The 136,539-nt window shown below is 44.5% G+C and overlaps 1 protein-coding gene across 1 annotated transcript; it reads left to right on the top strand.

Annotated features, from left to right (window-relative positions):
• Positions 1-45,555: 45,555 nt before the first annotated feature.
• Positions 45,556-127,089, top strand: DHX16 (DEAH-box helicase 16). The gene is made up of 20 exons (XM_082264357.1): positions 45,556-45,837; positions 49,650-49,861; positions 57,099-57,258; positions 57,432-57,488; positions 59,141-59,392; positions 61,247-61,465; positions 65,137-65,331; positions 68,362-68,472; positions 69,028-69,143; positions 69,536-69,746; positions 75,606-75,704; positions 83,078-83,230; positions 83,327-83,467; positions 101,404-101,566; positions 101,895-102,013; positions 108,272-108,339; positions 111,621-111,783; positions 113,692-113,853; positions 123,243-123,416; positions 126,798-127,089. Exons 1-20 carry the CDS (start codon positions 45,640-45,642, stop codon positions 126,924-126,926), a joined length of 3,102 nt encoding a protein of 1,033 aa, XP_082120483.1. The 5' UTR covers positions 45,556-45,639; the 3' UTR covers positions 126,927-127,089.
• Positions 127,090-136,539: the final 9,450 nt, after the last annotated feature.

Raw genomic sequence — 136,539 nt, 5'->3', positions numbered from 1 at the left:
TGAGACAAGAGGAGCTGTAAAAATCGGATTAACTGAAGTCTCAGAAATATTAACCAGTGAAGGACTGCCCTAAAGCAAATTTACTGCTATAGGGCAGCCCTCCTGTGCAGAATCACATGTGTGTGTGTGTGTGTGTGTGTGTGTGTGTGTGTGTGTGTGTGTGTATATATAATTCTGCACTTACGCCTAGGGGACATGCCACTTCTGCTGTGATAACTCACAGCAGAAGCCGAACTGCGGGTGCCAGGCACTGGATATGCGCCAGCACCCACCGATCGTTGGGCAGAGAGAGTAAAGCTCTGCCAATGCAAACCAGGCAGATCTCTGTTCTGACAGGGGGGGAAGGGATGGGTTTTGTGTCCCTGCAAAGCAGGTAATAAAAGCCATCACTATCCTGAGTAAAAGCAGCACGCATATTACAGTAAAACACTGGTTAGGCACACAGTTAACCATTTGATCACCCTAGATGTTTAACCCCTTCCCAGCCAGTGTCTTTAGTACAGTGACAGTGCATATTTTTAGCACTGATTGCTGTATTAGTGTCGCTAGTTCTCACAAAGTGTCCATGTCTGACTGTCCACCACAATATCACAGCCCCGCTATAAATCGTTGATCGCCGCCATTAATAGTATAAAAAAATAAATCAAAATTCCAGTGTGTGTATATATATATATATATATATATATATATATATGTGTATGTGTATATATATATATATATATATATATATGTGTATATATATATATATATATATATATGTATATATATATATATATATATACACATACACCATAATTTGTAGATGTTCTAACTTTTGTGCAAACCAATAAATATATGCTTATTGAGATTTTTTTTTTACCAAAAGTATGTAGTAGAATACATATTGACCTTAACCTGTGAAGAAATTCGATTTTTTTTCAATTTTTTTCATGGATATGTTTTATAGCAGAAAGTTAAAAAATTTTATTTTTTTTTCAAAATTGTCGGTCTTTTTTGTTTATAGCGCAAAAAATAACACAGAGGTGATCAAATATCACCAAAAAAAGCTTTATTTGTGGGGAAAAAATGATATACATTTTGAGTACATGACTGCGTAGTTGTCAGTTAAAATAACGCAGTGCCGTATTGCAAAAACTGGCCTGGTCATGATGGAGGTAAATCTTCCGGAGGTCAAGTGGTTAAACAGTTTTAAAAGCCTAATTGAACCTTTGGTTTAAATCAGCAAAATACATTCCAGGTACATCTAAATAAAAGGAGTACAAAATGTTAATTTTTTTGCTTTAGCCACAGTCTGAAAAGAAACGCCTTTCCCTGCCAGCCTACTGTAGAGAAGGGCCATTGCTCTCTCTGTTGAAGCAGTGGTCTCTCTACAGAGTCAGAGTGGGGGCTTAACAATCAGCAGGGAGCATGAAATTTGGAAATTGCTCAGGATTAAGGTTCATTAGGACAGACAAATTATTTTGCACATTAAGGCATGGAATCAGTCTTTTTTGTAACACACCACAATGCATTTGTGATGTGATGCACTGCTCATTATTGTAATAATGTATTAGGGTGCCATTCTAAATTAATAGCACTGCCAATTAAAAGTTAAGCAGCAAAGAACATTCCTCCATCTTGTTTGTGTTGGTAGCGGAATCTCCAATTATCTTGATCCACCGTGTCACCATGCACCTGTTTAGAGACCATTTGCATGCTAGCCTATACTCTATCCATGTCACTATTAGAGATAAACCCATGCATCCTCCAAACTCATCTTTATCTGAACATAAAATGTGCACTTTTTTTTTTTTTTTTACTCCAATCAGCTGTGGGCTGGATGATTCCTCGCCCTGCAGCACCCAGGGCGGGGAATCATCGGGGTTAAATACAGGGCGGGGTTAAATATGGGCATGTGTGCATATAAGGGCACTTATATCACTAGCATCCCACCCCATTGTTTACATGTGCTGCAGGACGGGGATTCACCTGGTTCGCAGCCCATTGGGGTTTAAAAAAAAAAATGTATTTTTATTTTTGCATAATGGTGAGTTGGAAGGATGCCCAAGCTTTTCTGTAGTCCCTATGTGCATCTGTGTATCTTTACATAGTCACAGAACATCCATCTGTCACAGTGTTTTAAACTGGAGTTTGTGCATTTGCTTGGAGCTCTTAGTATAGGTTATGGAATCTGATGCTCAGGTGGGAAAATCAAAGAATATAGTCCTCATATGATTTCCAGCATGTTACATGATTGAGATGTGGAGTTTTTTTTTTTCATGAATGTGGCATGGCAGAATTCGAAATTGCATCTGAGTTTAATGAAAAGAATCGTGGGTAGATTGTTTTCACTGCCCTCAGCGCCTCATTATTAATTAAGGGACAGGGGATTTTTCAAACTTTATACTGAGATAGAATTCTCTTTCTTACTAAATGCAACTCTTTGTCGCTTTCCTATGTTTTCTTGTACAGGGTTTACCTGTAAAGAAGCAAGTAAATACCTTTTCCTGCTGCCCATGCTTGTGAACAGTGAACCCATCTCCTGAAGTCTGTAAGGAAACCAACACTTACAGGAGTATCAGTCTCTGGTGTTCCCTGCGATGTTCAGTCGTTCTTCTCTCATAACTCCACATCACTAAAGGACACAGAAGTGACATAGAGGTCAGCGAAAGGAACCATTGAGCCAAGGTTTGGTTAAGGCCTCGTTCACATGGGCATGCCCGTATGTGGGCCGTGTACTCGCATGGAATGCATGCAGCTGCTGCGTCCTAGTTGATATGAATGGGACTACCTGCACGGTGCTGCACAGAACACCTGTGCATCCCTGTGTAGCTAAACACGGCCCTCATAAAGGCATACACTGTAGGATGCCCAAGTAAATGAGGCCTTATGCTTCACTTGCAACTTATTTAAAGTATAACTAAAGGCAAAACCTTTTTTTTTTTCATTTTGGATTGAGTAGTGAGGGATTTGAACACTTGTCAGTCTTTATTGCTGTCTGTGACCTCATTAAGGCGATTCACCCTCTCTTTTTGTGCCGTTTACTCTTATCATTGAAAGTAAAAGAAAATCCTACATTTTGGTTTGTCCCCAGAAAAGCTTCCAAGGGGAACAATAGTTCTTGTGACCTGGGGGACTCCCATGGAAATCCCTTAATTTGCAAGGATTTCCTCTCACTGCTGTTTTGACTATGGGACATGAAGTGAAGGGAAATCTCTGCAATGGGACACAGATGGCAAAAAAAAAAAAAAAAAATGTGACAACGTTATAGCCTTCCCCTGTTCTATCCAAAATGAAAAAAAAAGCCGCAATGACGTCACTTCCACTCACGTTCGCGTGCACAGGCTCTGGAGGTCCGGCACGGTAAACCGGACATTCAAACTCCATTCACACCAGCGCGACTTGTCAGGCGACTTGTCAGCCTGACAAGTCGCGCTCCCTCGCGGTCCATTGACTGCTACAGGACCCGTTCTAAAAGGGGCGACACAAGTCGCTCCGACTTAGAAAAAGGGTCCTGTACTACTTCGGGACGACCTCGGAGCGACTTGCATAGACTTCCATTATGTGAAGTCAATGCAAGTCGCTCCAAAGTCGTGGTGCATGGGAATGCACAAGTCGCCCCCGAAGTAGTACGGAGTCGTGCCGCCCCAGTGTGAACCGAGTCTCAGAGTGCATGCGCCGATGACGTCATCGGCTGCATGCACTCTGAATATCTCCTAAACTGTGCAAGTATAGGAGATATTCACATTACCTATAGGTAAGCCTTATTATAGGCTTACCTGTAGGTACAATTACAAAAAGGACTTTAGCAAATAGAAAGGTAAGCAACAACTTTAATTATGTTTTAAATGAATGCTATGCGCCTAGGAACATGTAACTAATATAAAGTATTTGGCTGACAAGGTGGAAACACTCTTTAATTGTACTCTACTGTATGTATAGCCCTTTTGTGTTTTAGAATCCCTGCCAACTGTCTAAGAGGGAAATTTCTCTCTTTGAAGAGATTTTCTATAATTTCCTGTTTCAGGAAGAGGAGAAAAAGAATGCTGGGACACAGACAGATTTTAACCCCTTTTCTAATCTTTCAAAATGTAGAAAAAAAAACTGTGTGTGTGTGTATATATATATATATATATATATATATATATATATATATATATATATATATATTTTAATAGGTTTTCCAACAATTGAGAGTTTTTTTCCTGTGTGCATTTATTTTTTTTCTGAAAGCGCATATTCTTTATAGAGCACATTTACAAACTTTTATTACTAGGCCCAATATTAGCAAAAACCATGTCTTTTTAAAGTACTATGAAAGAACATATTATTCTTTGGTAGCCCAGTGAAACCACTGTTTATATATAAAAGTCTTAATTTTTAGTCCATCAGTGTTGTTTAGTGAAACCAGAAAAGGTTTGTAAATGTAATTTAAAAGGGCTGACATAGCTTGATCCTTAATATCTTATGCCTCTGCTAGAACATTTGTGCAGGCAGGACTTCTTCTGTTCCAGAATCCTTTATGGTTTCACAACTGTACCCCTTGTAACTTCTGCAGGCCATTCTGGTCCTTTGTATGCTGATCCTGAGTGTGCATAGATTTCCAAGTGAACCTTGGTATAAGTGAAGTCCTCAGAAGCACCTCCAGGAATAATGTATTTATGCCCCTGACGTAGAAGATATGACCTAAGGACATATCTTACTGATGTCATTCTGTACTCAGTGACAATTAGCCTTTCTTGCCATAGGCCAAGTTGAGAATTGCATATCGGATGGCTTCGCCTCTAGGGCTTCCATGAAAAATGTTTTCTGCATTGCCTAGTGCCCCCCACAGCTGCCTCTTTGCTAGGATGGACACTGGGGAACCTGCTAGGCTTGCACAACCTGATAAACCTCTACCAATTCTAACTATCCATTTTAGCAAGCACAAAAAGTAGTCATAACAGAGCTTGGGTTATGTTTAGGGGCAGAACTTCTTACCTTGTCTAAGGGGAGGCCATTGCGTGTGTTGCCTGAGGTGGCACAGAATGTAGAAATGCCCTCCGGTGCATTGGGGTTGCTGGGGTAGATGAGGATGTTTTTTTACTCAGATGCAAAGAGCAGCTGCCACCTGATTTTTGTATTGTTAATAAAGCAGTATTCAAACCATTTGTGTAGTTTATTTGTACTAAATAAAGAAACTAAAGTGTATAACCACCATGGGAGCATGTTACTAACTCTGCATCCACACCATGTTGCTTACATTCAGGTGATTTTACTAGTATATACAGTATGGTGACAACATCTTCTGGAGCATCCATCTAAATGTATTCTACAGTGTCAGCTTGGAGCACTGAAAACAGAATTGCTGGTTCTGTTTTTTAGCAGGCTGATAGCAGGTTCAGCACTGTTTCTATGCATTTACTACTTCCAAATGTCAACTGCAGAGAAGTTTAGAGAACAACTTCGTGATTGTTTTTTTTAATCTCCTTGGTTGAAAAAAAAATGTCTCTGAGCTGTACTCACCCCCTCTATGTTCCAGTACTGCCCTCTGCATCTTCACTACACCCACTCTTCATTCCTCTTTCAGGTTGAATAATGCCCAGTAAGTATCATCTACCCCTCCTTTGTGAGTCCAGGCCATAAGCCCCCATTCACACTGGGGCGACGCTACTTCGCACCGCGACCTCCGAGGTCGCGGTGCGAGCAGCGCGCCGCTACCTTGGAGCGGCCGCCACGGACTTCGTAACATTGAAGTCTATGGCGGTCGCCTCCTGGTCGCCCCAAAGAAGCTCCGGACCCTTTTTCTGAGTCGGAGCGACTTGTGTCGCTCCTATCAGAACGGGTCCGCAGCTTCCCTATGGGAGGCGACCTGCGGTGACCTGTGAGGCGACCAGGTCGCCTCACAGGTCGCCCCAGTGTGAACGGGGGCTTAAGGACTGCTCCCTGTGGGCACAACACCAAAGCACAACACCCGTGTCATGGGATGGCAGGAAGGATGCTAAAAACATAATATTTACTTAACCTAAAACTATTTAAAACAATAAAAATAACAAACTTTACAAGTCAGGCACAACAGACAAAGGCTTTTGGCAAAAATAAGGCCGCGGCCGTTTATTACTGGTTTAATGACAAAAGAGCATAAAAACAAACAATTAAATAACAAAGACAGCCCAGTCACCACAACTCGGGCCGTAATACCAAACAATACATTTATATCTTCTGTGTTTTAAACAATTAATTTACCCACGTATTAAAACCAACAATACATTGTCCCCCTCAAACTCAGAGGTGACCTTACCACGTAATTATCATAGGCCGCGACAAACAAGGGGAGGGAGGGAGGGGAAAAACAGGATACGAAGGTCACAGGAAAGATTGAAATCCCCTGATGTGCGGGCCGAATATATAGCCCCCTGGAGCTGGTCAGCGCGGGCTTAGGGGGGCGGGAAGGCGGACCAGCAACGTTCCTATTTGTCAAACAACCTGAGGTAAGCAAAACATCTGCCCAGAAACCTGGCTAAAACTCCCTAGATACACAAAAAGCGGGAATAAAGAGCGGGAAGAGGGGCTGCCTGGGCTAAAGGGGTCAAAAGTTCATTACTTCAAGTCCAAATACATTAAATGGTTATACCATCTCCTAGCTTAATTAAAATAAGGGACTAGGGCCTACTACCCCCCCCCCCTTCCACCATCCCATAGGAAAAGTGGGGGGCTAGAAGCCCCATCCTTTTCCCACATTCTCCAACGAGAGTGGTCTGCCACCTTTGCTGGAAGAAAAGTACACCACCAAATCATTCACAAATTATATGATTTCCCCATACCTCTTGTGTCTATGAGACACAAGCTGCCAAGAATGACTAGAAGGTTTTGGCTTTACATACACTTTTTAAGAAGGCTTTTTCTTGAACTGTTTGAATTGGCCTTGCTCCTGATGAGCTAGCTGAATATCTCTTGTTGGCCTGCTCCGACCCGACATTCTCAGGTGAAAAACCATAGAAACTAGGTGAAAAATTGTTGGCCGAACAATGGCTGTATCCAATCTGATGAATGAAAATAACTAAGGATGTATGACCAGACTATTATTACCAAGCTTCAGACTGACTTCAAACTATTGTTAACCCTTTTCAGAAAAGCTTACAAAGTAGCTTGGAATCATGAGAAAGAGACAAGCACTGATGGCTGAAAATAATAAAAAACACAAATATGCAAAAAAGCTATTTTTTTTCTTAATTTTTTTACGCCTTATCCAATCTTATATTTGTATGGAATATCCTAAATGTATATATTTTGTTTTGCTTAGTTTGCCACTTTAGGGTTAAAATGTTAAGGCAATCACATGGAACAACTTACCAAACCTGCTACAACCAGTTTAAAACTTAATCAAGCGCAATAACGCTGCAATTTGATCGCAGGTCCCTGTACTGAATAATTATATTTATTCCTGAAAGGGTGTGTTTTCAATACAGATTGCATCAAGGGCAGTCAAGTGATCCGGTCTGTTCTGCCCATATCTTCGATCATAGAGAGTCAGCCGCTGCTATTAAAATCCCGGAACACAGGAAATGCAAAAGCCACAATTAAGATCTATTTCAGAGCATTCTTACATGAGCCTGCATAGATTAACCACAGTCACATGGCCTTAGCACTGAGATCCTTTCTTGCTGGACCTTATGTGACCATTTAGTAAACTAGTGATGCATACATATTCTGAACTGAAGATAATACAATTTTAAAGAGACCCTGTCACCAACTTAACAACATTGCAGGCAAAAACATTGATAAAACAAGGATTTTAAATTATTTTTTTGCAGTATTTTTCCAGTTTCTTATTTTATTTACTTGCAATGTGACTTTGAACTTGCTAGAAAATTTGACTAGCCCTTTTTTTTCTTTGCGCAGCCTCCTCTATCCTTGCATTTACAGCCCACTTCTCTTCTGGTAGTGTCACATTACTGTTTCTGCTGGCCCAGCTCCTTTCTTCTTTACCTAACTACATAACCTGGTGGAGCAGTGAAGAGCACTTGATTGACAGCTCTAATGCCCCGTACACACGCGTCGATAGTTGGCCGTGAATTTTCAGCCAACGTCCGATCGGCCGATTTTCGGCTTGTTAGTATGATGCTTCCGACAACCGACTACGACTTTTCAGCCGAAAAAAATCTGGCGTGCAGGCTATAAAGTTTTTGTTGGCCGTCACCACAATGGCCGATTTTCCGTCAGTCAGTACAGATTTCGGCAGACAAAAATCTGATGAGCAAGACTGGGCATGCTCAGAGAAGAAAAAACACACGGAAAGTAAACCATCACATGACATCACTTCTGAAGTAGATTTTTGTTGGCCGAGAAAATTTGTGTGCAGTCTAGAGCACATTTCAAGCAACACAACAACACTGGACAAAAGTCGGCTGATCGGTCGGCCGATAATCGTTGCGTGTGTACGAGGCATAAGTCTGTAGGGGCTCCTGACAGCACATCCAAGATGGAGGCGCCCAGTAGGAGTCTCAGGGCTTTTGGAAGTATGTTAAATGTACATATGGTCTAAACCCTGATTCACACCGGTGTGGCTTTAAAACAGCGCTACTTCAATGGGATTTCAAAGCCGCACATCAGTGTGATTTCCACTGCTGATTTCATTGTGGCTTGTGACTTCATTTAACAAAAGACTATGCAAGTCGCAATGAAATCGGTAAAAAGTAGTGCAGGAACCTTTTCCATAATCGCTGTGTCATGACTTGTGGTTCCTATGTCGTCAATGGAGTGCGACTTGTCATGTGAATTGTAACTGTCAAATCTCATGACAAGTCGCACCTGTGTGAACGAGGAGTTATAGTAAGATTGTTGAAATAAATGGTCTGGTGACGGGGTACGAGAGAGGTTCCAAGTTCCAGATTGTGGCCTGCAAAAACATTTCTTGAGTTGGCTTTGAAAATATTATTTTTAAAGCTTAACTCACAAAGGTGTACCTATCCATACTCCTGTGCAAAGTTGTTCTGTGCAGTCTCATTTATGTCTTTAGGGTGCAGCGGCCCAGTCGCTGGTAATAATTTGACAGTTGTGCGGGTGCGTGTCACTGAACACAGACCGTGTTGGGAAATGCACTGCAATTGCATGGCTGTCAGATTGGGACCAACAGCTGTATCTGTGCAGCTACTGCATCTCAATAGACATGAATGCGACTGCCTGCATGCGGATACACGGAACTCCTGTGGGGGCAAAGACGGTCCTTCGCACAAGTGTACGGATAGGTGCGCCCATGTGACTGAGGCCTTACTGTGTTATTTACTCAATGTAATAAAGTGTCTGTGCAGCCAAAACATTTATGTCTAGAATGGAATTGAATAGAATTTAACAAGTAAATCATATCTAAACCCCAGAACACTTATTTATTATATTTCAGTCCTTATGGGTGGTGGTTGCATTCTTTTTAATATTTCAGAATCAGGTCAAGAACATTTTCAGCAAAGTCAGAAAATACTTGTTAGACACTGCATTTCTGGCAAGATCGAGTCACTTCCTGTCAGATAACAGAAAGCACAAAAACCTTATCTGTATTATGTAATCACTAGTACCATTAGTCTGCCATGTAATAGAGATGAACAAAGCTTCTAGCCTGTGCAGGGGCGGATCCAGAGTCTAGTCTCAGGAGGGGCACTGCCAGAAAATAAGGTGTTGGTTACAGAACTGTATTTAAAGTGTAACGCAACTTTTGTTGAGAAAAAAAACATTCCCCTCTGGGTGATCTCTGTATATTGCAAGGATTATAACAAACTTTGTTGCAGATTCCTACCTTCTGTTATTCTGAAGAAATCATTGTTTGTGCCTCTGTGCTGAGTGGGTCTAATGGGAGTGTTTTCATAATTATCAATCAGCTGTGCAGCTTCAGAGCACTAATGAGGAAAGCCTCTAGGCCTGCATCTCTTTAGGCGTGTTCCTATTGGGAGTATCTTACCCAAAAATGAAATTTTTGTTGCAGGGGATGCCAGAAATCTGACTTGTATCTTAGTGTAGACTTCTGGGAAAATCAGTGAGCCAATCACACAAGCAGGAAATTATGTTTCTGGGGTGTGGTCAGTACATATTCTGTGTACAGAATAGAGTGGCCATATTGCATTTTCAGAAAATTACAGATTGAAATGGAAAGGTAATTTTTAATAACATTCAATTACAATATGATTTGTGCCGCAATTGTATACGCTATATTGTTTTTCTTTATTTGCTATTTATTTTTCCCCAGTCCTAACCTTGTTTAACCAGTTCTGGACTGGAAGGTTTTATCCCCCTTAACCACTATAGCCCCGGAGGATTTGGCTGCTCAATGACCAGGCCCTATTTTGCAATTCGGCACTGCGTGACTTTAACGGACAATTGCGAGGTTGTGCGAACTGTACCCAAACAAAATTGACGTCCTTTTTTTCCCCCGAAACAGAGCTTTCTTTTGCTGGTATTTGATCACCTGTGCAAATTTTTTTTTTTGCGCTATAAAAGAGCGACAATTTTGAAAAAATAATAATATTAATAATAATATTTTTCACATTTTTTATGTGAAATTCTCAAAAAAAATGATGTAAAAATCAAAATTTTTTAACATTTTAGGCCAATTTGTTTTCTGCTACATATTTTTGGTAAAAAAATTGCAATAAGCGTATTTTGATTGATTTGCGCAAAAGTTATTGCGTTTACTAACTACTGGAAAGATTTATGTCATTTTTATTGTTTTTTTTTTTTTTAACTAGTAATGGCGGCGATCTGAATTTTTTTTTGCGGGACTGCAACATTGCGACAGACAGATAAGACCCCTAACTGACATTTTTGACACTTTTGGGGGTACCAGTGACATTACTACAGTAATCAGTGCTATAAATATGCACTGTTACTGTCAAAATGACACTGGCAGGGAAGGGGTTAACTTTATTGGTGATCAAGGGGTTAAGTGTGACCCTAGGGGCGTGATTCTAACTGTCAGGGGGCGTGGCTTATTAGATCATCACAGAGACATGCGATCCTACATAGCAGGATCGCATAGCCTCTTTGATGATCTAAGGGAGAATGACAGATGGCTGTGTTTACATCAGTCGTCTGTCTTTCTCCCTCTGCTGCGGGAGATCGTGAGTGACCGGTGGCCATCAGAGCCGCCGGTCACACACGCTAGCTCCCCAGGTAACGAGCAGAGGCGGGAGAGCGCCGCCAGCGCGCGCTTACCCCCCACAGGCGCCTGAGCGAGCGACATAGGGATACGTCCCTTTGCCCAGCAGCGGAAGAGTGCCGCAGTATATGTACGGTGGGCAGGGGGTCAAGTGGTTAATGACCAGGCCATTTTTTGCAATTTGGCACTGCGTTACTTTAACAGACAATTGTGCAATTGTGCAGTTGTGCGACGCTGTACCCTTATAAATTTGATGTCCTTTTTCCCACAAATAGAACTTTCTTTTGGTGGTGTTTGATCACCTCTGTGATTTTTATTTTTTTATTTTGTTTATAAACAAAATAAAAAAGGCGACAATTCTGAAAAAAAAAAAAATATATATATTTTTCACTTTCTGCTATATAACATTCCCCTAAAAAAATGTAAAATCTAATTTTTCATAATTTTAGGCCAATATGTATTCTGCTACATATTTTTGGTAAAATAAAATCCCAATAAGCATACAGTATATTGAATGGTTTGTGCAAAAGTTATCATGTCTACAAACTAGGGCAAAGATTTAGGTCATTTTTATTTTTATTTTATATACTAGTAATGACGGTGATCAGTGATTTTTAGCGGGACTGCGACATTGCAGCAGACAGATCAGACACCTGACCTTTTTGACACTTTTGGGGGGACCAGTGACATTACTACAGTAATCAGTGCTAAAAATATGCACTGTTACTGTAATAATGACACTGGCAGGGAAGGGGGTTAACCCAGGGGCGATCAAAGGGTTAAGTGTGAACCTAGGGGGTGCTTTCTAACTGTGGGGGGGGGGGGGGGCTTGTAATATCAACCCAGAGACCTGTGTTCCTAAATAGGAGGAACACTGGAGCTCTGCAGTGATTTCTGAGACAGCAACGGTCAGCTGCGTTTACAGCTGCAGACTGTCATTCTCTCTTCACAGGGCCCCCTTGAACTTTGCGACCTTTTGCCACATTTCAGGCTTCAAACATAAAGATATAAAACTGTAATTTTTTGTGAAGAATCAACAACAAGTGGGACACAATCATGAAGTGGAATGAAATTTTTTGGCTATTTCAAACTTTTTTAACAAATAAAAAACGGAAAAATTGGGCGTGCAAAATTATTCAGCCCCCTTAAGTTAATACTTTGTAGCGCCACCTTTTGCTGCGATTACAGCTGTAAGTCACTTGGGGTATGTCTCTATCAGTTTTGCACATCAAGAGACTGAAATTTTTGCCCATTCCTCCTTGCATAACAGCTCAAGCTCAGTGTGGTTGGATGGAGAGCGTTTGTGAACAGCAGTTTTCAGTTCTTTTCACAGATTCTCGATTGGAAACCAGGTCCCGAAGGCGATATTTGAGAGAGACATGCTGTTTGACTTACTACGAAACGCGAGTTGCCAATTTTCGTTAGTGCATCAATAAATACATTCATTACAGTACTTCACTATGGGAGTTGTTCCCCTTTTTTTACACATACACCCATACCTGTGCCTGCATTGAGCGGAGTCGATGTGGATATCGCCACAAGCCGGGTACTGTCTGCAAGGGTTCCATTGATGTGTGAAATGAGCTGGATTTGATCTCTGTAGTGGGGATCCATATATTGCGGTAAGGGGCCATCTTTTCTCTTGGTGGTGGTCTCTATGCACTGATCTGTCGGAGTGTGGAGTACTTGGCAACACTTTTGGTAGCACGTTTTTCTGGACAGACTTGTTTTCCACCCAAGGATTATATCTATCTGTACATGGACTGTGGAGTTCATTTTATATTAATATAAGCGCTACACCATTCACCTCTACTGAAAGTAAAGGGGCTGAATAATTTTGCGCGCCCAATTTTTCTGTTTTTTATTTGTTAAAAAAGTTTGAAATACCCAATAAATGTCATTCCACTTCATGATTGTGTCCCACTTGTTGATTCTTCACAAAAAATTACAGTTTTATATCTTTATGTTTGAAGCCTGAAATGTGGCAAAAGGTCGCAAAGTTCAAGGGGGCCGAATACTTTCGCAAGGCACTGTAAATGAGGCTGAAAGATTATTTTCACTGTCATTCTATATCATCATTATCATCATGATAATCACACAATACCTACAGGTACTATGGCTCAATGCATCTGTACTGTGTGATTATCATGATGATGATAATGATGATGAAACACATTTAGCTGCTGTATAATTCCTCCTGGTGGCTGGGCAGCAGCAAGGACATGGCATAGGTGAAAGGTGTTACTGGACCTTTTTGGAGACAAATGAATTCATTGCAGATTTGATGTTTTCTGCTTTCCTCACTGTATCAGCCTGTTGTGAGGACCTGTCCCTCCCAGTGTGTTCACACACACACAGATGCACGCTGCTGTGTCACCGACTAATTCCCCCTCAGCCTGAGCCCCGCCCTCTCCTCTCTGCACCCATTGGCTGAAGGAGTCAGGCAGTGATGAGGCTGCTGACTCATATCCAGGGCCGTCTTTAATATTGATTGGGCCCTGGGCAAAAATTTTCTTGCCCCCCCCCCACCTCCGTTCTTGGGACATACATAAAAATAGCAGGTAGACTCAAAATCAGGTAACGGCAGCAGATCATGCAGTGATTACATTTGGTTGCCATAGGTTTCAGTCTATCCTTACTGCTCACAGACTGGTTGCTAGAGGTTACAATACATCATTTCTGCTTGCCAATTGGTTGCTAAAGGTTACTGCACATTATTGCTGCTCACTGATTGGTTGCTAGAGATTACAGCGGATCACTACTGTCCACTGATTATTGATTGCTACAGCTAATTGCACAATATTACCACTGACTGAGCAGTGGAGCAATCCCAAATAATTGCGCAAGTAAAGCGGCACATTAATACACATACTACAGGAGAGGGTCAGAGATTGTAAACGTACTACAGGAGAGCCTCAGAGACTGCAGACATACTACAGAAGATTGTCAGAGACTGCAGACATACTACAGGAGACAGTCAGGGACTGCCATGCAGGCTATGCCCACTCTATGTGGCTGAGTTGCAATTTGTAGGTGGGGCTTTGTGTGGCTTGAGTGTGGACACAGGGGGCCCCATGAGTTGTCAGTCCACCCCTGGCGTCTACGCAGTCCCATAAGCAACAATCTGCGATGTACTGTGTGTTCTGACATCTTTCTATTGGGAACAAGCATTACCTTTTTTAGCAATTTGGGATACAGTAGCTCTTATATTAGATCTAAATACACGGGCCAGCCTTTACTCCCCTTATGCATCAGTAGGCCCTGGCCACCCATGACTCTGTTCGGGGTTTGCTGGTTGTCTCTAATTAACCACTTTTATAAATAAAGGATGACAATTATATTAATACATTTTGCTGTGACATGAGACTTGTGAAAAATATCAAGGAATCCAGCTGCTTTTAAAATGTTTCTTCCCACCCGCAGTCGGAGGTTAATCATCAGTGACTCACACATGTAGAATGCACCGCGAGGTGTTTAAAGATGTGTCAATTTATTTTGTCAAAACATGCTTTCTTGAAAAAGGTTCCCAGGTGATATTGGATTACCGATCACTTGTCTGTCTTGTTTGGCAGAGAAGTCCATGGTGTCATTTTTTTTTTTTCTGGGATAAAAGCATGGCTTTGTCATCACAAGTAATAGTCACACATGACACCACTCTTGTACAAGCAGCAGTCACGTTATTCTGCATTCTTAGCAGCAAAGTGGCTTGTTCACACCAGGTGCGTTGATCCACAATGACTTAAAGCAGTAGTAAAGTCCCCTTTGTGATTTTTACCTACAGGTAAGCCTATAATAAGGCTTACCTGTAGGTAAAATAAATAACTCCTAAATGTGCACTGTTTTGGAGATATTCACACTGGATGCTGCCAGTGACATCACCGGTGCCTGCGCTCTGAAGGACCAGCATACTGTGCCGGACCTTCAGAGTTCAGTGCCGGAGCCGCGGGAGTGACATCATCGCTGCTCCAGCCACTCATACAGCCAGAGACCGCAAACCCAGAAGGGTGACAGCGCGTCGCTGGAGGGCTTCGTTCTAAGGTGAGTGATAGAAATCTCCTAGAGCAGGGGTGTTGAATTCACTTTCATTGCAGGCTGCATCAGCATTATGGTTGCCCCCAAAGGGCTGGATGTATCCGTAAGACTATATAAATATATTTACTCTTTATCATATTAAAAAATTGCCTCTGCATTCAATTATTACTGGCTTTAGTAATAACTTAAGACTTAGGCTCGGTTCACTCTGCCGCGACTTGGGATCCGACTTGGGAGATCCCAAGTCACGTGATGTGAAATCCCATGTTAGTCAATGAGAGCTGTCCTAATTAGCACTACTGAAGTCGCTCCAACTTTAGAAAAGGTTCCTGTGCTACTTCAAGGTGAGATTCAATCCGATTTGTACCTATAGACTTTAATGGAAGCTACCCCAAATCAGGATCCTCATCCTAATTTATGTAATTTAGATCTGACATTACAGGAAGATTACACAGGCATTCCCTGAAGTTGCTTCAAAGTTGTGCTGAAGTCTTGCCAAAGTCGCCTACGAAAGTCGCACTGTAGGTCGTGGCAGTGTCAACTGAGCCTAAAGCTGTGAAGAGCAGGTGCAGACCCGCACGGAGCCAACTCACACTCTTGTAGCAGATGATACAAGTCTGAACAGGAGGGTCACACACTGCTGCTATCATCCACAGGGAACTTTGTTGCAGAACCATGGTCTGTCTGAGCAGCCTCCAATGATGTTTCTTGTGGTGATACCAGCGGTGTGTGCCCCTCCTTTTTAACTGACATAGAATTGTATTCTTCTCATAATAATTCTAAGCAGATGTCCAGAGCACTCCACAACAGAAGTCAAAAGTCCTCCTCCTACATCGCAGTGCACCCCCCTTATGCTGCTGCCAGGAAGAAGAATGGGGCGGAGCTGAGCAGCAAAAAGTACAGGGTCTGGAGAAGGACCAGAAGAGGGCTTGAGTCAGCTGCCAGAGTCTGCTTAATGATGAGACCAGGGGATGCGGAGACAAATGGGTGTTGGGATTTCACAGAGAGGCGCAGGATCTGTAAGAAGAGTTCTGTCATTCTCTCTGCTTCCGGCTGCTGAGGCAGGAGGGTGGTGGGTTCAAAAATGAGTCTCTCTTCGTCTGTACAGAGAAGCACAGGATCTGTTGAAGGATTTCTGTCCACCTCTCTTCTGTTGACTGATGAGACACGGTGGGGGCAGACACAAGGGGGTGACCCAACTGCAGGAGAGGTGTGAGGGCCACATGAAATGGCCTGGAGGGCCAGATTTGGCCTATGGGCCTTGTGTTTGACTAATGTTCTATAGTTATCACCGTTAGATTTAAGGGGAACTCCTATATAAATTGCATAGATTGTTTTCTTTATATTTTCTGTGGCATCAGGGCCTTGAGGGAGCTGACTGACTAAATGTCTTCTCTTCCCCCTCTTGCTTCTGGGGTCATAAACCTGTACAGAGCCTGTTGTTATAGCTATTTGACCCACTGCTACTGTTGTTTAACTGTATATCCTTGTCATTTCATTCACTGCTATATTACACAATTTGGGGCATACCCATAGCTTTTATGGTCTTGTTGACTTAATCATCCAAAAAAGTGTTAACCCACTAATCCTATTAATTATTGGTGTATTTTGCATTTGTAACTTCTGTTTGAAATATTTAGGAAGCCAGAGTATCAGGTGTTGGGGGGCTTGCGAGGTCACGGCTACCTCTGTGAGCAAGCGTCTTCTAGCCGTCCCTGCGGGGGTGGCGCTACACTATTAAAAATTCTCTTTGCAAATATCTCAACATTTATGCAAATGTAATGAATAATTCCCGTAATTGTCATATGTGTGATATTAAGAAAAAAATTGCTAAAGAACATTCAACCATCAAAGTTAATAGCCTTCTCAACCAGCCGGGAAAATAATATAAGGGAGACTTTACCAATAAGTCTATTGATCCACAAAAGCACTGTTTTGCGTTTAAAACCTAACCCTTTCCAAAAACGCAATGGCTGAAAAAAGCATAGATGTGAACGTGTCCCATAGGAAACCATATTAAATGGACTGTAGTGCGTTTTTGCAAAAAGCACCAAAAATGCAGAGGTTTGAACCAGGCCTTAGGGAGCCGACACCTGCCAGCATCATAACATCCAGTGGCTCATCCATGCCTGCCACTTTCAGCTGTCAGTCAGGGACTCCCCAACTCACCGGTGAATGTAAACAAACAGTAGGGATAGTGAAAAAAAAATAGCATGAAGTCCCCCCCCCCCCAAACTCATACCAGTGTCCATTGATGCATGCCATGTCAATCACAGCACTGACCCACCAAATGAAAAAAAAATAAAATAAAAACCCTTGACTCCAAACAAATGTCATCCACTATTCCTCGTCACTGCAATATAAGCAAAGAAGTGGGGTCTCTGGGTGATGCCATTTACCATATTGGAACATGACCATCTTCTAAATGTTCAATGACCCCACAGGAACCCCTAATGTCTCACCTTCCTCTCACTGAAGCTAATGAAAGGCAGATCACACACTTTTAGCCTCTTCCCTGGCCAGGAAAAGTGACAGTTGAAAAACAGAAGTGACGTACTGCACACTGCCTCTGTGTTAGCCAGGGGAGATCAGGGATCACCCTCCCTCTGTACCTAGTGACATCCGCCATGGGGGTCCTGGGCCCGCAGTGGAGCCTGTGAAACATGACAAGGAGGGTCACGTGCGGGGAGGCTGCTCTACCAGGGGTTCATGGAAACAATCAGGTGGTTGTACTGCTGTCAGTTCACTTCCACCTGACAGTCAGTTCATCAGATTTACAGGCACAGTGTATGCGTAAAACCCCCTGCTGCTGATGTATGACATACATTGGTGGCAGCAAAAGGATTAAAGGACAGTGCCTCCCTCCCCCCAGCTCCCCTAATATAGTTTGTACAAACCCCCAACCCAGCTTCTCATGATTTACACCCTATAGATTTTTGTCTTCGGATATACATGGTGTCTTCATTGGCTGTACACCCATTATAAAGCGTAAGGGGTTAAGGTGCAGGATGGAAGTTTTGCCAAATTTTTACACCTTGCCCTATTAATTCTGGCCACGCCTGGGCAATAAGTCCTCATGCTTTAATGAGCAGTATAGCAAGACAACCCACATTCAAGTCTAAAGAGAGTTTCACTGGACAGGCTGTAAACACCGGAGAAAGCCATGGAAGCGTTATGAAAGTGAAGCTTAGTACACACGATCAGAAAATCGTACGAAAAATACTGCTTTCAAAGCGATTGTATAATAACCTGATTGCTAGTACAGAGCTTTTCGAGAGCAGATCACGGCAGATTATCCGAAATTATTCGAAGGGACAAACGCGAAAATGTTTCTCGTACAATACCAGATTGTGAGATTTATGTTTAATTAGTACCATATTCCTCCAAAAATACAATACAGATACAATACATCACATCACTTCCGCAGTTGTATTTTGTCTTCTGAGAATTTTCGTAAGTTGAGTACCCTCTTAATTTTCGATATGGAGGCTAAAAAAAAAAAAAAATAAATAAAAAAAAAAAAAAAAAAAAAAACAGACAATATTCTCATTGTGTATTTGTGTATTCCAGGCTTAATTGAACGCCAAGTTGGAGTAAGGAGGCTGAGGGTTGCTATAGTTTAGGTAAATGTATAGCTGTAAAAACAAAAAAGTTGCGCTAAATCAATCGTTACAATTCAAAAATATAATTCAAAAAATATATATATATTGAAAAAAGTGTCCATAATTCTTAAATCTTAAACACCAGTCACGTGAAGAGGTCAATAACGCCTGTGGTGTAACCCCACCAGGGCCTCTATTATCGAGGAGACACGGATAGTGATCCTGAAGATGATATTCACCTCCACATTCATATAGATGTAATTTCCCATAAAAAAACAATATTATTCGCCATAGTGTAAAACCCCATTAAGCGTGCCCCTAGGACAACGTCCTCTGTGACGAAATGCGTCGGACCGCGACGTGCTGACATCACCGCGTACAGTGTCCTGGAAGGACTGGTGGATTTGAAGTGCCGGCCGGCATCTAACGCTTCTATATATGCACTGTTTTATGGATCTGCTGTAAGTGCAATTTTACATTCTACACAATAAATTAATAAGGTTTTACGCTATGGCGAATATTATTGTTTTTTATGGGAAATTACATCTATATGAATGTGGAAGTGGACGTGTAGATATCATCTTTAGGATCACTATCTGTGTTTCCTCAATAATAGAGGCCCTGCTGGGGTTACACCACAGGTGTTTTTGAGGTGGTCTCCTTGTTATGGTAAGAGGCCATCTTATCTCGGTGGAGGATTTTCACTTTGGGTGATGCCGATTGAACACTTGTGAGAGGAATACATTTGCAGATACTCTTCACTTCACTGGTGTCTCGGATTTAAGAACTATGTACGTTTTTTTCACTATACAGTAAAACCTTGGATTGCGAGCATAATTCGTTCTGGAAACATGCTTGTTATCCAAAGCACTCTTATATCAATGCAAATTTCCCCATAAGAAATAATGGAATCTCAGATGATTCGTTCCACAAGTCCTTCAGTTAATAAGCTATATACAAAGATTATAGCAATGTGATAGGTTGTGTAACCATAAAATGTCCATCCACAATTTGCAGCCTTCCCAAGGGGAATAGAAGCAAAATCTAGCAGAGCTACAGAATATAAGAGAGATGAGAGGCGCCTCTAAGTGTAGCAATATGATTACATTTAATGAAGGTTCAACATTTAGCAACTCACATGGTTGAGGATTAAAATAGGCACACCTAAGTATGCAGGAATCCGGGGTAAAGCTGTCCACATAGACCATCTTCTGGACCACAGGCTCTCACCACTGTCAGTCTGCAATCGTGACCGGGAAGAATAGCCTGCAGTAGAGTGATCTGAAAGTGAGGCTTTGAATCACTCGTGGAGTGCAGCGGGGAAGGGATGATGAAGATGTCTGTGCAGAGGATGGTCTATGTGGACAGCTTTACCCCAGATGCCTGCATACTTAGATGTGCCTGTTTTAATCATCAACCATGTGAGTTGCTAAATATTGAACCTTCATTAAATGTAACCATATTGCTACACTTTAGAGGCTCCTCTCTTCTTTTTTATACATGACGCTACTTGTATATCAAGACATCGCTTGTATATCAAGTCAAAATGTATTTAAAAAATTAGCTTGTCTTGCAAAGCGCTCTCAAACCAAGTTACTCTCAAACCAAGGTTTTACTGTAAATATTTTGTTTAATGATATTTTTGAATTGTAACGATTGATTTAGTGCAACTTTTTTGTTTTTACTGTATACTTGTGTTGTCACGCATATTGTTGCTGCTTGTTTTTGCAAGCGCGGTTATTTTCCCTATTTAAAAAAAAGATATAGCTGTATTTTAAAAAACAGCTTGGTGCCAACAAACTGTTTTTTTTTTTTGGGAACACTAACTGCTAAGCCATGTGACTATGTAACTGTTAGAGATAGGCTCGGGCGTGTTCAGGATCCCACCTGCCCGATCCCGCCAGGAAGCCGACACTGCATACGGCTAATCACAGGCATTGAGACATTTTCCAGTGTGCAGCTGCACAGATTGGGAAATGTCTCACTGCCTGTGATTAGCCGTGTGGAATGTCGGCTTCCTGGTGGGATCCCGAACACGCCAGAGCCTATTCCTAATGACTGTACAGGCGAGGTATTCCTATCTTTGTGCTCTTGGAAGACAGATGTTGCACAGCCTATATTTTATGACAAGAAGCTGTAAAACTTGCACATTCAAGGTTACAAAGGATTACATGTAACTCTGGTTATGTAAAGTGAATATGTTTTCTGGATATTATTAGCAGCTCGCTAATTGATTTCACATAAGAACTATTTCACTTGAACTCTATTACACCTAAACTCCACCTCATTTTGTACCAAACCTTAACTACACCTATGCAAGCTATGCTTTATTTTATAGTTCCAACAATTTGCACAGCTACAAACAAGTATTGAACTGGGAGGTTCCCCATGAAAAGGAAATCAGGAAAAATTATCTATCAGATTCAGTAATTTTCCTAGAACAGAACTGAACAACCTGTTCCAAGTATCCTGAGGGCTACTCTGAAAGAAAAAGGTGGAGCCTACTAGACTTTTCACCTATTACTTTGGTTTGGGCAAGTAATCATTCCCTAAAGTACTCACAAGGTAATACACAGGGGGAGATTTACTAAAACTGGTGCACACAGAATCTGATGCAGCTGTGCATACAGAGGCGTAACTAGAACCTTCAGAGCCCGGTGCAAGAAACCATGAAAGGCACCCCTGACCACTGGGGCACCCCAGCCCCATGCTTCACCCCTGTACACCTGGATAGAAGGGGCTGCATATAGAGGAACTGATCCCCTCCATTTTCTTCCTGCAGCGGAGAGGGGATTGGTTCCTCTATATGCCATCCCGCCCCTCCTATCCAGGTGTAAAGGTGTGAGGCATGGGCCCCCTGGAGCATGGGGTTGGAATGAGTCACAGCAGTGGTGGTAGTGATGGGGGGATGGAATGGGATGAGTGGCAGCAGTGGTGGGGGGATGAAACCAGAGGCACCGGTGATGGGATGAGTGGCAGCGGTGGGGGTAAATGGGATCAGTGGCATCAGTGGTGGTGGGGTAGATGGGATGGGATGAGAGGCAGTAGTGGTAGTGTGGTGGGGAGATGGGATGAGTGGCAGTGGTAGGGGGATAGGATGGGATCAGTGGCAGTGGTGGTGATGGGATTGGATGAGTGGTTGTGGTAGTGGTGGGGGGAAATGGGTTGGGATGAGTGGCAGCAGTGGTGGTAATAATGGGATGAGATCAGTGGCAGCGGTGGTGGTGGAATGGGATCAGTGGCAGCTGTGGTGGGATGGAATGAGTGGCAGTGGTGGTGGTAAAGGTGGTTGGATCAGTGGCAGCGGTGGTGGTAAAGGGAGTGGGATGAGTGGCAGCGGTAGTGGTGAAGGGGGTGGGATGAGTGGGAGCGGTGGTGTTGAGGAGGGGTGGGATCAGTGGCAGTGGTGGTGATGGTGTGGGGGGTGGGATTAGTGGCAGAAGTGATGGTGAGGAGGGTGGGATCAGTGGCAGAGGTGAAGGAGGGTGGGATCAGTGGTGGTATTGAGGGGGGTGGGATCAGTGGCACTGGTGGTGGTGAGAGGGGGTGGGATTAGTGGCAGCGGTGGTGGTGAGGGGATGCGATCAGTGGCAGTGGTCGTGATGGGGGTGGGATTAGTGGCAGTGGTGGTGGTGAGGGGGTTGGGGATTGGTGGCAGTGGTGGTGGTGGGAGGGGGTGGGTTTGGTGGCAGTGGTGAGGGGGGTGAGGATCAGAGGTGGTGGTGAGGGAGGTGGGATCAGTGGTAGTGGTGAGGGGGTGGGGATCGGTGGCAGTGGTGGTGAGGTAGGTGGGATCGGTGGCAGTGGTGGTGGTGGGAGGGGGTGGGTTTGGTGGCAGTGGTGAGGGGGGTGAGGATCAGAGGTGGTGGTGAGGGGGGTGGGATCAGTGGTAGTGGTGGGAGGGGGTGGGATTGGTGGCAGTGGTGAGGGGGGTAGGGATCAGTGGCAGCGGTGGTGTCATCCTCCCACCCACCCCCACCACCACAAATCTCATTCCTATTCCTACCTGTTGTAGAGGTGATGGGGGGAATAGGGATGAGATCTGTGGTGGCGGGGGGGGGGGGTGGGGGGTGGTTGGGATCAGTTTCCCTAGCTATTGCTTACTTTGTCTGTCAGAGAAAGCTCCTCCCCCTTAACTCTATTGGTGTCAGCTGACATTTTTTTTTCCAGTGTCCACCTCCGCCTTCCTGCACGGCTTCTGTCTCTCTCTGGAGAGGATAGGTGGGGCTCCAGTGCTCAGCCTCCCCTCAGTGGCAAGTGTCCGCACCCCCTGCACGGCGGAACGGTTGCTGGCAATAGGCTGTGACTTGCCATGCAATTTGAAGACAAGTCGCTCCAATGTAAACAGGGGGTTAGGCCAGATGGATCCGCCAGACGGATGGCGAACATATCCCCATCCATTTATTTTTAGCAGGTTGGATGCTGGCGGGTGACAGCAGACACATGTCTACTGACACCCGCCGCTCCATGGAGAACAATGAGTGGTCTAATTTGGGCCACCTGAAAAACATAGGGGGGATGCTTTGGGGAAGGGGGGCTCTGCCCACCCCAGAGCACCTTGTCTCCATGTTAATGGAGACAAGGGTCTCTACCCCTCAACCCTGGGCTGTTGTTGTGGGGGTCTGCAGGCATGGGGCTTATCGGAATCTGGAAGTCTCTTTTAGGAAAGTGGGCCCCCAGGTCCCAGCCCCACCTATGTGAATGAGAATGGGGTATATTGTACCCCTACCCATTCACCCAAAAAAAGACAGTGTAGTGTAATAAATACATGAGACGGTCTTTGACAAGTCCTTTATTAAAAGTGAATAATATCCCCAGATGTAGACCCAACATCAATCACAATGTCTTCCTCCTTCCGTGCTGCCTCTATGGGGCATGACTATGTGGTGATGCAACCCGGAGATCTCGCCCCTTGTGACGTCACAAGGGGGTGGGGTCTCTGAGTTACGTCACTGTATGGCTATTCTCCATAGCTATATAAGAACTGTTAGACACAGGAGCTGCCAGAATGGCTGGAGCATTCGGCAGGGGAGGCTTCCAGATTCCGATAAGCTCCCTGCCTGCAGTCCTGCAGTCTTTCACAACCACAGCCCAGGGTTGTGGGAAAAAAACCCTTGTCCCTATCAACATGGGGACAAGGTGCTTTTGGGTGTGGGGGGGGGGGGTGCTCGCTCGCTTGCCTGCTGGGCTGTATGTTTGGATAAGGGTCTCTTATGAGACAGTGGGCATCATATAAGCAATTGTCAGAGACTGCAGACATGATATAAGAGATGGTCAGAGACTATGAGAATGATACAAGGGTTGGTCAGAGATTGCAGACGTGATACAAGAGTTGGTCAGAGATTGCAGGTATGATACAAAACATGGCCAGAGATTGCAGGCATTAAAAAAAGAAATGGTCAGAGACTGCAGGCATGACACAAGAGATGGTTAGAGGCTGCAGACATGATACAAGAGATTATAAGAGACTGCGGGCATGACACAGAAGATGGAAAGAGACTTTGTTCACATGACTGGGCTATTAATATTCTCTTTTGGAAAGACAGGATAAAACGGAGGGGTGGTGGTGTCTGTCTCTATGTGAGAAGTGATCGCAAAGTGAGTGTGAAAGAGGACCTAGTTGATGGAGAGTTTGATGAGTCTGAAGCACTATGGGTGGAAATGTACATGGGTGTGCGTAATACAAAGATTATCATTGGATTTTGTTATAGACCTCCCAGTATTAATGAGGAGGTGGAGACTCAGCTCCTGGCACAGATAGAAAGGGCTGTAAGGGCTGGGACAGTGTTAATAATGGGGGATTCTAACTACCCAGATATTGACTAGACTAATGGCACTGCTGGAACAGTTAAAGGGCAAAAATGTATAAACCTATTACAAGACAATTTTATGGTACAGTTTATTGAGACCCCCACTAGAAATGATACTCTGTTGGACCTGGTAATCTCAAACCATGCAGAGCTTATTAATAATGTTCATATAAAAGAACATCTGGGTAGCAGTGACCATAATATCATATCATTTATTAAATACTTTCTTCAGGTCTGTGTATACAAAGGAGCATGGGGGAGCTCATCGTGACCATAATGAGGATGGTATTTACACAGCCCCAAATGATCCACAATGGTTCAAAAGTGATATGGTCCAGAAATATTTAGACAGAATAAGGGTGGATAAAGTGCCTGGACCAGATGGCATCTACCCACGCATCCTAAAAGAATTGAGCACTGTAATTTCAAAGCCTTTGTTTCTAATCTTTAGGGACTCGTTAAGGACTGGAATGGTACCACTGGATTAGTAGGGCCAATGTGGTGCCTATATTTAAAAAGGGATCAAAGTCTTTGCCAATTAACTATAGACCTGTTAGTTTAACTTCTATAGTTGGGAAGACACTGGAGAGTTTATTAAAAGACCACATAGATGAGTTCTTGCTGGAAAAAAATGTTTTAAGCAACAGACAGCATGGATTCATGAAAGACAGAAGTTGTCAAACAAACCTGATTTCTTTTTATGAGGAGGAAAGTAAAACCTTGGACAGAGGGGTGGCTGTGGGCGTAGTATACTTGGATTTTTATAAAAACAGAAAAAACACTGCGCTTTAGGAGAAGCAGCTAACACCTGAAACAATAGTACAAGTTCCAAATAAAATAATAAAAACAGAATGGTGTAGCGCTAAATTATGAATGACAAACACTTATACTGAATCAAAGTATGATGTTAACATATACAGTCCTAGGACCAACCCCCAGAGGACGTGAGTTATCACGAAACATGTAGTGGTTTATCCTGACGGCGCGAGTGTTCGTATTGGTCCCTGGTGTTTGGATGAATCATCAGCGTTAGCTCTCCACCATACTGCCGGGGGACCTATGATCCGAGGAGGAATGTTCTGCAGGAACGCTGCGGCTGCATGTCATTGTTTGTTCCGCTGACATACGAAGTTTTTACATGTGAGTGCTTCCTTTTTTATTTATTAAAGTTATACATTGGTAATGCACTGTGGGAGTGTTTCCCCTTTTTATTTCCATGGTTATACACTGGATATCCCTGTGACCTATGATTGGTTGTCCCCGGAGAAAGTGACCTATGCTCCTGCCTGGCCATTCCACTACAATGGAGGATCTCTCTTTCATATGAGCATTCAGCCACCTATAACCTAAGCTATTTGGTAAGGAGCCATTTCTCACTATATTGTCTGGTGGATTCATTTCTTCTCCTGGGCACACCTGATCTTCACCTTTCTTCATTTGTTTGGAGCTTTTCCTTTCCTGGGAATCTGTTTCAGCCAATACCTTCCTTTGTGGACTTCAGTGTTCAGAGAGAAAATTGGCTAAAAAATTTAATTCAGAGAGTAGTGGTTAATGATTCTTACACTGAATGGTTGAAAAAGTTATTAGTGGTGTACCCCAAGTTTCAATGTTGGGACCCTTACTTTTTAATATCTTTATAAATGATATAGGGTCTGGGATTAAAAGTACCATTTCAGTCTTTGCAGATGACACCAAGCTTTGCAGTGGAATAACTTCCTTACGGGATGTCTTCAATTTACAAGCTGACCTCAATGCACTGTTTCATTGGTCAACTATGTAGCAAATGAGGTTTAATGTTGATAAATGTAAAGTTATGCACTTGGGGGCTAAGATTATGCATGCATCATACATACTAGGGGGAGTAGAACTGGGGGAATCCATAGCGGAGAAGGATCTGGGTGTTCTGGTAGATCCTAAGCTTAATAATAGCATGCAATGCCAAGCTGCGGTTTCCAAAGAAAGTAAAGTCCTTTCTTGTATTAACAGAGGCATGGACTCCAGAGAGAGAGATATCATTTTGCCCCTGTACAAATCATTAGTAATACCTCATCTGGAATATACAGTTTAGTTTTGGGCACCAGTTCTTAAAAAGGATATTGGGGAACTGGAGAAAGTGCAGAGAAGGGCAACCAAACTGATAAGAGGCATGGAGGAGCTCAGCTATGAGAAATGGTTAGAGGAACTGAATTTATTCTCTCTTGAGAAAAGGAGATTATAAATACATAAGGGGTCCATATAGTGAACTTGGTGTTGAGTTGTTCACTTTTAGAGCCGGTTCACACTGGGGCGACTTGGTCGCCTGACAAGTCGCCATGGGTCGCCTGCCATAGATTAGCACAGAACCCGTTCTAATAGGAGCGACACAAGTCGCTCCGACTTAGAAAAAGGGTCCTGTACTACTTTGGGGCGACCTGGAGCGACCTGCATTGACTTCAATGATATGAAGTCCGTGCATGTCGCTCCGAGGTCGCGGTGCGCGCTGTGCACCGTGACTTCACAGGTCTCGCCGGCAAGTCGAGTCGCCTGTATGTGAACCGGCTCTAAGATCAACACAGAGGACAAGGGGGCACTCTTTACGTCTAGAGGAAAACAGATTTTGTCTCCAAATACAGAGAGGTTTCTTCACCGTAAGAGTTGTGGAAATGTGGAATAGACTCCCTCCAGAGGTGGTTCTGGGTAGCTCAGTAGATTGTTTTAAAAAAGGCCTGGATTCTTTCCTGGGTGTACATAATATAAATGGGTACTGTGAGGGATTAGCTCGGTGGCGGGTGTGGATGACCCCTTGGGGGGTGCGTTTTCCCAGAGAGGTAGCCGACAAGTGCTTGCAAACAAACAGTGTGGTTTATTAAATGGTGTTTTCTTCACCAGGCTGTATGCAGCAAAACATCCAAAATAAAATAAAAGACAAAATAAATCCTTGCCTCTGTGGGCGTCTACCTTCTCACGCTGGAACCTACCTAAGAAGTCTTTCCAACCTACTGTTGGGCCGACACTGCTGATCCTACAGCAGACACTCAAATGTCCATTTGTTTGCTTTTCACACAGCACAAACATTGTCCATTGAACATGTCCCTTTGTTTTCTTTCACACAGCACATGTTCATTTATAACAGGATCCTTTACTCTTCAGATTCTTCATATTGAACACAGTTCATTTAACAGGTCCCTTTACTCTTCACACTCTTCACATGGAACACTTTGTCTTCTCACCTTTGAGACGTCTTCACTCGTGGTTACCCTCCTTAGCTTCACATCGCTTTAGGGGGTCTTCTCCCATGCTCACCAGCTTGTCGGGAGGTACACATCCGACTGTCCCCCTCTCCCAGCCCACACGGCGACAGGCGGCAGCAGTCCTTCTCCCATGCCCACACGGCGTCGGGAGGTACACGTATGTCTGTCCTCCTCTTCCCAGCTCACACAGCGACAGGAGGCAGCAGTCCTTCTCCCATGCCCACACGGCGTCGGGAGGTACACGTATGTCTGTCCTCCTCTTCCCAGCTCACACAGCGACAGGAGGCAGCACTCAATAGATTTTCTCTGGACAAATTATAGAGGCCTTGATCTCCTCATTCTGAACAGCTGAATGGTTTTCAACTTCCTGCTGGCTCTTTTTGCAGCCAACACCCTATAGTATCAGTGAACTTTTCAAAGCAGGTGGGAATGTGTCTCCTCTCAGTGACTACATTCCCAGATTTACCTGACTTCCTGTCACATACCCCCCCCTCTTGTTTCAACCCTAGGGTTGGGACACATATTTCCAGGCACGCATGTGTCAGGCACTGCTGACTCACTGATAAGCCTCCTATTATCCTCAAGCTTCCGGATGAAACTGTTTCTGTCATCTTCACTGACAGATTTCTCATAAATGCCACACAGTTTGTCTCTCATCTCATATACACATTCTTCAACTGCATTTTTGGCATAATTTTGCTCCTTCTCGTTTCTGTCATCTTCATTGACAGCTTTCTCATAAATGTCAGACAGCTTGTCCCTCATAACCGTCTGTCCAATCCACCATGGAGGACCGTGATCCATAGGCAACTCAATTGGGCTAGTCTTAAGGTCTTCAACATTCTTAAGACGCCTCTCTCTGCAATCCATAAATGTTTTCCACAAAACTTTGAGAACCTTTGCTTCACTAAGCTTTGTTCCAAGTAGGGACTCTTGACATCCCTCTGTGACTTGAGTTGCCTCTCCATACAGCTGTACACAATCATTGACTTTTTGTTGTAAAAGGGAATGATCTTCCTTCTTGAGCTTTGCTTGCTCTAAGATGCTGTGCAGAGGATTTTCCAATTGAGACAACAGGCTGTCACACATTTCTTCAAAGTGACCCCTGTTCCTTTTCCCAGAGATATCAATATCATTCAAACATTTCATATTCATAGGCAGATCTGAAGCATTTGCACTCATCAACTTCTTAAACTTTTCGCCCTCCTGAGCGAGTCGCAGTAAAGGCCTACTATTTGATTTGATATTCAGTTTATATTTCTTGCCAAACTCTTCACAGAAGTAGCCAACCAGAACATCATCAACTTTCCTTCCACCAACATAGGGGTTAAAGGCAACAACACAGTTGAACCCAGCGATCTGGGTGGTATCCATTATAGACCTCCTCTCTGCATCAGTGAAGAAGCATGGAACTGCAACACATTCTTTTACAGGTTTCTTCAATGCACTTTCTGCTGAACTATTTGACCGCTCAAGGTCACCTAGTTCCTTTTCTCTATCTGAATTCCACATGGAATGTATCTCAAGATCACGATCAAACTTCTGCCACCCGTCTTTCACCAGTTCCATTTTGGAAACACTCCCTGAAAGGCACTTATTCATTTGCTTCACGTTTTCACCAACAGCCTTAGTTTTCTCCACTAGGTGGCGTTTGCTTTTTTCTCCCAGATTTATATCACTTGCTTTAGTTTTCTCCGCTTTAGTTTTCTCCACTAGGTTTTCAGCCTGAACTGAGAAATCATCACATTTCTTACACAACTCTTTTGTTTGCTGAAGCTCTAATGATACATTTTCCAATGCTTGAAGTTTTTGAAGGAACGGTTTATTCCAAAGGGGTGATTCAAGCCACGTGTCATCACATTTCTGAGGCTCACTCAGGACAGACCCCAAAACACTGATCCTTTTAAAAACTGCATCAGGCACACTATCCCCTCTTTGGGACAGATCCTCTGTTGCCTGGAATTCCTCTTCCAGTTCCTGCAACGGAATATTCATCTCTTCTACTTCTGTACGCAGCTGTTTGTTAACACTTTCTAGTTCAGCCTTACACTCTAGAGCTTCCTCCAAAGAGCGAGCCAAGAACAGGGCTTTGCTCTCGTTATCACGCACCTCCGTTTCTGCACGTGCGCGTTCTTCTGCATATTTTGCAGACACAGTCTTCTCTTCACCAAGCAACTGATCAAACTTCTTTTTCACATCTTCAACACACTGTAATGAACCAACGCTTTCTTCCATGCGTTTTTTCATATCCGCTATCTGAGCTTGCAATGTTGCGACTTGCTCTGATAGGTTTTTCTTTGCTTCCGCCTCCTCTTTTAATTGTTCCAGGAAGCCATTTTTCTCATCTTCCATTTGTTTGAGCTTTGTGCTAAAACTCAGCCTTTGACACCTCTCTTCCTGTAAGAGTTCCTGCGTGTCTTGCAGCTGCGATTCCAAGATAGAAAAATCTTCCGCAATTTCTCTAGATTTTCTGTCTGCTTGAGAAAGCTGATTTGTAACATTGTCCAACTCAACCTGCAGTCGGTTTGCCTTCTCTGACAGCTTAGCACACAATCGGTCACCTTCTGACACCTTGACTTGCGATTCCAGAAGCTGTGCCTCTACTTTTTCCCTCTTATGTTCACAATCTCCTTTTCCCTGCATAAGAGCCTTCACCTCATTGGCTAGTTTCTGGGAATGAGACTGTAATTCTGCCACACAGGCTTCTTTCTCCTTTAACTGCTGCTGGAAACGTTGGGCTTCACCTTTCCAACTTTCACAGTCTGCACGTAATTCATCTACCACATTGCTCAAAGTGGTGAGCTCATACACAGTACTCAGTAATTTAGCCTCTCTTTCACTTTTCTCGTTGTCGCTGAGAGACAATGTCGTTTTCAGAGCGACATTCTGTTCCTGCGACTCCTGCAGGTCTATTTTTGTAGCTCCCAAAGACTGAAGACTTTTTTCCAGCTGATTACGCAACTCCAACATATCAGCCATACTTTGCTTCTGCAAAGTCTGAATTTCACTTTCCTTTTCCATGAGGATGGTATCTTTCTCCATTATAGTCTCTCTGCGTTTTTGCAACTCGACCAAAAGAAGAGCAGTGGATTCTTCCCACTGTAACACATGAGACTTGAGTAGTTCATTCATTTCCTGCAAGTTTCTATGCTCCATTTTAAGCAATTCCAAGGCTTGTTCCTTTTCTTCCATTTTCCGTTGCAAGGCATCCAACTCAGCCCTGCACACATACTCGGTTTCCTCCAAACCGATGGCCTCCATTGGCTGCTGGCGTCTCTGTTTCCAGCCTGCCATGCTCTCTTGATGAGCCTTTTGTTGAGCTGCAAAGCTCCGCTGAAAATCCGCATTTGCCTGCTGTTGAGCTGCATTTGCCTGCTGTTGAGCTGTATTTGATATAATCAGTTGTTTCAACATCTCCTCCATTTTGAGCTTACTTTTCATCTGAGCACACTGCGTCTCCATAGCAGTTTCATCAGTGTTGCTAGGGACAACAACCTTCCTCTTTAGTATACTCTCTTTAGGCATGGATGGGGCTGGTTCAGACGGTAACATCCCCTCCATCCATAGAATCCGGTCTCTCATTTCATCTATCTTTGCATTCTTCAGGCGTTTGGACCGCCCCATCTTCAATAACTCCACAAACAAATTTTTCACAGTCCAGCAAACAATTTTCAGACCACTGTCTCTTCAACACATGTAGTTTTTCTCTCTCTTGCAGGATCTCTTTTCCTGCGCACACAGTTTGTGCAGTCACTTGCACCAGACACAACAAAGTTCATCAAAAAATTTTGAGACCCCTGTCTCTTTAAAACACTTTTTTTTTTTTTTTTTTCTGTCAGGATCTTCTCTCCTGCACACATAGATTGTGCAATCTCATGCACCAGATAAAGTTCATCAAACATTTGCACTTCCTTGCAGGGATCTCTGCTTATGCCCACTGCATACCTCCACCATATGTAAGGGATTAGCTCGGTGGCGGGTGTGGATGACCCCTTGGGGGGTGCGTTTTCCCAGAGAGGTAGCCGACAAGTGCTTGCAAACAAACAGTGTGGTTTATTAAATGGTGTTTTCTTCACCAGGCTGTATGCAGCAAAACATCCAAAATAAAATAAAAGACAAAATAAATCCTTGCCTCTGTGGGCGTCTACCTTCTCACGCTGGAACCTACCTAAGAAGTCTTTCCAACCTACTGTTGGGCCGACACTGCTGATCCTACAGCAGACACTCAAATGTCCATTTGTTTGCTTTTCACACAGCACAAACATTGTCCATTGAACATGTCCCTTTGTTTTCTTTCACACAGCACATGTTCATTTATAACAGGATCCTTTACTCTTCAGATTCTTCATATTGAACACAGTTCATTTAACAGGTCCCTTTACTCTTCACACTCTTCACATGGAACACTTTGTCTTCTCACCTTTGAGACGTCTTCACTCGTGGTTACCCTCCTTAGCTTCACATCGCTTTAGGGGGTCTTCTCCCATGCTCACCAGCTTGTCGGGAGGTACACATCCGACTGTCCCCCTCTCCCAGCCCACACGGCGACAGGCGGCAGCAGTCCTTCTCCCATGCCCACACGGCGTCGGGAGGTACACGTATGTCTGTCCTCCTCTTCCCAGCTCACACAGCGACAGGAGGCAGCAGTCCTTCTCCCATGCCCACACGGCGTCGGGAGGTACACGTATGTCTGTCCTCCTCTTCCCAGCTCACACAGCGACAGGAGGCAGCACTCAATAGATTTTCTCTGGACAAATTATAGAGGCCTTGATCTCCTCATTCTGAACAGCTGAATGGTTTTCAACTTCCTGCTGGCTCTTTTTGCAGCCAACACCCTATAGTATCAGTGAACTTTTCAAAGCAGGTGGGAATGTGTCTCCTCTCAGTGACTACATTCCCAGATTTACCTGACTTCCTGTCACAGTACTAATATTTATAGGTAAAGTTTATCCAGGGAATATCCAATTGCCTCTCAGGGGACCAGGAAGGAATTTTTTCCCCTGCTGTAGCAAATTGGATCATGCTTTGCTGGGGTTTTTTTGCCTTCCGCTGGATCAGCTGCAGGTATAGGATTGTGTATATGGGATTGTATGGTTGGGTTTTCTTTACTGTTTATATTTTTTTTTTGTTTGGACTTGTGTCGTCTTTCCACCTGACTAACTATGTATATACAAGAGATGGTCAGAGATTGCAGACATGATACAAGAGATGGTCTGAGACTATGGACATGATATAAGAGATGATCAGAGACTGCAGACATGATACTTAAGATAGTCATTGACAATGAACATGATAAAAGAGATGGTGAGAGACTGTCGGAGACTGTGGACATGCTATTGGAGTTGTTGGAGACTGGGGACATACTTCAAGAGACAGTCATAGACTGGAGACACATTACAGGAGACTGCTAGAGATCACTGCTATAATTGGGAAATAGAGAAACAGATTAGTGTCTAAAGGGGCCCTGAGGGCCACACAAAATGTGGCAGAAGGCTGCATGCAGAGGCAGGGGTTGCAGGTGACAAAGAGCTGCAGGTTGGTGCACCAGGGGGTTTAACCAGTTGAGGACACTGGATGTTTGATAACTCTCTAATAAAGCGGAACTATACTCACCTTGGCTCCAGGGATGCGGCATCCCAAAGCTTTCCACCCGGCCACTGACATCTATGTGAACTTTGCATGTGCAGCTCACTGTACAGGAGTGGACGGGCAGGCGAGTAAATTTAATTCAGAAGAGACGAGGCATGTCTCTTCTGCATTAAAATTCCTGCCTGTTTGCCCATGTTTAATTCTGACCTCAAGTTCCACTTTAAAGAGGAGCTCCAGGCTACCCCCAAAAACTAAAAGTCAGCAGCTACAAATACTGTAGCCGCTGACTTTTAATATAAGGACACTTACCTGTCCATGGATCCAGCGATATCTTCACGGGAGCCAATTCTTCAATTGGCTTCAAGTACAGATGCCGCCATCTTAAAGCGGAGTTCCGGCCTCGGAAACTTTTTTAGATAAAAATACCCCCGGGACAGTCAGGGCTAGTGCATTTTATAATGGATAGCCTCTAAACTGTCCCAGGTTGCACTTACCTTTTAGAAGAAATACTTACCTTGAAAATGTCTTGTCCAGCGCTGCCATCTCAGGTGTGGGCAGCTGAAGCCGGATCGTCCTCTTCAGTGTCCTTTAGGGTGAAGTTCCGCTTTAGGTAATGGCAACACACCCACACTGCCGAGCACAATGTATGTGCTGTATATTGAATTTAAAAAAAAAGTGATGTTTGCTTTTTCATGTGTAGGGTCCCATTTACACTGCTTCATCATGTGACTGTGAGTCTTTTCGTGTATTTTTGTTTGTGCGACACACATAGTGCAGCCAATTCATTTGATCAGGCTGCCATACACATGACATGCACCATTTGTGAACATTTGTGCGTTTTGTTGCGCATCTGTGTGCGATTTTCGGCTAAAATGAAGGAATGTAAAAAATAAAATAATAATAATATATGAATAAATAAATGTAAAATAAATACACAAATAACTAAAAATCATCATAAATAAATAAAATAAGTTAATAATAGGTAATAATACTTAAACAAATAATAATTAACCCCTAAATATTGAATAAATTATTATTATTAATAATAATATTAATAAATACACACAAACCTGAACAAAAAAAGAAATAATAATAATAATTTATTTATTTTGTGTTAGAGTTAGGGTGTTTTGTTATTATTCTTATTTTTTCTTTTTTTTGTTAAGGGTTAGGGGTTAAATTTAGGGGTCAATTATTTATGTATTATTACTTAGTATTCATTTATTGAATGTATTTATTATTTATTTTTGATTCTTATTTATTTTTGTATTTATTTGTTTATCATTATTATTGTAAGCTCTAACGAGCAGGGCCCTCTGATTCCTTTTGTACCAAATTTTATTGTAACTGCAATGTCTGCCTTTTGGGCTCTTTCACACGGCCGCTCCGTGTGTCCGCAAATCATCCTATTTTTTTGCGTATGATTTGCGGACATAATGTAAGTCTATGGCATTGCGGATGTCAGCGGAATACCATCCACTGACATCCGATTTTCCTCCTTTCAGTTCTGTTCCGTTTTTTGGAATGGAACAGAACCCTATTTTTCTTCCGTTCAAAAAACGGAAAGGAAGTAAAATCGGATGTCAGCGGTGTCACCCGCTGACATCCGCAATGCCCATAGACTTACATTATGTCCGCATATCATCCGCAAACGGATGGGATGATATGCGGGCACACGGAGCGGGTGACAGAAATGTCATCCGCTCAGTGAAAAAAAAAAAAAAAAGTCCCGCAGCGGAGCTCTCACACGGAGCGGCCGTGTGAAAGAGCCCTTTGTTAAGCGCTGCACAAACTGTTGGCGCTATATACAGTAAATTATGTATAATAATAATTAGTAGTAGTATTAACACCCTAACCCTACAAAAAAAAAAAAAATGAATAAATAAATACCCCTAATCCTAACGTAAACCTTAACTCTATCCCTTTACCCTAATGAAAAATAAAAATAATAAATTAATAATAATAATAAAAAAGAAATAAAAGCTAAAAACTATGCAACAGATGATAGTTTTCTCTATTGGCTAATAAAAAAGCACCAAAGTTAAAAAACGCTGTATAAAAACACGTTGAAAACATGCCAAAAAAAAAAGCTACAAAAACCGCTCAAAGACGCTACACTACCTTCAACTATGTAGTGCAAGGGCCTGTCTGACTGCATACACATTGAAAGTGTTTAGGTTTGAGCTCATATTATATGGTTTTGGTAAATCTAAAGGAAAATTGGATAAGAAAATTGTATAATGTATGGCCAGCTTAGTGTGTTTTTTTCTATGTGCGCCGCCAGCCTATTCAAAATAAACAGGCTGCTTTAACATAGTTCCTTCCAGTAATGCAACTATAGTAGTGTGTATAGGCAGGCACTTAAAAAATACATAAACAATTGTTATTGTATATGCATTAGGGCGGGTTCACTTTCTTATGTGAAAGAGGGGGTGCTAATGTGAGTAAGCCAAGCATCCATTTCTACGCCAGTCGTCTGTCCTGCTCCCTTCTTACGTGAGCCAAGTTCCTGTATCTACGTCTGTTTTACGCCAGTTCTACGCCGATTCTACGCCTGCCCTACGTAAACAAAGCGTCCAACCTTACATGTCTGTACCCTTTCTGCGCCTGCGTCCCACGCCCGCCCTACGCTCGTCCTACGTCCGCTCTACGCCTATTCTACGCCTTACCTACGTTTATTCTAAGCTTCTTTACAGCTCGTCCTAAGCCCGCCCTACGCTCGTCCTACGTCCACTCTACGCCTATTCTACGCCTTACCTACGTGTATTCTAAGCTTCTTTACCGCTCGTCCTAAGCCCGCCCTACGCCAATTCCCGTTATGGGAAACGTCAGTTGTAGATCTTGCTGAAACGCAGCGTGCGTTCCAGAACACGGAAGTGTAGTGAATATTGTGGAGGATGTCATCAATAGGCGCCAAAGGCTGCTTTTATCGTAACGGAGTGTGAGGGGAGCAAGGGTACGGAGGCGGCTGTTTTACATGGTGAGTATTAGAAGTGTTGGATATGGAGGCTTCACCATTGTACTGGGCCAGAGGATGGTGGGGGTGGGAAAGGCAAGCTGGGACTTGTAGTGGAGAGGGGACACAAAAGGGCCAATGAAATGACGTGTATTTATGGACATGGGAAAATTGTTTTTCAGTAAGAAGAATAATGCCTGCATAAGGTGAAAAGTTTTGATGTGAGAAAAAAAAAAATCCCCACCCAATGTATACATATTAATACCTCATTCACACCTGTGCGATGTGCATTTGTTTTGCGGCAGTATATGGAAGTTTATTCTCGCAAACTGCCTTAAAGCGGAGTTCCACAAAAAATTTTTTTCAATGAAAATCCCCCGGGACAGTCAGGGCTAGTACATTCCACAATAAATAGTCTCTGTACTTTCCCGGGTCGCACTTACCTTTTAGAAGAAATACTTACCTTGAAAATTTCTCCTCCAGTGCTGCCATCTCAGGTGTGGGCAGCTGAAGCCAGCGCGTCCTCTTCTGCGTCCTCTTCTGCGTCCTCTTCTGCGCCCTCTTCTGCATCCTCTTCTGCGTCCTCTTCTGCGTCCTCTTCCGTGTCCTCTTCTCCCAGAATGCGCCTGAACCGGCCCCGCCGTCACTTCCGGTGCGGGCGCATCATCCCTCCACAGCTTCTGGAAGTGACGGCGTGGGCCGCGGCCGCAGAGGGAGGAAGTGGAAGAAAGGTGAGTGTATTTTTCTTCAATAACCAGGTAAGTAAACAAAAAAAAAATCGTAACTATCCATTTATTTTTCAGGTGACCATAAGCAAGCGGATGGCCCAAAATCGACTGTCGATTTTGTGGCCGGAACTCTGCTTTAAGCACAAAAAATGCGCCAAAGTAGCTCAGTGGAATTAAAGCCATCGATTTAACAGTTTAAAAAAACAGTTGCGTTCCTGGCATACTAGGATTGCCAACTGTTAGTTTTTCTTGTGTCCTTATCCAAAATGTCAGACCAATGGCTGGTGTCATAACTGATCACATGTGCAGCACCATGGCAAATGATGATGAAACAAGATGGCGGCTTCCTTGGCTGAAAAGGATAGGAGGGTGTAGTTCAGTTTTCATGTTCCGTTCACACCTGGGCATTTTGGGATTGTGCCAGATTTGCTCTTCTTTCCCCAATCTGAAAACGCACTGCAATCACAAGACGCAGGTTCAGGTGCCATTTTTTTCAATGGCACCTAAAATGCGGTGCGGTTTTGCTGTGCAGTATATAGCACGGCGCATCACATCACGTGAAGCTTGTTGCCCAGAAAGGAGCACAAGCTTCTTTAGGGCGACAAGCTTCACGCGATATGATTTGCTGAATGATAAATCGTGGCAAATAGGCATCACATTTTAGATGCAATTAAAAACAATGGCATTGGCACCTGAATCTGTGTTTTGTGATTGCGGGCAAAATCGCGAGTCTGGCGCGATTCCAAAATGCCCAGGTGTGAATGGGGCCTCATGAGGAGATCCATTTCATGAGGATCTCCTACTTAGCATCGAACAGAAGATAGAAGATCAGCAACTTAGTATGGTGAGAGCGTTGAGCATCGTCATGAACCCCTAATAAGGCCAACTCTGGTGAAACCGGTAAAGACAGTTGCAATCTAAGGTTAATCTCTGAAAAGATTTCCGACCAATAGTAGTTTGAGTTGACCAGGCAATCCCAAAACATATGTATAAATGACCCAACATGCATTTTACATCGCAGATATGTGGGGTTCTTATCCATAAAAATAAGTTGTCTTTGGGGGTGCAGTAGACTCTGTGCAGGAATTTTACCTGAATTTGTTTGTCCCAGGAAGAAATAACTAACCTGGGGCCCTCTTTAAGACATTCCTCCCAATCCTCTTTGTCTAGTGATGGAATATCAGTATGCCATGCTTCCCACAGCCCATTCAACTTAGGGGAGTCTGTTCCCAGGAATGCTAGGGGTTTGCCTAGATCTCCTAGTAGCTTATCTATTGGATCAGCTTGGAGGAGAGGCAGCTGAGGAAACTGAGATTTTGTGGCATGCTGTAACTGCAGGTACCGAAAAACGCATCCAAGTAGGTAGATGAAATTTGAGGGAAAGCTCAGGGAACGAGAGAAAAATACCCATAGGCATAATATCTATTAGAGACCTAATTCCATACCGTGCCCAGACCTGTGGGTCCCGACAATTACAGAAGTGCAAATGGCTTGGATTCCCCCACAAGGGTTGAGCCGGTAACCACTGGTTGGGATGCAAAAAAATGTTGCCGAGCTGCCACCCGCACTCTCTATGTGGAACGCGTCTGACCAGGGACCCTGTCATATGCCTTCAGCCCTCTATGTTAGGTTTTGCAGATCTGCCAATGAGCCCAGGCAGGCAACCTCTAGGCATGTTGCTACATTAGATTTAGAACCCATGAACCACCACTGTACTGAAATCAACATTGCTGCCAAAAATACATTTTAAAATTGGAAATGGCTAGGACCCCCAAGAAGGAGTTGGGGACCCATACTGGACAGTTTCTTGAAGATAAAATTGAATTTGGACAAAATCATTATTTTGATGAGATTGATGCATCCGATAGGTTCAGAAGAAGGGCTGTTCAAGAACAACACTGCGTTGAGGTCGATAATGGGGGGAGAAGAAGAACACTGCGTCAAGGTCGATAATAGGGGGAGAAGATTCTTGTCAAAATAGATTCCTGTTTGGTTATCAAAACCCCTAGGTAGCGGAACTCGTTCACCCCGAGAGGGGCTTGCCATATTTGCAGAATCTTCATCAACAGGGAATAGAATTGATTTGGACCAGTTTATTCTGATCCCTGGGAATTCCGCCAAAGGTATCAAAGATCCGAAGGGCAGCCAGGAGTGAAGATCCAGTATCATTGAGATATAATAGTGCGTTGTCTGCATAAAGGGACAATTTTTCCTCCAATTTCCCCACCTTTAGGCCCAGGACATCCAGAGCATCCCTGATCAAAATAGCCAGAAGTTTCAGAGCCGGGGCAAACGGGCTAGTGGAAAGTGGGCAGCCCTGCCGCGTACCTCGATGCAGACGAAAGGAATCAGAAAGCCAATTATTTGTACAGACCCTCGCCCTGGGGGCCCTGTAGAGCAACTGAAGCCCATGGAGAAAGTTGGGGCCAAACCCAAAACGACGAATAACCTCCCACAGATACAACCACTCTATTGAATCAGACGCCTTTTCGGCCTCAAGCGAAACAATGTCTCTAGCGCCCGGATTATCATAGGGGAAAGATAAGTTCAAGTAGAGGCGTCTAATATTGATATCAGTTCCTTTGCCCAGCATGAAACAAGTCTGATCCACATCAACTAAGTCTTCGATCAACTGTGAGAGACAACTTGTCAGGACTTTAGAAAAATTCTTGGCATCCATGTTTAATAGGGATATGGTCCAATAGGAGGCACAATCCTGAGGATCCTTGCCAGGCTTGGGAACTAACACAATAATGACCTCATCCATAGAATTAGTTAGCGACTCCAGGGATGAAAAGTCAGAGAGGAGAGAAGCAAGCCTAGGTGCCAACAACTCCATGAAATCAGAATAGAACTCTGATGGCAAACCATCTGCCCCCAGGTTTGTCTCACCTTGCAACCATCCGAGTGCCGCTTGAACCTCCTACAGAGTGACATCCACCTCCAGTCTTTCCCTATCCACATCATTTAGTTGACAAAAGAGAAAAAGTAGGCGCCGCTGAGTGTGGCAGATGTAACTTTATTGCATGACCATAACATAGACTTACATGGAAGCTGATGTATATCCTCGTGGCTCTGGGGTCAGACGGAACCGCTATGGACCAGGAAGGAACCCCAGAGCCACGAGGATATACATCAGCTTCCATGTAAGTCTATGCTATTGTCATGCAATAAAGTTACATCTGCCACACTCAGCGGTGCCTATTTTTCTCTCTTGCCTGCCAGTGGGACTTCACTTCTGCCTCGGTGTTGGTGTGGTGCATCCGTGCACCCCAGTGGTCCGGTCATCAGTCTGGTCGCTTTTCTCCCATCAAAACCCCTGCATTGGGGATCCATCTCCCAGCAGAAGCACCCAACAAACGTTTCCTCTCACAACATCATCTAGTTGAGGAAAGGATATAGTATCTAAAAAATCAGAGAGTGCAGATTGCGAAAAATTAACCCGCGATGAGTATATGTTTTGAAAAAACTCAAGGAACTGGGCATTGATATGATCAGGGGATGTAAGCAAATGGCCCTCTTTAGCTTTTATACAACCAATAGGAGTAATCGGAATGTGACCTCTGGCTAGCCAAGCCAGCAGTTTACCATTTTTGTCCCCGTTTTCAAAAACTTTGGGCTGAGTATATAAGTGCCTTCTTAGTTTGGTCTACTCTGGCGATGGAGAGAGCATGCAACGTTTGTTGCCATGCCTGATAATGGTCTCGGTCCGGATTGGAAACCTATGCCGTCTCAAGCCTAGTTGACTTCTTCTCCAGCTCATCCAAGGAGCGGGATGCCTCCCTCTAATTATGTGCAATACGAGATATATATATATATATATATATATATATATATATATATATATATATATATATATATATATATATATACCTCCCCAGCCCATGACTTAAAGGAATCCCATACCATAGAGGGAGAGGCAGAGTCAGGCCCATCCATGATTGTTTTGAGACTGATTGTTCTGGGTCCATGGAGATGTGTCTCCTGCAGAATACATATATGAGGATTATACCTCTGAAGGAAACGGAACACCAAGGAACGCTTGACAGCCGAGTTTAGACCCCTGACATTCCAGGAGATTACCTTAACCTGGGACATTGGGGAATTTGAAAAATAAGCTGGAACAACGAATAGGGGACAGCTGCCCTGAAACAATATTAGTAAGGTCAGAGTCAAAAGACCAGGGTATCTCTTGGCTAGTCATGTACAACAAGCATGGATAGCATCCTTTTCCCATGTCCGGTATAGAGAACCAGAAGAGAGCACCTTTTTTAATCTAAAAAACAAAGTGAACAACCCCCTCCCCACAAAAACAAAAAGCAGTAGCAGAAGAATAACCCCCCCCCACCCCGCATTCCCAACCCCAACAGAGGAATGCTCATATCCCAAAACAGTTAAACACCCAATGAATGGAGGCGTAGACCAATGGATGTAGTCCTGTAGCTAAAATATGCAGGTACAGTGGATAAACTGGAGCCGCATCATACTAACTCAATAATAAAAAGGGGGGCTCTCCTATGAAAAGGAAAAATTGTAAAGATTAAAAATCCTCCTCAGTGTCATCAGCAGTAGTTGTACAGGCCCTGGAAGAGCACAGAAGGGAAATCTGCATCATCTCACAGTATGAAGGAGGTAAAACATTCTGCAGTAATGCCACTAGAGTCTGCCAATGTCTAACTTCCAGAGCAGGAATAAACAGGCAAGCAGTTAAAGGAGAAGATAACGGCTGTATTAGAAGATGAGGCTGTAGCATTGGGATCCTCAACCGATTAGGCAACGTTTTAAAGTTGCGGTAATCACCTGGGCAAGCCAGGGGTACATCACTTGGGTATGTTACAGCATGTGAACAGGCACAACAGGTGCATGGAGTTGTAAAACTTAGTGTCTATAGGTATTGCACTTTTGATCACACTAATTTAGGAAAGGCATCTAGAAACAGAGGAATCCGTGTCTAGCAACAGCTAATAACAAAGGGTTGCAATCCAGAGCACAAACCCTTCCTTCAGCTATTTTGGAGGTAATGATTCTAGCCAGGCAGAGCTTCACAGGGAGAGGTGAAGACCTGGGTTGTTTCCCCATCCTGAACCCGCAGACGAGACAGAATACTGTAGCGAATACCACAGGTGCGCAGGGCTGCTTTAGTCTGGTCAAACGATCTCCGTTTCTGCGTCACCACAAAATAATCAGGAAAGATGAGTAGTTTAGTATTCTGTTGTGCTAGATCTCCTTGCACTCTAGCCGCCCTGAGAACTTCATCTCTGTCCCAAAAATGTAAGAATTTTAGTATGAAGGTGCGGGGTGACGCCCCAGGGGGTCCGCGCTTGGGTGGTATAAGGTGGGCCTTCTCCACCATGTAGAAAAGAGAGAATTGGGCTGCAGGCAGTAAAATGCGCAGCAGGTTCTTCACAAATAATGTCGGGTTGGGGGCCTTCTACATCTTCTGCCGGGCCTGCGATTCGGAGGTTATTCCTCCAGTTGCCATTTTTTGCATCCTCGGCTTTATATTCTAGGGCACATATCTTCGTTTGCAAGGAGCTAAGATTAGTGGTGTGCTCCACCACCCTGGCTTTTACTAAGCACATTTTATGCACTTTATTGATGTTTTTTATGGATATCAGCACTAAGCACTTTGCATTTAAGTGGCAACACTATATGGTTCTACTAAACGCACTGTATTCACTTTCTTAAGACGTATGGTTTTATATATATTTTATTTTCCCTAATACGCACATCATACACATTTTTTATCCTCAATATTTTTATATGTGGTAGCGCCGACACCAACAACCTTGCACTTTTTTCACAATGTTGCATGACTGAGTAATTGTCATTCAAAGTGCGACAGTGTTGAAAGCTGAAAATTGGCCTGGTCAGGAAGGGGGTGAAGGTGCCCAGTAGGCAAGTGGTTAAAAATGTATGAACTTTTGCATGCATGTATATTTCTTTTGCTATTGGATATAGAAGTCCTTTTTGTTATGAGTACACTGACCCTTTACTCTGTATTCTGTGCACGTGGCAACAATCAGTGTAACTAGTAAGTGCTACTTATGTAATATAGAGGGTTTTTATTGTTTACACTGAACAATCTGCATATTAAGAAAGTCAGAGTAAAATCAGAAGTCCTTATCCACATTCTTGTCCTGGGTTTATGGTTCAAAGGACTGAAGTAAGAGAACCAGCATGACTTGAATCAGCAATTACTTTCTCCGTGTGAAGTCAGTAATGGCAACTTTTATATATCTTTTAGAACACGTTTTCTTTAAAGAGACCCTGTTACAATATTCAATCAGGGCAAAGTGATGGGGTCTCTCTGACCACTTCAATACTGGGCACGTTCATTCTCTCCCTGCCCAGGCCAATTTTCAGCTTTTAAAGCTGTCACACTTTGAATGACAATTGCGCGGTCATGCAACATTGTGTCTAAATTAACATTTTAGAATTTTTTTTTTTTTTTTTTTGCAATCAATTTTTATTGAATTTCAAATACAGATGAAAAATAGAAAATCACATCAATAGAATGTGATATAAGAAAATAACAACAACGAGGTAGAACATTATCCAATAGTGGATGTTACAGTGTTATAAGCTTCGTACAAGAGTGCTTTGACATCATGCATGTAAAGGTTAACATAGTTTATTCTGATGAAGGGAGGAGAAGAGGCGTCGAACCACCCCGTCTCAGAACCCCTAGGGCAGTGATGGCGAACCTTGGCACCCCAGATGTTTAGGAACTATATTTCCCATGATGCTCAACTACACTTCAAAGTGCATGAGCATCATGGGAAATGTAGTTCCAAAACATCTGGGGTGCCAAGGTTCGCCATCACTGCCCTAGGGGAACAATGTCACCAAGCCACGAGTTGTCGACACCCCCCATCATCCTCCGGATTAGGATGAGTAGAACTAAGTTTAATAAAAGGTTACATTATAAGCTTCTAGTATCAGGTGTTATATAGGGCCACTCCGACCAAGCTTTTTGAAATTTGTGATGGGTTAAAGCGTTGAAGGATAAAGCTTTTTCTAGTTTATAGTTTTCATTAACTAGGGTAATTACCTCAGAAAGATTTGGGGTGTCGGTGGTTTTCCACTTACGTAGTATTAAAGTTCTGGCAGCCGAAAGGAGATGTACAATCATTTGTCTATATGTCAATGGGTATAGTTCAATGTTTAGATTCAACAATGCTAATTCTGGTTTGGGAGGAGTTAAGATACCAGTGATGGATGCCATACATTGGAAAATGGCTTTCCAAAAGCTTGTGAGGGAAGGGCATTCCCAATGGTTTGTACAATGTGATAGTTTGTGGGTCGAGTTGATCGCTATTTGCCATTGCTTTAAGGTGAAAGAGTGATTAAGCGTTTTCTCCCATTTCAGCATATGTGGCGATTTAGTTTCGAGGGAATCAGATGTAAGACAGGAGTAAAAGAGGGATATACCTTTAGTTGGGGGCGGTACCGAGGAGATGAAATTCCATGTTTGGGAATTGGTTAATAGTTCTGATAGTGGATGTTTGGCTAGAGTGAAAATTATTTTAGAGATGGTGAGTTACAGGTCATGAGGAAGGGAGAATTCCTGGATAATTTCTTCTTTTTCTTTAAGCCTACAATTTCTGTAGAGTTGTGATATGAGTAATAGACCGTAATCCCCCAACTTAGTGACATTAAGCTTTTTAAATTTAGATTCTAATATCTTAATAGGAATATCACATTTTAGAATTTTTTTTTTGAGACAGATAGAGCTTTCTTTTGGTGGAATTTATTCACCCCTGTGTTTTTAATTTTTACTAAAAAAAAAAAGACAGAAAATTTTGGAAAAAAAAAAAAAAGCTTTTCTTAGTTTTGTTTGAAAAATTTTGAAAATAAGTAATTTTTTCTCCTTCACTGATAGGGTGCACTGATGAGAAGGCACTAATATATGGCACAGATGGGTGACACTAATGAGCAGGCACTGATGGGCACTAAAAGGCAGCACTGACTGGCATCACTGCTGGGCACTGTTGGGGCTGCACTGATAATCAGGGCACTGATGATCAGCAATGTGCCCAAGAGCAGTGGCTCTCTCTCTCCTCACTGGCCATGAAGGAAGCAGCGGAAACCATTGACTCCTGCTGCTGTCAGTCACAGCCTGTGAGTAGAGAGCGGGGGACAGGGCGAGCCATGCTGTGTGTGTCAATGGACACACAGAGCACAGCTCAGGATCAAACCTGCATGACTGCCCCCATGGCAAGTGGCTTACTATGGGAGCACTCAGAAGGGGGAGGAGCCAGGAATGTCACCGGGGGAACCTGGAGGAGGAGGAAGTATACCATGTTTGCGGTTTAAAAAAAAAGAAATCCTTTTACAATCCCTTTAAACTTGTAGTTAGAACTACATAAGGCATATCTTTTGTTTTTCATCGGGACTCTTGGGCAAAGTTGGGTACTTTTAGTTATGGCAAAGACAATCAGGCAAGACTGATATGTGTCTGATTTTTATCTGACTCTTCTGTCTTTCTTTCTTACAGCTGGCCCTGCCTCCTCTTGCTGAAGCTCAGCCCCTCCAGTTGGGCTTACAAGATTTACTCTAACCTGCCATTGACTAAGAATCTAAAAATGGATGTGGTTGAAACCTGGGTGAGAGATCAGCTCCATGAAGTTCTGGGTATGAGTGATCGTCATGTGGCCCAGTTCCTTGTTGGCACTGCTCGACGGAGTTCAAGCTCTGTAGATTTCCTAAGCCGTCTAACCAGCACAGGAGCAATCGATGTCACTGATAAAGTGCGAAGCTTTGCGGAGGAACTCTGGTTGAAGGTAAGAGAGCGCTCTGCTTTTCGTCAACTGTAGAGTGAGAAAACAATCAAAGGTATTAATTTGTCTCCTATTAGACCAGTTAAGTTCCTCCACTCCAAACTCTTATCCATGTTTTTATGGACCTTGTTTGTGCAGTAGTGTGCAGTTATGTTGGAACAGGAAGGGGCCATCCCCAAACTGTTCTTACAAAGTTGGGATCATGAAACTGTCCAAAATGTCTTGGTATGCTGACGCCTTAAGAGTTCCCTTCACTGGAATTATAGGGGCCAAGCCCAACCCCTGAAAAACAACTCCACACCATAATCCCCTCCCTCCACCAATAGATTTGGACCATTGAACAAAAGCAAGGTCTATAAAGACCTGGATAAGCATGTTTGGGGTAGAGAAACTTGACTGGCCTGCACAAAATCCTGACCTCAAATGGATAGAACACCTTTGGGATGAATTAGAGCGAAGATCGTGAGCCAGGCCTTCTTGTCTAGCATCAGTGCCTGACCTCACAAAGCTTCTGGAAGAATGGTCAAACATTGCCATAGACACTGGTTTGTAGCGGGTACTCTGGTGATGGGCTGTGTGACGGGTACTTTGGTGATACGTGGCTGTGTGACACATACTCTGGTGATGGGTGGCTGCGTGACGGGTATTCTGGTGATGGTACTGATAGGTGATGTGCGACTGGTGCACCGCTGGCGGTCGTTGATGGGCGACTGGTGCACCACTGGCGGTTACTGATGAGGACACTACACTGTTGATGGGGAGATGTGATTGGTTCTCTTTATTCAAGTGCTTGTGCAGTACACTGACAGAACACAGGTCGGTAACTCACTGATCCCGGCTCTTCTCTCCTCACACTGGAAACGGTGTGTGAGGAGAGATGAGTAGGTAACAGCCCAGTTACCGGTCTGTATTTACATATGTGATCGGCCATGAATTGATCACGATCACGGCCGATCACGTGGTAAACAGCCGTGGTCATTGGCTGTTTACCACTGACGGTGACAGGCTGTGTAATGGGGTCACGCTGGCACCGACATCCCCGCCGCTCCCAATCGCATGCATGCTTCGCCAGAATGGGCCGATGTCATATGACATCGGCCGAAAACGATAGCTGCCCACTCCTCTGTCATATTACTATATGGCGGGCGGGAGGCGGTTAAACCCTATTAGTTTAGTCATTCTGGCACAGCTACAGTGTGGCGGGAATTCATGCTGAGCTGCGAGTTGTGCTGTGAATAGGCAGGTAAGTGTGTCTTATAGCAGAAGAGACCTAGATGTGCCTGCTCACAGTTTTTAATGTTTTAGGTATAGTTTTGTTTTAAAGGCACACGTCACCCTAACTATTCAAGTGTCTCTGGAAAAGGCATCTCCTGATCCCCTTACACACACTTTTTTGCTCCTGCTGTGATCAGCTGTGTTGTGAGTCCCTAGGCATCAGTGATTTAACAGTGCTTGGGCCCAGTGATTAGCTGCAAGGCCTTGGCACCATCACGAGGGAGCAGGTCACATTCTCTTCCATATGCAGAAGTATACCTGCTGGCTTAATAGGAGCAAGAAGCTGCAAGGGAGCAGGTTAGGTGAGTTTATGGCGATCAGAGGTGAGTCCTTTCCAGAGACACTGTCCCCTTACCTTGCCTTTATAGTGTCTCTTTGAAAAAAAAATAGCTTTATGTGGATGGATGAGGCATATGTTAAATTAAGTTAGGAAATGACATCTGATGATTCCATGTGACTAGTCAGCAATTGTACTTTATAGGGAGGTTCAGCTCCTCATCTTCTTTAAAATGTGGGTTATACTACCCCCTACAGGAGTAGGACACTAGGCAGAATATAACTTGACTACGCCTATGGGGCAGTCCCAGGGGTTATACTCTCTGGTTTAGGTACTCAGTTTTTTATTTTCTGCCTAGTCAGGAGTAAGGACCTAGTTCCCACCCTTCTCGGTGGTCTTCTGCAGGCCTTGGTCACCCCCCCATCTGCCCCCCCCCCATGGGGGTTGACATACCGTTTTAGGTCGGTCTGGGGTGTTGAGCTGGCGATGTGGGGGGGGGGGTGGGGAGCGCCCTGCCGGCGACCAAACAATTGAACTTTGGGAGGGGGCTGGGCCTAGTGAGACTGCCTGTCTCAGCAGAGGTCCTGCAGCATAATATCTGGCTGAAATGCTGGTCTGCGGACCAGGCTTCTACAAAGGCCTTCTCCGATCTTCCATTTGTGGGGGATCGTCTGTTTGGTGAATTTGTTTTGCTTTCTTGGATTATCATCAAAGGCCTTACAGGGGGAAAGAATACTCTTCTTCCACAGGCTTCCAAGGGTAAGGAGCCCCATTGCAGACGGGGGGCCTTTTTTTTTTTCAGCTCACAAGCGGCATTTTCGTCCCTCGGGATTTTAAGACAAGGGTTCTAAGCCCTTCAGGGCCTCCGCCGGGGATTCTAAAAGTACCTGGTCTGGCAAGTCATGAGCGAGTTCTGCCAGAACTGTGGACAAGATTTCTTCTGCATGAAGGGGCGCCCTCACCCGTGTCTGTGGTGGGGGGATGTCTTCGCTGGTTTCCGGATCTGTGGACCTCCCTGACACAGGAAAAGTCGGTCCACAAAGTCATTCGCTCCGGCTACAAGATTGAGTTTAGATCTTATCCTCCGGAAGGATTCTTCCCTTCCAATCTGCGCTTGTCCCTAGATCGTTTAGGGGATCTCTTTGGGGCAGTGCGAGACTTGTTACTGCAAGGGTTGATTGTTCACATTCGGATTAAAGCTTTTTACTCAAACCTGTTTACAGTTCCCAGGAAGGAAGGCAAGGTACGTCTAATACTGGACCTCAAGGCGCTAAACTGCTTTGTGCGGGTACAGAAGTTCAGAATGGAGTCCATTCGCATGGTAGTGATGTCCCTACATCAGGGGGATTTCCTTGCTTCCATTGACATCAAGGACGCCAACCTTCACTTCCCAATATGTCGGACACCAGCGCTTTTTCTGCTTTGCCTTGGGCAAGGAGCATTATCAGTTTGTGGTGTTACCCTTTTGGTCTCGTCTCAGCTCCTCAGTTCCTTACAAAAGCCTTCGCCCCGGAGCTAGCATTGTTGCGTCAGCGGGGGGATTGCGGTACTGGGGTACTTGGAAGATCTGCTTTTGCGAGCAGGAGTCTCCGACTGCTCTTCTGGATGACTTGGAGGTTACTCTGTGAACTCTGCAGGAGTTTGGTTGGATTCTGAATCTTCAGAAGTCTGCTCTGGTTTTGTCAAGAAGATGGGGAGCTGTGTCCCTCAATGAACGAAAGAGAAAATGGGTTTTTTAACTTACCATAAAATCCATTTCTTTGATGGACATAGCACCCATCCCTCTATGGAGTTGGGTTTTTTCTTCTGACACTGCTTGTAACAAAACTGAATACCTATAGCAGAGAGTGGGAGTATACCTCCTGGAACTGCCCCATAGGCGTAGTCAAGTTATTTTCTGCTTAGTGTCCTACTCCTGTAGGGGGCAGTATAACCCACATAGGGTCCGTCAATGAACATCAGAGAAATGGTTTCTACGGTAAGTCAAAAATCCCATTTTTTTTTTCTGTCTTTGTTGGTAAGAGTTTTTGGTGCATCGGCTTACGTGGCCTGCTGTGAAGTTTCTCTAGTAATCATTTACCCTGGCTGCTCATACTTCCTCATCATAGATGCCTACTGGTTCCACTGAATTCATTTTTGTACCTTTTCAATACATACAGTACACCTCTACAGCAACATTGTCAGTTACGTACTGATGGATACCACATAGAGATCACTCTGTCTTATTTAATAATGATCCTGATTTGTTGTCTCTTCTGCACAGCTTCCCCGTAAAGTGCCAGTTGAACGCCCAGCTCGGGCAGCAGAACGAGAGGCCCTGGCCATGCAACAGAAAAACCAATCCTACACCCTTCTGGAGGATAGCGATGAGGACGAGGCAAAGGAAGAGAACAAATATGACAAGAAAAAAAAGAAGAAACATCTGAGGAAGAGGAGGAAAGAAGAGTCCTCTGACAGTGAGAGTGACCACGCACAGTGAGTACATCTGTTCTGTGACTTGTGTATCGGTTATGTTATATTCAGTAAAAACTGTAGACTATCAAAGAATCTATTCCCAATCGTCATGCCATATGTGAAAATAGAGTTATGTGGCAAGTGTGCAATGCTTGTTTTGTTCAAATAGACATTAATGATGTCTTGTCTGGCAATTAGATGTAAAATCTAAGTGGCTAAGATTTAGTTTGCTAAACTACTATGTATCATAATTCATTAAATGCTATTTTCTTTTTAAATGAAATACCTGTTTTCATCTTTTTTGTGTTTAAGTGTTATGAACAAAACATATTCCTCTATAGTGTGTACTTGTGTGGACTTCAAAAATAAGATTGTTTCAATTTGTGAGGAGATCTCCAATGCGCAGATACCTCCTCCACTTAACACCCCATGTCCACAGGTACAATCATTACTTCCCATATTCAACCCTGCTATTTCAGACGAGGTTGCTAAAATTATTTTCTAAAACCCACCTAACTGCCTGCTCCCTGGATCCTGTGCTCTCGCAAATGCTACAGTCACCCTCTGGCCCTATTGTACAATCTCTCCTAACTTACATCTTCAATGTCTCTCTCTTTTCTGGCATCTTCCCCCCCCAACTCTCTAAAACATGCACTAGTCACCCCCATCTTTAAAAAGCCCTCACTGGACCCCACCAATCTTAACAACCTACATCCCAGCTCCTTACTCCCCCTTTCCGTTCTGACTCCTTGAATGTCTGGTCTACAACTGACTGAGCGACCATCTGACTGAGAACAAACTTCTTAATCCCCTTCATTCAGGATTTTGCCCTCAACACTCCACAGAAACTGCTCTCCTTTAAACTCACAATCGATCTACTACCGGCTAAAACCAATGGACACTATTCTGTACTCCTACTCCTTGACCTCTCTGCTGCCTTTGACATGGTGATCCACTCCTGTGACTGTACGCTATACTGGTTTTTAACCTACCTATTCCACTGCACCTTCAGTGTCACTTACAAATATACTTCCTCTTTTCCTCATCCTTTCTCTGTCGGGGGAGGGGGTTTGCCAAGGTTCTGTTCTTGGGCCTCTCTTATTCTTAATCTACACCTTCTCCCTGGGTCAGTTGTTTGCCTTCCATGGCTTTCAATACCATTTCTATGCTGATGATGCCCAAATCTATCTCTACCCCTCAGCTCACTTCTTCAGTCTCCTCACCTTTACTAACAGACATATCAGTCTGGATGTCACACCACTTCCTCAAACTCAATCTATCCAAAACTGAGCTCAAACTCCCCCCCCCCCCCCACCTGCGCCTTCCCCTGACGCCTCCGTCAAAATCAATGGCTTAACTATCAATTCGTCCCCTCATGCCAAGGTTCTAGGTGTAATCCTGGACTCTGAGCTATCCTTTCAGCCCCACATTCATTCACTGTCCAAAGCTTGTAGCCTTAACCTCTGCAACATCTCCAAAATAAGCCCCTTCCTAACCAATGACACCACAAAGCTTCTAATTCACTCCCTGGTCATCTCTTGCCTTGACTACTGCAACTCGCTCCTCATTGGTTTACCTTTACATAGGCTATATTCAGTCCATCATCAATGCAGCTGTCACTCATTCACCTTAAAAACCGCTCAGCGTCTGCTACCCCTATCTGCCAATTCATCCACTGGCTTCCGCTCACCCAGCAAATTAAATTAAAAATACTAACAACTTCTTACAAACCATCCTGAACTCGGACCTCAGCTACATCACCAACCTAGTCTCAAAATACCAACCAGATTGTTCTCTTCCTTCCTCCCAAGATGTTCAGCCCTCTAGCACCCTTGTCACCTCCTCCCATGCGCACATCCAGGACTTCTCCAGAGCCTCTCCCATCCTCTGGAACGTCCTACCCCAATCTGTCTGACCATCTTCTATTCTGTCCACTTTCAGACGATCCCTGAAAATGTATCTTTTTAGTAACTACTGTATTTTTATTTTCTCCATCAACCCATCCCCTACAGTTATTACCTTTTTGTATCTCTTCACCCTCCCCTTTACATTGTAAGGTCTATTGAGCAGGGCTCTCTAATTTCTACTGTATTAAACTATATTGTAATTGTACCATCTGCCCTTATGTTGCAAAGAGCTGCATAAACTGTCAGTGCTATATAAATCCTGTATAATAATAATAAAACTTGTCTCAATCCAGAGCACTAAGTGACATATCAGTCTGCTGCCTTATCACTTCTGACATATTTTCCTGACACAGAGGTAAAAAAGTGACAGCGGAAGGAATTCTATCAAGCAGCCTGTGATTGACAGCCTCAGATCTTATCCTGTGTGCTGTGTGACATGGGGTGTGTCCCTTTCCTCTTTTCAGTTCTCAGCTCTCCTCACTGAGATCTGCAAAGTGTAACTTCAGCTCCCCGCCTCCCATCTCCTGAAGTTCAGAAATGCTGTGTAAATTCTGGACTTTGAGGCCCCTTTCACACTTGTGCGACTTCAAAGTCGCACGATTGTACAGCGATTTTTGCCACAAATTTTGATGCGATTTTGACTGGGCTTATAATGTCTTTTCCTCAACGCACCAAAATCATCCCAAAAGTAGTGCAGGGACTACGTTGAAGTCGGTGCGACTTCAAGTCGCACAGATATGAATGGGGCTCATTAGAAATAATGAACGACTTGTCATGCGATGTTTGCAGTCCCAAATCGCATGACAAGTCTCACAAGTGTGAAAGGGGCTTGAATGGCTGTTCGAGAGTGAGGCAGATAAAAAGGTACAGCTTATGTAGAAGGAGTTTTTTCATCACTGTGGTTCACCTGATGTCAGTCACTTCACTGGCTGGATGTTACGGTTTACAACCACTTTAAATGTAGATTTTGTTTTCTGAAAAGAAGATATGAGATATTTGGAAACATTTCCTGCAGAAAGGAAAAAGGTAGTTCTGTAAAAGAATACAGAATAATAGAATGCAGCGATAAGTATTCCAGTAGTAGCCAGATCTGATTGTAGCAGTAAACCCACCAATAGAGTTATGACACATTTAGGCTTCATTTAGATCTGCGATTTAGTCCGTTGCGGACTGTAGCAGCAGGAATCTTCTGTTCCTGCTGCGACTCTGCACGGCTAGGTGCCACAGCTATTCATAGCTCTCAGCATAGCCAGGGATTACCGGTGGTGGTTGCTGCTGGACTCACACAAAGTGCTACAAGTTGCACTGCCTTTAATCGTTGGTGTGAATGTAGCCTTATACAGTTGTCACTTTTTTTTTTTTGTCCTAAGTTGTTTTAGGTAAACACTGCTGATCTTCTGACAACAGTTTGCCATACCTGTGATGTGTGGGTTGGCAAGGCAGCTGGTAGTCTCCAATGGAGGAGTGTGATGCAGGGTGACCACACATGAATGCAAAATGGATACAGAGATAGTGTTGTCACCCTATTACGGGAAGTGTCAGCACAAAAAACTTACTGCATGATTATTATACAGTTGTGCTCAAAAGTTTGCATACCCTGGCAGAAATTGTGACATTTTGGCATTGATATTAAATGTATAGCTGATCTTGCCAAAAAAACTGTCTTTTATTTAAGGATGGTCATTTCTTGAAGCCATTTATTATCACATAGTTGTTTGGCTCCTTTTTAAATCATAATGATGGTTGCATGGTTGAGTTGCCAGAAAGAAGCTTTTACTGCTTCAATGCCACAAAAAAGCCCGGTTGAAATATGCCTGACACCTTGACACGCCTCATCTGGCTTTTTTTGTGGCATTGGCCCCAGTAAAGGCTTCTTTCTGGCAACTCAACCATGCAGTTCATTTTTGTTCAATATAAGCCAGTGTATAATCAGCGCAATATTAGATTAAATGCCAGAATTCTATTTCAAAAAGTTACCTCACTAAGGCTAAGAAATTATTGTTGCCCTCACCTGTTAGTGTGCCCACCTTTAACTCTCAAAACAAATAAACATATACCATATTCGGTGTAGTGAAATCAATAGAAGTGCAATTTGAAAGAACATCAAATGAGAAAACCCAAAAATATTGTGATCCAGTGAATTCGGTGGCTACCACCTCTGGCTAAATTGCCTGCTCACCTCCAAATTATGACCCCACTACAGAGTCACATGCACTATAAAATTGTCCCACAGGATGCCATCGGGGTGCTCCTCCAGGTGTTTGCAAGCTTCGCTCACCTCCTCTTAGGCTACATTCACACCTGAGCGTAGCGTTTTCGCGCGATTTTACAGCGATTTTACCGCGATTTTACCGCGATTTACAGGCGTTTTTACAGGCGTTTTTTGTGTAGGCGCTTTTAGATTGAATAGAAACCAATGGAAAATGCCTGTAATCTGCCCAAAAAGAAGCTCATGTACTTTTTTGAGCGTTGGGCGTTTTGCTTACAGCGTCAAAACGCTCAGATGTGAACAGGGGCCATTGAAATGAATAGGATTTGTCTTGTTGGGCGTTTTGAGAGCTGATTCTAGAGCAGAAAAACTCCCCAAAAACGCCCCAAAACGCCTAGATGTGAACAGAGCCTTAGGGTCTCAATCAGCCATATGCGGCCATAAAAATTATAAAAGAAAACAATAGTGCTCTCTGCTTCTAATTATTGTAAACAACATAACACATACAGATTAAAAATACTTACAAAAGTGTAAAAAAAAACCATGCTTGTCATCAGCACATGTTGCTGATACAAACAAAGGACATCCAAAAGTAACGGCTCATTCACCTGTATGCGTTACGCCCTCTGCTGGGCTTCTTCAGCAAGACTTGGGTAGGCGGGAAGGGGTTAAAAACAACCACACCGTCTTTTTCCAGGGCTGCCCGTATTTCTCCTAAGGTTAGCTGTGGGTTTTTCTTTGCATCCTGAACAATTCTTCTGGCAGTTTTAGCTGAAATATTTTGATCTGCCTGACCTTGGCTTGGTATCAAGAGATCCCTGACTTTTACACTTCTAAATAAGTGATTGATCAGCACTCACTGGCATATATTTAAGGTTATCCTTTCTCCATCTTTATAAAGTTCCATGACCTTGTTACGCATGTCTTTTGACAGTTATTTTCTGCTCCCCATGGCTCAGTATCTAGCCTGCTCCATGCATTCATGTGAACGCTAACAAACTCATGAACTTTTTATTTAATTATATATATATATAATATATGCACTGACTGCAATTTAAAAAGCCACAGATGTGGGAACTTAACCTTTTTAATTGCCATTTTAACCCATGTGTGTCACCTTGTTTGTCTGTACCATGGGCAAACATTCCAGGGTATGAAAACATTTCCCCTGGGCCATTTGGGTGTTTTTTCATGATTTAAAAAGGAGCCAAACCAAATATGTGATAAAACATCACTTCATATATTACTATCCTTAAATAAAAGACAGTTTTAAGACATGATCAGTCATTTTTCTCAATATCAATGCCAAAATTTTCACGATTTCTGCCAGGGTATGCAAACTTTTGAGCACAACTGTATATTATTTAAATGGAAGTTGCACATTTAAAAATATTTCAACTTCTGTTTGAATTTATATGCACATTCTACAGCTCAAATGAAATCTTGAAGTAGCTTTATACACCTATATACATAGATAATGTTGCTAAAATGCCATTGTTATGGCACAGCAAACATTTTCAGGTTCTTTTTACTTTCGTTCTGATTTCTTAATGTGCACCTGAGAACTGTGAGACCCAGGAAACTCTAAAATACAAATTCCCACCTTTTGATCAAAATTTAAACTCGCCTTTTCCTGTACCCTACTATATTGGTAAGTTGGTGAAATTTGCATGGTAGAGGACCAGAAGTTTTTGGGGGTTTCATTGTGCTCAGTAGAATGGTGACTCAGTGGAGACAGCTGGTGGTGATTATTAGGATATGCCAGAGGTGTACTTTCCCTTTTGGTCTGATTACAGACAAACTTTAGGGCCAGCCTGTGTTTGACAAGCATCAACCCCACCCAAATGGAAGGCTATATCTTTAGCATATGCAATAGATGGTGTTTACTTGGACTAGTCTGAGTTTCCCTAACTGCACATACACTATGTTGCCAAAAATATTGGGAAGCCTGCCTTTACATGCAGATGAACTCTACTGGCATTGGCATCCCAGTCTTAGTCCTTAGGGATTAATATTGAGTTGGCCCACCCTTTGCAGCTATAACATCTTCAACTCTTTCTGGGAAGGCTGCCCACAAGGTTTAGGGGTGTGTCTATGGGAGTGTTTAACCATTCTTCCAGAAGCGCATTTATGAGGTCAGGCGCTGATGTTGGATGAGAAGGTCTGGCTCGCAGTCTTTGCTCTAATTCATCCCAAAGATGTTCTATCAGGTTGAGGTCAGGACTCTGTGCAGGCAAGTCACGTTTCTCCTCCCCAAACTCGCTCATCCATGTCTTTATGGACGTTGCTTTGTACTCTGTCATGTTGGAACAGGAAGAGACCACCTGTTCCCACAAAGTTAGGAGCATGAAATTGTTAAAAATGTCTTGGTGTGCGGACGCCTTCAGATTTCCTTTCACTGGACCTAAGGGGCCAAGCCCAACCCCTGAAAAACAACCCCACGCCATAATCCCCCTTCCACCAAATGGCTTGGACCAGTGTGCAAAGCAAGGTCCATAAAGACACGGATGAGTGGGTTTGGGGTGGAGGAACTTGACTGGCCTGCACCTGACCTCAACCCGATAGAACACCTTTGGGGTGCATTAGAGAGGAGACTGCAAGCAAGGCCTTCTCTTCCAACATCAGTGCCTGACCTCACAAATGCGCTTCTGGAAGAATAGTGACACATTCCCATAGAAACACTACTAAACCTTGTGGACAGCCTTCCCAGAAGAGTTGAAGCTGGTATAGCTGCAAAGGGTGGGCCAACTCAATATTGAACCCTACAGACTAAGATTGGGATGCCATTAAAGTTCATGTGCGTGAAAAGGAAGACATCCTAATACTTTTGGCAATATAGTGTATGAGGCCAACATTATTATGAATACAGACTATTCTTCCAATTTGCAGTTCTTGAGACATGTTTCAACACAATGTGTGCTTGTACACCAGAGGTTTGGTCTTTAGAAGTCACAGTTTACAAAATATGGGTAGATTAAAGCCATCAGTGCAGTGTTTAGGTTTAAAGCCTGGCGCGGCCATATGGCACTGAGAGATTCCACTCTCTAGTGACACTTCTCAGCTCATGGGCTGAAGAATGTCATACAGGACCGAATAGGTTCTGCTCTTCGTACTGATTTGTCCATCTTTCAATGACTTCCAGAAAAGAAAAAGCTTCATCTCCTCAGATAATCTCAGATGAAGAAGACCAAGAAGAGATTGAACGGCTAAAAGATCTGGAGGAAAGAGACGCTTTTGCAGAAAGAGTAAAGAAGAGAGATAAGGAAAAAACTAGGAATATTGTGGAGAGGTCAGATAAGAAGGTAAGGTGGTCTGAAACATGAAGCTGGCTATAGGGAGAAGGCACTGTGGGGGAGTAGTCTACTTGCTAAAAATATCCATACCAGTTACATTTTATTACGGATAGGACTGTCATTCCTTCATTGTATTTCTAGAACTACTATTTTAATTTGTGTTCTGTACAATTACATTGTAGGCATATGAAGAAGCACAGAAGAGACTGAAGATGGCAGAAGAAGATCGAAAACAAATGGTAAACCTTATTCATTTTATGTCATAGCGTTTAACATTTTTTTGCCTGGGGTTTAAAGTGGTCATTCTATGCATGAAGGTAGAAACCTGTGTGCAGAAGCCCCTCCAATACTTGTACATGAGGGCCTTGGCTCTTTGGGGGCTTTTATTCATTAGCTGAGTCAGCAGCAGGGAGCCATTGGCTCCCACCTCTGGCAATCAAGGTCAGTGAGCCAATCAGTAGAAGTTGGGGGTGGGGCTGAACCACGGCTCTGTGTGCGAATAGACACAAAGCCGCAGCTCATGTGTAAGCCTGCTTGGGTGGCCCCAGAGCAAGTAGCACTTGGCAGGAGGGAGGGGCCAGAAGCGCTGGCAGGGGACCCTAGAAGAGGAGGATCTGGGCTGCTCTATGCAAAACCACTGCACAGAGCAGGTAAGCATAAGAATTTTTTTTTTTGTGTTTCTTTTTAAAAACATGACTATATGACTAGTAAGTCTATCTAGCTGTTTGCAAGGCTCCTATGCTCTCGACAGCTGCATCCTGACATTTAGCTGCTAGTGCAAGTCTCTTAATAGTTAGATGTCCAGCCCCTCCTGGACTACAGGTCCCTGTGCTATACAGTGCTTGGGTGCAGTGCTCAGTAAACAGATCCTAGGGTGGCAACATTGTTCCTGCATAGGTGGATGTTCAGTCAATGTTGTCTAGGACAGAAAGGTTAAGCTACCATTTAGTGAGCTATAGTTTTAAAGAGTTCCAAATTAACTCTTACGTGGGCATTTTTGAAAGTTTTGTCCATAAGATGGAGATGGAGGTTTTGCCCATAGGATTGGGGCCAGCAGTGTCTATTGTGATTAATGCTCATTCTTTTAAGTGTTTTCAGTAAGGCTTTTATCCACTTAACAACTGTCCCATAGCAGATTTACTGCTACAGGGTGGCCGTTCTGTGCAGAATCACGCGTGTGTGTGTATATATGTATATATGTATATATATATATATATATATATATATATATATATATATATATATATAGAAATATATATTATATATACATACATGATTCTGCACTTCCTGGTAGGTGGCACACGCATCACAGCAGAAGCAGATCTTTAAGGAGAGAGGCTGGATGGAGCTCTGAATATGTAAACAAGGCAGAGCTCCATCCTGTCAGAGGGGATGTGATGGATTTTTCTTGCTTGCAAAGCAGGGAAAGAAAATCCATCACATGCCTTAGTAAAAGCACCACACGCCATACACAAAATGCGCAAACCAATCAATATACGTTTATTTGGATTTTTTTTTTTAACCAAAAATATGCAGAATACATATTGCCCTAAGTTTATGAAGAAATTAGATTTTTTTTATTGGATATGTTTTATAGCAGAAGGTAAAGTAATTCTTTATAAATTCTTTTTTTTTCAAAATTGTCGGCCTTTTTTTTTTTTTTTTTTTTTTTTTTTTTTTGTTTTTTGTTTTTTTTTTTTTTTGTTTAAAGCGTAAAAATAAAAAAAACTTAATGGTGATCAAATACCACCAAAAGAAAGCTCTATTTGTGGGGAGAAAAATACATAAGTTCAGTGGGTACAGCGTCACAAAAAATGGCCTAGTCATGAAGGGGGGTAAATCTTCCGGAGGTCAAATGGTTAAAGATTTTTACATGTTTGTGTTGATAAAGGTACCAGAACTAAGGAAGAAGTCTCGGCGGGACTATTTGGTAAAGAGAGAAAAGGACAAGCTGGAGGACCTGGAGGCTGAGATAGCAGATGAAGAATATTTGTTTGGGCCTGGGCTGACCGCGCCTGAGAAAAAAAATTTGGAGTATAAGCGCAAAGTGATGGATCTGGCGAAGGAATACAAAAAAGCCGAAAAGAAGCAGCACATGGAAACACATGACCGTTACGTTATGCCCGAGGAGACAAGGAGTAAGGTACATCACAGATTTGATCCAGAACTCGTGAAGCTCATCTTGTGATGGGTGTAATGTTATCTTTCTAAGACCCTTTTTCTGTCCAATCTGACAACAGGGAGGGGGCATTTGATGTCAGGTGTACAGATCAGAGACAAATTGGCTTATGGTTGGTTTGGCTGACTCTAATCTGCATACCTAATGTAACAGGTGCCTGACCCTTGTAAAAATGTATAAGTATCAGAAGAAAAAGACATTTTTTTTGACAAACTGTTCCTTAGTAGTTGTGAGTGTTTGAGTAAGAATTTCATAATTCTGTCCTTAAAGCGGAGCACCACCCAAAAGACACTTTTTTGGTGGGGAGGGGGATTGAGTATTTGGTTTTGACAGGTACCCACTCCCACTTTTAGGTCAGGTCGTTGTGGTGATCTACGAAGAAATTCGGCACCTCCACCTCCCCCCCCCCCCTTGCAGATTTCTGGAGCACACAAAGGTCCCAGAATACTGCGGGACCATTCACAAAGCACATCCTGACTTGCGCATGTGCAGTAGGAAACCGGCTGTGAAGCCGGAAGGCTTCACTGCCGCTTTCCCTTACATCAGCTCGGGTGAGGACATCTCTGGATCCAGGGGCAGGTAAGTGTCCTTATACTAAAAGTCAGCAGCTACAGTATTTGTAGCTACTAACTTTAACTTTTTGGGAGGAGCCTGGCGCTCCACTTTAACAAGAAAATTGCCACTAAAAGTGGCCTGTAATCAAACGTCGGCTGTAGTTTTCCTTTTTAGATAAAACAGGCAACTAGCTCAACCTTTGGTTTGCTTTGTATGGGTTTTGCATCCCTATACAAGTCTACAGTATAGGTATGCAAAATACAGTTAGAGGTCATTTGTAGGTTAAATACACCTATTAATACATTTTGAATGATTTCAAAAGCACCTTACACTGATGCAATTAACACAAACCCAAAGCTCCTCAACACAGGGCCCTTTATTCAGCTACCTAAATTCACAAAACTGTAAAAAATGTTGATTACGCATTAAGATTCCTAAGGGGAACATAGCCTACTTAGTGCCTTAGTTTATCCAGGTATAGTTGTAGTGCAATAATCCACCCAAGAACATTTGTCAGTAATCTGGAGATTCTGGAATGTACCTACTTGTGATGCTAGAACACTCTCTGCAGGCTTTTTACTTTTACATTAAAAAAACAAAATCTGTACTACTGTAAGTTTGAATGTGGTTTGTGATGCAGAAAATGGAGAGACAGGAAATTTACACTGTCTAAGCTTCAGAAAGTACACTTCTAATGCCCTCCTATTAATCCTGTTTGGGGATTCACAGTTTGCATTTATCCCTTTTGCCCCTTTACCATGACCTCATCTCTAACCCACCTCGATCCAATGAACGCCTTCCTCTGGATCAACTGTGGGTATAGGATAATGTATATGGGATTGTATGATATATATAATATACATTTTTTTTTTTTATATTGGTTAGACTTGTGTCCTTTTTCACCCTGGTTAACTATGTAACGCAACCTCCCAGTGCTTTTATTTTTTTTACATCCACTAACACAAGTCTCACTGTCCTATACCTGCACCTTTGCATTTTAATCCTATAGACTTCTGTGGGGCTGCATCTTCAGGCTCAGGCTGTGGCTTTTGGTTTGTAGGTTATGCATCTGTGGAGGGATAGGGTTAGGTTAGGCCACATCAGGGTAAAGGGGCAAAAGGGATAAGTAAAATTTTTTGTTTATTTGCACTTGTCCCCGGATATGTTTAAAATTTTACCAGGTGTTAAGGGTATTTTTGCTACATGCTATATTCCAGTTAACTTACTGAAGTACTTCTAATGGTTGTATTTCATACTATGCAGAAAATTCCAGACCGCTATGAGGAGCCGGTGACAGAAGAGCGTTTTGCCCCTCGTGAAGAACAGAGGCGATGGGAGGAGGAGCACATTGGAGCAGCTTCTCTGACATTTGGTGCAAAGGATGCTCGTGCACGGGGACAAAAGCAGTATGACTATGTGATGGAGGAAGATGAGGTGATACAGTTTGTCAGTGCAACGCAAATTAAAGGAACTGTTGAGAAGGTGAGAGGTCCCGCGGTCACATGTTTGTCCCTGTTTTACACTCCAAAGAGCACTGATTCGTGCCATTGGTTACAGATGCCATCCAGTCAAAAATAAACGTGTTGCATTTGACCTTTCACTGCCAGGTCTGTACTACATACGGAACTAACAGTAGGGCGTTTTATTTTTTTTTATCGTTGTTAGAATTATATAGGATTTATATGGCGCCAACAGTTTGCGCAGAGCTTTACAATCTAGAGTGGGGGACTTTACAATTACAATACAGTTTATTACAGTAAGAATAGAAGGACTCTGCTCATGGAGCTTACAGTCTAAAGGGAAAGGGAGGTGGTACAAAAGGTAATAGCTTTGGGGATGATCTGATGGAGGTGACTCGGGTATAGTTCTTGGGTGGAGGTGGGGTAGGCTTCCCTGACTAGGTACGTTTTTTTTTTTTTTTTTTTTCAGGGATTGCCTAAAGGTGGACAGGGTATAGGGGGCCGATAGGGCTTATTGGGGCAGGGAGTTCTAGAGGATGGGAGAGGCTCTGGAGCAGTCCTGGAGGTGAGCGTGGGAGGCAGTACCGAGAGCTAGAGGTCTTGGGAGGAGCGGAGAGAACGATTTGGACAATATCTGCAGATAAGGCTATTGATGTAACTGGGGGACGATGTTGTGGATGGGCCTATGTGATAGGGAAAAAAAAATAAATTAAGTAAAATTTAAAAAAAAAAATAATAATTTTAGCCCACCTCCACATATACACGTATGAACGTAAATGCATCAGGGGTGCCTAATCATGAAAATGCTGATTGCAATACACAAGTTTCGTATCACAAGCTGTTTGCTCTGGGCGCAGAGAGGGAACGAGTAGCACCGGCGAGAGACCTGAGAAGAGGAGACTCGGGGTTGTTCTGTGAAATACCACTGCACAGAGCAGGTGATGTATGACAAACAAAACAACTTGCCTTTAATTTCACTTTAATTAATTATTAATGACTACAGACCTGCAATAATTTGTCTTTCTTGACTTCTGTATACTTTCTTTGGGTTTATGACTGAAAGTACTGAAGCCATAAGGTCAGTACTGTATTACAGCTAGGCAACTATTGTTGTTTTAGTAAAAGATCCGCAGTGGAAGCCTTCATATTATTTTTGGGAAAGGCTTACTTAAAATTGACTGGGTGACCTAATAGATGGCTGTCCTATGACCTTGCTGTGTGTTTGCCTGTCTAGCTAAAACCCTACATTTTCTCCTGTTTTTGTTTTCTATATGACCTTGACAATGTTTCATATATGACCTTGACAATGTTTCACTCTTTCATTTTTTGGGGGGATAGGGAGCACAGCATAAAATAAGCTTTACTCTAAATTATGGATCGACCGATTATCGGCAAAGCCGATATATCGAGGGCCGATATGCACTTTTCCCGATATATCGGAATCGGCCCCGGAGGTTAACAATATTGCTGATATTTTGGGAAAGATCTTGTACCGGAGTGATGCCTGCAGCTAGAGGCATCGCCCCGGTAACAGCATCCATAGCCGACAGTCGGCTGTCTTGTAATGACAACCGATGCAGCTGTCATTACAGTCCCACCGGGAGATCTGGGCAACCAGCCTGCACGGCCGCCGAAGACCTGATCAAAGCCACATTCGGCTCTGGGTCTCCTTGCAAAAACCCGGAAGTGATGTCATGAGTGACTTCACTTCTGGATACTGTCTGGCGCCAGATTAAAAATAAATGACTGCATTCAAGATAGCCAAACATGGCGTTTTAAATGCTTTTAGACCCCCAGATCTCTCCACAAAAGTACCTGTGAAAAAAATAAAAATGTAATTGTAATTAAAATTTCAGAGGTGGGCGGTTATAGTTAAGCATTGGCTTCTGGAGTGCATTGGTTGGTTGTGTTTGTGTTGGATGTCTGCATGTCAAACCTTTGCTTAGCGTTCTGTGGAGCTAGAAGGGTTTGTGTTGCTGCAGTATCAATTCAAACAAAGCCATTTAACAGTAGAAAAGCGTGTAATATCTCAAAAGTAAGAAATATGTGAGGCCCAATTTTTAAAAAAAATAATCATTTATTCAAAGTGAAACCACAGAACTTTCAGAATTTTTAAAATTTCTTTACTTTTATTTAGACCTTGGGTTAGCGCCAAATCAATATTTTATTTGTGTTTTTTTAAAGAGTATGTAAACTCTAAGCTATAATTTGTACCTCTAGGTAAGCCTAAAATAAGGCTTATCTATAGGTACTGTAAATATCTCCTAAACGTGTACCGTTTAGGAGATATTTCCATTGCATGCAGCCGATGACATCATCGGCGCATGCGCTCTGAAGGAACAGCCACCCGTTCCTTCAGAAACCTGTGCCGTGAATGACGGCTCCCCTGCGCATATGCGGGAGTGACGTCATCGCGGCTTTGGCCTGTCACACAGCTGAAGCCTGTGGACCCGGAAAGAAAAAGGAAATGAACGCTGCCTCTAATGATTACATCGCATTGCTGGAGAGCTTCGTTTTCAGGTAAGTTTCACATAATGTACTAGTATGCAATGCATTCTAGTACATTATACCTTTACTTTGCAGGTCCAAAAAAAAAAAAAAAGCAACCAGTGGTTTACAACTGCTTTAACTTGACTTGTGTACTAAAATCTGTATTTTGGAATGAGTTGTCTATAGGGTACCAAGAAAGTCCATGTATGTTTTGTTTTTTTTTTTTTTCTTCAATTGGATCCACTATTTTTGGAAAGCCTACCTTTTATCCGCACATAAACTTTAATAGCATCCCAGTCTTAGTCCGTAGGGTTTAATATTGGGTTGGCCCACTATTTGCAGCTATAACAGCTTCAACTCTTGTGGGAAGGCTGTCCACAAGGTTTAGGAGTGTGTCTATGGGAATGTTTGATCAATCTTCCAGAAGCGCATTTGTGAGGTCAGGCACTAATTAATCCCAAAGGTGTTCTATTGGGTTGAGGTCAGGACTCTGTGCAGGCCAGTCAAGTTCCTCCACCCCAAACTCCCTTATCCATGTCTTTATGGACCTTGCTTTGTGCACTTGTGCGCAGTCATGTTGGAACAGGAAGGGGCTATCCCCAAACTGTTCCCACAAAGTTGGGAGCATGAAATTGTCCAAAATGTCTTGGTATTTTCCCTGAAACTAAGGGGCCTAGCCCAACCCCTGAAAAACAACCCCACACCACCCTCCACCAAATGAATTGGACCAGTGCACAAAGCAAGGTCCATAAAGACATAGATGAGCGAGTTTGGGATGGAAGAACTTGACTGGCCTGCACAGAGTCCTGATTTCAACCCGATAGAACACCTTTGGGATTAATTGGAGCGGAGAATGCGCTTTGTGGAAGAATAGTCAAACATTGCCATAGACACACTCCATAACCTTGTGGACAGCCTTCCCAGAAGAACTGAAGCTGTTAAAGCTGCGAAAGGTGGGCCAACTCAATATTGAACCCTACGGACTAAGACTATGATTCCATTAAAGTTCATGTGCGTGTAAAGGCAGGCGTCCCAATACTTTTTGTAAAATAGTGTGCCTTTTACTTCAGAATGTCATTAAATAACATTTACCAGTCCCAACACAAATTGCCGTGTTTATATGGTCTTAGGTTTCACATCTATCTTAGGGCAAATTTGAACTCTTAGGTTAAGGCATATATATTTTTCTTTCTAAATTGTCAGGAAGATGAAAATGAAAAAGCACTCTCCGAGCTGGAAAAAAAGAAATTGTCCATGCAAGAGGTGCGCCGCAGCCTTCCTGTCTTCCCGTACCGAGAAGATCTTCTCAAAGCCATCGCTGAGCATCAAATCCTCATTATTGAAGGGGAGACTGGATCTGGCAAGACAACCCAGATCCCACAGTATCTGCATGAGGAAGTGAGTTGTCCATGCTTCAAATTCTGTTCTTATTGCATGCTTTTTTTGTGCAGATTAAATTGTGGGTCTTTACTATTCGATATATAACCTATTGTGTAAAGGCTTAATTAAGACTTGATGTTTTGGGGCACACCCCCTCCCCCCACCCCCCTTAACCACTTAAGCCCCGGAGGATTTGGCTGCTAAACGACCAGGGGGTATTTTGCGATTCGGCACTGCGTTACTTTAACGGACAATTGCGCGGTCGTGCGACGCTGTACCTAAACGAATTTGGCGTCTTTTTTTCCCACAAACAGAGCTTTCTTTTGGTGGTATTTGATCACCTGTGTGATTTTTTGATCATGCGCTATTAACAAAAAAAGAGCGTAAATTTTGCAAAAATAGCAATATTTTTCAAATTTTTTATATGAAATTCCCCCCCAAAAAAATGTAAAAATCAAAATTTTTTTAAAATTTTCGGCCAATTTGTTTTATGCTACCTATGTTTGGTAAAAAAAAATCGCAAAAAGCGTATTTTGATTGGTTTGCGCAAAAGTTATCGCGATTACTAACAAATGGAAAGATTTTTGTCATTTTTGTTGTTTTTTTTTTTGCGGTACTGCGACATTGCGGCGGACAGATCGAACCCTTGACTGACATTTTTGACACTTTTGGGGTTACCAGTGACATTTCTACAGTAATCAGTGCTATACATATGCACTGTTACTGTAAAAATACACTGGCAGTGAAGGGGTTAACTTTTTTTTGAAAGGGAGGGGCTATGTGTGTCCCTAGGGGCGTGCTTTCTACTGTGATTGGCTGTGGCTTCAGCTGTATGAACGGTGATCAACGGTTCTACATAGTAGAACCGTATGATCATCAATCATACAGAGGGGAGAATGACAGGCAGCTTGTTTACACAAGCCGCCTGACTTTCTCCCTCTCCCCCGCCGATCGCAGAGTGACCGGCGGACATCGGGTCCGCCGGTCACACGCGCGGGGGGGTCCGTGACTCACAAGCAAGCGACGTAGACCTACGTCAGTTTGCCTGTGAGGGGCTGACCGCCGACGTAGATAGTCGTGCGGCGGTCGGCAAGTGGTTAAGCCACAAAGACAAGACCAGATTGGAATGTACACATGCTGTGGCAAAAACAACCCCTCTGTTGCATTTAGCAACCAGTACTGCTGCTGAACACTACCCATTGAAGTTGAGTGGCAGCACCACAATTGCAGGCCAGAAAAACCCCCAAAAATTCACACAGGTATTCAGGGGGCAGCGGTAATGTGTCCTAAAAACCTGTCAGTGGCAATTGCATTTCTCTGTGAAAACTGATCGACCACAGATTGCTTTTAAAAGATTGATACAGGTATAAACAAACCCTTAAAGTGTACTGACTAGATCTGATATATTTCCAAGATGGCAGTAGTGCTGAAAAGCTAAAGCTTGTGGTGCCTGCAAGTATGTTTATTATTATTCAGTCATGATTAAGCCTCAGCCTGTCTTGGTGCTAGTCTCGCCCCCTTTAATTTAACGGTTAAACAGTTTGTATAGCTAAAACAAAGTTCTCGGGATTTGCATTCACCATAAGATCCTGCACTTTAGCTTTATTGTTGCTTTTTTAGGCCAGGGCAGGTTTACTTTAACTACTTCTGTACCACCTGCCCGCAATGTACTGCGGATGTTTGGTCCGTAGAGGCACAGCTGCCTGTTTCCAGGTTTAGGTGCGCGCATGCGTACCCCCCACCCCCCCCCCCCCCCCCCGCCAACACCTGCTATCATTGTACATGGCCGGAGACTGTCTGCAGGTCCCAGCCAGTGATTCATGGCCAGGACCTGCTGATCGGCTGTATCCAATTACTGCCCACTATCCAATTGATAATCCAACACAGGGCTCTGTACTGAGGGAACAATTTTTCTGTTTTGTCTCCTTGTAAAGCAAGTAAAAAGCAGTGCACATTTCACTAAGGAACCCTTGTTAAGCACACATTTAAACTCTTGATTGCCAAGATGTTAAGCCAGTGGTTCTTAACCTTGTTGAAGGGACTGAACCCCACCAGTTTCATATGCGCATTCACCGAACCCTTCTTAATTGGAAAAATAAAATATGATTTTTTCAAATTCAAAACATAGGTATATATTTAGGTATATATTTATACATAGGTGCACAAAATGAACAAAACCATTAAGAACAAAACCATTAAAACATGATTTTCACACAAAAACATAATAATGAATACAGTATTTACTGCAAATCAGTGTGACTTCTGCTGTTGTCTTTCAGAGACCAGCTCAGAAATGACCTCCGCCGAACCCGCGAGACTGACTCACCGAACCCCTGGGGTTCGATCCACTGTGTTAAGCCCTTCCTGTCATTAGTACAGTGACTGTGTATAGTATTATCACTGTATTGGTGTCAGTGGCAGCTAGTTCCCACTCAGTGTCATATTTGCCGCTGCACTATCGCAGTCCCATTCTATGTTACTTATCACCTCCGTAACTAGTATAAAAAAAAAATTCCAGTATATATCCCATAGTTTGTAGACACTACTATACCTGTCATGCAAACCAAGCAATATACACTTATTGGGATTTTTTTTTTTTTTTTTAACCAATTTTTTTTTTAACCAAAGACACGTAGCAGAATACATTTTGGGCAAAATCTATGAATAAATTAGATTTTTTTTTAATGGATGTGGATGTTTTATAGCAGAAAGTAATTTTTTATTTATTTATTTTTCTTTAATTTTTTGCTTTTACATTTTTTCAGTCTTTTTTTTTTTTTTTCATTTATTTAATAAAAAATAAAAAAAAACAAAGATGATCAAAAGAACGCTCTATTTGTATTAAAAATAAAAAAATGTATACATTTCGTTTGGGTACAGCGTTTGTATAACTGCGCAATTACCAGTTACAATAACACAGTGCTAAATAGCAAAAAAATGGCCTGGTAATGAAGGGGGTAAAACCTTCTGGAGATAGGGTAATTAAAGAGATTCATGCAGTTAAGGGCAATATTTAGTGCTTCTGTTTTTCTCATCTGTCCTGTGTAGGGTTACACACAAAATGGAATGAAAATCGGATGCACGCAGCCTCGAAGAGTAGCAGCCATGAGTGTGGCAGCTCGTGTGTCACAGGAGATGTCCGTTAAACTGGGCAATGAGGTAATAAAGCTGTCGGTGATAACTGTAGTTTGTTTTTTTGTATGTTGTTGTCATTTTTTTGTTTGTCCTTTTCTATTTCTGATATTCTTTTGGAGACACAACATAGTGCTGTGTAGATGCTAATAAAAAAAGTGTAGTAAAGCAAATCTAAACCCAAAAACACAAATGTATATTGAAGCTTTCCAGTTTTTAAGTGTGGTGATTGCAAGAGTTAACCTTTTTTTTTTTTCTTTTTCTTTTTCTTTTCATCCTGTGATCTTGTCAGGAACACCCTTCCTGTCCTAGGGTGGCAATATTTACTCTCTGTACTGTGTATATTGTGGATCAGCCTTGCACCCTAGGCATCTCGCTTCTAAACTTGCACAACTAAACAACTCCTCCCCCTCTCCTCATCTCCATGATATAGGGGGAAAAGTTCTGTAGTCCACAGAGGGTACTGGGTACAGCTGATAATAGTGCTTGAGATTTCATTGCGGCAAAGGCAGCACCTACAATAGGCTCACTGGATCTTCGTATCCTCTCTAATTCTTTCCTCCTCTACCCTCCCCATTCCAGGTGGGATACAGCATTAGATTTGAGGACTGTACATCTGAGCGCACTGTGTTGAAGTATATGACCGACGGGATGTTGCTGCGTGAATTCCTCACTGAACCAGACTTGGCTGGTTACAGGTATGATGTACTGATCTCGATTTAAAGAAACTCCCACTACTAAGCAAAAGTTTTGCCCACCTTCTTCCACTGGTAATCATGATTAAGGCAAACTCCAAGAAATATTACAACTGCCATTGTTTTGCCATTGCTGAGCTCCTTTTGAAGATGCTGTTTGTCTAACTATTACGCTAGCCTTTTGGCTTCACAATTTTTTATGAGCCATTGATCTGTAATCAATATGCATCTCCGAAAAAGTCCAAAGTCCTTATGTCAGGGGCACAGTATATTCAGGCATGAAGATCTGCATAGTAGCCACACAAGCTAGCATTAGCAGAATGACAGCCTCCATGATTCTTTCAGGAACTTTCTTGTAATCCAAGTAATTTGTATATGGCATGTTTTTTTTTCAGTGTAGTAATTATAGATGAAGCCCATGAGCGGACCCTTCACACAGACGTGCTGTTTGGCCTCATTAAGGACATTGCCCGTTTCCGACCAGATCTCAAGGTCCTAGTCTCGAGTGCCACTCTGAACACAGAGCGATTTTCTTCTTTCTTTGACGATGCACCAGTTTTCCGAATTCCTGGACGTCGGTACCCTGTGGATATCTACTACACCAAGGTAGGCTGCTTAGATGCTGAGGGCAAATGTTTCACGAGGACAGTGGCTGAGTAGCAGAGTTATAGAGATTCCCTTCTGAAAAAGTATCTAAACCCCCGTTCACACCTGTGTGATTTGTCATGTGATTTGACAGTTCCAAATCGCATTACAAGTTCTACCCCATTGTCTGCAATTGAATCGTTCATGAATTGCAGCAACTTTGAAAAAAGTTCTTGCACTACTGTTTGTTGATTTAATTGCCACTTGTATAGACTTCTGTTGTGTAACGTTGCAAGCTGCAGTGAAATCGGCACTGCAAATTGCACTGATGTGCGGCTTTGAAATTGCGCTAAATTAGCTTAATAGGGGGCTTAATCAAAAACATAGAGTAACAAATTGTTAGGATTACTGTTAATTTTGTGTGAATTTTTTTTTTCTTTTTTTTTGCTGGGGAGATTTATTGCCACAGTCCACAACAGGAAGCAAGAAGAAATCTTTCTGTCCTTCTAATGTGAGGCAAACTTTCCACTAAGACTGGAAAGAATGTATCTATTAGAAGGATCTCCCCCTCTTCCTGACAACTGTACAGTTTGACAGAGAGGGTTCACCTCCGAGCAGAGACAAAGGCACCAAAAAAGTGTATTGTATATACTTTAGAATATTGTGCTTTATACTTTATATAAAATCCCCCAAAACATTCATGTTTTAGGCCTGGTTCACACTGGTGCGACATACGCTCCTACTTTGGGAGCATGTCGTAGGATGTGTACAAATCAATTCTTCCCTATGAGAGCTGTCTTAACTGATCTGACACAAGTAAAGTCTTGCACAGTTTAGGAGATATTCAGAATGCACGCAGCCGATGAGGTCATCGGCTCATGCGCTCTTAAGGTCCGGCTTACCGTGCCAGACCTTCAGAGCCGGTGCCGCAAACAGGCGGCTCCCGCGTGCATGCATGGGAGTGACGTCATCACGGCTCTGGCCACTTTCCGTGTTGGGGCCCGCGAACCCAGAAGAAACACCAGGGAAGATGTCAGCCGTGTCACGGAAGATGTCGCTGGTGAGCGGGCGCCGCTGGAAGGGTTCGTTCTAAGGTAAGTAATAAGCTATTATGTGATGCATACTAGCTCGTTATGCCTTTGTCCTACAGGTTTTTTTTTTTTGTTTTTTTCGAGGGTTTACAATCTCTTTAACCCTTAGCAAGCCTAAACCCGCATCCTGAACCAAAATCTTAAGAAGCATATTCCCAGGTAGGACAAATCATTTAGTATTCAGTTAATATTTCCTGTTTATGATCAAATTGCATGATTGTATCTTTTTGTTTTCATATTTGGGTTATAAAAAAGCCCTAAATGTTGAACTAACTGGAACAGAGAGCAAAAAAGCAACCAATAGGTGAAAGCTATGATTAGTATCATGTGGCAGGTTGCATCTTTCATGCATATGCTGTTGTACGTGGTATAGTAAGTGCATATCTACAGTGGGTACGGAAAGTATTCAGACCCCCTTAAATTTTTCACTCTTTGTTATATTGCAGCCATTTGCTAAAATCATTTAGGTTCATTCTTCTTCCTCATGAATGTACACATAGCACCCCATACTGACAGAAAAACACAGAATTGTTGACATTGTTGCAGATTTATTAAAAAAGAAAAACTGAAATATCACATGGTCCTAAGTATTCAGACCCTTTGCTCAGTATTTAGTAGAAGCCCCCTTTTGATCTAATACAGCCAGGAGTCTTTTTGGGAAAGATGCAACAAGTCTTTCACACCTGGATTTGGGGATCCTCTGCCATTCCTCCTTGCAGATCCTCTCCAGTTCTGTCAGGTTGGATGGTAAACGTTGGTGGACAGCCATTTTTAGGTCTCTCCAGAGATGCTCAATTGGGTTTAAGTCAGGGCTCTGGCTGGGCCATTCAAGAACAGTCACGGAGTTGTTGTGAAGCCACTCCTTCGTTATTTTAGCTGTGTGCTTAGGGTCATTGTCTTGTTGGAAGGTAAACCTTCGGCCCAGTCTGAGGTCCAGAGCACTCTGGAGAAGGTTTTTGTCCAGGATATCCCTGTACTTGGCCGCATTCATCTTTCCCTCAATTGCAACCAGTCGTCCTGTCCCTGCAGCTGAAAAACACACCCACAGCATGATGCTGCCACCACCATGCTTCACTGTTGGGACTGTATTGGACAGGTGATGAGCAGTGCCTGGTTTTCTCCACACATACCGCTTAGAATTAAGGCCAAAAAGTTCTATTTTGGTCTCATCAGACCAGAGAATCTTATTTCTCACCATCTTGGAGTCCTTCAGGTGTTTTTTAGCAAACTCCATGCGGGCTTTCATGTGTCTTACACTGAGGAGAGGCTTCCGTCGGGCCACTCTGCCATAAAGCCCCGACTGGTGGATGGCTGCAGTGATGGTTGACTTTCTACAACTTTCTCCCATCTCCTGACTGCATCTCTGGAGCTCAGCCACAGTGATCTTTGGGTTCTTCTTTACCTCTCTCACCAAGGCTCTTCTCCCCCGATAGCTCAGTTTGGCCGGACGGCCAGCTCTAGGAAGGGTTCTGGTCGTCCCAAACGTCTTCCATTTGAGGATTATGGAGGCCACTGTGCTCTTAGGAACCTTAAGTGCAGCAGAAATCTTTTTGTAACCTTGGCCAGATCTGTGACTTGCCACAATTCTGTCTCTGAGCTCTTCAGGCAGTTCCTTTGACCTCATGATTCTCATTTGCTCTGACATGCATTGTGATCTGGAAGGTCTTATATAGACAGGTGTGTGGCTTTCCTAATCAAGTCCAATCAGTATAATCAAACACAGCTGGACTCAAATGAAGGTGTAGAACCATCTCAAGGATGATCAGAAGAAATGGAAAGCACCTGAGTTAAATATATGAGTGTCACAGCAAAGGGTCTGAATACTTAGGACCATGTGATATTTAAGTTTTTCTTTTTTAATAAATCTGCAACAATGTCAACAATTCTGTGTTTTTCTGTCAGTATGGGGTGCTATGTGTACATTCATGAGGAAGAAGAATGAACTTAAATGATTTTAGCAAATGGCTGCAATATAACAAAGAGTGAAAAATTTAAGGGGGTCTGAATACTTTCCGTACCCACTGTATATATACTGGAGATCAAAATTTGAAAAAAAAATGTATGAACTGTTGACTTTTTTTCAGAAATAATGTAATCTTCATTGCTTAGCAAATGATGGATTTTTTGTTTCAATTTGATCACTGTGTTTTCTACAAACTAGAGAATAGCAATGACTGTAGCTCGGACAAAGATTACAACTAAAAATTCTAATGCTTACAACAATCAGCAATTAGTAGGAAGTGTACAGGCCCTCGCTTTTAATGACTTCAGCACATCTGCGGCCACAGGACACCACTAGTCTCTCGCACTGCTCTGGTGTAATTTTGTTCCACTCTTCTTCCAGTCTCTTCCACAGTTCGGTGACTGTAGTGGGCTTCTTGGCCATAACTTTGTCACCAAAGATTTTTCCAGAGGTTTTCTATTGGGTTTAGATCAGGACTTTGGGCTGGCTATTTCATTGTTTCAATGTTTTCAGCTTCAAGGAACTGCTCTACCCGTTTTGCTGTGTGATAAGGGGCATTGTGGTGCATGAAAATTGCTAGCTGATTGGGTGACGAAGACAGGGAAGGAATCGCATGTTATCGAAGAAGGTTGTAATAAACATTTGCATTCACTCTGCCATGTAGCTGTATAACAGGCCCAACTCCTGCTGCTGAAAAGATCCCCCAAACCAGGACGCTTCCCCCTCCACCTTTTCACTGACTTATTTACACACTTTGGGTTCAGTCTTTCCACAGTTTGATGAAGAACATAATGTTTCCCATCGGAACCAAATTAAACTTGCTTTCATAACTAAAGTGAACTTTGGACCAGTTCTCCTCTGTCCACAAAACATGCTCCTCAGCAAAGGATAGTGTAGCCTTTTGATTCTTTCTGCTAATGAGCGGTTTGGTCATTGCAGAGTGGGCTTTCAATCCAAATTCTCTTAAATGGCGAGACACTGTATGACGAGACAGGTCCTTGCTCTGTTCAGCGCTGAACTGGCGAGCAATCGCAGCTGCAGTGTTGCACCGATTGCCCATTGAGATTCTCCGCATTATCCTGTCCTCTCTTGCATTCGTTTTTCGTGGACGACCAGCCTTCTTGGTGGACTTGAATGAGTTTGTGACATTGTAAAGATGCAATATTCTAGAAATCACAGATTTAGATCGACAAACATACCTAGTTATGTATAAAAGGGTCATCCCTTTGGCCTTCATCTGGACAACCTGCTGCCGGAGGGTTCATTAGCTTTGGAACGGCTCACAATCTTGCAGTCAGTTAAAACTGGAAAGTTAGGCTGCCAGTTAAACAGGGCTTATCAGATATTTAAAGAAAATGGCACAATGTGCCAGATTAACACCAATAAATGGGAGGTATTTGAAAGTGTTCTTTTATTTTGATCAATGTTCTTTTTCAAATCTTTTTGAAGTTTTTTATTCTGTGCTTCAAAATATATGTAACTCATGAAATGTGCCTAACAAAACTGCTCTATTACTCCTGTTTATATAATTTCAAATAGGATTAAACAGTGACCTTAAAATTTAGGAAATCGGTTGTTCTCTAATTTGGATTTCCAGTGTATAGTACTGTACAAACATTTTAGGAAGGTGTGAAAAAAAGCTGTAAATGAATCCGTTTAGAAATAGAAATGTTAATAGTTTATTTTTATGAATTACAAAATGGAAAGTAAATGAACAGAAGAAAAATTCAAATCAAATCAATATTTGGTATGACTACCCTTTGTCTTCAAAATTGTATCAATTCTTCTAGGAACACCTGCATACAGTTTTTGAAGGAACTTTGCAGGTAGGTTGTTCCAAACATCAAATTTTGACTCCTCAGTACAGAGCACATGATGCCATTTTTCTGCACCCCAGTTCTTATTTTTTCGTGCATAGGATGAAGAAACAAGGCTAAGTGACTTAACTATACACGAAAACATAGGAACTAGGGTGCAGAAAAATGGCAGCAGGTGCTCTGGACTGATGAGTCAAAATGTGAAAAATCTGGCTGTAGCAGGGGGCAGCTTGTTTACGAAGGGCTGGAGAATTGTTCAATAATAAATATCTGCAGGCAACCGTGAAGCAAGGTGGAGGTTCCTTGGCTTGTTTGGGGCTGCATTTCTGCAAATGGAGTTGGCGATTTGGTCAGAATTAATGGTGTCCTCAAGGCTGAGAAATACAGGCAAATACTTATCCATCATGCCATACCATCAGGGAGGTGTGTGACTGACCCCAAATTTATTCTGCAGCAGGACAACGATCCCAAATATACAGCGAATGTCAAAAACAGGTACCCGCTTCCCCCTGAGCACCAGAGGGAGGGGGAGGAAGCAGATGAGTGGAAGCTCCACTTTTGGGTTGAACTCAGTTCTTAAAGCAATCTCTAGCGTAAAGAAGAACAAGGAATCCTGGAATCAACGGTTTGGCCCTCACAGAGTCGTGATCTCAACATCGAGTCTGTCTGGTATTACATGAAGAGACAGATGGATTTGAGGTTCCTTCAAAAACTATGTGCAAGTGTACCTAGAAGAATTGATGCTGTTTTGAAGGCAAAGGGTGGACACATCAAATATTGATTTGATTTGGATTTCTTTTCTGTTCAATTATTTTTCATTTTGTCAATTGTTAAAAATAAACTATTAACCCTTCTATTTCTGAAAGCATTCTTATTTTACAGCATTTTTTCTCACCTGCCTAAGGCTTTTTCACAGTACTGTATGTACTGGTTTCAGGTCTCAGCAGTTTGTAGAAGTGTCATAACAGTGCTAAATATGCTGATTTTCACAAAAAACTCTATCCTGCAGGCTCCGGAGGCTGATTACCTAGAGGCATGTGTTGTGTCCGTCCTACAGATTCATGTTACGCAGCCATTCGGAGACATATTGGTGTTCTTGACAGGGCAGGTGGGTACATATATATTCTTCACTGTGGTGAGTGTTATAACTACACTGAACAAAATTATAAATGCAACACTTGTTTTTGCCCCCATTTTTCATGAGCTGAACTAAAAGATCTAAGACTTTTCTTTCTATGTACACAAAAAGCCTATTTCTCTATCGTCCATTGACAGACGCAGCTCCTATGCTTCCTATACCATTGGGTTATGCTGCCCCCTACATGAGTAGTACTAGGCAGGAAAAAAACAGTTTACCACGCCAGGGGGGCTGTCCCTATAGGCATAACCCCACACACCCTGCTCCAGCATACCAGTTTGTTTCTGCCTAGTGAAGGAGTAGGACCTAGGTTTCCTGCTGGGACTTCTTTTAAAGAATATTTAGTTTTATTTTCTTTACTCACTTCTGCTAGTTAGTGTTCAGGGGGATCCTCCTGGTGAACTACAAGCGATAGCCGGCTGAGGTTTCGCACTGGATAATCTAGATCCTTAAGGTCTCCCAGCCTGGCCTACGAGCATGAGCAGGTTATAGTCCCGCACCATGGTATGGTGAGTAAATGCAACCCTCCCATATCTCTTAGTGGTCTTTTGGGACGTGGGCCCACTCCTGGGGATGATAGGACTGGTGGTTCCTAAAAGATCCCCCTGGCCTGTCAGGATGCCCTGTGCCATGCCCCCGGCCCCCTGCGCTTATTGCGGTTTCGACCTGGGGGGGCACTATTGCTGTGGCGCCAGGCGCCCTGGGGGGGGGTAAAAATGGTACCTTTTCCTGCTGGGTCTTGTTGTAGATCGTCTGTGGCCTCCGATTTGGGGTCCCCTGCCCGCATGGCATGCCGTGGGGGCCGCCATCTTTGGTGTGGGCATAGGAAAATTTCTCCCTATTGACTTGCATGGTGCAGGCATTTTCCCCGTGCTTCCCATAGACTTGCATTGGCGGCCATTTTTGTGTAGCTCTATGGAGCTACACAGGCAGCGTGACCTTTCACATTCTATCCAGGCTGATTTCGTATTTTGTGACTTTCACTTTCCTGCTGCACAGATCGGCTCTGGAGGGTTCTCAGAGAGGGGGTAAAGTACTGGAGTCTCTGTGGGCATATCCCTGCGCACTCTATCTGTATATATTTAAGGGGGACTCCGCATAGCGCAGTGATCGGCAGTGGGGACCGCGCTCAGCGCTCTTAAAGAGACAGTACACCTGTTTACGTTTGAACTAATTATGAAGTCCCAGGCAGTGGTTTCACCCTCAAACCCCCTTAGTGCGACTACCGGACCTTCCGGATCGCAGTTGCTGGCCGCGATTTCATCAGCACTGGAAAGCCTGGTGACTTTGATTTTGTGATGGAAAAGGTTTATAGCCGAAAACGGCCGCTGCCTTCACCGTCTTCAGTGGGGACCTCTTATTCAGAGACTGATATGGTCGCCACGGACGCCCCCCCCCCCCCCCCTCCTTGAGGGATCGCTGTCCTCGAAATCAGATGGTGAAGAGGACCTGTCCTCTTCAGCTGCAGCGTGGGAATGCGCTTTGGTGGAAGCCCTGATTGTTTCAATAAGGGAAACCTTGAAAATGGCAGGTGAGCCCACACCGGCAGGGACAAATCGTACGATCTGGTATCATATGGGAAAAAATGTTCGTACATGTTCAAACAGATAATATCAGATGAATGTCATGATCAGCTCCAGAAATCTCTGTACGAACGATCTGATTATCGTACGATCGTTTCAAAACCGTTGTTTCTCCTCTCACCTTCCAAGACAGCAACACATGAGAGATGAGAGGCTCCACCCTACAGCAAACACAATCAGTTAACAGCTGTTAAAAGGCCCCACCCTTCCCCCTTGTCCCTCAGTATTGATTGTGTTTCTCCCACAGCGAAACATTTTGTTTGTTTTTTTTTTTTCTCTGACAAGAAGACCTAAGAGAGTCGGATTGGTACCCCTGTGAGGCAGGTTTAGGAACGCCGGTGAGGGCCGCACTTTACCTGCACGCCTCGAGCTTCTCACAGTGTAGTGGTCCCTCCGCTTTGGTGCTCTACTCAGCAGCTCGGGCCGCCTCCTGTCCTCCCCTGCATACAGTGGGCGCCATGCTGTGAAGGGCCGGCCAAACAGCAGCATCGATGAGGGGAGGACTCGGCGCGCTCCAAGCCTCGTTCTGAAACAGGAACTTCTGGTTTGAACAGGGAAGAGGCGGAGCATGCGCAGCGCGACCCAGAACTGGGAATTAAGCGTGGAGGAGACGCTGGACCTGCATGGCAGTGGGAAAGTGACAGGCTCTTCAGCTGCTAGGAGCCAGAAGGCTTCTAAGAGCGTGAAGCCTGTCTGGACCCACCTCATGGAGAAGGAGGATGGAAAGACAGAACAGGTGGCTGCAGCCAAGAGCAAATCAGGGCCCGGTAAGTGTTTTTTTCCCTTTTGAGGAGGAGGTGGAGAAATTCCTAAAGAGTCCTAAATTGTATGCCTCCCTGTCACAGGTGACTGAAAGATCTGACCTCTCCTTTGAGGATACAGCGAGTATCAAAGATGCCATGGACCGTAAGTCAGAGTCCCTGCTAAAGAAAGCATGGGACGCCAATTTATCCACTATGGCCCCAGCGCTGGCTGCAACCTGCATTGCCTGGATTGCAGACTTCTGGATAGAAAGACTTACTAAGTACCTTTCAAAGGGAAGTAAGTCTTAGGAAGTGCTAGATTCCCTTTCAGTTATAGGGAAAACTGTCGCCTACTTGACTGATGCTACAGTCGAGTCGGTTAAAGCCTCAGCTAAAACTGACGTGCTTATTAATTCAGCTAGGAGGGCCATTTGGGTTAAAGCTTGGGAAGGCAGTTTTACTTCAAAAGAAAGACCACACAGCTTCACCTTTGAAGGGTCCTTGCTGTTTGGCCCAGGCTTGGATAAAGTTTTGTCCAGATCCTCTGAGAAAGAGGGAAAGGTATAGGAAATTTACCAAAGAACCAAAAAACCAACAAACAACCAAAATAGAGCCTGATAAGTGGAGTTTTGGTAGAGGTAGGCAAAGAAGTAATTTGCTCTTCCACTATCCAGGTTCAAGCACTAAAGATACAAAGTGACACCGAGTCAAACTGTGGGGGGGGGGGGGGGGGGGCAGACTCATTTAATTTCCCAGTGGGAGGAAATCTCAGTCCATAAATTCCTCAACTCATTCAAGTGGGCTACTGCCTAGAATTCTCGACCAAACCCCGACAAGAAACTTTCTTAACACATTCTCCCAAGGACAAATTAACCACTCGCCGACCAGCCACCGTAGTTATACATTTTTTGGGGAATGTTATATAGCAGAAAGTGAAAAACATTGTTTTTTTTTTACAGAATTGTCGCTCTTTGTTTAGCGCAAAAAAAAAAAAAAATTGCATCGGTGATCATATACCACCAAAAGAAAGCTCTATTTGTGGGGAAAAAAGGACATCAATTTTATTTGGGTACAGCATTGTACGACCGCACAATTGTCCGTTAAAGTAATGCAGTGCAGAATTGCAAAAAATGGCCTGGTCATTAAGAGGGAAAATGTTCCAGTCCAAGAGTGTTTAAAAAAAAGAGAGCCCTTTTAAATGGGATCCAGGAACTGGCAGAGCAGCAAGTGGTAGTTCTGGTGCCAGAAAGTCAGCTTTACCAAGGCTTTTACTCACATGTGTTTGTGGTACCAAACCCTCGGGGAAATACCACCTTACCATAAACCTTAGAAACTTAAGCAAGTTCCTAGAGTACAAAAGGTTTTCCATGGAGGGTATTTATTCAGTACGCAAAAACCTGTTCAAAAATGTGTTTATGACTACTCTGGATCTCAGGAATGCCTACTTGCATGTTCAGATTCATCCGGAACACCAGGCTTTCCTAAGGTTTACGGTGGTAACCCAGAATGGGGTCTCTCATTGGCAGTTCAGGGCACTCCCCTTTTGGTCTAGCGGCCAGTCCAAGAATTTTCACAAAGATCCTGGCAGAGGCGGTGGCTTATCTTCATCTCCAGGAAAAAAGGCGCTAATTCCTTACCTGGACGATCTACTGATCTTTGGTCTGTCAGCAATCCAGGTGAGATCAAACACCCAGAAGGTGTCAACAGTCCTGCAAACGCTAGGCTGGTTGGTCAGCATGGAAAAGTCCTCCCTGGAGCCAGCTCAGTTTCAGACCTATTTAGGTTACCTGATAGACTCGCGGGTACAAAAATGTTTTCTTCCAAGGGAAAAGGTAGAGAAAGTAGTCTAATTGTTAAGAGGGCTGATAGGGTCCACCTCGTGCTCCAGGAGAGAGATCCTGAGAGTTCTGGGGTTTATGTCAGCCAGCATCCCAGCAGTGGCTTGGGTGCAACTACACTCAAGAGACCTTCAATTCTTCTACCTTTCCTCTTGGGACAAAGATGGACACTGTGACATTGATGGACATTGTAGCCCACAGAATTTACATTAAGCACTCAGGTGCAGCTCAGAGTATATTCTTGGCATGCATTGGTGCCAAGAGGAGTTAACTCTCATGCACAGCAGTTATTTCCTTCTGGGCTTGCTAATCAAGATGGCAAAAGTCACTGAATCAATGAAAGGAGTAAAGAATTTGGTGAAGGCGAGAAGCTCTCATCCCTAGAGATGGGTAGATAAATATAGCACAGTGTAATTCTCCTTCATTTTTTTTTTGTGTGGCCGCCATTACTTTTCAGCACTGCCTTAACCTTCTTGGGCATGGAGTTCACCAGAACTTCACAGGTTGCCACTGGAGTCCTCTTACACTCCTTTATGAACCATGTAACAAAGGTCAGAAATATTGGTTTCTTTCGTTTTTTATTTTGTTTTATAAAAATTGACAGTCCCTAACAGAGGTGCAGTGTGTAACAGTCAGCTTATCTGCATAATTTGGTTTGCAGGTTCCTGTGTCCCTACAGGGGGTAGGGCATGTGGCTGTACTCAGTAAGAAGCGCATAAATTATTGTATCCTGCTTGAGGATAGAGCCAGACAGCACAGCACCGAGGAGGTGTGTAGCTGAATTTAAAGTACCATAGATAACAAAGAAGGGGGACAGACTGTACAGTGTTGGACAGAGGAGTTAATGGCTGTAAGACCCCTGAGGAGACTGGAAAATGCATGGATTTGCTGAGACAGACTTTGCGTTCTGCACTGCTGGGACTTTACTCTCTGCTCTTCCTTCAACTGCGGCAACCATGAACGCCAACATGTACTGTGACATACTGAAGCAGAGCATGATCCCCTCCTTTTGGAGACTGGGCTTCAGGGCAAAATTACAACATGATGACCCCAAACACACCTCCAAGACTATCACTGCCTTGCTAAAGAAGCTGAGGGTGAAGGTGATGGACTGGCCAAGCATGTCTCTAGACCTAAACCCTATTGAGCATCTGTGGGGCATCCTCAAATGGAAGGCGGAGGAGCGCAAGGTCTCTAACATCCATCAGCTCCGTGATGTCATCATAAAGGAGTGTAAGAGGACTCCAGTGGCAACCTGTGAAGTTCTGGTGAACTCCATGCCCAAGAGGGTTAAGGCAGTACTGAAAAGTAATGGCGGCCACACAAAAAAAAAATTGACACTGTGCCCAATTTGGACTTTTTCACTTAGGGGTGTACTCACTTTTGTTGCCATCGGTTTAGACATTAATAGCTGTGTGTTGAGTTATTTTGAGGGGACAGCAAATTTACACTGTTATACAAACTGTACACTCACTACTTTACATTGTAGCAAAGTGTCATTTCTTCAGTGTTTTCATATGAAAAGATATAATAAAATGTTACAAACATGTGAGGGGCGTACTCACCAAAAGACTAGAAACGTTAAAAGGTCATATAAATCTATAAAGAAGAGCAGAAAATGGATTGGATAGAAAAAAAAATTAGGGAAATCTTTTTTACTTTTTGGTAACTAAAAAGGAAACCTTACAGAAGAATGGGGTTGTGAGCCTCAGGTTTGTTTGGACTTTCTGTGGGCGCTCCAATTATATTGGCATTCTGTGTAACTGGCCGTCATTAGTGAAAGTAGGTCTGGGCAAGTAAAAAAAATAAAAAAAGTATTCATTAAATCTTTGCAGTACTTGCACATTTCCCATGTGTTTTTGCCTTAAAATGCTACAGAACATTACCTGTTCTATCAAAAATCCAGTGATCTCCTTACTTCCTGTAATGAGCAGAGAATGCTGCCTCTGCTGCACTAAAATCCTAAGCAGTGCTTTTTTGCCCTTCCCAGGTCTCTCCTGATGGGGTTATAGGACACCTACCCCTGAAGGGTAGAACTCGGCCGGACTGACAAGACTGCTTGGGATTTCAGTGCCACAGAAGCAACATGTCAGCTCACTACAGGAAGTCATGGAATTTCTGGCAGGATCAACAAGTATTTTTATGTAGTAAAACACTAAGGTTCCATTCACACCTAGGCGATTTACAAAATGGACTATACTAACATTTGCTATTTAGGCTCCATTCGCATCTAGGCGATTTGAATCGTGAGCGGAATCACAGCGATTTCGTCCGGCGATTCCAAATTGCCGCAAAACGTGGGATGCGTTTGCGATGCCATTACTTCTTAATGGCACCCCAATCGCGGTGCAATTTTGCCACGCGATAAATTGTGCTGCAATCACGGCAAATTGCAATGCGGTCGCCCAAAAGAAGCTCCTGTTTCTTTTTAAGTTAAACAATCGTGTTGCGATTTTGCTGCAATTGCAGTGCAATTTATCGCAGCAAAATCGCATTTGGAATTGCAGGCAGAATAGCTGCGATTCCACCCGCGATTCAAATCGCCTTGGTGTGAATGGAGCCTAAATAGCAAATGCTAGTATAGTCCATATTGTAACAAAGATTTGATATATGTAGTCCTTAGGTTAATATATAGGAGATTGCAGCACTAGAAATGTGTCATGTTTTTTTTTAATACATTTAAAAAAAAAAAAAAAGGCAGACACCACCATTATCAAGGGATAGAGATGAAAACTCATCAAAATGTTGAACCTTTAATGCTTTATAGAGATCTATATGCATTTACATCCAGGATGTTTGAAGTACTGGATTGCAGCCTGTGTAGGCATTCCCCAGAAAAGACAAAGCAAATTAAACTTTGGTGCAAAACATTTTATTATCACAAATTTTGGCCCATTAAAACCAGCAAATTTTGCATAAGGCACTGTCACACTGCTCGAGATATGGTTTTGTGCACTCTTTAACAATGCAGCCATATGGTATTTTTATGCAATGCACCAGTGCAGTGCGAAAAAGGCATATAGAAAATATGGTCATAGCGTGAACGAGCTTGAGCTGTAATCCATTTCTAGTTCCGCCAACTACTAGGGGCAAAAAATTCACTGTATCAGCAGTTATTCAGCAGACTGAGAATCATTTGATTTTTACCTAAGTATTTTACTATTGGTTCTTTTCGGCAGGAAGAGATTGAGGCGTGTGTTGAGATGTTGCAGGAACGGTGTCGCCGGCTTGGCTCCAAGATAGCAGAGATGCTTGTTCTACCAATATATGCCAACTTACCATCTGACATGCAGGCCAAGATCTTCGATCCCACCCCGCCTGGAGCCAGAAAGGTAGTGTATATTTGAAAAAGGGAACAAAATGGAGGACAGACTGCTAGGAAAGTGAACGTCTTACTTTTTTTTTTTCCCCCCCCTCTTCTCTCAAAGGTCGTTGTAGCTACCAACATTGCAGAGACTTCGCTGACGATAGATGGGATAATTTATGTCATTGATCCAGGATTTTGCAAGCAAAAAAGCTACAATGCACGTTCAGGAATGGAGTCCCTTATTGTTACTCCCTGCTCCAAGGTGACAAATTGCAGTTCTCTCACAGCTCCTGTAAAAAGATGGCTGTCATAGAGCAAACCATATAGCTAACTAAACATCTATTGAGACTTTGTCTTTATTTTTAAAAAACAAAAATAGGGCGTCTGGCAAAGGAGAAAATACTTGCCATCATGCTGCCCAAACCATCAATATTTTTTGGCACGAGGAGTTAAGCTGACTGGCATTTGTTTAGCATTGAACATCTCTACTGTATCCTGTTGTGACCTCTGAGCCACAGTGTGCAGTAGAGGGCCAGGCAGCCTGGTTGGTTGCTATGAGTGGTATTTTAAAGAGAAACTTTACCTTCCTATTGAAAATTTCTGTTTCTCATTCCCTAATTACCTTTAGTGCTTTGTTATGCTGTAATAATATACTTACAAGCCCAACAGACTTTCAGACTTTCTGACACTTGGTGTGCAGAGGAAGGAACTGCAAACCGGAAACGACACACAGCGAGGAGAGCTGTGTGTGTGTGTGGAGGAGGAGGAGGAGCTGCACGTGCGGAGGAGAGCTGGGGAAGCCGCACTAGGAAGCCGGAGGCAGGAGCTCGGAGCCTCGGACCAGGGAACCAGTGAGGGGGACAGCCGGGGGCAGGAGACAGGAGCTCGGAGCCTCGGACCAGGGAACCAGTGCGGGGGACAGCCGGGGGCAGGAGACAGGAGCTCGGAGCCTCGGACCAGGGAACCGGTGCGGGGTACAGAGCAGCAGCAGCGGCGGAGACAAGGACCGGGACCAGACTGAGACCAAGGGACGTAAGTTGGAAACAATCTGATCTGATCTCCTGGTAGGGGGGACTACAAGTACAAACTACATACAAGTACAAACACTACAAGCAATACAGGTTACTAAGGGGCTACTATAGACTGAGAGGTGCTCTGCGACTGACCAACGGTGCTGAGTATCTTGCGACTGGTGTGGATCTTTGTGACTGGTAAGTATCTTGCGACTGGTGGGTGAGTATCTTAGCGACTGGTGAGCATCTTGCGACTGGTGAGCATCTTTGCGACTGGTAAGTATCTTTGCGACTGGTGAGAATCTTTGCGACTGGTAAGTATCTTGCGACTGGTGAGCATCTTGCGACTGGTGAGTATCTTTGCGACTGGTGAGCATCTTTGCGACTGGTGAGCATCTTTGCGACTGGTGAGCATCTTTGCGACTGGTGAGCATCTTTGCGACTGGTGAGCATCTTTGCGACTGGTGAGCATCTTTGCGACTGGTGAGTATCTTGCGACTGGTGAGTATCTTGCGACTGGTGAGTATCTTGCGACTGGTGAGTATCTTGCGACTGGTGAGTATCTTGCGACTGGTGAGTATCTTGCGACTGGTGAGTATCTTGCGACTGGTGAGTATCTTTGCGTCTGTTGGATCTTTGCGACTGGTGAGTATCTTAGTGACTGGTTAGTATATTAGCGACTGGTGAGGACCCCAGGTTTAGTACCAGGGGAGACAGAGGTAGTGTAGGTAAGGAAGAGCAGGTCGTTAATATATCCCCATAGAGTAGTGGGTAATAATGTCCGACAGGATTGCGGATGCCACTCAATGCACTTCTTGCTGCATGTATGCGTTCCTTGATGAACCAATCGAGGGTGAATACTGCTGTGCAAGATGTGAGCGACTTGTTGCTCTGGTAGACCAGATCCTGGACCTACAGAACACAGTGGCAACACTGCATGGCATCAACAACCTGGAAAGGAGCTTGGACATTACCTATCAGGCGCTGGCAGGGGCCAGCATAGAGGAGGGAGGAATAGAGGAGACGCAAGCAGCAGAGGTACGCAGCTGGGTGACTGTTAGGAATGGTAGAGGGATGAGTGCCAGGGAGGCCAATCCTGAGTTGGTACACCCTAACAAATTTGCCGAGTTGCAGGTTGAGGGGGATATCAACTCAGGGGTGGCAGAGCTGGAGCATGCACCCTCCCCCAGCTGCCAGGGGAGGGACGGCTCCAGGAAGAAGGGGGGCCGTAACTCAGGAAAGGTTAGAAAGGTTGTGGTAGTGGGGGACTCAATTATCAAGAGGACAGAGAGGGCAATCTGTAAAAAAGATCTCGTGAACCGAACAGTTTGTTGTTTACCGGGCGCCCGCGTTCGGCATATCGCAGATCTGGCAGACAGATTGTTGTGCGGGGCTGGGGATGACCCAGCGGTCATGGTGCATGTGGGCACTAATGACAAAGTTAAAGGTAGGTGGAGGATCCTTAAGAACGATTTCAGGGACTTGGGTAATAGATTGAGGAAAAGGACCTCCAAGGTGGTTTTCTCTGAAATACTGCCTGTACCTCGAGCCACACAGGAGAGGCAGAAGGAGATTAGGGAACTTAACAAGTGGCTGAGGAACTGGTGTAGGAAGGAGGGGTTTGGGTTCCTGGAGAACTGGGCTGACTTCTCAGTCGGCTACCGGCTCTTTAGTAAGGATGGGCTGCACCTTAATGGGGACGGTACAGCTCTTTTGGGGAGAAAGATGGCCACCAAGTTGGAGGGGCTTTTAAACTAGGAGACGGGGGGGAGGGCTCAGAAGTAGAGTCAGTCAGGAGGGAGCAGAGGACTGAAGGCAGCTGTAGGGTCAGCAGCGACAGTAGGTCCACAATGTCAGTTGGCAGGTCTGTGCGGGAAAATCTCAGACCAAACCGGAATAAACATAACCGCCAATTGCGCTTAACTTCCGTAAAACTAAGAGGGGTATATGCTAATGCCAGGAGCCTAGCTAATAAAATGGATGAGTTGGAAATATTAGTACATGAGGAGGAAATAGACCTTGTGGGAATAACAGAGACTTGGTTCGACCCCTCACATGACTGGCTGGCCAATATCCAAGGGTATTCGGTGTACCGGAAGGACAGGGTAGGAAAAAGAGGGGGAGGGGTATGTCTCTATGTCAAGAACAATATAAAGGTGATAGAAAGGAGTGATATTATGGATGGGATGAGCATGGATTTAGAATCTGTGTGGGTTGAACTCCATAGGGAAGGAGAAAAGGGGAAAGTAATTGTGGGGGTTTGATATAGGCCACCTAACCAAGGGGAGGAGGTAGAGCTGGAATTCTTAGCACTAATGAGTAAAGTGGCAAAATTGGGATCAGTCATCATATTAGGGGACTTCAATTATTCCGACATTGACTGGGATGAGGGGACTACACACTCACAGAAGGCCCGCCTATTCACGGAAACCTTACTGGATAATTACATGTCACAGTTGGTGGACTCTCCGACTAGAGAAAATGCAGTCCTGGATCTATTGATCACGAATGACCCAGACATAATCTCAGAGGTAGGAGTCCAGGACAACCTGGGCTCTAGCGATCACAGGATGATCACATTTAGTATAAATAACAATATAACAAGGCAAGTGGGGAACATAAGAACCCTAAACTTCAGAAGGGCAAACTTTCCAAAATTGTACTCATTGATGGAAAGGGTAAACTGGGACCAAACCCTGGGATCCCTGACCACAGAGGAGGAATGCTTTAGGAACATATTAGGCAAAGGCATCTTGCAGTGCATTCCTATGGGAAATAAATTTAGAAGAGACAAAGCCAAACCTGGCTGGCTAAACCGTAGCGTCAAAAAACGTATTAGTGGAAAAAAATTGGCCTTCAAGAAGTATAAATCAGAGGGCACAGTATCGGCTTTCGAGCAATACAAGGAGGCAAATAAGAAAAGTAAACAAGAAATCAAGATGGCTAAAATCAACTTTGAGAGACAAATAGCGGAGGATAGTAAAAAAAACCCAAAGAAATTCTTTAAGTATATCAAAAGCAAAAAAACTAGGGCAGAGCATATTGCACACATAATTAGCGATGATGGGGGGATGGTTACAGAGGACACTGAAAAAGCAACCGTGCTGAATGCTTTTTACTCGTCAGTCTTTACACAGGAAACGGAGGGGTACACTGACCATGACTGTATGGTTAGTAGTAATACACAGGACTTGCCACTATGGCTAACAGAGGGTGAAATCAGGGAAAGGCTGGATAAACTTAACACAAACAAATCACCAGGCCCGGATGGCGTACATCCGAGAGTACTCAAGGAACTCGGTAAAGTTATATCCAGACCACTGTTCCTGATCTTTGCTGACAGTATTAGGACAGGAGATGTACCAGGGGATTGGAGGAAAGCTAACGTGATTCCGATATTCAAAAAGGGCCAGAGGCATATCCCGGGAAATTATAGGCCTGTCAGTTTGACATCAATAGTATGTAAACTTCTGGAGGGGATGATAAGGGACTATATCGTAGAGTTTGCTAAAGACAACAACATCATCAGCAGTAATCAGCACGGGTTTACAAATGGGCGTGCTTGTCAAACCAATCTCTTAACATTCTACGAGGAGGTGAGCTGTGAGCTAGATAGGGGCAGACCAGTGGATGTGGTGTACTTGGATTTCGCTAAGGCGTTTGATACAGTTCCCCACAAGCGCTTAATTTATAAAATAAGGTCTGCAGGTATCGACAGCAGGGTTTGCTCTTGGATACGGAATTGGCTTAAAGGGCGTGTCCAAAGGGTGGTAATAAACAGCGCATACTCAGACTGGTCTGAGGTTGTAAGCGGGGTGCCCCAGGGCTCAGTCCTGGGACCAACCTTGTTCAATTTATTCATAAACAACATTGAGGTCGGGATCAGTAGTTCGATATCAGTTTTTGCAGACGACACAAAATTGGCCAGGGCAATAACTGCACAGCATGAAGCAGATATCCTACAGAATGACCTGGACAAAATTACAGAGTGGGCAACGACATGGCAAATGATGTTTAACGTGGAGAAGTGTAAGGTTTTGCACTTGGGGACTAAAAACATAAAAACACAATACACTTTAGGAGGGGAGCCCTTGGGGGAATCAAACATGGAGAAGGATCTGGGAGTCTTGGTTGATGATAGATTAGGCAACAGCATGCAATGTCAAGCGGCAGTTGCCAAAGCCAGCAGAATATTAGCATGCATAAAGAAAGGGATGTATTCCAGAGATAAGACTATAATCCTTCCACTTTATAAAACTCTGGTCCGACCGCATCTGGAGTATTCTGTCCAGTTCTGGTCGCCAGTCCTCAGGAGGGATGTGATGGAGCTGGAGAGAGTCCAGAGAAGGGCAACTAAACTAATTAGGGGATTGGAGGACCTTGACTATGAAGAGCGTCTACAATCGCTCGATTTATTCTCCCTGGAGAAGAGACGTCTGAGGGGGGACATGATAGCAATTTATAAATATCTTAATGGGGATCCCAGCTTAGAAAAAAAGCTGTTCATTCGAAGGGATTGCATGAGGACTCGAGGGCATACAATGCGATTAGAGGAGAAGCGTTTTAACCTCAGGCAACGTGGGGGGTTCTTTACTGTTAGGGCTACGAGATTGTGGAATTCTCTACCCCAAGAGGTGGTTTTTGCGGGTAGTATGGTGGCTTTCAAAAGACTCTTAGACTTACATCTCAAGGATCAGAATATTCAGGGGTATGTGAGATGATTACAGCCACACACACCTACACAGGTTGAACTGGATGGACTATTGTCTTTATTCAACCTCACCTACTATGTAACTATGTAACATAACCAATGTTAGCCTCTTCTCTTCAGGTCCTGGTCCATGCTGCTATCTTCTTTTTACATCACAATGAGCTGGCTGTCTCTTCCTCCTTTTTGCAGCTGAATCTCCAGTGACGCAGCATCAGATCTTGCACATGTGCAGACAAAGATCTGGTACTGTGTCTGTTTACATATTTGTTCTATCAATAAAGGATAGTAATAGCCCTGGAGATACTGAATTCTAATATTCCAGACAGGATCACTTTCATACATAAAGAACAATATGTAAACAGTCTCTCTATCTTTGCATGTATAGGGTCTGGCGCTACCTTTGTTTACTTCCCTACATTCTATGAATGGGAAAAGTATTGCTTCCTGGAGTATCTGGAGTTTTTAATAAATACTAACTTTCTATTACACCCACTACCTCAAACCTTTAAGCCCCTCGTAACTATATATGTACATATATGTATTAAAAACCTTAGGGGAAAGGGTCTTATTTCAACACTATATAATGACCTCAACACACCTGCACTCATATATGATTTAATTGGAATCCGAATTAGGTTTACGGTTTTCCACTCAGGAGTGGAATTCTGTGTGGGTTAACTTGTGCAAATGTGCGAAATTTTTAAAGCGATAACCTAGAAAAAATAAATTGGATCCTGTTCCCTTAAAGCATGTTATACCGCACAGTACTTGTGCTGTGTAATTTGGCCCCCTGTAACACCTGAAATACCTGGCCGATCCTGCCTGGCTATACCCTCCCTCTGTACACTGACCACGGTATATCATGGCTGCTGAGCACTGACACCGTGGTCAGTTTACATGCCATCTGTGGTCATCCACAGCCCTGCTCTCTTCCTGTGCTCCGGTGTCCCCCTCCTCCCCTCCCTGCCTGTCAGCTCGTACCAGTGCCCACCCCCCTTCCTGCTGGTATCGTAACTTATTTTTGTTACTACAATCCCCTCTGTTATAATAAATGCTGTGCCCAGCTTTGTGTTTTCTAAAAAATCTGCTGATACCTTATTTCTCTTTCGTTCACTGACAGACACAGCTTCAATTCTTCAGACCATGAGTATTATACTGTCCCTCTTCAGAGTAGGACTAGGTGGAAACCTTTTTGGTTACGCCCCTGGGGCAGTCACAGAGGGTATACCATCACTTCCTGCTGTAGGACTTCCAGTTTTTTCTGCCTAGTTCAGGAGTAAGGACCTGGCTCTCTGCTGGGATCTGCGGTCCTGGCATTTTTTCCTATTTAATTGGAATTTCTCTTACATCCTCCGACAGTCACCGCCGCCTCTAAGTCATCACTGTTGGGTATCGACTTCTGCTCCGCAGGAGTAGCTAGGCATATAGACTTAGTCAAAAGACAAAAGGCATTAGCATATACACACCCATGGGGGCTGTCCCATCTGGTCAATACCCCCCTGCAGTGACCACTCCCAACTCAGTTTTAATCTGCCTAGCGTCAGGAATAGTCAGGCTTCCCTGTGCTGGGGTTTCAGTCTCAGCCTTCCTAAGCTTTTATTTGATTTTCTTTGAAAATGTCAGTTTTTTCTTACTTTACTAGCTGTTTATTTTATCAGCTTCTAGTTGTTAGTTGTTTCTTCGGATGAAGATGGATCATGCGGTGCTGGGATTCGGACTGACCGCCCTGGTTCTTCAGGGCAGAAGGGTCAGATGGACCCCCAGCCCGCCATCGAGCGTTCAGCTTATGGTTTGCCCTGGCATTATGAACGACCCATCCCTGCTCGCTGCAGGGATGCAGCCGTGAGGTGGCTACCTCACAGGACACATCTGCGATGCTGCAGTGTCATGTCCCTGGCTCACGGCACTCCCTGTCAGATGAGGACAGCGGTTTTCCATTCATAGAGGCATCCCACGCTATCTGGTACAGGTAAGTACTTCTGTGTGGGGCCTCTGTCTGGGGTGGCAGTCTGTGTTGCTGTGTGTTCCCCATGTCTGTGCCTGTGTGACTCCCTGATGCGGCCCCTGCGGGGATCGCTTGTGCAGATACTGTATGTGTGGGGGTCCCCTTCCCTGTGTCACTTCGGTGCATTGTTGGGGGTGCAGACGTTGTGTGGCGACCGCAGCGGAGTGAATTTGCGCGGTCCGCCATCTTTGATTTGGGCAGGCATGTTAAGCTTCTCTGTGGGCGATACTGCATGCTGTTTTGGCGCCATCCGCCGCCATTTTGTGGGAGAAGGACGATCGGTCCGACCGCATGTTCGGCGGCCATTTTGGTGGAGCCTCCAATGCAATCCTATGGGGCAGCCATTTTCCCTAAGTCTGGCAGTCTATAAGTTCAGCCTACTTCAGCAGCACTTCCTTTTCATCTGCAGCAGGACATCGGTGGCAACACTCTGCAGGTTATCGCTCTCAATATTCCTTTGTATTATCGCTTCTGGCTCCGTTTTCTCTTCTCCTTTTGGGGGTCTTTGTCACTGTAGCTGTAGCGGTGGGCTGCGCACTCCGCAGCGATCTTAAAGGGGCAGTACACATTTTCTTGCACTGTTTTTTTCTGTAACCTTGAGCAATGGATTCTCAGGATAGCAAATTCCCCCCCCCCCCCGCTCTGGTGGGGGCTCCCAGTTCTCCTGTGGCCCCGCTGAGACCTGATTTGGCTGCTGTAGTGGTGACCTTAGTGTCTAATATGGAAATGCTGATGGCTGAACGTGCTGTAAAAAAGAGGGCCAGATTGTCTCTCTCCTCTGATTCAGATGGTGATATGGCTGCTGCTGCGAGCGTGCCCTTTTCAAGGTCCCGCTCATCCTTGGACCCACTGGGGTCTGAAGGGGAGGCTGAGGTGGAGGGGGTTGATACCTCCTCCCCGGGGGCGACCATGGATGAGTTAATTGTTTCTGTTAAGGAAACTTTACATTTGGAGGATGAGCCCAGTCCTCCGGGCGTTGTGTCCTCGTTTGGGACACACAGGACCCGCAAGTGGGCGCAGGTTTTTCCCTGTCCCGCTGAGTTTTCATTACACTGTTAATGAAATGTGGCGCACCGTAAAAACGTCCATTCCTGGTACCTAGTCGGTTCAAATATCTTTATCCTTTCGCACCGGCTACGGAATCACTATGGTGTGTGCCTCCACAGGTGGATCACACAGTGGCCGTGTTGAACAAGGCTACCTTGGTTCCCTCTGAGGATACTCCGGTGTTCTGGGACTCTACGGACCGGCGTTTGGAGTCTCTAGCCCGCCATTCCTACACGGTGGCGGGTTCCTTGCTCAAACCCGTTTTTGCGTCCGTTTTGGTGGCTCAGGCGGTGGCTGATTGGACCAAGATGCTTAGGAGCAACCTCGTGTCTGATGGTGTTCCGCCTGCCCGGCTGGAAATGGTGGATCAGATCCACCAAGGAGTCATGTATTTGTGTGATGCGGCCTTGAATGAGGCCCCATTAGTGGCACGCCTCTCTGGTGTCGCGGTGCTTAACCGGCGACTGATATGGCTAAAGAACTGGTCGGCTGACCAGTCCTCACGGAAAACAGTTGCTGATTTTCCCTATGCTGGTTCTCGCCTGTTTGGCGAGGCATTGGATACCCTGGTAAAGGGCGTCACGGGGGGCAAGAGAACCATGTGAAGTGCAGAGAAAGGTTGTGAACGGCGCTACCTTGTGCAAATAAATAATTAAATAGTAATAAAGTGCAATCTCTTATAATCAATGATAAATGAGAGGGTGTGTCCCATAAAACCGTAAGGGTTAAAAAATTATATATACTGTGTATCAAGTGGGTACAAATAAAAAGGTAAATTAACCTGGTGTGTGATAGATGAAACCCAGAAAGTGCTGAAGTGCAATAAATAAATAACATAGACAGTGTTTTTATTGTGATATACAAGTAATTAAATCAATCCACTGTGGAAATAAAATAATCAAAAATTGGTGAATATTCCTGGCACTGTAACTAACAAAAGTGCAACATGCCAGTAAAAACCATAAAAGTGAAATAGAGTGAGATCAGGGAATAATCCCGTGTGAATGAATAGACCAAAATGAAATAAAGTAAAATGAGCAATCAGCTGCAATCACCTGTGTGACCACTAGGTGTCGCGCTGTATATACAACCTGCCCTAAACGAAAGTTAGGCAAGATGGATCTTCAAAGGTCCCCCTCCACAATCAGCCAAGCACCGATTGACGAGTGTCCATATGGGGAGAAAGAAAGGGGGAGCCTCGTGAAGTATCAATCATAAACTGAAGACAAAAGAACGTAGCATCCACTCACTATGAGAAGCCGTGGTAGCTGCCTCGCATCAGTTGCAATCGCCGGGAAGCTTCCGCATTCCACGGCGGTGTAGTCTCAAACCGGAAGTGACGCTGTGACGCAATGGACCCGCCCTACGCGTTTCGTCATCAACGTCTGCTGGAGCGGCCTCATGCTGCCCCAGAACCCGAAGAACAAGTCCTTTTTGAGGCAAGCGGTGTTCGGCGTCTCAATCCGGTCAGGGGTCCTTTCGTGCCTTTCGGAACCAATCCAAGGGCAAGCCCTTCAAGGCCCAGGGCAGCCAGAAGAAGCCCTGGGCGGGTAAGCAGAAGTCGGGCAATGCCGTCTCGGCGGGTCAGTCCGCCTCTGCCTGAAGGGGCGCCCTCACCCATTTCAGGGTTGGGGGGACGTTTGCGCGGTTTCCTCCAACCTTGGCTGCTCCGGATATCGGACAGGTGGGTTCAGGAAATCATTTGATCGGGGTACAAGATCGAATTCCTTTCCAGGCTGGCGGACAGATTTTTTCCCTCAAATCTTCACTTGCCTCTGGGGCTTCTGCAGGACCTGCACCAAGCGGTGCAAGACCTTCTGGCTCAGGGGGTGATTGTCCCTGTGCCTCATCGGGACAGGTTTCAGGGGTTTTATTCGAATCTGTTCACTGTGCCCAGAAAGGAGGGCAAAGTGCGTCCTATTCTGGACCTGAAAGCGCTGAACCGCTTCGTGCGTGTTCGGAAGTTCCGTATGGAGTCTCTCCGTTCGGTGGTGGCCTCCTTGAGCCCAGGAGAATTCCTGGCCTCGATAGATCTGAAGGATGCGTACCTGCACATCCCCATTTTCGAGGGTCATCAGCGGTACCTTCGGTTTGCTATCGCAGACGACCACTACCAGTTTGTGGCGTTACCTTTCGGTCTCGCTTCGGCACCCAGGGTTTTTACCAAAGTGCTGGCGCCGGTTCTGGGCCTGCTGAGGACGCAGGGCATTGCGGTCTTGGGTTACCTGGACGACCTGCTTCTGAGAGCATGTGCCAGCCAGGACCTAGTGCGCGATCTGTCCTCCACGGTACAGACGCTCCAGGAGTTCGGGTGGACCATCAACGTTCGAAAAACGACGTTGTCTCCATAGGTTCGTCTTCCCTATCTGGGGATGATTCTGGACTCTGCTCAGGTAAAGGTTTTCTTGCCGGAGGACAAGCTCTGGATCTTGCAGGACGAGATAAGGTTCCTCAGGGGCAACCCGTCCTCGTCACTCAGGACCTGTATGAGGTCTCTGGGATTGATGGTGGCAGCCTTCGAGGCGATACCCTTTGCTCAGTTTAACACGCGGGCTCTCCAGGCGGAGGTCCTGGCCAGGTGGGACAGACTGCCTCAGTCCCTGGATCTGAGTGTCTCCTTGAGTCGTCAGACCAGATTGGCTCTTCTGTGGTGGCTCCAGTCCCCGTCGGTGGCGGAAGGCAAGTCCTTCCATCCGTTAGTCTGGACGGTGATCACAACGGATGCCAGCCTGTCGGGCTGGGGTGGTGTCCTGGGCAACCTGTCGGCCCAGGGCACTTGGTCGGAGGAGGAGTCCTCTCTCCCGATCAATGTGTTGGAATTGCGAGCGATAAAACTCTGCCTCTTCCAGTGGTTGGACCGTCTTCAGGGCCATCCTGTCCGGGTACAAACGGACAATGCTACCACTGTGGCTTACATCAACCACCAAGGGGGCACCAGGAGTGCTCGTGCGGCCCGGGAGGTGACCAACATTCTATCGTGGGCCGAGACTCCTGTCCCGGCGATCTCAGCAGTTCACATTCCGGGTGTGGAAAATTGGCAGGCCGACTATCTGAGCCGCCAGACCCTGGACCAGGGGGAATGGTCCCTGCACCCAGAGGTCTTCCAAATGCTGTGTGCGAGGTGGGGATCCCCGGACGTGGATCTGTTTGCATCTCGACTAAACCAAAAAGGTTCGTGGCAAGAACATGCGATCCTCTGGCAGTCGCCTCGAATGCGTTGGTGGCTCCTTGGCATCAGTATCGTTTGATGTATGCCTTTCCTCCGATTCAGTTGCTATCCAGGTTCCTCCGCAGGTTAGCCTCGGAACCGCACCTGGTGATTCTGGTGGCTCCGGACTGGCCACGCCGGTCCTGGTACGGCGACGTTGTTCATCTAGCAGTGGCGCCTCCGTGGCGGCTGCCCATGCGGGAAGATCTCCTGTCTCAGGGTCCGATCTTCCATCCTGCTTTACAGTCGCTGGCTTTAACGGCCTGGCTGTTGAGACCCAGGTCCTGAGGGACAGGGGTCTCTCCTCTGAGGTCATCCCTACTCTTGTCAAGGCTAGGAAGACCTCCTCTGGAAAGATCTATTACCGTACCTGGAAGGCTTACTTCGCCTGGTGCGAGTCCAGGGGGTTCTCCCCTCGCTCGTACTCGGTGTCCAGAGTGTTGGCTTTTCTCCAGGTGGGAGTGGACCAGCGCCTGGCGCTGGCCACGATCAAGGGCCAGGTGTCCGCCCTGGCTATTCTTTTCCAACGCCCTGTGGCGTCTCATTCTCTGGTTCGCACCTTCATTCAAGGTGTACGAAATTTGGCTCCTCCCAGGAAGGAGCCCTTACCTCCGTGGGACTTGAACTTGGTTCTGTCCGTGTTACAATGTGCTCCCTTCGAAAACATTCGGGATATCTCGTTGCCTCTGTCTAAGAAGGTTGCCTTTTTGGTGGCGATCACTTCGGCTCGCAGAGTGTTGGAACTGGCAGCGTTATCTTGCCATTCTCCATACTTGGTGATTCACCGGGATAAGGTGGTTTTGCGTCCGCAGCCCTCCTTTCTTCCCAAGGTGGTCTCTGAGTTCCACATTAATGAGGATCCTTTGTACGAAGCCTAAGCATCCTAAGGAGGTTGCTCTGCACTCCTTGGCTGTTGTCGGGGCGATCAGGGTTTACCTGTCGTTTACGGAATCTTTTCGTAAAACGGATTCCCTCTTTGTCCTTCCTGAGGGACCTTGGAAGGGCATGGCTGCATCCGCAGCGACTATTGCCAAATGGATCAGACAGACCATTGAACAGGCTTACGCCTTGAAGGAACGGGTTCCACCCTTCCCTGTTAAGGCGCACTCTACCAGATCTGTGAGTGCGTCCTGGGCCTATTGGCATAGGGCCTCAGTGGCCCAGGTGTGCAAGGCTGCGACTTGGTCGTCGGTGCACATTTTCCAAATTCTACAAAGTAGACGTTCTGGCATCAGCTGATGCCTCCTTTGGCCGCAAGGTTCTCAGTGCGGCAGTGCCATGATGGACCCTTGAGTTTTTTTCTGGGTCCCTGGCTATTGGCATTTGCTTTCCTGGGCTGTTGCTCCTGTTGAGCATTGTTTTTTTCTGTTGCCCAGTTGGTTCTCTTACGGTGCATGTAAGATTCCTTTCTCTGATGTGGGTACTGCGTTGCCTTTTCTACGGTTGCGTCTCCCACCCCTCATGTCTATACTGCTTTGGGACATCCCAACAGTGATGACTTAGAGGCGGCGGCGACTGTCGGAGGACGTAAGAGAAAACGGAATTTTTGTAAAATCTTACCTGTAAAATTCCTTTCTCTGAGTCCTCCGACAGTCGCTGCCCCCGCCCCTCTTTTGGGGTTCTTGTTACCTACTGCTATGCTACCAAACTGAGTTGGGAGTGGTCACTGCAGGGGGGTATTGACCAGATGAGACAGCCCCCATGGGTGTGTATATGCTAATGCCTTTTGTCTTTTGACTAAGTCTATATGCCTAGCTACTCCTGCGGAGCGGAAGTCAATACCCAACAGTGATGACTTGGAGGCGGCGGCGACTGTCGGAGGACTCCGAGAAAGGAATTTTACAGGTAAGATTTTACAAAAATTCAGTTTTTTTTACTTTTTCTTTATTATTTTTGTTCCTGTGTGAACTACAATCAACAGCCGGACTGGGCGACGCACTGGATATTCTAGATCCTTACGGTCTTCCCAGGCTGGCCTGCGAGCGTGACTCAGCTACTAGCTCCACGCTAAGATGCCCTCATCTGTCCCTCCCCCCGGCCCCTGTTTGGGAGCATGGGTGAAATTGGGTAGGGGGGGGATTACATGGTGCTGGGCTAGAGGAGCAGTTGGTAATGCTGCTGTCGGTCCCTGTTAGGGGTGTCCATAGCTGGGTGCTGCGGGGGGTCCCTAGGGGGTCCCCTCCTGGGGTCTGTAAATTTTTTCCGTGGGGTCCAGGGTTCCGTGCAGCGCCGTGTGGTACCGCCATTCTTCCATGGTCTCTGTGATTCCCGGTTCGGCGGCCATGTTTCTCTAGTTCAGCGACCATGTTTTTGGTTTCCCCATAGGCTTGCACTGGTGGCCATTTTCCTGTAGTCTGAGACAGTGCTGAGGCTGTGGGGGCTTCTTGTGTCAGGTCAGCGTTTCCTCCTCCATCAATGTGGCAGATCCTTTTGCCACTTTCCAGCTTGGGTGGGGGTACACTATCCTTCCTTGCTGTATACAGTGCTGCGGGTGTGCTGCTTCTTGTAGTGCCAGAGCAGTGCACAGGGGAGAGGGGCCTCCCGTTTTTTTTTTTTTTTTCCAAAAAGAAAAATTGTTTTTCTTTGCTGAGCCCTTTATGGTCATGAAACCTGGGGTGCTTGTTTTACCACCTGATCCTCTCCTGGAAGCTGCGGGACCTTCTGAATCTCAGTCTGCACTGGCAGCCATGACGGCAGCCCTGCAGTCACTAGTAGCCAAAGTGGATATGGCCCTGCAAAGGAGGCCTGGCTAGAAGCCCCCACCTTCACCTGTATCCTCTGCTTCCTCAGATTCTGAGGTGGTTTTGGCCGGCGCGGACGAGTGTCAGCCCACTGGGTCTGCGCCCCTGCACGCTGAGTGCTCGAATAGTGAGGATGAGTCTTCTGCAGCCGCGCATGAAAAAGCGCTGGTGGAGGCACTGATTGTATCAGTGCGGGAAACCTTAAAGTTGGAGGATTCAGCTGCTGCTGAGTCGGAAACGCCGATGCAATTTGGCACCCACAAATCTTCCAAGGTGAATAAGGCTTTTCCCTTTCCTGCTGTCATGTACCTGGTAGGTAGAGCCTGAATGTGCGGAGGAAGGCCTCTCTTACACCTCTGACTTTGAGCCCCTGATAGGGTAAACAGGAGGCGCAAGACTGCAGAGTCGCACGAATGCCGGTGGACGTGCAGGCTGCAGGACTGCTGGTAGAGTGGAGTTCCAGAAGGAGGCAGGTGTCCTGGGAGTAGTTGGACCAATGCAGCAACTTGGAAGCCTCTGGGAAAACTGGAAGATAAACAGTCAGGCAAGCTGGGTCATACACAGAGAGGTCCGATCAGGTAAAAGTGGAGAGACTGAAGAATGGTCAAGGAACAGGCTGGGGTTGGTGCAGGCAGAGAGCAGGAGTAGTCGGAGGCAAGCTGGGTCAATATTTCAGGAACAAATGCAGGTAACAGGAAGCAGGACTGGCATGGAACGCTGTAGACAAGACAGCACTGATCCTGGGAGCAGATCCAGCTTAAATAGCCCATTTGGCGCCTAAACTGTCATGAAATGTGCCGCGCACATTAACACGTGCACTAACATTCGCATCCCGTCGCTTCTGCGTTCGTCAATGCGCCAATTAACGTGCGCTAACGCGTTGGCACTTGCTGAGTGCACCTCTTCTTTGGGAGATTCGAGGGGCAGGACCTTGCCTGCGGCTGCCAACTTGTCCTCTGGCAACTAACAACTAGTCAGTGGGGTTCTCCAAAACGCATGGTTGGAATACCGAAGCGTTTTGCTCGACTATATCCATTTGAGGAGTCTCTTCTGTAGAAACTGACGGTTACACCTTTGGTGGACTCTGTTTTCTAGGCTGAATAAGACCACACTTTTGCTGGTGGAAGATTCCCTGTCTTTTAAGGACCCTGTGGACAAAAGAGCTGAAGCTCTGATACGGTAGATTTTCATTGTGGCTGGTTCAATTTTAAATCTACAAAGTGTAACCGCGCTAGTGGAAAATTAAATAAAAGCAGCAGCTTCCAGTGTGATATCACCAAGCAACAAATAGTATAGTACAAGCTGTGCTAAGTGATAATAATTAATGAATGAGTAAACACCCAATAAAATGAGAATAACAAAATCTATACAAATAATAATAATGAATGAATGAGTTCACAATAATCAAAATGGATCAAATAAATAAAAGAGTTTGTGCAAATGAATAAATAATAATGGTATCAATATTGGTAATCCAAAAGTCCCAAATAAGAAATTGTGACACAGTAAAAATAAATACTAATAATAAATAAGGTGCTGTGTGATTCCTCCACTGCAAGTGCTCAGATCCGCCACCACATGCAAGTCTGCTTACCAGAAAGCACGTGTAATAAAGCCTACAGAACCACCAAAGGCAAATTAATATTCAAAGACAGCAGGACTTCAATTGCCCAGAAGTAACCTGAAGGGGTGTCTGCAACTGGAGACGAGCAGGCCGTATGTGTCACTACTGTGACAGCACTTGTCTCGCACTCAAAGGTCCACGGATCAATAAGGCAGCCATCGTGAAAAGAGAAGCAATGGGGGCTCCATAGTGTAAAACCGTATGTAGACTTTATTAAAATTAATTAATGATTATTAATTAATTAAAAGAAAGACACATTTATGCTGAGTAAATGCGCTTAAATCAATAAAAGCCGGCCATCTAGTGTATCTGCCAATCCTTCCGGGTTACAATTGTGACATCAGCACGCTGTGACCCAATTTGTGTCACGGCGTGCTGACGTCACCCACGTAAACCCGGAAAGGACGGGCAGATACTCTAGCTGGCCAGTATTGTTTTTAGCGCATTTACTCAGCATAAATGTAAGTGTGACCGGCCGTCTTTCTCCTCCTCCTGGCTGATGTCAATGGGGGATTCTCAGCCCCGCCCACTTTGATATTGGACCCGGAGAGGATAGAGGCAGCCAGTCACATGACTGCCAATCAGCACTATAAAATAAGGTATTTATTGACTAATTTTTTTTTAGAGAACCTACAGTGGGGCACAGCATTTTTTTTTATATAACAGAGGGGATTGTAGTAACAATAAGTGGGTTAACAGCCACTTTAACAATAGGAGAAAGTGCAAAAAAATTGTTTACCAGATGGTAATACACACCCTCTCATTCAAACATCATGTACCTGGGGGTTTCCCCTTGCTGCTTAAGGGCTCTTTCACACGGGCGATCCGATCAGATCCGCCTGTCAGTTTTTTAGGCGGATCTGATCGGATCCTCCATGCAGCTCTATGGGGCAGCGGATGTCAGCGGAGACATGTCCGCTGACACCCGTTGCCATCCGTATCCGATCCTGTCCGTGAAATCTGGACGGATGGAAATCCTATTTTTCCATCCGTTATCGGATCGGATGAGAGCGGACAGGAATTTTGTTCCATATTGTTTTTGGTGCAAAATTTCATTTTTGAGTTAAGGCCCAGTTTAAGGTGTAACTTTGGGCAACATTTTAAATGGCGTGTATGATGCTTTCTTTTATTAGCATTAACTGTTTTTGGGTTTCCGAGTCGCCTTGTTACATATTTTTATTACCTGTTGATCCTACCTGAAGATTATCCCTTATTTTGTTTCTTCCTCTAAAAGGTTGACTACTCTGTTTGTTCAGCAGGAAATGTGCTACAGGATTTATATCCTGAGGACAGAGTAGCTTTAGATAGGCATATTGATTTAAATGGACCTTAAATAATAGACTAACAATGAATGCCTAACTCCAGAAGGTAAAGCAGCAAGTTTTTTTTTTTTTTTCTAAGCTTTTACAGCAGCAGTCTTTTTTTTTTTTTTTTTTTTTTTAATGTCATATTTATATGACTGCCAACTGGACAGCTTGGCCTGTTAAGGAAGTGGAAAATAATAGATCTACTGGCAGGATCAACCAGTAATAAGACTGAGGTTGATTTACTAAGACTAGAAAGTGCAGAATCTAGTGCAGCTGTGCACTAGCCAATCGGCTTCTAAGTTCAGCTTGTTCAATTAAGCTTTGACTAAAAAACCTTGAAGCAGATTGCACCAAATTTTTGCACTACATCTTTAGTAAATAAACCCCATATGTTCCAAGTTTGATTCAGAAAAACAAAAACGACTGCGTTTTACTCTTTTGACAGACTGCATCATGTATGCAATTTGTGATTTGCCCATAGTTTTAACTTCATTTATGTTCTCCTTCAATTCAAACTCAGAAGGATGGTCTTTCTTTTTCAGGCTTCCGCCAATCAGAGAGCAGGAAGAGCTGGTCGTGTAGCTGCAGGGAAATGTTTCCGGCTGTATACAGCCTGGGCATACAAGAATGAGATGGAAGATACAACAGTGCCGGAGATCCAGAGGACTAACCTGGGGAATGTAGTGTTGTTGCTGAAGAGCTTAGGTGAGCTGAGCTTAGGAGTGGACAAGTTCCAGTGTCATGTGGAAAAGATATAATAACGCTATAAAGGTGAAAAGGGGTTGATGTGAGACCAATAATTAGAAACTTTAATATGTAACAATTCTAATATCTTTCTTACGAGTATCGCCATCCTCCAATTACCCACAGTTCTTAGTTTGTACAATGAGATTATAGCATATGTGACCTTCTTTATGGAGATTGGACAGGTTGTAACATGTGCCCCCAGATTTATACCTCTGGTCTCTCAACTGTGTAGTCTTTCCTTTGTTTTTATCTCCTGCAGCTGACTAGCATTCTGTATCATCTCCAGGTATCAATGATCTCATCCATTTTGACTTCATGGACCCTCCTCCTCATGAGACTCTGGTTCTGGCTTTGGAGCAGCTGTATGCCTTGGGGGCCCTTAACCATCTGGGCGAGCTCACGAAGGTTAGAATGAAAATGTGTTTATAGATTTTATGTATAGGAAAGAAATTGATACATTAATTTTTGTGTTGCCCATAGCAGCTGCCGAGATGACAACTAACATATATAGCTGAACTCCTGGCAGACATAAAAAAAAAAAAATTGAGTCCAGTTATGTCTTCATTCAAAATTCTGTGCCCAAGCCTGTCTTTATATTAGCTTCCTGCTTGAAAAGAAGAGTCTGGATTCTGGGCCAGTCAGGCTCTTATGCCGGTTCACCCCTGAATTACACAGGAATGCGATCTGCGTTTTTGTATGATTCAGTGCGGTGCGATTTTGTAGCCCATTCATTTGAATAAGCTGAAAATCACACAGGACTGCGCAAAAAGTAGTGCATGCACTACTTTTCAAAAATGCACCGTACCAAACTGCATGGTATTGTGATACCATTAGATTTGGTGTAGGCTTATGCACTGCGTTTGTGATCTGCATTTGGGGTGCTGTTAACAATGTGTTGGCACCCGCAGCAGATTGCAAAGGCAGTGCATTTAAAATTTTGGTGTCCGAAACGCTCACTGAACGCACCTGTACTGCACTGCCTTCTGGTGTGAACTGGCTCTTAAAGTGAAGCTTGGAAAATTGAGAGAGAGAGTGCACATCGCAAAATGAATATGATTTAATATACAGCAGAAGACTGGGCTGGTGTGAATAATCCCTTAATATGAGAAAACAGGTGGTTTTCTGCTTCACAATTTTCCCTACTTGTTAAAATTGTTGTTCTATTTTGTCCTTGGTACTATTAAGACTGAGAAAGAACTGGCTTGTACACAGTTAAACACGTTTATACTTCTGTACTGTAACATCAGAAAGAAAAGTTAAAGTGCTTGTAAAGGCTGAAGGTTTTTTACCTTCATGCCTTCTATACATGAAGGTAAAAAACCTTATCTGTGTAGCAGCCCCCCCAATACTTACCTGGGCTCGTTCTTCCTCCAGCAATTTGCAGGAAAGCCTTGACTCTCCGGGGATGCTCCCTCCTCATTGGCTAAGACAGCAGTGGGATCCATTGTCTCCCGCTGCTGCCAGTCACAGCCAGTGTGCCAATTAGGAGAGAGGAGGGGCGGGCCAGAGTCACGGCTTTGTGTGTGGACACCCAGAGCCACGGCCCGGGTGCCTCCCATTGCACGCTGCTTGCTCTGGGGACACTTGGTAGAAAGGAGGGGCCAGGAGCGCTGGCGGGGGAACTGCAAAGAGGAGGATCGGGGCTGCTCTGTGCAAAACCACTGCACAGGAAAGGGGAGTATAACCTGTTTGTTAAAAAAAAAATAAAATGTACTTTACTATTACTTTAACCAATCGATGTTTACTATTTAATATTAAGCAGGCTGGAACTTCCTCTCTCCATAAGAAACCATGTCCTTGAATTGCTGCATACTGAGATTGTCAATTGATTATTCTGTTTGAGGGTGCATTCACACCTGCGAATGCACCCTACCTGCAATTAGATGCGGGAACCTCATTGTTGCATTCACCACAGGTGTGAATGCACCCTGATAGTATTGCAGATGTCAAAGTTAATTATTTGTATATTTTTTTGTATTCTATTCAACTTTTTGATTAATATGAATTGAAATGATTATGAATTTATTTTCGGCCATTATCGGCACCTTTAGTGCAAGAAAAGCTCAATAAAAATGCATCAGTTTAAATTCTATGTATGTCTTCACACTGGTCCATTGCGCTCCTGTTGTGGTGTTACAAATCTTGCTTGCTGCATTTTTGGTTTGTTAAAAAAAAACGCATCTCCCTGTTGAAATGCATTGAAAACGCAGCAAGAGCGAATCAATAACACACACTTGTTAAGTTTTTAATGCGGTTTTTGAGTCACATAACCTATAAAAAAACACACCATAAGCACAGTAAAATCGCATGCGTTTCCGGTGCCATCATCGGCACCTTTTTCTTTATCGGCAAAATGCAGAAAACACTGGTTTCGGAAGCCAAACTTTTGGTGCCTTTCTACTTTTTTTTCCCATTTCGATCATGTTAAACTGCAGCTAACTGGACTAGAGCAATGAACGACCAACTTGACCCTGTATTTCAGGACCATGCTGTTACAGAACAATTACAACAATTGCCTTCTGCTCTGCATTTTTTTGTGTGGGTGCCCTAGAACATGTCCTAAGACATATCTTCAGAATGGTTCTAATCTCCTTTCACATGCGCAGAATCGTATGGCTTAGAAGTTTGGACAGCTGAAGCAGTCTACAAAAGGCGCCTCGTGTATGTAATTTCAAGGAAGATGGACCAAATTCTATTTGGTGACACACTTGACTAATTCATTAAAGAGGTCATAGTTGGGAGGGTTTTACTTCCACAATGGAAAGTCCCAAAACGAACCCCCTCAGGAGCCCTTAACTTCTAAAATCAGAGCACCTGTCTGCTCTAACCACTCTTTAATTTAAAAATATGTTCAGTCCTTCCTTTCAGCAGAAGGCTTGGCCCCCAAAGGCCACTAGCATGAGGTTTAAAAATAATCAGTGTTGATTGCAAAAGTGAAGTTCCACTTTAAGGGGCAGTTCTTGGCTTTATCCATCCTTTTTCAAAGACCTCTGGCTTCACACCCTCTTTATAACATCTATATTCAAGGTGTTTCTTCTATCAGGACCTTCTTGCAACACCCTTTACTTCCCTCAATTTGATTATCTGTCTTGTAGAAACCACACCTGGAGATTCTTGCAAGCATAGTAGCCTTTTTGGTAGCCATTGTGTCTGTCAGACATGTTTCTGAACTAGCATCCCTTTCCTGTAAAGAGCCCTTTCTCGAACTTCACTGACATTCTTTTGCCCAGCTACTAAGCTTTCGAAAGAATGGTCTCTTCATTACCTGGATGTAGTCAGAACCATTAGACTAGAGCAGTGATGGCGAACCTATGGCACGTGTGCCACAGCTGGCACGCAGGGCCCTCTCTGTGGGCACGCCAGCTATGCTGGGAAGCTGCCGCTGCTGATGCCTGGGCTCTCTAATCCTCACTCCCCCCACACGGCAGTGGCACTGTAACAAGGGGAAAGTGAGCGTGGACAGTCAGTGTATTTCCCCACTCACCCCCCCTTCTGTCAAGCAGCACTGGACAGAGACAGAGCGGCGCTTGCAGAGATCGCTGCCTGCTCTGATTCCTCCTGCCTCCCCATTGGCTGCAGCCAAGCACCAATGAGGTGGTTGACCAGTGCACCATGGGACATATAGTTCCGGAAGACTACGGGGCGAGAGAGAGAGAGATCCACATTGTGAGAGAGACTGTAGCAGCACACTGTGAGCCAGGGGACAGAGAGGCTGCGAAGATACACCCCCCTGCAGTGCCAGTTGCAGACCTTGCCACGGGCAACCGAGAGTGAGTGGGCATCTGTTTGGAGGAAGTGTTGCTGTGTCGCTGGGATTGGTGAGAGGCCTTTGTGGCCTTTTTCTGTGGCTGTTATTAATTGCAGTGTTGGCACTTTGAAAAAAATAAGTTGGTTTTGTGTCGCAGTTTGGGCACTCGGGCTCCAAAAGGTTCGCCATCACTGGACTAGAGTATACCATAAAGCTACTGTTCTCATCAGACAAACGGATTCCCTGTTTGTTCTCACTTGCGCTCCCAAATTCTCCAGATCTATAGGAGCTTTTCAATACCAAGCTTCTACAGCCCAGCTGTGCAAGGCCATCTGTTCTTCAGTGGATGCAGCTTTTGGCCACAAAATTCTTGCAGCAGCACTGAACTTTTTTTTTTTTTTTTACCTCTTGTGGTTTGCACCTGTTGGTACATTTCCCATTTGCCTATTTGTTGCCAATTATTCATATTCAATGCTTAGGGATGTCCCATGGTGTATGCATATGTTGCCTGTGTCCTGTAGTGTATGATTAAGATAAAGGGATTTTTGATGTGTAAATTCTAGATCAGGGGTGTCCAACTTGCAGCGTGGGGACACCATGCAAACACAGCAGCCAAGGTGGCAGACGGACGAGACTGGCAAAATCATGTCTGTAGGGACGCCTGGGATGTCATGCAAGCATAGCAGGTGTGGCAGCCTGCACTGAAAACCCAGGCAAATGCATGTCTGGAGGGATGCCGGGGCTGCCATGTTTGCAAGATCATCGGCAGCAGGGAATGCAGGGGCACCAGGTGAGTAAATGCTGCATAGCTGAATCCTCTAACTCCCAACACCGCACACACATGGGCTGCATTCACACCAGTGATTTAGAGCCAGTGTGAATTGTAGCTGCAGTTCCTCCTGTGATTCTCAATGGGTAGATAAGGCTGCCGGCAACATTCACTATAATGACAGGTCACCGGCGACTGCACCTATTTGCGGATCTCTGCACAGGCGTCGCTTAACTGTGGTGATCCCTACTGGGAGCACTTTGTCTGCATCCATCAATGATCACCGCAGGTAATCATTGGCTGTGCAGAAAGCTACGAACAGGTGCGTCGGCCAGCGACCTGTCAATATAGTGAACAGGGCTGGCATTCGCACCTACTTGCTGAGAGCCGCAGGAGGAACTGTTTATCAGCTATTCTTATTGCTTATCAAAAAAAATGTCAAACATTGCACTCGTTTTATGTTGCCCTCTTCTACTTTTATAATAAAAAATATTACAAAAAAAATAAGTTTTATTACTTCGGTACATTATCTATATCATTGATCATAAATTTGTCATCCATCTGACTTTTTCTGCTTATCCGCTATCCTTATTGTTAGTGTATTATATGTGTGGCCCAGGAAGGTCAAACGGTTGGACACCCCTGTTCTAGATCTTGGCTAACAGTCCACCCTCCGTTTCTTCCTTTACTTTACTCTGCATTGCTTGCTGCAAAACGGAGGACTTGTGGAGTGGGAGGGGGTTATTGGGGAGGCACTCCAGGGGGGCATGCTTAAAAGCTTGGCACTGCCCAAACACCTGAAGGTATGCATCTATAACCCAAGGCTTTTACAGATAATGTGCAAAAAATACATTGAATGAATGTACAATATTAGACTTCTTGGGGCATTCTATACACCAGTGATGTACAGATTGTCTCCATGAATTTGAAAGGTAACAATAAAGTGACTTTGCACTATTCATTTCAAAAATTGTCCCAAAAAAATAATTTCTTGCCTATGTGATTGGCTTACTGCTTTTCATAGAAGTCTTCATTTTCTAATTAAAAAGTCAAGGACCCCCTGCAATAGGAGCTTTTATTTTTGGTGAGACAATCACTAAGGGATCTGTTTTTAACAGAAATCAAGTTCCTTGCCTCACAGAGTTGTTGGCAATTTCTCTAATTTGTATTCCTGCAACTCATGTAAGAAATCGGTTAATGGTGTTTTGCCAGTAGGTTATAGTTTTATTTTGCAATATATTATTATCCTGCTTATGTCTGGAATAGAACGAAAAACCTGAAAATTAGGGATTGACCGATTATCGGCAATATATAGAGGGCCGATATGCACTTTTCCTGATATATTGGAATCGACCCCGGAGGTTACCGATATTGCCGATATTTCGGGAAAGTGCTGTACCGGAGTGATGCCTGCAGCTAGAGGCATCACCCCGGTACTGGCGTCCATAACCGACAGTCGGCTGATTTGTAATGACAACCGATGCGGCTGAGAAGCCGCTCGGCTGTCATTACAAGGAGCGGGAGGGGACGCCCCCCCCCTCCAGCCGCCTACTGCGTCTTGCCAGAGTCTCCTGTTCCACCGGGCATCCTACCTGCATGGCCGCCGAAGACCCAATCAAAGCTGCATTTGGCTGTGATCGGGTCTCCATGTAAAAACCCGGAAGTGATGTCATGACATCACTTCCGGGTACTCGGCGCCAAATTCAAAAAAATTACAGCATTCAAAACAGCCAAACTTTGCATTTTTGAATGCTTTAAAGGGCAGGGGAGGGGTTTGGGCGTCTTTTAGACCCCCAGATCCCTCCACAGGAGTACCTGTGTAAAAAAATTAAATAAAAAATTTTTTTTTTTAAATGTCTGAAAATATCGACTGATACCGATATGATGACCAAAATATCGGTATCGGCAATAAAAAGCGATATCGGTCGATCACTACTGAAAATATTACATATGTGTTCTACAGTTATCATTGACCTCTGATTGTTCCAAGGGTTCTGGGACGTCACAACAGCGTTAACCAAGGCCTATGCATGTGCACTCGGGCTATATCATCCTGTACAGTTTTTTTTTTTTTTCTCCGTTTTGACACCCTTTATATACAAATCCCTTGATTTAATGAAGTTCTGCCTTCTGTTTATCCCTGCAGCTGGGAAGAAGAATGGCTGAGCTCCCAGTGGATCCCATGTTATCCAAGATGATTCTGGCTTCTGAAAAGTGAGTAATTTGTACTGTTTTTTTCTTGCTGGTTTCTGCAGCACCCAAATATTTAAAACAGACCCATCCTACCTTTGCCTTTATTATTGCTGCATTGGCATTCGTTATCATGTGCTGGTCTGTTTTGTTTTATTGAAATCAATTTTACTTTGTGCCTCATCCACTTCTGTAACATGGAGCAGTGGACCACAAAGTGATGTGCCAACATATCCAACTATGGCTGCCTCCTGCATATGCCTGTGTGTCTTTGTATACTAATTTTCACAAGCAGGCAGAAAGTTGAGATACTCTGAATGATCTGAAAATAAAAATTGATTAAAAAGTACAAAAACAAATCTGTACAGTGACATGGAAATTGTTTAATTTTTTTAGGGTTTATATTTACTTTAATGTTTGGCTGTCTAACCTTGTTTGTTATTAAAACACTGCTTTAAAGCTCCCCTCCCGGCTGCTGACATCTTAGGGAGGCTGGCTTCCGGGTCTCGATCGCCGGGCGGGGATGACGCATGCACAGGCGTTCAGTCAGGTTCAACATTGCAGAATTTGTAGTGAGCTGTGCAAGCGCGGCTCACTGTACAGGAGCAGACAGGCATGTAAGAAACTTTAATGCAGAAGAGACAAAAGCATATCTCTTCTGCATTAAAATTCCAGACTGTCCACCCATTTTTATGCCTTCGCCTATAGTTCCACACTTTACATCTGCAATACGTATATTTATGTTGCGGTTTACAAGTGGTTTACCAGGATGGTAGTTTCAGCCCCGGTATTTTTATTTTTTTTTCAGGCGGCGGCTGGCTTTCTCTCGAAAGTCTTCTGAGCGACTCATGATCCTTTTCCACTGTCTTGCCTGATAAATGATCCAACGGTGCCGCCAGCTGGGCACAGAGGCAGTTTTTATTTTTTCTTTAAAATATTTTGCTTTTAAAGATAAAGGAGAGATTTGGGGTCTATTTGACCCCAGATGTCCCCATAAAGAAGACCTGTCATCCTTATTTCTTTACAATGGATGTTTACATTCCTTGTAATAGGAATAAAAGTGATCCAAAATTTTTTTTTAAAGGGACAATGTAAAAATAAATAATAAAAAAAGGTTATAGCATTCCACGAAAGTGCAGTTTTAAGTGCCAGTTCACATTGGTGCGATGCGGGAACCCTGTGAATCCACTGCAGGTTCCCAAATCGCACCGGACTCGTAGGCAGTTCACACTGCCATATGCAAACTATTTGGTGTATTAATACAAAGTTAATGACACCCCTAGATTAGTTCGCATATCGCAGTGCGAACTGTCAATTTGGAAAGAAATCGGATCACATAGATGTGAACACCCATGCAATCCGATTCTGGTGCGGAACAAAAAAGGGTCTTCCATGACTTTGGTCTGAATGCCATGCGAATTCAGCCATGCAATCTGTATGGCTGAATTTGCATCGCACCGACATCGCATGTGATTTGCAAAGCAGTGCGGTGCGAACCACATACGATGTCTGACATTGCTATAGTGTGAACAAGCACTTAAGCATGACATGTTGGGTATCTATTTACTCCGCATAAAATTATCTTTCATATTATACAAACAAAATTGGATTATATATTATGTTTTTTTAAAAATTCATTCAAATCTATTTTTTCCCAAAAATTGCGTTTGAAAAAAAAATGTCTGGTTTCCTACTGTGCATACATGAGCTGTGCTGCACCTTGTGAATGGTCCCTTAGTCTTCTGGGATCTGTGATATGTCCATGAAGACTGCCGGGTAAGGAGGGGGCTGAACTGCCAGTTGCCCGTCCCTCCCCCAAAAAGTGGCAAATGTGGCAGTGGAGGGTGGAGAGGGTGCAAACAAGTGGAGTTTTCCCTTTTGGGTGGAGCTTCCTTTTAGGTACTGGACACTTTCACCTCCTTTTTGCCCAGGCCAATTTTAAGCGCTATCACACTTTGAATGACAATTATGTTATCATGCAACATTGTACCCATATGAAATTTTAATTTTTTATGTAAATAGAGCTTTCTTTCGGTGGTATTTAATCACCACTGGGTTTTTCATTTTTTTGCTACATAAACAGAAAAAGATAGAAAAGTTTGAAAACAAAGTTTTTCTTTGTTCCTGTTATAACATTTTGCAAATAAATAATCTTCATAAATTTCGGCCAAAATGTATTCTGCTACATTTCTTTGGTGAAAATAACCCAAATCAGTGCATGTTATTTAGTCTGTAGGAAAGTTACAAACTATAGTATATATGTGAAAATCGATCAATCCTGATGGCTGATCTTATTTCTTGAGACCTGAAAATGCCAGGATAGTACAGATAGCCCCAAAAGGACCCCTTGTTGGAAAGTAGACAGTCCAAGATATTTATTAAGAGTTATGGTGAGTTTTTTTGAAGTTGTAATTTTTTTTTCACAAATGTTTGGAAAACTAAAACATTTACATTTTTTTTTTTTTTTTTTACATACTGTCACCAGTGCAGTACAGCATCATCATATAACTGGTGTGGCAGTGATCAGGGACACTGACTTATGACTGTATGTAAAAAAACTGTAAATCATTTTTTTTCCACGTTTTTTAAATATTTCTTCTCTTTTTTTTTTTCATTAAATTCTTTTTTTTTTTTTTTTTTTTTTTTTTTTATGGTTTATTTTATTTAATACAGTGACCAGAGCAATACTGTGTTACAATACACTGTTCTACTGGGAAGGTGATCAGGGTTTTTTTTTTTTTTTTTTAAAACCCTATTATTGCTTATAACTGAATTTTACAGTTATAAGCAACATTTTCTTCTGAATCAAAGCTATTCATTCAGTGTTTACTATTGTGATTAGCTGTAATTGGCCACAGCTAATCATATGTTACAGATGGGCTGTGATTGCCCGTTTCTGTACCATGTGATCACTCTGACCAATCACAGAGCTCATCACAATAGCATACAATGAAAGCCACGAATCAAAGCATTACATTGTGTACAATTGTCATGTGATCTGCTGTGATTGGCCACCGAGATCACATGGTACTGGCAGTGGGCCGGTACAGTGATCTGTCATCGGCTGTGTCCGGTGGACACAGTGGGTGACAGAACACGCTGGAGGGCAGCCCTGTTATCCTGGGAGCATGTCCTAAGACGCTCTTCTGGGATAACAACATGAGTGCCACTCGGCCGCCATATTGCAATAGACTGGGCGGGAGGTGGGGTTAAAATGGGAGATCTAACTGAATAATATTAGAGAAACAAAACAATGAAAGGAAGCAATGATTACATGTGGTGTTTTTTTTTCCTTCATTATCAAGGTATGGCTGTTCAGAGCAAATACTCACAATTGCTGCCATGTTGTCTGTGAACAACGCAATTTTCTATAGACCAAAAGATAAAGTAGTCCATGCAGATACAGCTCGTGCCAACTTCACTGTTCCCGGGGGAGACCACTTGGTGCTGCTCAATGTGTACACCCAGGTATGTGTGCTAAAATGTACATGTTCAAATAAAGCTAGGGAGATACGGCTCATAGCAACTAGTCAGATGCTGGCTTTCTTATAATGTTTTGTTGGAGGAAAAAGCAGACCTCTGTGGTACAAGGACTGACCCTTTGAGAATGGACACTAAGCAGAAGCAGATGTCCATGCTTTCCCCTTGTGGGCTATTCTGCCCTTCTCACAGGAAGCAAGAGTTCAGCTTTAGCTTTGGTATCTTTGGAGGTAATGGGCTTTCAAAAAAAAAAAAAAAGTCAGGGGTCTAAAGGGCCCTGCTCCTTCTAGCCTAGTCTTGGAATATTTTTTTCTGCCTTCTAGCGTTGTCACAGTGGCCTCCCAAACCCTGTAATGTAATAAACATTCTCTGTAAGCCACCCCTGCCCCTTCAGTGTCCTACCAGATCCAAAGATCTAGAGATACTCGCCTTCTGTAACGTTCTGTATAAAATGGCTGATAAGGTAAAATAAGATTAACTTTTTTTTTTTTTTTCTCGCCTAAGTTTAAAAAAAAAAAAAAAACTGTCCTAAGAGAACCATGGTGGTGGTGGCTGCTTGTTGCCTGGGTTTCTTGTTCATGCATCGGCTTCAGTACCTTCTGTATCACTGACCTGGGACAGTTATAGAGATGAGAAATTGACCCTTATTCACAGCATGCATGTACCGGGTTTGTGCTTGCCTATCTATGCCAGTCACAGCCAGCAGAAAGCATTTTTAGGAGACCAGCAATGGCTGCCATCATACTTTTCCCATAAGGTTACTATAGACAACCAAGACAAGATACCATAATGTTAACCTCTAATACTGACCATACAGCTTGCTTTAGTTATAAGTAGACCAGTACGATCCAGCTCGGAGTGTTGTGTCAGTGATCAGAAGAGGTGTTTACAATAGCTTGTCGCTGTCTGCTCACTTACTTGGGGTTTGTTAGTCTATGAGCCGCTTAGTGACCACAGAGGCTACTTAGCAGGTGCCTATATGCCTTCTAAGCAGAAGTGAATTTAACACACCTGCTCCCCATTCACACCTGAGACCTTGTAACACTAACGAGTCACATGACACCGGTGGAGGGCAAATGGCTAATTGGGCCCAATTTGGACATTTCCACTTAGGGGTGTACTCACGTTTGTTGCCAGCGGTTTAGAGAGTTATTTTGAGAGGACAGAAACTTTACACAAAGTTGTACACTCACTACTTTACATTGTAGCAAAGTGTAATTTCTTCAGTGTTGTCACTTGAAAAGATATAAAACATTTACAATATACTGTATGTGTATATATATATATATATATATATATATATATATATATATATATATATATATATATATATATATATATATATATATATATATATATATGTGTATGTGTGTGTGTATATATATATATATATATATATATATATATATATATGTGTGTGTATATATATATGTGTGTGTGTGTGTGTGTGTGTGTGTGTGTGTGTATATATATGTGTGTGTGTGTGTGTATGTATATATATATATATATATATATATATATATATATATATATATATATATATATATGTGTGTGTATATATATATGTGTGTGTGTGTGTGTGTGTGTGTGTGTGTGTGTGTGTATATATATATGTGTGTGTGTGTGTGTATATGTATATATATATATGTGTGTGTGTGTGTGTGTGTGTGTGTGTGTGTGTGTGTATATATGTATATATATATATATATATATATATATATATATATATATATATATATATATATATTTTTTTTTTTTTTAATGTTAAAAATTATATATAATTTTCTAGCAAAGAAATTTGATTTTTACATGTGAGAAGTGTCAGAATTGGCCGGGTAGGGAAGTAGTTAATTTCCTCTGTCGGTTGCTCATCCCCATTTGTCTTGTTTTATTCAGTGGGTGGAGACTGGACACTCGCTGCAGTGGTGCTATGAGAACTTTATCCAGGCTCGTTCCCTCCGCAGAGCCCGAGATGTCAGAGAACAGTTGGAGGGACTCATGGGAAGGATAGAAATTGAGCTGACATCATGTGAAGGGGACAACGTACCTATCCGTAAGGTAAAGCCAGCCATTATCCAACCTGCATCAATCAGATCACACAAATAGAACATGTATTTGTAAACTTTATTATCCATTGAGGCATTATGCAACATAGACAAAATACATTTTTGTAGTCTGTTATGCACAACTTCCAAATGTGTCATAGGTGGAAGTGCGACAATTATACATGCAGTGGAGGTAAAGACCGTAGCATATTGGACCCTACAGTATTCCACTGTTCAGTATAAGTGGAAAGTAAAGGGAACCTGTAGCAATTTCTTTGTCTAGAAGACCGTAGAAAAAAGAACCACCAATAAGGAAAAGAATGACAGGAAATAACAACAAAACCTTACTGGTGTACAAGTGGCTGATTGGTTTAATAATACTTGCTCAGCACTCCGAGGACCAGGGGTGTATGGCTCGTGGGATGATGAGAGAGATATATACATCCGGCAAACTAAAAGAACGAATAAGGTGTTGATGGTGGATAGTCAAGGGTACACGTCTAGAACGGGGTGTGGTCAGACAAGATGATCAATTTCAAGAGAATAATACATCCAGCTAGACCAAATATTTCTAAATTGTTACTCCCTAGTAACATGGACCCATCTCTCTGCCTCCATGATTTTGTTCACCTCCTTTTGCCAATCTTGCAAAGTAGGGCATTGGCTATGTTTCCGGAATCGGGGGAATTAGGCTCTTTGCAGCGTTCAAAAGAAAAGATATCACTCTCCGTTTATAGGTTCTTAAGGAGCTAGGGGTGTCATGGAAGAGATAATGTAGAGGGGTAAATTCAATGGGTTTAAGTGTAGTTTTCTGTATCCATGGGAAAACTTATTTTCAAAATTGCGGATCTTGAAACAGTGCCACCGTAATTGTAAACACGTGCCCTCCTGGGCGCACCTTCTCCAACTCTAAGGGCCTTCTGCAGGGAAAATTTGCGCAAGTCTCTTGGGAGTTTTGTACCACCGTGAGAGGACCACTTGCCATTTTGAGTGTGCGATTTTATTGTTATTTTCACTAAGAACGGAGACCCTGCAACATCCCAAATCATTGTCTGTTTCGACCTATGTGACATTACAGTAAACTTCACGAGTGCATGCATGGAGTGCTAGTAGAGCTGCACGATTCTGGATAAAATGAGAATCACAATTTTTCTACTTGGAATAAAGATCATGATTGTCTCACAATTCTCGGCGCAACATCATCTTTCATATTATACAAAAAAATTGGGCTAACTTTACTGTTTAGTTCTTTTAAGATTCATTAACCACTTGCCTACAGTGCACTTTCACCCCCTTCCTGCCCAGACCGATTTTCAGCTTTCAGCGCTCTCACACTTTGACTGAGAATTACTCAGTCATGCAACACTGTACCCATACAAAAATTGTGTCCTTTTTTTCACACAAATAGAGCTTTCTTTTGATGGTATTTGATCAATACTGGGTTTTTTATTTTTTGTGCTATAAATAAAAAAAAGACTGAAAATATCGTGAAAAAACACATTTTTCTTTGTTTCTGTCATACAATTTTGCAAATTAGTCATTTTTCTTCACAAATTTTGGCCAAAATTTATACTGCAACTTATCTTTGGTAAAAATAACCCAAGTAAGTGTATATTATTTGGTCTTTGTGAAAGTTATAGAGTCCACAAGCTATGGTGCGAATCATTGAAAATTGATCACACTTGATCACACCTGATGTACTGAAGGCTTATCTCATTTCTTGAGACACTAAAAAGTCAGGAAAGTACAAATACCCCCCAAATGACCCCTTTTTGGAAAGTAGACATTCCAAGGTATTTAATAAGGGGCATGGTGAGTTTTTTGAAGTTGTAATTTTTTCCCACAATGCTTTGCAAAATGAAGATTTTTTTTTTTTACAAATTGCCGTATTAACAGGTTATTTCTCTCACACACATGTATACTTGCAACTACACCCCAAAACACATTCTACTACTCCTCCTGAGTATGTCGATACCACATGTGTGAGACTTTTTCACAGCCTAGCCATATACAGAGGCCTAACATCCAAGTAGCAGCGTCCGGCATTCTAGGAGCATAAATTACACATATCATTTCCTGACAACCTATCGCACTTTTGAAGTCCCTGGAGCACCAGGACAATGGAAACTCCCATAAAATGACCCCATTTTGGAAAGCAAACACCCCAACGTATAATTTGTGAGGCATAACGAGTCTTTTGAACGTGTCATTTTTTTCCACAAGCTTTTGGAAACTGTGGAAAGAAAATGAAAATTCATTTTTTTTTTACACAAAGTTGTCAATTTATGCAATATTTCTAACACATAGCATGTACATAGCAAACATTTCACCCCAAAATACATTCTGCTATTCCTCCTGAGTATAGCAATACCACATGTGTAACACTTTTACACAGCCTAGCCACATACAGAGGCCTAACATCCAAGTAGCTCTTTACACAAAGTTGTCCATTTATCCACTTTAAGACTGGGCCTATTTTTGACACTTGGTGTTTATAAGCTAAAATCAATTTTTTGCTAGAAAACTACTTGGAACCCCCAAACATTATATATTTTTTTTAGCAGAGACCCTAGAGCATATTTGCGCAGCAGTCTTCCAAATGCAATTTTTTTGAAAAAAATTCACTTTTTTGAATTAAAAAATAAGAAATCAGTAAATTTAGCCCAATTTTTTTCCATAATGTGAAAGATAATGTTACGCCGAGTAATTAGATACCCAACATGTCATGCTTCAAAATTGCACACGCTCGCTGAATGGGGCCAAACATTGGTATTAAAAATCCCCATAGGCAACATTTTAAAAAATTCTACAGGTTACCAGCTTAGAGTTACAGAGGAGGTCTAGGGCTCAAATTATTGCTCTCGCTCGAACGATCGTGGTGATACCTCACATGTGTGGTTTGAACACCATTTACATATGTGGTTGGGACTTGCGTATGCGTTCGCTTCTGCGCGCGAGCTAACGGGGACAGGGCGCTTTAATTTTTTTTTTTATTCCTATTACAAGGAATGTAAACATCCCTTGTAATAGAAATAGGCATGACAGGTCCTCTTTATTGTGAGATCTGGGGTCAAAAAGACCTCACACCTCACAACTACACTAAAAAAAAAAAAAAAAAAAATTGTTGAAAAAGAAAAAAAAAAACAAAAAAAAAAAAAACGGCCCTTTAAACCGGTTGCTAGGCAACGACTTTTGACGTAGCTCCGGTCCTCCAAGACCATAGAGTGGAGTGAGGGCCATATTGCCCTCACTCAACTTCCTGTCTCTGAGGATCCGGGACCGGATAGTTTTTCCCGCTGCTGGCGGGTCCGGTAAGCTGGGAAAACGTCTAGGACGCGGCGGGAGGGGGGGGGGCATCACCTCTTCCCATGCACCGTTGCGGCGAATCTGCCACTGGGACTACCCTTATCTGAAAGCCGACCGCCCGCCGTTTAAAAAAATACCGGGGTTATGGCAGCTATCTGCTGCCATAACCCCAGTATTTAGCTTTAAATGGCCGATGTATATAGTCGTTAGGCGGTCGGTAAGTGGTTGCATGTATATAGCAAAAATTGTACCCCCAAAATACATTCTGCTACTCCTCCTAATTATGGCAATACCACACGTGTGAGACTTTTACATAAAATGCACATCTAATTTCCTGACAACCTATCATTTTTGAAGGCCTCTCACATTTTTAACACATAGCATGTACATAGCAAGAAATACATTACAAAATACATTCTATAAAGGAAAGTGTAAAAAAAATTATTACCTGTGGTTGTAGTAGTGCAGTTGTCCACAGAGGAGAGCATTAGTCCAGGCAGCAGGCAGGGACATGCTTAGCGACGACAATAGCAATTTTCCAGGCAGCAGGCAGGAATATAGTCTATAGTCAATACTGGGATATTGTCAGCACAGCCGCAGCATTTGTCCACAGGAATTTTCCAGGCAGAGACATGGTCAGCACAGCCATAATATTGGTCCCGGTACACTGCAGACAATCATTGTACCACTCTCCAGCTAATATCATGCAGCAGGCAGAGGCATGATGGTAGTAAGTCAGCTGAGGGCCTTGGTCAGGTGAGACCTGGGGACAGGGGTAGAGGCTTCTCCCACCCAAATCTCTTTGAAGCCTCCGGACTCCAGACCCTAATCCGGAATTTACGAAACCCAGAGAGAACCAAAAAAATTGTTTTTCTCTATCCGGAAAAACAACTCTGGAGCCCCTCACATATGTGAGACCCCTGTGTACTACAGTAGCAGGGGGCGACAGATCAGTTCAAGCGGTAGGCAAGAAGAATAGTCGGTAAATCAAGCCAGGGTCAGTTCACGTGCAAGCAATCCAAGCGGCAGGCAGAAGCGTAGTTGAAAAAACAGGCCAGGGTCAGTTCACAGGGAAGCAATCCAAACAGTAAGAAGAAGCGTAATCGGTAAAACAAACCAGGGTCAGTTCACGTGAAAGCAGTCCAAACAGTAGGCAGAGGCATAGTGGAAAAACAGGCCAGGGTCAGTTTATGTGGAAGGCAGTGGCATGAGGAAAATTGGTCAGCACAGATGAAAACGGGGAAATGGGCTAGTAATTTACGAATGTATAGTAACGTGTGAAGCATTCTCCAATGCACAGGCCAGGTTGGGAGGGACAGTACCGACAATAGAAGCTGGTGTCTTTACGAAACCCCCTTCTGCTGCATACACGGCATCTTTTTTGGCGCCTTCGGCCTCCTTCAGACGGTGGAAGGTAGTCTGGGAAGTGGCGCCCACTAAGTCGGCTAACAGCCTCAGAGCGAAGGTTTTCTCGGGGGAGTCCTTGTGGGTAGATGACATTTTCCTCAATGAATTTTAGGAAGGAGATGGGGCTTTCAGTGGATTTGGAGTAGATTACATAAGCGTTATAAAAGGCCAATTGAAATAAATAAATTGCAACTTTCTTATACCAGAATCGGGACTTCCTTGTGGCTAAGTAGGGCTGAATCTTTTGGTCGTTAAAATCCACCCCCCCCATGTAAAGATTGTAATCGTGGACACATTTTGGCTTTTCAATGGGACCTCTTCTTCTTCGAACCTCAACTGTGGTGTTGTTATGAATGGTGGACATCATGTACACATTTCTGTTATCCTTCCATCTCAAGGCCAGCACTTCGTTGTTTCTCAAGGCTGCTATTTCCCCCTTTTCTCATTTTTTTATTCACCAAGGACTGTGGGAAGCCCTTCCTGTTCTTCCTGGTGGTTCCGCAGGCCAGGGTTCCTTCAAGGTACAGATGTCTGAAAAGGGGCAGGCTGGTATAATAATTATCCAGGTAAAGGTGGTAGCCTTTCCTCAGCAGTGGGTACGCCAGGTCCCATACAACTTTTCCGTTTGTGCCCATGTAGGCCGGGCAATCAGGGGGATCGAGCTGGGAATCTCTTCCTTCGTATATGCGGAACGCATACAGATATCCCGTAGCTCTGTCGCACAGTTTGTATAATTTGACCCCATATTTGGCCTTTTGCTCTGAATGTATTGCTTTATTCCTAGCCGGCCTGTGAAGTGTAGCAGGGACTCATCTACACATATGTTTTGATCAGGGGCGTAAAGTTCTGCAAAACTTTGGGAAAGAAAATTTATGAGGGGGCGAACTTTATATAGCTTGTCAAAATTTGGATGATTTTGGGGGGGGGGGCACTGGCTGTTGTCACTGAAATGAAGGAAGCGCATGATAATTTCATACCTGGACCTGGACATTAGGGCAGAATATATGGGCATACTGTGTATGGGGTGGGTGGACCAATAGGCACGTCCTTCATTTTTTTTTGTAACCCCCATGTTTATTGTGAGGCCCAAAAACATTTTGAACTCCTCCAAGGTTAACTCTCTCCACTCAAACGGACGGGAATAGGAAGATTGGGGGTTGTTAACAATAAACTGCTGGGCATACAGATTCGTTTGGTCCATGATGTATTGCAGAAAATCGTTGGGCAAAAATAAATGGAGAAAATCAATAAACGAAAAATTCTCTGTATTGGCCTGCACACCTGGCTGTGCGGTAAAAGGGGGAATATTTGTGATCCTGAGTTGGAGGGCAGCCATCTTGGGTTGGCAAGAGCATCTGGGAGGTGGATAGTGGCCCTGGCTCTTGGGGGATGTGACACTCCGGTGCTGGTAGAAGGGGGATTCGAAATTGGGAGTGATGCCGCAGCGCTGGTGCTGGGCCTGGGCATTCGCTCCTGGGGTGTTTCGCTGGGGGCAGAGCGGGTACTGGGCCTGGGCATAGGATCCTGGGGTGTACTGGTGGTGGCAGTGCTGGTACTGGGCATAGGATCCTGGGGTGTATCCCTTGTGGCTGCCTGGTTTCCAGAGCGCCGTGCCCTTTTGGGAGGGACCCATTCTTCCTCCGAGTCCATCTCCGATCCGCTACTATTAGCAACTTCAAATTCCGAATCGGATTCGGAATTGGATTCAGATACTGATGAGAGCTCCCCGGTGCTCTCATTAGTCATAGAGATGATCTGAAACGCCTCCTCGCTGCTGTACATCCTTTTTGACATTCTGGCCGTGCGACGGGTGACTGCGGATGATCACTGATGGGTGGCAGGTGACTGATAGGTGGCAGGGGACGGTCACTGATGGGCTGACAGATGACGATGACTGATGGGGTGACAGGTGACTATGACTGATGGGGTGACAGATGACGATGACTGATGGGGTGACAGATGACGATGACTGATGGGGTGACAGATGACGATGACTGATGGGGTGACAGATGATGATGACTGATGGGGTGACAGATGACGATCACTGATGGGGTGACAGATGATGATGACTGATGGGGTGACAGATGACGATGACTGATGGGGTGACAGATGACGATGACTGATGGGGTGACAGATGACGATCACTGATGGGGTGACAGATGACGATCACTGATGGGGTGACAGATGACGATCACTGATGGGGTGACAGATGAGGATCACTGATGGGGTGACAGATGAGGATCACTGATGGGGTGACAAGTGACGATGACTGATGGGGTGACAGGTGACGGTGATTGATGGGGTGACAGGTGCACCGCTGGCGATACTGATGGCAGTCTCTGGTGACAGGTGCACTTTATAGGTAGCGATTTTTGGGCACTGATGGTGACAGGTGACTGTTGGGTGACAGGTGCAATTGGGGGGGGTCTGATGACACTTTTTTTTTACACTGACAGACACAGATCAGTAACTCACTGTTTCTGGCTCTGCTCTCCTCACACTGGAAACGGTGTGTGAGGGGAGAAGAGCTAGTAACAGTCAGTTACTGCTCTGTGTTTACATTTGTGATGGGCTGTGAATGGATTCACAGCCCATCACGTGGTAATCAGCCACTGTCATTGGCTGTTTTACACTGTCGGTGACTAGCTGTGTTCCTAGGGAACACATAGCCACCGTCATGACCGCGCTGCGCACTCCCGATCGCGCATGCGCGGTCTTCTTCCGGCATTTACTGTTGTGATCGGCTATGTCATTGAAACATAGCCGATCACGTGGGAAACAGCCATGCCCATTGGCTGTTTCCCCCCTGCCGGTGATCGGCTGTGTCCCGGGAACACGCCGACACCGGCAGTGCACGGCGGCGCGATCGCGTGCCTGCCCTGCATTCCTGGATCACGTCATATGACGTCCGCCCAGGATAATGGCCGTACCGTCCCGCCGTCATATGACGGCGGGCGGGCGGCAAGTGGTTAAAGTGTATTTTATTCCGAAAAATTGCATTTGAAAGACCGCTGCCCAAATACAGTGTGACATTATTGCAACGACTGCCATTTTATTCTCCAAGGTGTCTGCTAAAAATAAATATATATATATTAGTGATCGACTGATATCTTTTTTTTTTTTAGTGCCGATACCGATATTTTGGTCATCGAATATCGGTATTGGCCGATATTTTCGGACATTTAAACAAATTTTTTGTTTTTTACAGGTACTCTGGTGGTGGGATCTGGGGATCTAAAAGACCCTCAAACCCCTCCTCTGCACTTAAAAGCATTCAAGTTTGGCTGTTTTAAATGCTCGCATTTTTTTTAATTTGCCGCAGAGTACCCGTAAGTGATGTCATGACATCACTTCCGGGTTTTTACATAGAGACCCAATCCGAGCCGAATGCGGCTTTGATCAGGTCTTCTGTTCGGCGGCCGTGCAGGTAGGATGCCTGGGTCTCCCTGTGGGGCGGGAGACCCGGGCGAGCTACGGAAGGCGGCAGGAGGGGGGAGAAGTCCCCTCCCACTCCCACTGTCTCGGTTGTCATTACAAGACAGCCAACCGTCGGCTATGGACGCCGGTACCGGGGTGATGCCTCTAGCTGCAGGCATCACTCCGGTACATGCACTTTCCCTAAATATGGGCAATATCGGTAACCTCAGGGGCCGATTCCTATATATTGGGGAAAGTGCATATCGGCCCCTGATATATCAGCATTGCCGATAATCGGTCAAACCCTAATATATATATATATTATAATGTTTGGGAATCCAAGTCATTTTCTTGCAAGAAATACTGATTTTAACTTGTAAGCAACAAGTGTCAGAAAAAGGCTTAGTCTTTGGGCTGGTTCACACTGGTGCGATGAAGGAAATCCTGCAAATCCACTTCCTGCATCGCACCTGAATCGCCGGCAGTTCTCACTACCCTCTGTGAACCGCTGAGGGTGTCAGTACAAAGTTAATGACACCCCCAGATCGGTTCGCAGATTGCAGTCCAAACAGGACAGGAATCGGATCGCATGGGTGTGAACAGCCATGTGATCCGATTCTGGTGCGGCCAAAAAAAGGGTCCTGCATGAGTTTGGTCAGAATGCAATGTAAATTCAGCCATACAGTTTGTATGACTGAATTCGCATTGCATGTGATCTGCACAGCAATATGGTGCAAATCAAATGCGATGTCTGGCATCGCACCAGTGTGAACCGGCCATTTAAGTGGTTAAACTGCCCTCATTTACAGACCGAAGTTCAACCCTTTGATCTAATAAAAGAACCAAATGACACAATTTAAAACCTGTTTAGAGTTGTTTTCCAGCGCTGAAAAATGTTGATAAACATTTGCCGGAGGCTCTTTTTTTTTTTTTTTTTGACAGCTGTGAGTGAGCAGAGAACTGCACTGTATGAATTGTTGAAATGCCTGATTAAAATCCTGAGGGGGATTGAAAATCAAGATTGAGATTTTTTAACAATCAATCGTGCAGCTCTAAGTGCTAGGGACTTTCTTCTACCAGTACTGGTTTTGCACAGGCCATTTTTTGTGGTCACTGTAAGCACCCCTGCATTTACTAAATTAGGGTCCAGCATCATTGGGATTGTGCTGCTCCACATAAGATTTTCTTCTTATCTGTTTTAGCAGATCATGCTCTGTAATGGCAGAATTGCATTTGTTCCTTACCTTGCTACTATCCTTTGTTTTCTGTCAGGCTATCACAGCTGGCTATTTCTACCACACGGCCAGGCTCAGCCGCAGTGGGTACAAGACAGTGAAGCAGCAGCAAGCAGTATTTATACATCCAAACAGCAGTCTGCATGAGGAGCAGCCACGCTGGGTTATATACCACGAACTTGTCTTCACCACCAAGGAGTACATGAGACAGGTCAGCATTGAGAATGTACTTACGTTACATCAAATGTAATGTGCATGTTACAGGTTTATGGGGCTCAAGTTGTTTTTTGCATGTACAGTAAACCCCCGTTATATCGCGGTTCAGTTTTTGCGGTTCCGGTATATTGCGTTTTTTTTCTGTAATGTTATTTTAGTAATTAAATCATTGATAATGAAATATTTTTGTGTTTTCCATAGCTCTTGCTCTGTCTCTCAGTATCTTTTATGTGTTTAAATTAGTTTCTATTGTTTTAAAATGCTTTTAAAAGTACAGTGACAGTTATAAAAACATGCCTACAGTGTATTTAAATAGGGTATTTCTATTTTGCGGATTTTCACTTTTCGCGGGTGGGTCCGGAACGTAACCCCTGCGATGGAGGGGGGTTTACTGTACATGGAAAACGTTTAGGCCTCTTGCACACTGTAGTGATGAGTATTGGACATTCCATGGTTGGGCTGTATGTCACTTGCGCATATTTGTGACTATGCACACACAAGCAGGATGTGTGACATTTGTGCGTAGTTGCAGGTATACAGGCACAAATACTGACTTGCAACTCAGATTTGTGTGTGTGTATGTATATATGTATGTATATATATATATATATATATATATATATATATATATATAATATAATTTATTATTTATTTTTTGTAATCAATATGCAGTGCATGTTTACTCCCTTGTGTGTACTGGTACGTTGAAAACAATGGACTGTATTCAGATCCATAAACAAAATGCCTGTATGCCTGAAAATTGACCGTCTTCAGGCAGCAGTGTGCAAGAGGTCTTCGGGTAGAGTTAGACATGCATCTAGATCTCCCTTTCCTCTGAAGTCTGAACTGCGTTCAGATCAAACTTCAGAGGCTACTGACAGGTGGTAAGGAAGTGATGTGACGTCTCCTCACCCCCCGATTTTTAACCCCATTATAACGCCAAACATGCCTTCACCTGCATGCATTGCGTTAAAAAAAAACAACAAAAATGACAAAAATCTTTCCCTTTGTTAGTAAACGCAATAACTTTTGCGCAAACCAATCAAAATACGCTTTTTGCGATTTTTTTTTTTTTTTTTTTTTTTTTTTTTTTTTTTTTTACCAAACATATGTAGCAGAAAACAAATTGGCCGAAAAATGTTAGAAAATTTTGATTTTTACATTTTTTTTTGGGGGGAATTTCATATAAAAAAAATTTGAAAAATATTGTTATTTTTGCAAAATTGTCGCTCTTTTTTTGTTTATAGCGCGTGATCAAAAAATCGCACAGGTGATCAAATACCACCAAAAGAAAACTCTTTTGTGGGGGAAAAAAAGGACGTCAAATTCGTTTAGGTACAGTGTCGCACGACCGCGCAATTGTCCGTTAAAGTCACGCAGTGCCGAATCGCAAAATACCCCTTGGTCTTTTAGCAGCCAAATCCTCCGGGGCTTAAGTGGTTAAAGGATTTTTTCATATCATACACCTACATATAAAAAAAAAAAAAAAAAAAGTATATGTAAAGAAAATGAAATTTAAAACAAGGGAATTAAAAATGATTAAGGCATTCCCCCCGACTCAATGTTTAACCAATAAGGGACATAAGATTTAAGGGTGTAGATTCACCAGATCTCAAGGCTAGAGATCTCTGTTTGTTATTACTTCCCCTCCAATTGGGAACAAACCTGACAATTGCCTTCAACACAGTTCCCTCAGGGTTCTTATTGTGACAAAGTAAATAATGTTTAGGGATACTATGATTAGGGAATTTAACATTTTCTGATGTTAACAATGTGTTAATAATTCTGATCTGGAAGGTACGAATCGTATGCCCAACTTCTTGAAGCCCGCATGGGCAAATTACCAAATAAACCAGATTTTCCGAATTGCATATTCTAAAAGACATAATGTCAAATGACCTATTGGTACACCTGGATTAAAAAGTGTATTAATCTTCCAAACCGTGCATTTCCTGCAGGGATAGTAACCCTTCATATTTTGGAAAACATTTTGTTTTCTTTAGGGGATTAGAAACATTTTACATAGTTACATAGTAGGTGAGGTTGAATAAAGACAATAGTCCATCCAGTTCAACCTGTGTAGGTGTGTGTGGCTGTAATCATGCTATAGGCTTATTTGCTTCAACCTGTGTAGGTGTGTGTGGCTGTAATCATCTGGGGCTAAAGATAATCGAAGTGGAGAAGCACCTCTATAAATCACTGCAGGGGTTTCGGAGAGTAAAGGTCCCAAAATGCGATCATTTTTCCAAACACCCCAATGCTTATGAAATTTTTTTTAAAATAGAATAATGTTGGGTAGAGTAAGATGTAAAAAAAATGATATTGAAGTTAGAATTGTCCCCCCTCCCCATCTTGGGTAACAATAGGTCATCCCTATCCTGAGAGTTTGCAGCCAAAAGTGCTCTGTCCAATTTCTCGGGTTTATACCCCTTGTCCAAAAAATGCTGTCGGAGACGCTCCGTTTTGCGTAAAAACGGATCCTGGTAAAAACAGTTCCTCCTAAGCCTTAAAAACTGGCTCTTTGGAATTGACCTCAAACATGGGGGATGGTGACAGCTCCTCATATCTATAAAACCGTTGCGGTATGTCTCCCTAAAAAATGTGGAGGTGACCAGCCTTCCTTCTTGAATCTCAATGTTTAGGCTCGGTTCACATTTATGCGATGCGGGAAGGCTGCGAATTCGCAGCCTGTTCCCGCATTGCACACGCACCCCCGGCAGTTCACACTGCCATATGCGATACGCTGGGGGTGTCAATGTAATCTTAACGACACCCCCAGTTTGATCGCATATCGCAGTGCGATCGTGCAGTTCGCACAGGAGCGGATCGCACAAGTGTGAACCGCTGTGCGATCCGATCCTGATGCGGCTGCAAAAATGCCTCCTGTGCGTGTTTGCTCCGGCTGCGATGCAAATTTAGCCATACAAACTGTATGGCTAAACTCGCACCGCACAGCTTATCGCATGTAATGTCGGAGCAGTGCGCTCCGACATTACATGCAAACCCGGCACTCGCACAAATGTGAACCGGGGCTCAAGGTCTTAAAGTATTTAGGAATTGCTGGCCTCATGTTGCAATAAAATACCCCGATCATTCGCATTCAAAAAGCCAATGAAAGTATTAAGGGATTCTAGGTTGTACTCGTATAAATGTGAACTGTTTTACCTGCCAAAGGATTTGACATTTTATGTTCAGCCTTTATGAGATTTATACATGCATGTTACACTGCACAGCTAGATACCTTTTTGGTTCTTTCCAAATCATGTCACTGCTCATTGGATAGATGTGAATTTGCTGTCCAGTAAGCAGGCTGGAGACAAAAGGTGACATAGGCTTCTATTCCTTCTTCATACAGTAATTATGTTTATACTGACAGATCATAGAGATTGAAAGTCCATGGCTGCTTGAAGTTGCTCCACATTACTACAAGTCCAAAGAGCTGGAGGATGCAGCAAGTAAGAAGATGCCAAAACAAGTTGGGAAAAGCAAAGATGAGCTGGGCTGAGGCAATATCAGCTGTTAAGTACTGAACTCAGGTTTGTGCTGCTGTATGGCCTGAACGCCATCACTAATGAGTTAAGTTGCTCTGTACATCAGTTTTCCCAATGATACTTAAGTACCAGGTAACATGTAGACCAGGAGTTGGCAACCTTTTCCACATTAGGGAGGAGATTTACTGAAATTGAAGCACTCAGAATCTGGTTCAGCTGTGCATGGTAGCCCATCAGGTTCTAAGTTTAGCTTGTTCAATTAGGCTTTGACAATAAAACCTGGAAGCATTGTCTAATTTCAGTAAATCAACCCCTAAGTTTCAATTTACAAGCATAAGACGACAGTTTTGCCATTGTGTTGTAACCATATAATTTTCTCTTACATCCACCGACGGACGTAGCTGCTGCTTTAAATCATAGACGGATGGGTAATAAGCCCCTCCCACTAGGAGTGAGCAGGTAGAGCCAAAGGCTTTGACACGCCCAGGGGGGCGGGATTCCTGGGTTATTACCCCTGGCCTCACCGTTGCATCTTCAGTTTTAGCTGCCTGGTCTTAGGAGTGGCCGAACAGCTCCCTGGTGGGACCTTTTGTCCTAGCTCTGTTTTAAATGTCTTAAAGGGAACCTTTTTTATTTTATTTTTTGTTGCTGCTGACTCCACTTCCTGTGGAATGCCGGCTGGGTTTCGAACTGGCTATATGAGAGCCTTACGGTCTCCCAGTTTGTGCCAGCGAACCCTTGCAGACTGTTAGCTCTGCGCTGGGTCTCCATAGCGACTGTAGTCCCTCGGACGGGGACTGGCCTGCGGGTGAGACACCCCGCCGGGACGCACACACCTGGCATGCCAGCGTCGCAGCGTGCCCCTTGGCCGACAGCGCCCTCACTGCGGTGCAGAGGCAGTCTGTCTGGATGGACGCCCACCCTCAGCAGAGTGGTCCGGTAAGTACAGTCCCCCTGTCTGGTTAGCGGGCCTGGGACGGACGTGGGCTCCTCCATAGGTGAGTAGGACCCTTGGGTACCCATACCTCCTGCCACCCTCCTCCACTATGAGGGGTCACCTGGGACCTTCCCCTCCTACCCTGACCTCTCGGGACACTTTAGTGGGGGGGTCCCCTATGTAAGTCGCCTTAGGTGCTATACCGGGTAGTGGATGGTGGGGGGAGGCCCCTGAGGGGAGTACATGGTTGTGCCTCATACCGCTACCTTGGGGGGGGTTTTCATCCACCGGGTTGACCCCCGCCAGGGCCCCCAGGCCTGTTACTAGGGTAGGCCTCAATAGCCCCGGAGTCACATGCTCATCGGCGCGAAGCCGCCATTTTGCCATGGCCTGCATCCTTCACAGGCCTCAGCAGCCTGCCTAGGTACCCCTATCACTGTAATGCCGGTGGCCATTTTGTGGAGCTTGAAACAAAACCACACAGGCGCTTCTGGCTCTTGTGGGCGGGGGTGTTTCCTTCTACTTTCACTTCTTCATGCAGCTGATGGACCTTGCTGTGTTCTCCATGTGGTAACTACTCTAAAGGAGTTTCCGGACTTGCTGTGGGACCTGTGGTGCCTTTGTAACCTCGCTTACCTCAGGGGCGTTAATATTTGGCGATTAGGCGTGGATTGCTCCCTCTTAGGCCATTGCTCCTGTTTTCCCCTTGCGGTGCAGGTTCCGGTGTTTCCCTGTCTGCTCTTTACATTCTTACTGTGCAATCCTACTGTTTGGCTATATGTCTAACATGGATTCCCCAAGTTTGTCTGCGACCCCCGATGTATCCTTGGGGCCCGCTTCTGATGCTCATGATGTGACCTTGTCTGTGATGCAAGAAATGTCCAGAAAAAAGGACAAAGTTATTACGGCAGCATTTACTAAGAAACGTTCCTTGGCCCTCGCCTGTCTCATCTCAGTCCTCAGATTCTGAGGCCGATGTGGTCACCGGCAACGCAGACCCCCTTTTGGAGGATGCGTCCCCGCATTCAGACCTTTCTGACGCGGAAGAGGATGTTTCCACGCTGCCTTGGCTCAGGAAAAGGCGCTGGTAGATGCTTTAAATATCCTCAGTGAGGGACACCCTGAAAATCACGGATGCGATTTGTAAATCGCAAGGAGCCTTGGTATCCTTTTGATCTCTCAGGGCAAAGAAATCGGCCAAGGTTTTCCCTTGTCCCGAAGTCTTGTCCGCCTTAGTGGAGGAACAATGGCGGCGACCTAATCGCACGCTTGCAGTTCCCAAACGTTTGGCTAGACGCTACCCGTTTGAGTAAGAGATCTTACGCAAATGGACGGTCCCCCCCTCAGGTGAACCCCCAGATATGCGGTATTCACAAGGCCACGGTCCTACCGGTGGCAGAATCCTCATCTCTCCCTGATCCAGTTGATAGATGTATTGATTTCGAATCCCGACACCTGTATACGGTAGTGGGATCTATTCTCGGGCCTGCCCTGACTACCATTCTAGTCTCTCAGACTGTGTTTGAATGGTTAAAGGCTCTTAGAGAGGCAACGACGGTAACCCCGTTACCGTCATCTGCCCTGGAACTCGCTGACCAATTATCGCAGACTCTGCAATTTGTATTGTGTGCAATGCTAACCTGGACGTTCTTCCGCTCGCGGCCAGAGCGTCAGTGGTAAGTGTGCTTATCAGACGTGCGATCTGGCTAAAGTCCTGGTCGGCCGACCAGGCTTCTAAGAAGCTTTTGGCAGATCTTCCCTTTCAGGGTGATCGCCTTTTTGGTTCCTCCTTGGATGACTTGATCAAGACGGTCACTGGGGGAAAGAGCACACTCCTTCCTCACTCAACTAAGGGTAAGTCTCCCTCGCGTAAGCAAGGTCCTTCTTTTACAGCTCAGAAGCGTCTTTTTCGCGCAACTATGTGTGAGTATCCTCGGATGTGTCCTTTGGCCGCAAGGTTTTGCAGGCCGCCATTTAAGGAGCAGTTTACTTTTCCTTCTCCTTTTGTGGTTTTGCTACAATTAAGCCCCAGTTATTGCTTGTTGGGCTCCATGTTATATAGTTAGCTTTGTTAGCCGTGGGAATTGCATTCTTTAAAGTTTGTCCTTTCCCCACCCCTCAGTGGTTACTGCTTTTGGACGTCCCATCCGTCTATGATTTAAAGCAGCAGCTACGTCCGTAATAGAAAATGGGATTTTTTTTTACTTACCGTAAAATCCATTTCTCTGAGTCCACCGACGGATGTAGCTCCCACCCCTCTTTTCTCTGAAGAGTTGGGTTGTGGTTGTTATTCACTGCTTGCAACTAAACTGAAGAAGCAACTGAGGCCAGGGGTAATAACCCAGGGACCCCGTCCCCCTGGGAGTGTCAAAGCCTTTGGCTCTACCTGGGCACTCATAGTGGGAGGGGCTTATTACCCATCCATCTATGATTTAAAGCAGCAGCTACGTCCGTCAATGGACTCAGAGAAATGGATTTTACGGTAAGTAAAAAAAACCCAATTTCTCTTACGTCCTCCGACAGTCGCCGCCTCTTCATATTCGTCACATATGGGGTATTAGACTTTGCTCCGAAGGAGTAGCTAGGCAACAGAATATGTTAACATTAAAGCTTTTAACATATCCCACCCTCAAGGGGTGGTCCCCTCAGTCAATACCCTCCTACTTTCTGCAACCATATCTCAGTTTTAATGTCTAGCTTGTCAGGAGTGGCTGGCTTTCTCTGTGCTGGGGCTTTCTGCCCCAGACTCTTTCTTCTTTTTGAAATTTTGTTTGAGTTTTCTCTCTACCTTTACTTAGCTGTTGTTTTTGTCAGCGTTAGTTAGTTCTTCTGATGAAGAGGATCATGCGGGCTGGGTCTCGGGCTGATCCCCCTGGTCGCAGGTCGTGGGTCAGTGGCTTCCCAGCCTGCCATCGAGCGTTCAGCCAGGTAACGCTCCTGGCACAGTGAACGACCCATCCCTGTTCGGTGCAGGGATGATTGGTGAGGTGGCTACCTCACTGGACGCTGTGCGGTTTCTTAACCCCCATTTTGTGCGTCTTGAATGCGACTCTCCCTGCCTCATGTGCAGCGGCTTGTTCGCCTGTGCGGGTCCCCCACGCCATGTGAGGTAAGTGTATTTATGTGGGGACCTGTCTGTCTGGGGGGGTGTCAGTCTGGGACTGTGTAACCTGCCTCTATTCACACTGCTTGTCTCCCTATCTCTCGGCTGCATGCTGTGGGCTGCAAGGGGGGGGGGGGGGGGAGCTGTGTGACACTGTGTGTGTCAGCCTGGTTAGTGTGAGAAGCTGTGTGCTGTGGGGCATGTTTTTTTGGCATGTTTGGGCATATACAGCGATCGCCGCGGCGATCTGACATGTATTCTTATACAGGGATGTCATGTGTGCATTGCTGCACTGTGGAGCGGCGGTTTCGGCGTCAAACGGCGCCATTTTGCCTACACTCGCTCCGGCCGCATGTTTTACATGCATGGCGGCCATTTTCTTGTAGCCTCCATAGGCTTTCATAGAGCGCCCTGGCAACATCACTTCCTCTTTCCAGGAACACCGATCGAGGCAGCAGCAGCGGCGAGGGTCTCCTCAGGTTTTATCCTTCTGTTCTTGCTATCCATTGCCTGTGTTCAGTTTGCATATTCCCTGTGGGGGTCTCATTGTGCTTGAGTGTGGTGCGGTGGGCTGCGCTTGCCGCAAGGGGCAGTTAACCCTTTATTGTCCGGCATTACAGGGGCAATGGATTCTCAGGAGGGCAAATTTCCTACCGCCTTGGTGGAAAGCCAGGGGACCGCTGTTTCCCCCCCAGGGGGGGATTTAGCCACTATTGTGGCTGGCCTTGCTGCTCAGGTACAGATGCTGGTGGCTGCTCAATCTACTAAAAGGCCCAGAGTTGCTCTTTCCTCTGATTCTGAGGGTGAAGGTGATGGGGCTGTTATGGCGGGGGCCTCCTTATTGGGGTCCCGCTCCTCCCTAGATCTGGTGGGGTCCGAGGTGGAGGCTGAAGTTGAGGGGGTTGATAATTCTCCCCCTGGCTCGCCTCAAGAGCTTGCAATCATGGATGAGTTGATTGCTTCCATAAAGCAAACGCTGCGTTTGCAGGATGAAGTGTGTCCCCCCGCCGCCTTGGCGGCTTATGGGACGCAGAGAAAACGCAGGACGCCGCAGGTTTTTCCCTGCAATGATGATTTTCAGCGCGCTGTTAAGGAACAATGGCGCAATCTGCGCAAGCCTTTTGCTGTACCAAGTAGATTCAAGCTGCGTTATCCTTTCTCGCCTTCCACTGATGAAAGGTGGTGTGTGCCTCCCCCAGTGGATCACGCAATTGCGGTTTTAAACAAAGCCACTGCGATTCCTGCAGAGGATTCCCCTGTGTTCCGTGATGCCACGGATAGGAGATTGGAGTCTCTTGCCCGTCATACTTATTCTGTTACGGGTTCTATGCTTAAGGCTCTGTTTGCTTCTCTCATGGCGGCCCAGGCGATCGCAAGTTGGACGCAGATGCTTAGGCGCGTCCTAGTGGCCGATTCGGCCTCGCCGGCGACCCTGGATATGGTGGATCAAATACACCAAGGTGTCATGTATCTGTGTGATGCGGACCTGGACCTGGTTCCGTTGGCTGCACGTGTGCACAGCGTGGCAGTGTTGTCTCGCCGCCTGGTTTGGTTAAAATGTTGGTCGGTGGACCAGTCCTCACGTAAGACCTTAGCCAATCTACCTTATGATGGGTCTCGCCTTTTTGGGGAGTCCTTGGATGTGTTGATTAAGGGGATCACCGGGGGTAAGAGCACTCTCTTGCCCCATTTCCCCAAGGCTAAGGGGGCTTCTGGGAAGAAGCATGCTAATTTTCGGCCCCCTCAGGGGTCCTTTCGTACCTTTCGGCCGCACTACAAGGGCAAGCCGTTCAAAGGTCAAGGCTCTCAGAAGAAGCCCTGGTCTGGGAAACAGAAGTCCGGTCAATCTGGATCTGCAGCCCATAACCGTTCGGCCTGAAGGGGCGCCCTCACCCAGTTTTGGGGTGGGGGGACGCTTGCTCGGTTTTCTTCAGCCCTGGTTGGCCCGTGTGCGGGACAGATGGGTTCAGGAGATCGTTCGATCTGGTTACAAGATCGAGTTTCTCTCTCGGCCGGAGAGCAGATTTTTTCCCTCAAATCTTCAACTGTCTCCAGAGCGTTTGCGGGACCTGCACCTGGTGGTGCGGGACCTGAGGGCTCAGGGAGTGGTGGTTTCGGTGCCTCATCGGGACAGATTTCGGGGGTTTTATTCCAATCTGTTCACCGTGCCCAGAAAGGGGGGCAAGTTTCGTCCAATTCTGGACTTGAAGGCTCTGAACCGCTCTGTGCGGGTTCGCAAGTTCCGCATGGAATCCCTGCGGTCGGTGGTGGCTGCCCTGGTTCCGGGGGAATTCATGGCCTCCATCGATTTGAAGGATGCGTATCTTCACATCCCCATTTTCGAGGGTCACCAGAGGTTCCTTCGATTTGCCATTGCGGAGGATCGCTACCAGTTCGTGGCGTTGCCTTTTGGTCTCGCCTCGGCTCCGCGGGTCTTCACCAAGGTGCTTGCACCGGTTCTGGCATTATTGAGGGCCCAGGGCATTTCTGTCCTGGGGTATCTGGACGACATTCTGGTTCGGTCTGTGACCAGCCAGGGTCTGGAGAAGGACCTGTCTGTCACGATGCAAACTCTGCAGGAGTTTGGTTGGACGATAAATTTTCCAAAGTCGACACTGAGTCCGTCGGTTCGTCTTCCCTACCTGGGAATGATTCTGGACTCGGTGCAGGCGAAGGTCTTCCTGCCGGAAGACAAACTCAGAACTCTTCAGGAGGAAGTCAGGTCCCTCAGGGACGTTCCGCACTCGTCCCTGCGGACGTGCATGAGATGTCTGGGATTGATGGTCTCGGCCTTCGAGGCGATTCCCTTCGCCCAGTTTCACACGCGGGGTCTCCAAGCGGAGATCCTGTCCAGGTGGGACGGGCGACCTCAATCTCTGGATCTTCAAATCTCGTTGAGTCATCGCACCAGAAGAAACCTTCTGTGGTGGCTCCAGTCCCCGTTGGTGTCCGGGGGCAAGTCGTTTCGTCCTGTCTCGTGGACGGTGATCACCACGGATGCCAGCCTGTCGGGCTGGGGTGGTGTTCTGGGCGTTCTGTCCGCCCAGGGAACTTGGTCGGAGGGGGAGTCTTCCCTTCCGATCAACATTCTGGAATTGCGTGCGATAAATCTCTGTCTTCATCGCTGGACGGACCGGCTGCAGGGCTGCCCGGTTCGGGTGCAGACGGACAATGCCACAGCGGTGGCCTACATCAACCACCAAGGGGGCACCAGGAGTGCCCGGGCGGCTCGAGAAGTGGCCGACATTCTGTCTTGGGCCGAGACTCATGTCCCGGCGATAACGGCGGTTCACATTCCGGGGGTGGAGAACTGGCAGGCGGACTATCTGAGTCGCCAGACCCTGGATCAGGGGGAATGGTCTCTCCACCCGGCTGTCTTCCAGATGTTGTGCGCGAAGTGGGGTCTTCCAGATGTGGACCTGTTCGCGTCTCGTCTCAACAACAAGGTGAGAAGGTTCGTGGCAAGGACGCGCGACCCTCGGGCAGACGCGTCGGACGCGTTAGTGGCCCCGTGGCATCAGTACAGGCTGATGTACGCGTTTCCACCGATTCAGTTGCTGTCCAGGTTCCTTCGCAGGTTACACTCGGAACGCAGCACGGTGATTCTTGTGGCACCGGACTGGCCTCGCCGGTCCTGGTACGCAGACCTCGTGAATCTGGCGGTCGACGCCCCGTGGCGTCTGCCTCTTCGAGACGATCTCCTGTCTCAAGGACCGATATAAAATCCTGCTTTACAGTCGCTGGCTTTGACGGCCTGGCTGTTGAGACCGAGGTCCTGAAGGAGAAAGGTCTCTCTCCAGAGGTCGTTCATACTTTGATCAACGCGAGGAAGTCTTCCTCGGGGAAGGTTTATTACCGTACTTGGAAGGCCTATTTTGCCTGGTGTGAGTCCAGGGGGTTTTCACCCCGCACGTACTCGGTTTCCCGTGTGCTGTCTTTCCTTCAAACGGGTGTTGATCAGCGTTTGGCGCTGGCTACGATAAAGGGTCAGGTGTCTGCGCTGGCCGTTCTGTTTCAACGTCCCGTGGCTTCCAACTCCTTGGTTGGCACTTTTATTCAGGGTGTGCGGCATCTGGTTCCTCCTAGGAGGGATCCTTTGCCCCCTTGGGACTTGAATCTCGTTCTGTCTGTGTTGCAATGTGCTCCTTTTGAACAGATCAGGGAGATCTCGTTGTCTATGTTGTCCAAAAAGGTCGCCTTTTTGGTGGCGATCACTTCGGCTCGCAGAGTGTCGGAGCTGGCAGCTTTGTCCTGCAAGTCTCCGTACCGTACCTGGTTGTTCATTTGGATAAGGTGGTCTTGCGACCTAATCCTTCTTTTCTTCCGAAGCGAGTTTCGGAATTCCATCTTAATGAGGATATTGTCTTACCTTCGCTGTGCGCGAAGCCTAAACATCCAAAGGAGGTGAGATTGCATTCTCTAGATGTTGTTCGGGCGATAAGGGTTTACCTTAAATCGACTGAGTCTTTTCGAAAGACGGACTCCTTGTTTGTTCTTCCAGAGGGTCCTCGGAAGGGCATGGCGGCTTCGGCCTCTACCATCGCCAAATGGATCAGGCAGACCATTGAACAGGCCTATGCTTTGCAGGGGAAGGTTCCCCCTGTGCCTGTGAAGGCGCACTCTACTGGATCTTTGAGTACGTCTTGGGCCTGTCGTCATGGGGCTTCTGTAGCCCAGGTGTGTAAGGCGGCGACCTGGTCGACCATACACACGTTCACAAGATTCTACAAAGGAGATGTTCAGGCATCGGCGGATGCTTCCTTTGGCCGCAAGGTTCTTAGTGCGGCAATTCCCTAGGGTCCCTTGTTGGGGACCTCTGGCTGTTGGGATAAGTTTTGTATCCCCTGGTTTTTTGTCTTTTCCTGGGTTGTTGCTCCTGTTGAGCACTTGTTTTTCCTGTTGCCCAGCTGGTTTCCTTCCTTTGGTAAGGTTCCTTTCTTTGATGCGGAGACTGCGTTGCCTTTTCGGCGCGGCTGCGTTTCCCACCCCTCATGTTTGCACTGCTTTGGGACGTCCCCATATGTGACGAATATGAAGAGGCGGCGACTGTCGGAGGACGTAAGAGAAAACGGAATTTTTGTAAAATCTTACCTGTAAAATTCCTTTCTCTGAGTCCTCCGACAGTCGCCGCCCCCGCCCCTCTTTTGGTGTTTGGTTGTATACTCTACTGCTATTCCACTAAAACTGAGATATGGTTGCAGGAAGTAGGAGGGTATTGACTGAGGGGACCACCCCTTGAGGGTGGGATATGTTAAAAGCTTTAATGTTAACATATTCTGTTGCCTAGCTACTCCTTCGGAGCAAAGTCTAATACCCCATATGTGACGAATATGAAGAGGCGGCGACTGTCGGAGGACTCAGAGAAAGGAATTTTACAGGTAAGATTTTACAAAAATTCCGTTTTTTTCCCCCAATTTTTGCACTCATAGTTGTACTGTTAATGACAGGCTTAACTCATTCTTTATTGTATTTAACTGGTGCACACAAAAAAAAGTGTTTCCCTTTCAGTTTACTGAATGGTGAAGTAAACGTAGTTTCAGTGTGATCCTTGTCTGTCTTTTATGACTTAATTGTGTGATGTTATTTT

This window comes from Pelophylax lessonae (assembly GCF_965119305.1).
Source record: "Pelophylax lessonae genome assembly, chromosome: 7".
Taxonomy (NCBI): domain Eukaryota; kingdom Metazoa; phylum Chordata; class Amphibia; order Anura; family Ranidae; genus Pelophylax; species Pelophylax lessonae.
The sequence above is the reverse complement of the archived record's forward strand: the minus strand, read 5'-3'. Positions and strand labels throughout refer to the sequence as shown.

Bases quoted from the DNA above. Each gene is read 5' to 3' on its own strand.
- DHX16 (XM_082264357.1), top strand. From the start codon at position 45,640: ATGGATGTGGTTGAAACCTGGGTGAGAGATCAGCTCCATGAAGTTCTG. The intron at 57,489-59,140 runs GTAAACCTTATT...GTGTTGATAAAG, and splicing joins AAGAAGATCGAAAACAAATG to GTACCAGAACTAAGGAAGAA. The intron at 75,705-83,077 runs GTGGGTACATAT...TCTTTTCGGCAG, and splicing joins TGGTGTTCTTGACAGGGCAG to GAAGAGATTGAGGCGTGTGT.